Here is a 120,320-nt window from a genome sequence, read left to right on the forward strand (position 1 = left end):
CAATGCTCAATACAAACATGCAATTGTTCCTTCTGGTTTGTCAAACTGCATTATCAAGATTTTAGAATATGAGCGTGTGAGTTGCGCTTATTCAATAAATGTTAATCACATCAGATTTTATGACTTTCAGAAAAGTTATTTTCAACTTTTTTCATAGGCTTCTCTGGTAAGTTTATTGATATGAGGAAGGTCACAAGCTCTTCCAAAATGAGCCCAAACAAGCTCTCTTTTTACCTTTTCCAAACACCCCTTCTTAATAGATGAATTTAAGCTTTATATATTTTTTGAATAATGAATATATGTTCTAAGGAAGTCTATAAGTATTACACTATTATGCATGACATTTTATGTCTAGGTCTCACGTATCATAGTCAGCATACATTATTGGAAAAAAATTAGGTAACAGAAAGTAATTTCTGCAATGGACCTGTAGAAAATAATAGGCAGTTTGATATTTCCAGATTTGAGTCGCCACCAAGTAGATTTTCCAAACCAGCTTGGTGCTGCTATTTTTATCATGTGCAAATTGAATTCCTGTCTACCCAAGGATGCAGTCTTATTTTACTGTACTTACGATGTTCTGAACAAAAAATTTAATTTAATTAGAGTTGCTCATTATGGCGAACTTGCTCCTGAGTGTGTCAACACATACTACAAATATGGGTGTGCACTATTGTACAAGGCTCAGGAGGAAGCTGATCCTTTAGCTGGTATGCCTAAGAAAGAGGGTGGATCTCAACATGGTTCCAATAAAGATGAATCCGTGAAGAGTTCTGCAAATGCAGACTCTTCCACTACATCTGTTTCAACCAATGTTGGGCAGGATGTGACTTCAGATGACCAGGGTGCTGCTTTGGATGATGGTCAGTGTTTTGCTTAAATGTATATTTATTAGTTCGTTGTAGTTTTACATGCTTAGAATATAAAGCATGTTTTAGCTATGTGATATCTCTCTCACACCGGGTATATCCTTAACCCTCCCTCCTCTTACAAAAACTACATAACGTTCTTGTAAATTATGCCCAATGCTGGCTATATAAGTTTATATACATTGGCATATGATTCATTTGAAAGAGGTCTATTGAGATTTGAGACTTTTTGAAATATGAGCACCCATAGTGAGATATTTCAGATATATATAGTTTGAATACAGGGGGGGAGGTCATGGTTAGTGCATGTTGCACAGGAAGCTTATGAATACAGATATGTAATAGTATCTCCTAAATTTGTTGGGAAAAGACCAGACACCGAGTTACAAATCTAGCACACAATCATTATTGTAGATGAAGTGCATAATGTTATCATCTTTTTTGCATACATTCCATGTGTTCATAACCACAAAAGCTATATAGTATGTGGGTAAAACAGTTACTCATTAATAGTAGCAATTTTCAAAATACAAAACAGTGGTTGCTAAGAATGGCCAGGAAGAAGAAGATGATGAGGATAGTGATGCTGAGGACTTGGCAGAAGCTGATGAAGATGAGTCTGACCTGGACCTGGCATGGAAAATGCTTGATGTTGCTAGAGCCATTGTTGAAAAGCAATCTGGCAATACAATGGAACAAGTGGACATATTATCAGCACTGGCAGATGTTTCAATGGAAAGAGGTCTTCTCATGCCTTATGTTTATTTTAATTGTCTGATAATTTACACAAACACACAACAAAAGGAGGATAATTTATAGTGTTATACTAAAAGCTATATTATTTCATGGCTCTGTTCTATGCAGAGGATTTTGAAACTTCTCTCTCTGATTACCAGAAGGCACTATCAATCTTAGAACGGCTAGTTGAACCAGATGATAGAAAAATTGCTGACTTGTATCCTTGTCACATTTCTTATCTGGATGTGATCTTACTGATATGTGTGACTTTACCCACTTGCAATAAATGAACTGACTTGAGAAGTTGCAATAGATTACTGAATTTGCTGGTTACCAAACTCTGTAATTCATCATGACCAATTATGTTTTCTTCCGCTGCATAGACATCCTTAACTCAAGATATAAGAAATTTCCGTGTATGCTTGTGTTTGGAGGTTGGTTCAAAGCCTGAGGAAGCATTTGCTTATTGTCAGAAGGCTATATCTGTTTGCAAGGCACAATTACAGCGTCTTACAAATGAAGTAAAGAGTTTTCCAGATTCGACATCTGCTGCTGCTGAGTTAGATCAGGATGTACAAACATCCATCGGGTCCGAGTCTGGTAACTCAATTGCAGATAAACAAGCAGAGATCGAAACACTTACAGGTCTCGCCAGTGAGCTGGAAAAGAAGGTAGACATGGGAATCATTTTAAAGATATCTATTATCTTATGTTGTTATTATTATTAGTGGAAATTTATGGAATTGCAGCTTGAAGATCTGCAACAGCAAGTCTTGAACCCAAAATCAATTCTCGCCGAGCTCCTTGGGATAGCATCAGCCAAGGCAGGCAGTGGAAAGGAATCATCTGTTGGAAAGCTGGGCTCCTCACAGCTGGCAACTGCCAGCAGCAGTAGTGGCTTTGACTCATCAACCATTTCCACTGCAGCCTCAAATGGATCTGCTGGAGTCACACACCTTGGCGTGGTAGGAAGAGGAGTTAAGAGAGCATCAAATGCCAGTGGAGCAGAGGCCAGCACACCGAAGAAACCAGCATTAGAATTAACCAAAGGCGAAGGTGATGACAAGACATCTTGATGTATGTAGGTCTTGGTACTTTTTTACGTTGAGAGTTGAATTTAAACATTGAATTCAACCAAACATGCTGGTGACTCGTTCAAATATCGATAGCATAAGTTATCAGCAACTTCCATGATTGGCTGTTTCGGGAAGTGTTTAGCCATATATTATCGTTACACTACGTCTTATGTGCGATTAATTGATCTTGTCACAAGTTTCAAAATACTTAAGATCTCCTTGTCATTCTTAGTTCCTCCTACAAAACATTAGGAATGAAAGTTGCAACTTTCTAAGGTGGATCCCGGACCCATTTCCATGGTTCTCCCTTTTTTTATGTTTTAGAAATTCAATAGATAATTATACTTTACTACTTTCTTAGTATACCCTTATTTATTATTCTTCTCAATCACCCATATTTCTCCATTTAGTTTTAATTTATTTTCCAATGTGCATTAAATAAGGTTATTTTAATTAACCTGTATCAAATTTTTGCATCATTTAAATAATTTTTGGTATAAAAGTTTTACATTGTCATTGTATCATTCATATTTAATTATCTTTGACCTACTCTTAGATAATATATTGATTGTAATGTTTATATATTGCAATGCAAAAATTTATATACATTCAATACATCATTAATCTTTATTATCTTTTGTTAAGAATAAATGAATGACACATAATGTAGTGACAATGTCTAATATTGTACCTAATGCGAAATTTTCAAAAATCAAAATATATAAAAGGGAGTAAGTGTTACAATGCCAAAAATCTGATGCTCAAATAAGGTTCCTCAAAATAGTGGTTAGATTAATTGGAAAGTTTCAAACATTGCAACCCTTAAAACTAAAGATATTATCTTCAGCCATCCAATAACATATGACCTTATCCTATCCGAAATCTCACTCACATCAGAGACAGCAAATAATTGTCATATTCTCTGTCAACACAAAAACACTTGAAAACTAGTTAGTTTCAGAAAAGAAAAAAGAAAAACAGAACATGGCAGCTTCACTACAAGCAGCAGCTACCATGATGCAACCAAGCAAGGTGGCCATCACTGGTCGCAACACCACTTTGCAGCTCAAGCATACTCAACCCATTTCCAAGGCTTTCGGGTTTGAACCCTCTTCAGCTAAGCTCACATGTTCTCTTCAGCCCCATCTCAAAGACTTGGCTCAAAGGTGTCTTGATGCCACCAAAATTGCTGGATTTGCCCTCGCCACCTCTGCTCTTGTTGTTTCTGTATGTTTTCCTTTCCTTCCAAACTATTTATTCTTCCCTTTTATGCTCATTTTATTGAATTAGAGTTTTTAGGATTTATACTATTAGACATTGTCCTATCAAGCATGCTGAACTACCTTTTGAAGTCCAGCAGAATTTAATGTCATTATTTTCATAAATCATAATAAAAGAATCAACTAACAGTGTTCCACCATACATACCAATCTGTGGTTTCACGAAACTAAACGTAGGCTCTGGTATAGTTCTTATAAGTTATAATTAAGTGATCTTTCCATTGTCCATGTCAAAATTCACTGAGAGAGATATTAATGCCTTCAGATTTTGACTCCATACTTCCCTTAAGAATTTGACTAGAATTTTGGGAATCTCACCCTTATCATACAAGACTAATTTTTTAAATTAAAAATCTTGTTCAATATTCAGGGAGCAAGTGCTGAAGGTGTTCCAAAGCGGCTAACATACGATGAAATCCAGAGCAAGACATACTTGGAGGTGAAGGGAACCGGAACTGCTAACCAGTGCCCAACTATTGATGGTGGAAGTGACTCATTCAACTTCCAGCCAGGGAAATACACTGCCAAGAAGTTATGCCTTGAGCCAACATCATTCACAGTCAAGGCAGAGGGTGTAACTAAGAATGCACCACTCGAATTCCAAAACACAAAGCTCATGACTCGCTTGACCTACACTCTTGATGAGATTGAAGGGCCATTCGAGGTTTCCCCGGATGGCACTGTCAAATTTGAGGAGAAAGATGGAATTGATTATGCTGCTGTGACTGTTCAGCTCCCGGGTGGGGAGCGTGTACCATTCCTTTTCACGGTGAAGCAGTTAGTGGCATCTGGGAAACCAGAGAGCTTCAGTGGAGACTTTCTAGTGCCATCATACCGCGGCTCATCTTTCTTAGACCCAAAGGGAAGAGGTGCATCAACTGGTTATGACAATGCTGTTGCATTGCCTGCTGGTGGAAGAGGAGATGAGGAAGAACTTGGCAAGGAAAACAACAAAAGTGCTGCTTCATCCAAAGGGAAAATCACATTGAGTGTAACCAAGAGTAAGCCTGAGACCGGAGAAGTTATCGGTGTGTTTGAGAGCCTTCAGCCATCTGATACTGATTTGGGTGCTAAAGCTCCAAAAGATGTGAAGATCCAAGGTGTCTGGTATGCTCAGCTTGAGTAGGCATAGAGCTATTTTTTCTTCTGAAAATGTTGTAATTGTGTTTTGTTTGCTTAGATTTTGTTGTAACTCGTTGGTGTTGCTAAATGATCATCTTGTGACCCCACTTGGTGAAGCACTGAGAGCATTATCATGGCTGTATATTATATTGACTTCGATTATAATGCTTACAATGTCTATGTTACAATTGATTTGAAGCATTCTTTGTTTTTTACATGTGAGAATACCAACGTATATATATGTTTTTGATTGGCAATAACGTTTTAGTAAGGATCCTCTCCATATCACATAATAACACATAAAACGTAACATGTAATAACACTTTTATCATTTTGTTTACTATGAAATCACATTTTTGTCATTGAAAATATGAGTAAAAACAACCACTTGTATTTCCATTAATAGAGAGGATTCTTGTTCCTTACGTTTAGTAAAGGACTGCCATTGACATTTGACACCTCGAATGAGATTACATGCATTAGTCTAATTCATTATTTCTTGATTCAAATATGGTCTAAATAGTTGAGGGCATTGTCGACCAGAGAAGATAAATGTTAATTCCATCTTCTGCTTTGCTTCAATATTTGGAGAGAAAAAAAAGCTCAAAATTATTGGTCAACACTCGAAACTTTTAGCTTATACTTCATTCCAACTAAAATGCTGATATTTGATAGGAAGAACCAAACAGTCTAGTAAACTTCAACAATTTTGGAATAGCACTTTCAAATTTTAGAGCAAGTTTGAGAGATATGTACTACTAGCTGTGGCTAAGGAGGCAACAAAAGAAAAATCAACTGTGCAAAATGATGTATTTAGATTAATGAATTATGTTTTCGGTTTCTCAGTGTTAAAGTGTTTTAATACCGTACCTGTCATTTAGGGTATTGGTATAGCGGTTCAACTGGTGGTTCACTAATTAAACTGTATATCGGCGAAATTATATATAAAATATAATATATTATTATGAATGTTGAAAAATCAATAAAAAAGTCAATATTTTTTTCAATTTCATTAAAAAATTATTTTAAATAAAAACTGACCGGTATGATCGGTACAGTTCAATTGAAAACTGGCTGGTATGACCGATTTTACCTAGTTTTAACCGATATGATTGCATGATCGGTATAATTACTGTACCGTACCAGGATTGAGATCGGTTCACCGATTTATCGGTTGAAATTGGCCGACACGAACCGATTTTTATAACACCGGTGTTAACGTTTTTGCCTTTGTTGTTTCTTGACTTATTTAAATACCGATACTTAGTTTAATGTGTTTTGATTTTAGTCCTGAAAAGTTTTTTATGGTGACTAGACTTTAAATGTTAAAAAGTTTTGGTTTTGGTCATTGTTGTTAAGAAAATTCCGTTAAGTGTTGGTGTGGCTAACTAGATTTCACACTAGCTTTGTAGCTTCACTTTGTGCCTTGTGTTTTGGTCCCTGAAAGTTCAATGTTTTCTGTTTTAGTTCCTTGAAGTTTTTTATCATAATTCATCCCCAATTGTTAAAAGGATTGGTTTTGATCCCTATCATTAGAGAATAGTTGTTAAGTTGCTATTAGTGGAAGAAAATATGTTTAAGTGAAACATTTAATTATTAAACATTTTTCTAACCAATCATGGTTGATGGCAAAAAGAGTAACACAAACTATGAAAGAAGATGTGCTCCAAAATTTTAACATTAGAATACACACAAGTGAGTAGTTTGGCCAAACTATTCATTGTGTTGAATGGTTTCATCGTGAGGTTGCTTTTCATTTTAGTAAAAGTTGGAATCCCGCATAGGATGAAGATCATATGTCTTTAATGGTATCTCATTCTCTATCTCAAATCAATCATATATTGACACGTGAATAAATAAAAAATTTAAAAATAAAAAATAATAAAATAGAACACTCTAATTATCTTGGAACATGGAGTGGGACACCATTTGGGATTGGGACATGTGATCTCTATCCCCGTGGTTGAACATGATAAAGAAAAATTGTATATATACTTAAGTCGTGATAAGCTGGTGAGGCTTAAGGCTCTTAAATGGTTGGAACCCGTTTAGACCACGTTGTGTTAACTCATATCACTTTAAAAAGGTAACAGCGACTAGACCAATATATTCAGTTGACCCATTTCAGGGGAAAGATTTATGGTTGCTTGTGGAGAGAACTATACTGATCCAATAAGTATACGTAATGAAAAATCCTGGCCAATAATAGAGTCCATAATCTAGTAGCACCATGTAGGCTAAATTAATTGGATTATGATGCACACAAGTGTTGGCAAACCTAATAATTAAGTGCACCAACCGGCAATAACACATTTAACATAAGAATAATACTAGATTGAAAACAAACTCCCAAATAAAATAAAACCCAATCTTTGTTATGTCAGTCTTTTAGATTTACAAGTTCCTTTGACATTTTCAACATGTTTTTTAGCATCTTTGATTGAATCGAAACTTGGTTATAAAGTTGGGAATTGTCATTGCCATGAAAGTTCCTTTGTCATCAACATTTTTTGGACAGTACGGAGTGAATCTCGTTGCCACCAAATCCAATCTATACGTATCAGCGGTGCCATGCATTATATTCTTGTGTTCAATGCATCCTGTGCACATGTCTAATCAGATTAGAAACATTACTAATAAATAATCATATGGATTCTTATTATCTCTGATCTGTTTAAGGAATGAGGACACCTTCCCATTTTTTTTTATAAATATAACATAATAACTTAAAGAGATTCATTGTTATTAAAAATATCACTCCAAAATAAACGACTTTCTTTTACTTTTTTTATCCAAACAACAATAGAGAAGGGAGAGTAACTTTATATATATACTTTCAATCTTCATCCATTTTATTTAATCTAACCATTGACATTTACTCACTAACTCCATATCCTTAATGTTTATAATTATTTAAATAATAAAATTTGAAGAGTGTGAAAATGATGAAATGTGGATAGATAAAGTAAAAATAAGGAGAGCTACTTAACTACTTATACTTTAGTACTTAAGGACAATAATAGAGTCCTAGGATTAAAGATTGAGTGTAATATATTGTCATTGTGTCATTTATCATTCATTTATATTATTTTTATTTTCAAAGTCAATAAATAAAATATGAATAATAGACAATGCACTGACATTATAAAAATCTCTTACACTATCAGTGTCTATATTTTCTTCTCTTAAAAGATATTCCAAAGAAGTAACGTGATACAACCCATCCATACGACTTCCCCTTAGCTTCTTCCCATATATATAATTAAGATTACGACGTTTGTTCCTGTTCTTTATGTGAGAAGAGTAAATTACTATCTTCTTCATACTTTTTATAATATGGGTCTCTGTAGAGCAAATTTATGTTTAGCACATGGGATATAATCGGTCAATTTTCACTGTGATCTATTAGTTTTCTTTCTATAATGCAAGCTCACTCATCAAAGTTTATAATCAGGTCATTGTTAACATATTCACAAAAGTTCAAAGTATTTCATGATCTAAAAAGATATTTTTATTCCACCTGATACCACTTGTTGTGAAATCTTCATCCATGTGTTACAACATTCCTCTACGAGTTAAGTAAAAGAAGCATATAAGTGGGTTTGACACCACATCTTGACTCAAAACCTTAAGATATTAGGTCTATGGGTCCATGCACTAATATGTTCTTTAACTTATTCATTTTTGGCCAATATAAAATTTTTCATTCACACTTGGAATACAACGGAAACAAATTTGAGATTAAAAGTCTAAATAAATGAAGGCGTCACATAAGTTTATTACGCCACATCAAGTGTATCAGAAAAAGATTGGGGCTTTATATTTAAAGAAGCAAAAAAAAAAACATTCACGTAGGCCTTCTTTAATGATAAAGGCATGGGTGAGTGGGGGATACTATAGTGAAGACGCTTCAGGGTAGGGTTTGAGAAGTAGGTCAGGGTGTGATTTATTAACTAAAAACAACCAAATATTATAAAGGAAGATAAAGACATGTCTTTCTAAACAATGTCATGTACCTCCAATTTAAATACATAAACTAGAAAAAGGCTTCACTTTAGTTCCCCACCCTCCCTGAATCCCCACCAAGAGCCACATAAAAGGAGGCATTGTTGTACCTCCTCTTTACTTCATAGAGAAGAATTTCCTTAGATTATGCATGTGCAGTGAGAGTGATATTAATCAATTGAGGGAACAACAAGTGTTAGTCTTATCTTACCTTAATAGTTATGTGCCTATACTAGTTCAGTGGGATTTAACTGTCCCAGTCCTCCTTGCGGGATTGGAAAGTTTAACAAGGGGTTTCAATTACCTAACGTATTTCATTTTTGGTTATTATGGTTGTCCCTTTCAACAAATGTCATTCTTTGTAATTGAATTTTTCACATTTCAGTTATTTAAGATTTAACAGAATCTTGTACTATTAGACTAAAATCTCGTTGGTAAAAATAAGAAATTAAACCTAATAAAAAAATGCAGGAAATAAAATCAACTTAATAAAGATGAAAATCGTATTTAATCCTATAATTATTTCTCTAAATACAAAGTATATAAAATTGATTGATGAATCAAATATCATATTTGTATACCTTAAAGATTCTATTCATGAGTTGTTGGGACTTCACCCACGGTCAACTAATATTTGAAAAGAGAATTATAGGTTAGAGTGTATTATTTATATATTATCAGTATAAAAATTTATATATAGTTATTATATTATTTATTATTCATTTTCAATTATTATTTTTAAAGAGTTAATGATAATTAAATATAAATATAGATGATGTAATAATTCTTGCAGTTTGCTATATGGTGTAATAATTCTTCTAACCATGTTCCCAACCACGTCCCTGACCAATCACAATAAAGCAAAACTGATAAAGTTATGAATTGACGTGACATAATATGATTAGTCTGGGACAGGGTTTGAGACAACAGATCTTTGTCCGGAGTAAGACTGCATTGGATAGAAGACGAGTGGAAAGTTTTACGCCATTGGGCAAGAGTGGTGATGTGTGGGGGAAGGGATAGATTGTAAGGCAAGAGAAAAATCTTAAATAAAAAGCAATTAAAGGAGAAGGAGAAAAAGTAGGTGGATAGATAAAAGTTAAAATTGACATCGTTAGTGAGGATAAAATAAATGGTTAATAATTAGTATAACTAACTTGGTTTAGACTGGTATAAACTGAACACCAGTACAAACCGATTCCTTTATATATATAATTTAGAGAGTTAAGAAACAGTTCGGCAAAACTGATTAATTAGCGTAAGATAATATAATTTGAAAACAATAAATTAAAATCAGAAGAAAAAAATCTGATCAAGTATTTTATCACTACCTATGTATGCTTCACTACAGAAATACCATGTTGGATTTTGCAAAATGAAATAGTATATAATGATAGAATAAATAGTATCTAATGATAATTAAATTTCAATGTTTTTCATTTTGTTATGTTCACATTTCAAAGTCTTCTTCTCCACGTGGCTCCCCATAGAGCTCGCAACGAAGCACCATGGACTTCTTTTCTCGCCACGTCCTCTTCTCTCACGCCACTCACCACACACTCTGTTACCCTTTCCCCTATGTGCTACGTAGACACAGTTTCTAAATTAAATTAATACACACAAAACGTGGTACATGATATGCCCAATAATTACCCTAGCTTAACAGAGGAAAAGGAACTTTTATTCAACAATAATAGACCTCAAAATGCAAAAATGGTATTTCACCCAACTTCTCCTTATTTTCAACATGATCATATCAGAAAGGGGGATCTCTAATCTTTTAGTATGCACCTTTCTTCTCTTTTGTTCATTAAAAATACTCGACACCATGAATCCATGATTGCCTTTAATAACTAAAAAATTTCTCATCATTATTATGAAAATCAAAAGCTCATTTTGAATGTGTAAAAGAACTAAGCATTTTCTAATATCGATTGAGCTTAGCGTGTGAGAAAATAAGTAAACGACAAAAAGAAAAAGAAAAGAATCCATAATTATTTTACTTTATTAAGTTCAGAGTTGCTATTCAATTATGCATCTAACAAGGCTTATCGTTTTGTTGAAAGCAATTGCGTGTTAGTGTGCTACTCAACAAAATTAATTATTATTCCATTTTTGTCCCAGCTCTTGAATATAAATATCATGATTTAAGAAATAAAATAGGTTAGCAAAATTCACTCTTTGAAATAAAAAAACAAAATCAGGAAAGGGGAAAGGCAATAACACTAATATAATGCGTGTATATTTGTATAATTGAACTTAGACATAAAATTTGAGATGCTCCATCTCCATGGCATGGAAATTAATAGTACCAAATACCAAATATGGTAAACAGTGACAGTATTAATAGTAGATGAAGATGTGAATCTTGCGATTGAACCCTATCAACTTTTTTTCGTACTTATGTGTCCATTGTCTTGAAACAGAATACCCCTTCCCAAATTCTGCAAAACTTACCATCACACTTTATTACTATCAGCTTTACATCCCACCCTTAATTCGAATCCAATAAAATCAACGGCTAAGATTGGTCACTTGTGTCATCAACACCGTAAGACACTGTCCCACACGGTGAATATTTATAATAATGGTCCAAAATTTCAATCCTAGTGGCAGGTTGCGTAATTTAATTTTTGATCTCGAAAATAGAGTCAGGTTCTCTCTCACTAATGCGAGGGATTATTACAACCTGTCAACAACAACTTACAGGCTGGAAAGCCATTCCCACTGTTTCAAATAAAACTGAATTTTAGTAATTTAAAATTAAACGATTAACTATAATATCCTACGTGGCATATCAGTATCTTCCTATATATATTCTCTCCCTCGTGCTCCTTTTTTCTCCAGCTCATACCAAATTTCCCTTTTTAACACCGAGTCACAACTGATTCTAACTCACTGAGTTATCACTATGGGAAATTGCAGTTCCTCCGATTCAACTCAGGTTGCTACGTCAAAACTCGTTCACGTAGATGGAACGTTACAAGAATTTTCTTACCCGGTTAAGGTATCGTACCTGTTGCAAGAACACTCGACGTGTTTTATATGCAACTCAGACGAAATGGACTTCGACGACGTCGTTAAAGCGGTTCATGAAGATGACGTGTTGCAACCTGGTCAGCTTTATTTCGCTCTTCCGTTGAGCCGGTTGGACCAGCCATTGCAGGCGGCTGAGATGGCTGCATTGGCCGTCAAGGCCAGCTCCGCGCTCATGAAAAGAGGCGGCGCCGATAATAAATGTTATTGTCGCCGTAAACGTCTTGTGTTTTCGGAAGAAGATTGTTCTAGTCCTTGTCGGAATATTCCTCCGACAATCCGTACCGGTAACGATACGATTCATAGATCAAGGAGGGGAAGGACTACGAATGGCGGTAGGGAGAAGTTTACGGCGTTTTTGAGTGCCATACCGGAGTAGGGTTCAAAAATGTGCTCCGGTGATTTTGTTTCTCTTGTATATATATAAATTCAAAAATATATTTATCATATAACATCCCACACATTGTAGAGCCATTCCATGGAACAATGGAAATGATTAGATTCATAAAGAGTTAGATCCAGTCTTTTTGTTTTGTAAAAAAAAAGAAGATCCAGTCTTATTGGAAATATATTATTATGTTCTTTTTTTTAATTTCATTAGTCCAATTTTTTGTACATATTCAATTAAAGTAGATAAGGTATTTTTCAGTGTAATACTGTTTTCTATTGTTGAAAAGAAATGAAAGCAATACAGTATAGTTACATAAGCATCGACGAACATAAACAGATCATATAAACATGTAGTAGCAGTAGTTGATACCTATTGATGGTAACTTGGGAGCAGACTAGAGCAATTGTGACCTTTAAATTGTAATCACTAGCTAGCATTCTACAATTAGATCCTTAATTTTGTGCTTGCATAAACTATTTGATGAAAGAAACAACTAGTCATATAGAATTATTGCGTTGAATATATTTTACAAGAGATCTGCATCGTGATGTGCCAAACTGATTAGGCATTATGCAAATGATGGATTGAAAATGGTTATTTTGGATCTATTTTGATTTCTGAATGACAAATTCACGTTCAAATCTCACCAATGATGTAGATTCTTTGCATAACGACTAGATTTTCAAATGTGTAATTAACAAATGAGTAAATTACCCGTTTTAGCGAAATTATACAAATCATCCCTTACTTTTTACACTTCGCCAACCCCTAATATCTATACTTTTATTAAGTTAAATAAAACATTGTATATAATAGAGATAAGTTCAAATAATATACAAATTAATATATCTTTAATATTTTTTATTACATAATATATAAAAAAAATTAAAGAGATATTGTTTAAATCGTTATTGTAATATATTATAATGAACCAGAAATAATAAAGATACATTGATTTGTATATTATTTGGACTTGTCTCCACAATACATCATGTTTGTTTAACTTAATTGCATTTATCACATTTTTTGTTTAAAAGATTACACTTATTTTTCACGTAGAGTGATGAATGTAATAAAATTATAAAAATCAGTGGGTTTGTGTAAGTATAAAAAAATAAAAGATGATTTGTATATAAAATTCAGGATGTATTAATGTAATTTACTCTTAACAAAACAAATTGACGGATGATACAAAGGATGGAAGAATCAGAGATTTATTTTCTAAAGAATTATAATAAGAATAGTAATCGAAACTCCAAACCGAGTTTTGTTGAACAAAAGTGAAATTCTTTTACTTCTTTAGGGAATGCTTCTTTGGTTGTTATCAACGATTGTTCTCAATTATATATCAGATTAATACAATTAAAACAAAAACAAAATAGATGATAAATATTTAATTTTTTAATTAATATGTTTGTTAGCATGTGATGTTATTAATATAATAAATGTTGAATGTATCCTTACAATAACATGACGTATAAGGGTTAAATCATTATTTAACATTTTGATAAAGTTAAATATATAATATTAATATTAAAAAACTGATAAACAAGATAACAAATAGTCCTCATCAAAATAAATGTTATTTTGCTAAACCACATTTTGAAGGTACAAGTTGAGGTGAAACAAATATTATTATATTTAAAATTTTAATATAAAAATGCATATATATATATATATATATAATATAATGTAATTGTTAATGTTAGATGAATATATTAAAATCATTTATGTTACGTTAATCTATTTGAAGGTATCTGTGTTAGACAATTTAATAATGATTTGTAGCATAATAGATTTTTAAATATGTTAAAAAGGTTTAAATAGACTTTTAAACAAGTATTTAGTTTTATTTTAAATTAGGTTAGGCTCACACTGTTATTTGTTATAAATGCTCAATCTATTTAAGACTATTTAAGGTAGAGTTTGACTTGTTTCTATCTTTAAGCATAAGTAAAGGTGATAATGCTATGTTCCCGCATCAATAGGACAATACTGTAAATATCAATTTATTTGTTTAATTGTATATGAAAATAAAAAACTGAATGGCACAATACTAATAAGTTGATCAATTTTCACTTACTTTCACTGATATGATATATATAATTGTTGTATCATATAAGTATAAGGTTAGGTTCAATCAAATCAAACAATACGAAACAATATATTTAAATATGGAAATACATACCAATTCTAATAGCAAAACTGTCATAGCTCAAGTGCTTATATAATTGAAGGGAAAATTAGTTTGATGAATTATTAAAATAGGTTCAAACCTAAAAGATATATTGAGATCTGAGGAAAAAACTCCATTTATTAAAGAGGGACAAATATATGTTTACATATAGTATGTAGGTTGATGAAGATAGCGTGATCCTTATCCTAGAGGGTCTGTTACTGGTAAAAGGACAAAGAAAATTGCATCTAAAATGTTCTCTTTCAATTTTCGAATTCTCTATCCACTTCATGCATGGCTGATAGTTGACTAATTCGACATTATTACATTTGGTCCTATATAATGAAAGGGTCAATCGCAAATAATTCAAATTTGGTGTTTACTACTACATGGATGTTATGGAGTCGAGTTTTGACAAAATAGGAAGATAGATAGCTAGCCATGTATGGAAGAGGATGAAATAAAAATAAATTTGGGCAAAGCCCATGAAATGGCACCACTATATATATATATATATATAGAGAGAATGTGGATAAAAATCATATATTCTAAATGGTGTCTAACTTTGTATCTCAAGTCAATCAAAGTGTTTCATTTTGTTACTTTTTGTTTTTTAATTTTTTTTCTTTTATTATATGATTGGTTTACTACAGAAAATGGTACGTGGGTATCTAAAAAATTATCCAAAGTTGAGATTGGAAAAGGACTAATAAGTAAGGGGCACAATTTGGCACATAAAGCATAGGCATTGCCGCACCCAATAAAACAAGAATGGGCATGTCATTGGCACGGTTTAGGGGCAGTGAGTGATGGAATTGTTTACAGCTGTTTTAATAAGCATTTGGTCAGAAGTCGTAAGATGGATGGTCGTAAGGAATGGAGTGTAGGAAGTGATGGGTTTAAGTCTCACCATCAACAAAAAAAAATGGGAGTTATAAGGTGAATAGATGGTAGAGAGTAGGAGGTTGAGGGTTCGAGTCTCACCATAAAAAAAAATAGTCTTTAAGGTTGTAATAATAATAATAAATAATAAGCATCTGATTAATATATAGTTGAATCTTACATTATATATTAGTGTAAAATAGAGTATTAATGAGAGGTTTAAATTCGAATGGTTTAAGAGTTGAGACTTTTAATTGAAAGTAATGAATCTTGTCATATTTTTTATAATAGGAAAATGATATTTTTTCTACTAAATCCTCACATTCATAAGAAAATGACATATGAAACAAAGTGAATGTAATACTTAATTTATTAACCAATGATTGGTTTCAAGTGACCCATATCACTTTCTTATGAGTATTAAGATTTAGTAAAAATATATGTAATATCAAATATTTGTACATTTGTCAAATAAGATAATTATACACTCAGAAAATTTCTTACTTATAGTAAGGAGATATGGTTCGATATAGAAAAAAAATCAAATATCTTATTTAAACAAATTATATATTATATTAATGATGTACGAATCTAAATAATTGGACTAATGTCTTTAAAATCTTATTGATCAAAATAATGATGTCGTAAAAGTCAAAGAGTCTTCATGTTAATTTCTATTCTTAGAAATGATGACAATCATTTCTTCAACACCGCAAAAATGTTCGAGATAAAAAAGATTTAGGCATGTTTATAACTTTTTATTTGTATTTTTATTTAAGATTTACAAAATATTCTATTTTTATTAGTTTTAGTGGGATTAGTCTCACATTATTTTATAAAAAGAAATAGGTATTAAAAGTGATCAAAGTTTAAATTAAAACTAAGAGCAATGGAAAATAATACTTATAATAGAAAATATTATATCATCATATTAAAACGGTCTAAAAATTTCATAACCATGAAAAAGACATTTGTCACCTGAATGACATAACATATGTCAAAATGAAATAACACGTGTCATTATTCAATGTTCATAAGGATCTTTAAATTTATTTGTTATTAGACTCTTTATAATAACTAAAAAAAATTAATCTAATAATAACTGTGCTAGAATAGAGTTATGGTATTAATATGGTAGAAAATGGGGAGTACAAGCAACTCTATCTATCTGGTTTAGAGGTAATCACAATTTATGAAAGAGATTAATTAATTATTTATAAGATAAGATAATATCTTTGTAGTATAAAAAATCATCTTTTATTCATGCAAGAAAAATTAACCTCATATAACCCTTTTATTTACCAACAAAAAAAGTTATTTTCAAAATTTAATTTGTTAACCATAATAATTCTAGGAATTTCCCTTTATCTAAGATGAGGCACTGTAACTTTTTTGGTCAATATTTTAATGGTTTTATTATCTTTTATAATTTACATATTAAATTATTTATTTAATAGTATTTAAATATTTTAACCAAATTACTTGAAAATGGAAACTTCAATTCCAATTCATATTTCAGAAAATTAAAAGATAAAAAGGTCAAGCTGAATTTAATTAAAAATGTAAATTTGAAAAATTCACTTTTAATAATTTAGCTTATTTATTTTGTAATTTTATTTAAAATTCAGTGTACATCTGCAATTGCAAGAGAAAAACTATTTTCTAGAAAAGAAACCAAGTATTATGAATATATTATCATCAATAAGTAAATCTATTTGGGACAATTATAGTATGACAAATGTAATTTATATTTTGAATTTATATCAAAATTTGGATTAGATTTATGCACACTATTATTTTAATGTGCAAGCTTACATGTTACAGGAGCCTCTCCTGTCAATTACATATTTAAAATCCATATAATTTGGAGAAAATATATATTGTTTGCTACTAAAATTGTATGACATTATTTTTTATTGGTTGATTTAAATAATTGATAAGTGAATTGGAAAATTATAATTTTCAAAAACATATCTTTCCGATAAATTGACCTAGAAGTAGCATAAATTTGCTACCATGAGAACATAAATTAATACTGAAATTGACGTTATTAAGGGATTCCAATCCCTTGGTATGAAAATGGGACATATTCTATTAGAAGCCAGTCTAAGATGAGCTATATATATATATATATATATACCGTAAGACACTGTCCCACACGGTGAATATTTATAATAATGGTCCAAAATTTCAATCCTAGTGGCAGGTTGCGTAATTTAATTTTTGATCTCGAAAATAGAGTCAGGTTCTCTCTCACTAATGCGAGGGATTATTACAACCTGTCAACAACAACTTACAGGCTGGAAAGCCATTCCCACTGTTTCAAATAAAACTGAATTTTAGTAATTTAAAATTAAACGATTAACTATAATATCCTACGTGGCATATCAGTATCTTCCTATATATATTCTCTCCCTCGTGCTCCTTTTTTCTCCAGCTCATACCAAATTTCCCTTTTTAACACCGAGTCACAACTGATTCTAACTCACTGAGTTATCACTATGGGAAATTGCAGTTCCTCCGATTCAACTCAGGTTGCTACGTCAAAACTCGTTCACGTAGATGGAACGTTACAAGAATTTTCTTACCCGGTTAAGGTATCGTACCTGTTGCAAGAACACTCGACGTGTTTTATATGCAACTCAGACGAAATGGACTTCGACGACGTCGTTAAAGCGGTTCATGAAGATGACGTGTTGCAACCTGGTCAGCTTTATTTCGCTCTTCCGTTGAGCCGGTTGGACCAGCCATTGCAGGCGGCTGAGATGGCTGCATTGGCCGTCAAGGCCAGCTCCGCGCTCATGAAAAGAGGCGGCGCCGATAATAAATGTTATTGTCGCCGTAAACGTCTTGTGTTTTCGGAAGAAGATTGTTCTAGTCCTTGTCGGAATATTCCTCCGACAATCCGTACCGGTAACGATACGATTCATAGATCAAGGAGGGGAAGGACTACGAATGGCGGTAGGGAGAAGTTTACGGCGTTTTTGAGTGCCATACCGGAGTAGGGTTCAAAAATGTGCTCCGGTGATTTTGTTTCTCTTGTATATATATAAATTCAAAAATATATTTATCATATAACATCCCACACATTGTAGAGCCATTCCATGGAACAATGGAAATGATTAGATTCATAAAGAGTTAGATCCAGTCTTTTTGTTTTGTAAAAAAAAAGAAGATCCAGTCTTATTGGAAATATATTATTATGTTCTTTTTTTTAATTTCATTAGTCCAATTTTTTGTACATATTCAATTAAAGTAGATAAGGTATTTTTCAGTGTAATACTGTTTTCTATTGTTGAAAAGAAATGAAAGCAATACAGTATAGTTACATAAGCATCGACGAACATAAACAGATCATATAAACATGTAGTAGCAGTAGTTGATACCTATTGATGGTAACTTGGGAGCAGACTAGAGCAATTGTGACCTTTAAATTGTAATCACTAGCTAGCATTCTACAATTAGATCCTTAATTTTGTGCTTGCATAAACTATTTGATGAAAGAAACAACTAGTCATATAGAATTATTGCGTTGAATATATTTTACAAGAGATCTGCATCGTGATGTGCCAAACTGATTAGGCATTATGCAAATGATGGATTGAAAATGGTTATTTTGGATCTATTTTGATTTCTGAATGACAAATTCACGTTCAAATCTCACCAATGATGTAGATTCTTTGCATAACGACTAGATTTTCAAATGTGTAATTAACAAATGAGTAAATTACCCGTTTTAGCGAAATTATACAAATCATCCCTTACTTTTTACACTTCGCCAACCCCTAATATCTATACTTTTATTAAGTTAAATAAAACATTGTATATAATAGAGATAAGTTCAAATAATATACAAATTAATATATCTTTAATATTTTTTATTACATAATATATAAAAAAAATTAAAGAGATATTGTTTAAATCGTTATTGTAATATATTATAATGAACCAGAAATAATAAAGATACATTGATTTGTATATTATTTGGACTTGTCTCCACAATACATCATGTTTGTTTAACTTAATTGCATTTATCACATTTTTTGTTTAAAAGATTACACTTATTTTTCACGTAGAGTGATGAATGTAATAAAATTATAAAAATCAGTGGGTTTGTGTAAGTATAAAAAAATAAAAGATGATTTGTATATAAAATTCAGGATGTATTAATGTAATTTACTCTTAACAAAACAAATTGACGGATGATACAAAGGATGGAAGAATCAGAGATTTATTTTCTAAAGAATTATAATAAGAATAGTAATCGAAACTCCAAACCGAGTTTTGTTGAACAAAAGTGAAATTCTTTTACTTCTTTAGGGAATGCTTCTTTGGTTGTTATCAACGATTGTTCTCAATTATATATCAGATTAATACAATTAAAACAAAAACAAAATAGATGATAAATATTTAATTTTTTAATTAATATGTTTGTTAGCATGTGATGTTATTAATATAATAAATGTTGAATGTATCCTTACAATAACATGACGTATAAGGGTTAAATCATTATTTAACATTTTGATAAAGTTAAATATATAATATTAATATTAAAAAACTGATAAACAAGATAACAAATAGTCCTCATCAAAATAAATGTTATTTTGCTAAACCACATTTTGAAGGTACAAGTTGAGGTGAAACAAATATTATTATATTTAAAATTTTAATATAAAAATGCATATATATATATATATATATAATATAATGTAATTGTTAATGTTAGATGAATATATTAAAATCATTTATGTTACGTTAATCTATTTGAAGGTATCTGTGTTAGACAATTTAATAATGATTTGTAGCATAATAGATTTTTAAATATGTTAAAAAGGTTTAAATAGACTTTTAAACAAGTATTTAGTTTTATTTTAAATTAGGTTAGGCTCACACTGTTATTTGTTATAAATGCTCAATCTATTTAAGACTATTTAAGGTAGAGTTTGACTTGTTTCTATCTTTAAGCATAAGTAAAGGTGATAATGCTATGTTCCCGCATCAATAGGACAATACTGTAAATATCAATTTATTTGTTTAATTGTATATGAAAATAAAAAACTGAATGGCACAATACTAATAAGTTGATCAATTTTCACTTACTTTCACTGATATGATATATATAATTGTTGTATCATATAAGTATAAGGTTAGGTTCAATCAAATCAAACAATACGAAACAATATATTTAAATATGGAAATACATACCAATTCTAATAGCAAAACTGTCATAGCTCAAGTGCTTATATAATTGAAGGGAAAATTAGTTTGATGAATTATTAAAATAGGTTCAAACCTAAAAGATATATTGAGATCTGAGGAAAAAACTCCATTTATTAAAGAGGGACAAATATATGTTTACATATAGTATGTAGGTTGATGAAGATAGCGTGATCCTTATCCTAGAGGGTCTGTTACTGGTAAAAGGACAAAGAAAATTGCATCTAAAATGTTCTCTTTCAATTTTCGAATTCTCTATCCACTTCATGCATGGCTGATAGTTGACTAATTCGACATTATTACATTTGGTCCTATATAATGAAAGGGTCAATCGCAAATAATTCAAATTTGGTGTTTACTACTACATGGATGTTATGGAGTCGAGTTTTGACAAAATAGGAAGATAGATAGCTAGCCATGTATGGAAGAGGATGAAATAAAAATAAATTTGGGCAAAGCCCATGAAATGGCACCACTATATATATATATATATATAGAGAGAATGTGGATAAAAATCATATATTCTAAATGGTGTCTAACTTTGTATCTCAAGTCAATCAAAGTGTTTCATTTTGTTACTTTTTGTTTTTTAATTTTTTTTCTTTTATTATATGATTGGTTTACTACAGAAAATGGTACGTGGGTATCTAAAAAATTATCCAAAGTTGAGATTGGAAAAGGACTAATAAGTAAGGGGCACAATTTGGCACATAAAGCATAGGCATTGCCGCACCCAATAAAACAAGAATGGGCATGTCATTGGCACGGTTTAGGGGCAGTGAGTGATGGAATTGTTTACAGCTGTTTTAATAAGCATTTGGTCAGAAGTCGTAAGATGGATGGTCGTAAGGAATGGAGTGTAGGAAGTGATGGGTTTAAGTCTCACCATCAACAAAAAAAAATGGGAGTTATAAGGTGAATAGATGGTAGAGAGTAGGAGGTTGAGGGTTCGAGTCTCACCATAAAAAAAAATAGTCTTTAAGGTTGTAATAATAATAATAAATAATAAGCATCTGATTAATATATAGTTGAATCTTACATTATATATTAGTGTAAAATAGAGTATTAATGAGAGGTTTAAATTCGAATGGTTTAAGAGTTGAGACTTTTAATTGAAAGTAATGAATCTTGTCATATTTTTTATAATAGGAAAATGATATTTTTTCTACTAAATCCTCACATTCATAAGAAAATGACATATGAAACAAAGTGAATGTAATACTTAATTTATTAACCAATGATTGGTTTCAAGTGACCCATATCACTTTCTTATGAGTATTAAGATTTAGTAAAAATATATGTAATATCAAATATTTGTACATTTGTCAAATAAGATAATTATACACTCAGAAAATTTCTTACTTATAGTAAGGAGATATGGTTCGATATAGAAAAAAAATCAAATATCTTATTTAAACAAATTATATATTATATTAATGATGTACGAATCTAAATAATTGGACTAATGTCTTTAAAATCTTATTGATCAAAATAATGATGTCGTAAAAGTCAAAGAGTCTTCATGTTAATTTCTATTCTTAGAAATGATGACAATCATTTCTTCAACACCGCAAAAATGTTCGAGATAAAAAAGATTTAGGCATGTTTATAACTTTTTATTTGTATTTTTATTTAAGATTTACAAAATATTCTATTTTTATTAGTTTTAGTGGGATTAGTCTCACATTATTTTATAAAAAGAAATAGGTATTAAAAGTGATCAAAGTTTAAATTAAAACTAAGAGCAATGGAAAATAATACTTATAATAGAAAATATTATATCATCATATTAAAACGGTCTAAAAATTTCATAACCATGAAAAAGACATTTGTCACCTGAATGACATAACATATGTCAAAATGAAATAACACGTGTCATTATTCAATGTTCATAAGGATCTTTAAATTTATTTGTTATTAGACTCTTTATAATAACTAAAAAAAATTAATCTAATAATAACTGTGCTAGAATAGAGTTATGGTATTAATATGGTAGAAAATGGGGAGTACAAGCAACTCTATCTATCTGGTTTAGAGGTAATCACAATTTATGAAAGAGATTAATTAATTATTTATAAGATAAGATAATATCTTTGTAGTATAAAAAATCATCTTTTATTCATGCAAGAAAAATTAACCTCATATAACCCTTTTATTTACCAACAAAAAAAGTTATTTTCAAAATTTAATTTGTTAACCATAATAATTCTAGGAATTTCCCTTTATCTAAGATGAGGCACTGTAACTTTTTTGGTCAATATTTTAATGGTTTTATTATCTTTTATAATTTACATATTAAATTATTTATTTAATAGTATTTAAATATTTTAACCAAATTACTTGAAAATGGAAACTTCAATTCCAATTCATATTTCAGAAAATTAAAAGATAAAAAGGTCAAGCTGAATTTAATTAAAAATGTAAATTTGAAAAATTCACTTTTAATAATTTAGCTTATTTATTTTGTAATTTTATTTAAAATTCAGTGTACATCTGCAATTGCAAGAGAAAAACTATTTTCTAGAAAAGAAACCAAGTATTATGAATATATTATCATCAATAAGTAAATCTATTTGGGACAATTATAGTATGACAAATGTAATTTATATTTTGAATTTATATCAAAATTTGGATTAGATTTATGCACACTATTATTTTAATGTGCAAGCTTACATGTTACAGGAGCCTCTCCTGTCAATTACATATTTAAAATCCATATAATTTGGAGAAAATATATATTGTTTGCTACTAAAATTGTATGACATTATTTTTTATTGGTTGATTTAAATAATTGATAAGTGAATTGGAAAATTATAATTTTCAAAAACATATCTTTCCGATAAATTGACCTAGAAGTAGCATAAATTTGCTACCATGAGAACATAAATTAATACTGAAATTGACGTTATTAAGGGATTCCAATCCCTTGGTATGAAAATGGGACATATTCTATTAGAAGCCAGTCTAAGATGAGCTATATATATATATATATTACAATGTTACAACGAATTAATTTAAAGTATTATGCAGTCATAATGGACTTTCTTTCCAGCAAAGAAAACATAAGTTAATAATCAATGCTGGTTAACAACGTTGCATTCATTCATTGTGAAAGAAAGCCAGCTAGTGGAATCAGAAATCGATGCTTAGAAGCCTGATTACATTGACCTAGTTATAAATCTAGGAAGCTAGTAGCAGTAGCCACTGGGAAGCATGAAGGTGATACACCATGACGTTTAAGAAATTCCACAATATTAGAAGAACACAGCTATATGGGAGCACCTTGCTTATTTTCCTCCGGATCAACCCGAAGGAGAATTAGTCTTCAACGCGAAACTCGGAATCTATTAATGAGTTGAGTTTTAGATGAAAATGAAGAGAAGATAGTAAACATTTTAGAGTATATTTCATGACTCATTTATCTTTAAAATCCTACTTGGAAAAAAAAAACTTAATAGTTGTAGTCCACTACTTCTCATGCTAGACTATGACTATGACAAGTGATCATGTTGAAAACAATTTTAGCATCTGACGGAAGCCACCTGTGTTTTCTTGAAACTTGTAATTTTTTATGTTCTCATACACAATAATAATTAAGGACTAAATATATTCACATTTCTAAATTTCAATAAAATTATACAAATTATTTGTTACTTTTTTGCACTTATATAAACTTTTTAATTGATATATTTTTATTATACTGGCCACACAAAAAATAATGTAATCTTTTAAATAAGAAATATGATAAATATAATTAAGTTAAACACTGCATGATATATTATGGAGGCAAATCCAAATAATATACAAATCAATGTATCTTCATTATTTTTTGCTGCAAAATACATCAACAATTCTAAAGAGATATTGTTTAAATCACTCTTATACTATATATCATAATAAACCAAAAATAATAAAGAGATATTCACTCATATATTATTGGAATTTGTCTCCAAAATATATTATATTTTTTAATTTAATTATACTCATCACCCTTTTTTATTTAAAACATTAAGTTATTTATCTTACCCCTACTGAATATATATATATATATATATATAAAAAAGATGGATTTTTGTAGAGTAAAAAAAGAGAGGAATAATTTATATAATTTTCTAAAAGGAGAGGAATAATTTATATAATTTTCTAAAACTTAATGAATGTCACTATAATTTACTCTAATTCTAATGCAGTTATACTTTTGAAAAATAATAATATACATATTTAATGCTCGAGCACACTCTTAATAAAATCTTAATTATTATAACATAAATTTTAGAGATGGATTTACTTACTCCACGAGTAAGTTAAAAAAAACATACTCCACATTTTAGTTATTCATAATATAAAAATCTAATGGACATGTAGTTTGAATTAGTCTATAAATCTGAATCATTAATTTTTCATAGAATGAATATAAAAGATATAAAGTGGATTCTCTCTCTAAATTTTATATAGAGTTGAGGTTAATGACATTTCTTTTATTAAATAGTGATTTTAATGTAGCACTAATGTAAAAATTTGTTACACTATTCATCATTTCTTAAATTATGTGTTAGTCCATTAACTGCTAAATAAAACATTATATATATAAATAATGAATAAAGTATTAAACATATAATTGTTTACACCAAAAACATGTAAATATTAAATGCCGTAAAAATATTGATGTAATAACTGCACCAATACTCAAACTACTTCCTAATTTTCGTAGTCAATTATCATGGGTGACCATTTATCTATAATAAAGTTTTACATGTTTCTTATAAGACTTTTTATTTATATTTTTGTTTCTTTTTATAAAACTATTCTCAAATGTTCATGTATATTAATATTTAGATTTTGTTATGAAAATATTCTTACAATAAATTGATTATAAAGTCAAGATTATTATTTTACAGAGAGAATATAAATTAGTCTCATTAAATCAAAAAACTGTATACAACTGTTTTCAAAGTCAATAATACTTACAATATTAATTACATTTCTTGGTGGTAAGAATTTTTAGATTATTTTGATATTACTAACAATATTCTCACATTTTTGTATAAAAAACTAATTATTTTAGAGTATGTAGTTGTCACTATTAATAAGTATCCAAAAAATCAAACTTCCGATCTTAAAAATCTAATTAGATTTTATATCAATTTACCTATATCTTTTAGGTTGCATTGTTAATCACCAAAATTTTTGTTTCAGTCAAAAAGGAAAAAAAAGGTCATTATTATTCGTATTTTTCTCACCACTCTTGAAAAGTCAAAATGGCAAGTTGACATTTACAATGGTAGCAACCCAATAGCGAAATGCCCTAATCCAAACATCACTATAACCATCACCATCTTACCTTAAACCAGATCCAGAATATACATCACATTTTATTTTAAAAAACCAATAAAAAGAAGATAAAGAAAAATAAAAGCAAGAACAAGTATTGAAAGAAATAAAGAAACATACACATCTTGAAGAATCTTCTAGCATGGGTGCGTGTGTGTCTTTCTATCATTCTCCAACCGCCACCACAACAACCACGAATGCTAAAGCGCGTGCGGCGGAATCATTTCGTAGACCAGCGACGATTATGGTCATGGACATGAAAGGTGAAATCAGAGAGTTTATTCATCCAATCCCAGCAAGCCACGTCATCGCCGACAACCTCTCTTGTTTCCTCTGCAACTCAGAGTCACTGTTTATCGGCAAGTGCATACCACGCGTTCCCGATGAGGAGCAGCTTCTACCTGGGAAAATATACTTCCTTGTTCCTCTCTCTCAATCTCATAATCCCTTATCCCTCACGCGCCTTTGTGATCTCGTTGTTAAAGCAAGTTCTGCACTTGCCAATAAAACTAATACAAACTCTCTTCAAACCTCTTCGCTTTGACCCTTCTTTTTCATTTCTATAATAATCAATCTTTCACCTTCATTTTACTCATGTAAGTCTCTTTTAACATTCATCAACTTTCTTTTCGGTTTTTGGACGAAAAAAAAGTTTTTTTAATGTTGTTTATTATTATTATTATTTTACGGATAGAAATGTTAATTAGCACCTGAGAATACTCGTCAAGGATTAAAGAATAGGATTTGGGAATTGGTGCATTAAATTGAATACTTTCTTTTATGTTGATTCATCTGATTGTGACGTTGGGGAATTTTTTGAAGCAGGACATGAAATTTGTATGAGGTAATGATGCAAGGGCCAATGAGTACATGATGATGAATAATTTTGGATGTACAACAAGTATTTGTCTATCTGAATTGGTATGTTGCTTCACTCTTTTTGGTGTAAATTGATGAGTCTTGTGTCCCACAAGAATTAGTGAAATGCAGCATCATCCAAAGTGTGACACTGGCTGATAAAATCTCACTGTATTGTGTGGGATTTGTATGAGACTTGCTGATGAATGAGGATTTAGTTACCAACCAAGCTGAATTACTTTTAATGGTTTGTTGCTTATTATTGGTTTGGAACTTGTTTTTAAATTTGTGAGATTATCACTTGTAGGGTGTTATTGTCACTAAATTATTAGTAGACTGAAATTTCAATGCTTGTTTTCTTCAACATAGATTAATAGTACTCTGAGTTAAGCTATCCTTCATGGTGCAAGGTCACTGGAAACAATGAGTAATGGGAACATTTTCGACTTCATTTGTTTCTAAATTTTAGTATATTCTATCGTTCATTTCTAAATTTGTATATTTGAAAAATCAATAAAACAAAATAAGAGCGTTCATTTGAGGAATGTAAAAACTTCTATTTATGAACTAACCATAAAAAATTAAAAATTATGGGCTAACTAAATGTCACACTATAAATCATAGGCATCCATATCCTATATTTTTTTTAACCCGGTTGAACAGATCAAAACTGTATTACTAACAATTAAACTAATTTAATTGGTTCAATCTGTAAAGAAAATATATTCCATTTCTTATCAATTAATGAAGCCTTAAGCTCCCTTTTATATTCCATTTCTTATTAATTAAGAAAAACAGAGGTTGCTTCATAATCAAGCAAACCCTTATTCAAGGAAGTTACAACTAACTAACCTAAAACTACTTCTAAGAATAATAAAAAGAAAAGTCAAATGATAAATGAAAATATAGCCTAAGGTGTTTAATGAATGTCCTATGGAATCTGGCATGCCCAAGACATCACACCAACTTGGCTGAGTCAGAAGGCTCAGTGTGACCATCATGACCATGCCAATCTAACCGAGAAGTCCTAGCTAGCAATGACCAGGCTACAGAGTCATACCTAAGCCATGACCGTGAATTTCCGACTGAGGCAATTAGATCATGCTTAGGCAATGACCATATATTTCCGAGAGAGACAAGTAAGCCATGTCTGGGTTGTGATCATATGTTTCTAGCTGATGTGACCATACATTTGTGACGATGTGATCGAGTCTGGCTTGGTGTGAGACCGAGGCAATTGGCCATTGTAAGGCCAACCCAATAGATATAATATACTTTGATGACTGTAGGTAAATTAAATTATATTAACTTGCTTCTCTAGCTAACCAGGACCTTACAGAAATTTGGGATGGTATTGCACATGCTGATGTAAACAAGGTAGCTTATGCTGACTCTTGCCTGCTTAAAGAAATATACATTTAATTGTATATCACCTAAACAAACTTAATTGGGTCGACTGAATTTTTAGGTTTATCGGGTCAACCTGAGTAAAAAACATTATATGTTTTGTATTTTAAAATGTGTCGTAAATTAAATATAATCTTTAGTTTAATCTTTTAGATTAATAGCACCGACGAATTACAAAATTTGGATACTTTTCATCAGTATCTCTTCATTATAGTTACTACTTAACGATGAACATGGACTACAATCTAGAGTTCAAGTATTATATTACATGTTAATTATCAGGTATAGAGAATTCTTATTATCATGCACTTTCATAATTACATGTTCCTCATTTAGCGTACTATTGTAGTATTGTGTAGCAAATATCATATTGAGAATTCTCTCAAGTAATGGAAAGACACATGACTTTTTTCTTTGTATTTTAAGGGTAAAAGTGTAATATCATTTTAAATAAAAAAAATATAAATGTCAATATGTTGCTTTTTTTTTTTTTACTTTTACACATCACTTCTCTCTCCACTAATGGTCTCACTCCGAATTTCACTTACTACATATTTGTTTTCTGTTGTAATAATAATTTAACAACTGACAAACCATGCAGAACTGGGTACAACACACCAAAACCAGTACCTCGTAATTATGTGATGTTCTAATAGAGGTCGATAACGTATGCTACATGGAAAACTACTTGTAGACATGGGTCTCCTTTAGACCCTCATTAGGGTCAAGGCGTATATAAAAGGGTTTAGGGTCTTCCCCCACTAATGGTGTCCATTTTCCCATACTTATCATTCTCTGTTCTATTAAACGACTCTGATACTGTAGCTAATAATACCTCTTTTCTCTGTTATGAAATTTCTGAGCTAACTTTCTGGGTGAGTGTTACTTTTCTAAGTAGCATAGATTGGTATTTAATTATTTATGCTTTTCACTGTATTCATGTGCCTTCATCATTGATCTCAGACTGGGGAGAAGCTGGACTTTTTTGTTGAGTAAGAAGATATTTACAAATTATTCCATTACTTGGAGAAAAGTAGAGAATAAAGAGAGAGAAAGGATAACAACTCTGCACTAAGCTGCAAAAACATAACTGTCTCCTTACAAGTTACCTGCCAGAGTGATTGACTTAGAGAAACCCTTCAAAGTTGGGCACACATTAGAAAATCTGATATTATTGCAGCATCACACAAAGATGTGGAGATTCTAGTGAAGGCGTCCCTTACACTTCAAAGATCCACAAAGGCAAGGAGACCCTTTTCCAGGCATAGGCTCATAGTGATAGTCAAATGTTAGCTCTTCACCCAAAGCAACCTATCAAGAAGAAGAAGAAAAGTGAAATGTAATTAGTGGTAAAATCAACCTACTCAAAGATGTTCATTAGTGGTAAAATAACCTTTCATTTCTCAAATAAGAGACCAAAACTGGTGAGTATTCAATGATGCTCATTATCCTATATGAATGTCAGCATTCATCAATTAACCAGGATATGGAAAGCAAAACTTCTTACAACTTATTTGCCAATGAGCAGACAGCCTTTATTTTGCCATGTGACAAGGTTGTCACAGGCCGAGTGGTAGAATCAACCTCTTGCAAATGCAAGGCAAGACTGCCTACTATAGACTCACATACTAGGTCCGACTCTGCCTTGGACCCTATTCATAGCCGGAGCTTTATAGCATCGGGTTGCCCTTTATTCAATGGACAGGGGCAAGAATCTAATTGAGCCAGAGCCATGACCTTCAAACTTCAATTAAACTCTCGCTTTCGACATTTCATGTTTCTTCCTGTCTCACCTCCTCACACAGTTATATCATATAGACATACCAAATCAAGAAAAATGTTGGCAAGCAGAAATTGCCAAGAACTATAGGTGTTGGATTGTTCTCGAGGAAATAGTTCCATACAGGAGAGTACTTACATCTCGACTTGCATAAAGACCAATATGTGTACGCTCACAATCCATGCTCTCCACAAGAACTTGGTGATTAACCAGATTGGGCGCGCAGCTACAATAACAACAACAAATTGTAATAGCAAACCAACAGGCGTTTGGGACATAAAAAACAGAATGTATAAGCAGTTTCTAATGACAAAAAGGTCTATACAATCCTAAATTTATCAAACCCACAGTTCCTTGGAAGAAATATGGTAATATTCTTCTCAATTACAATTTGTAATAGATGCCAAGAAAATAGGCATCAAACAACTATTATTTATTTAAACAAGTATCATCACAAGTATCTCTATATCAAATTTATTACAGTAAGGAGCAGATATGCAATCATCATGATAATGTGAAGCACTTTTCAAACACTTGATATTAATTGCATACAATGCCAAACGAAAGCAGGAAGTAGAAGACCTCATGGACTACCCAAAAACATATTCAGGACATTAGATTGCTAAGCAATAATGGCAAGTTTGATTGTATCAGACTCCTAGGAAGGAAAAAAATCAGATCAAATTGGCACCAATTTGAAAACCTCACTGCAACCTAAACTATGTAAATGGTATCTTAAGGAGCTAAATGATCACCTATGATTGATGAACCGTGAGACGTTTCCGTATTTAGTAGCATCAATTACATATTGGGCCTGTTCTACAATCAATCTGCTCATATCATTAACATGAGAATTGATATCATAGAAATAGCTGCAATTCTCTGTGTCATATCTGGTATTGATATCATGTCAGTAAAAAGGCATAAAAAACATCAACTAATCAAAAAGAAATAACAGCTTCAAGGATTGAAAACCTCTTGTGCCTGTTGTGTGCCTCATGCACATCTAAAACCTCTCCAATGTACTCGCACACAAATGTGCCACGTAGAATAGCTTCGCCAGCCCTTACAGCCCATCCCTGCAAATGATGTAATATAAGTCAATGTAACAAACCTTAAGAAACATTTGAATTAATAAAATTAAGAGTAACCTTTTTCTCTGTTTTAAAGACTTCCAATCTGACTCTTACTCCATTCTGCAATATTCTGTTTGGACAGGATTTATTGCATCTGCACATCTGGTTACACTCATAGACAAGGTAACCTTCCTGCAGTTTTGTAGGACGGTCCCCAGCATGAGACAAAATGAGAATTCGTCAATAACTAATAAAGAAATATAGGAGTGAAAGGCAGATATATGTTGTATAGGCCACAAAATTTTGAAAAGGATCAAAGACAGAGTCATGGAACAATGATGTTTGAAAATATTCTATACAGTTAATTCTAAAAAATCCAGAGAAGATCCTATATATGATGATATTGACAGCAGAGCTAAATCAGCACATGCAGCTGCACTCCTAACAAAAACATATTCTGCAAATTACAATGCTAAATGGAAAGATGTCCATTTAGAAACATGCAAGTTCAGTTAGAAGTAAAGAGGAAGGCATAATACATTCAGGATTTTAACAAATAAATATATCATGGCCAAGCAAAGCTTAGCAGATCCAACAGAAGTCAATTCTCAGCCCAGGTTTTGATGAAAATATTTTACCTCCAATATCACTCGACCATTCTCATCATATGGGAACCTGCCACGCATCGGTTTCCCAAATATGTCTTTTGCATCATCATAGTCATTACCAAAAAGGTATACATGATCACATGTTTCAGGGCAGCAAGCAGAATATGGGCAGCAGGCACACCCCAATTGTGGAGTCTGCAATTAAAACAAATAGGTTAAAGAATGTAGAAAATTAATTAAAAAGTATGGTGTATTTCACAAAACGTCTTTATAACTTCAATTTCACCATAAAACGGAAGTATATTACTATAAAAGTGCATCACTAACTTCCGAAATGCTTTTACAAGTAAAATGTTTTACAGAAACTTAGTAGAATATGATCCACTTAGGTCCTTAACATAATGACTTTGGTAAACAAGCAAGTGCCAACAGCAAACATATGACGTTTAAGTAACATCACATGCATTTAGTATTCAAGTTTATCCTTATCTAATTAGGCTTTGATGTAAGAACAAATTAAGTCACAGTGAACTACCTTCGAATCAAGACTAAGGGATTGATCAAGCATTGGCTTTGTAACATACGTAAAGCTCTTCCAAGGCATTGACGAGTTTATATCTTGTTCATTCGACACACTAAGAGAATACATAAGTTCTTGATCTACTACACAAATCACTGGAATTGACTCCTTCCCAAAGCTTATGTCATCACACAAGATTACAGCCTTTTGCAGTGACTCGGATTTAAAACTATGTAGATTCATGATGCAGTGAAATTCATCAACCTCCCACTCTTTGCTTGCAGAATCTGACAAATTTGCAGAGTTTGGCCTCACAAAACCATTGGGAAGAGATGATAAAGGAGAGTGCAAGGCTTGGTCAATCAATACCTTACACCCTCTAGGACAGATAAACCCCTCTTGGTGCCATTTTACTGCAATATTATTATCACTGCAAAGCTTTGCTGCCTTCAAATACAGCTTTTCAGGCAGAAATCCATATTCCTCTTCCAGTGAAGCTACAAGACTAACTTTGCAGCAAGCAGAGCGAGCAATTGATAAAATATCAAGATTGTTCGGCCGATTTTTAGTCTTCTGAATCTCAGAAAACAAAATCTTCGCAACAGCTGAGCATTGATGTTTTGCCAATCTAGAAATATCTGTTATTTCAGTTACACCAGGTTGTATGATGGGTCGCCCCATGTCGATTGACTTTGTTGCCTGTATGCATCTCTTTAAATTAGCACTAACCCTATTTCTGATCTTGTATGATGTTGCTGTGACACCTTTTGTAAGTCTAGGATGGCTAAGTCTGCCAGATTTTAATCTGTATGCATAAAAGCGAACTCCGCGCTTTGTGGGGCGGCTGCTGACAAGATTGGGCCCCATATGAGCAGCTTGGTGATGTCGACCTAGGTCAGGTAGTATATTGAATTTCAACCCACATAACCTGCAAACAAATCTCCGCACAGCACCTGGATTCTCAGAAGGATTCTCCAAAGAGGCTGAATTTCCTTGGTCATGTTTTGGTGGGGAATCTTTGCTAATAGACACAGTTTTCTTGTCAAGAGCTTTTGATGGCTTAAAATCATCAGGATGAATTGATAATACGTGCTGCCATAATTGCTCAGTATTTCCAAAATGACTACAACATGGAATGCACTGGAGAAGCATGCACTGTTCAACAAATTGCACATGGTGTCTCTCCTGAACATGAGTTTCTAACAACTTCTTGCTAGTAAAAGAATCCAGACAAATGGCACAAGCATAACCTCTAAACAGCCACTGTGCTTCATTTTTATGAATGTCCATCCAATGATTACCAAGTTCTTGGTCATCTGGAAATTCTGCAGAGCATATCTTACACTTAATGGCATTTTCATTATGAAGGCTATCGTTAGTAGTGGACGGCAAGAGAGGTGGTTCTTCAATGACAGAGGTTACATCCATCTTATAATTGAATCCCCAAATCAAATTGATTCTCGCTTTCTCACTATTAACCACCTTTGTAAAAAATTCTTCTACGCCAGAATCTTTAGAGGCTTCAGTCAAAGCCCACTGGAACTGCACATCCTCAGGAACTGGGTTTCTTACTGATAAAATGCTTTTGAATAGCCTGTAGAAAAGCTCACATGCTTTATGCAGATGTACCTTTTGCTCCGATGAACTGCAGTCCCTCAAAAGTTCTGTGAACACTTCTTTTGATACTATTCTACTCTTACCATTTCTTGCACGTTTGAGCCAGCTTGGAAGGTGACTTTCGCAGTACAAGCAATAATGCTTAGGAAATTCCTTACAAGGATTCTCATTATCATAGACACTGGAACCTATACACTGCAGTGTGTCCGCTGCACTACGATCATTTTCATCAGGTATTGGCTTCTTCTTCAAGTTGCTTTTTCCATGCAAGGAATCATCACCAATGGATGTCACTGAGTCTACTTGCAGTGCACTTCCAACATCTACCAATACCATGTCTTTGCAGAACATGTCCTCTGAACCAGTATAACTTTTTCTGTGTTTCCTCTTCAATGCGTTGTAGGGTAAATTTGAGTTCTGCTCTGTTTCAGCATAGGACCGGTGTTTCTTACAGAATGAAAAGCCAGGTAGGGCCCGATGCTTACATCTAGTACCCAGAACAGTTGTACCTTCACATAAAGGAGTATCAACTGGAAAATGGTTTTCAGCTTTTGCTGAGCTGCACAAAAAACGAGAGGACAAATGCACACAACAGTATACATCACCTTCATTTGCCCATCTCACACACTGTCTTCCCTTAGCTTCAATATAAGCAATACATTGTCGATTCTTGCTATCGGGTTCTGCAGATTTTGAAACAGCTAATTCAGTCATAGGTGTTGACTCCTTTCCTTTGGTATGCAAAAAATCAGAACTGGCAGCCTCAACTACAATTTCACTCCATTTATTCGCCAAATTATTCGATGAATCAGTTGCCATGGATACCTCCCGGACATCATCCTGTTTAAAACTCTCAGCTACTACTGTGCTTAATGTTTCCTGTTTCTTAAAGAATCCATGGTCAGTCTCAAGAGTAATAGAGTGAACTAACCCCTTGGTTTCCACTTGTGAAGCATGTGTATCTGCACGACGAACTTCAAGTTTGGGCCTTTTTCTAGAAATCTGAAAGTTTGCTTGGTATGAACCATCAGAAGTCTGAGGCTCTGTGTATTTGTTGCTTGATAAGGAAGGTGATGTTGAAAACCATTTGACTATGTCATGCTTCCAGGTTTTCCATTCAGAACCTAATGTTGGTTGTACCGGTTCATCCCTTAGAGTTTTCACATCATTCCACATAATAGACTCAACCAATTCCTGCACAAGAGGATAAGGAATAAAGGCAACAAAACATATTGAGAAGAATGAATACCCAGTTCTCTTTTTTCTGGACACAGACAAAATTATAAGGTACCTCCTCCAGCAGCTCTACTGAATCAGCACTATTTGCATTCTGACACCGTTCAACCCAAGAGTGACAAGAATGCTGTAACCAGTCAGCATTTATGTAGTGCTGCAATATGCTCTGAAAGGAAAAGATGATATACTACTTCAACCAACAAAGAAATTACAAAGATAATTCGATGGAGCCTTGATAATTTATTTATGCAAAGAAAATAATAGTAAGAAGATTTAAGAAATTTTACAGCCCAAGTGACATAAATTACACAGACTATGCAAAGCATGCATATTAGTAGTCAGAATTCAACTTCACAAAGTTGGTATTTCAACCATCAATCAAATCTAATAATGGTTATATTAGTGTGAAATTTGGAATAGGAAAACAGGGAAAACTATGCATCCAAATAATTAATGTGACAATGTACTTTATTAAAGAGATACAATCTCTCTCAATAAGAAATGAGGCAAAGCATTTATAATTGCAAAAATTAAAATGTTCCATATATCAAAACACAGTAATGAAATGTATCATAAGCATGCCATGTAGAAATATATTCATGACTAGTTTTAAGACATGATATTAGATCCAAGAAACGTGTCAGAAAGGAGTGGAGGAAAATGGATTGATATCCCCCTATCAGCAAGTGGCATGCCATAACAAGAACCACCATTAACTGAGAAAAACAATCTGAAACTTATGGAAACAAATTCTATTTAATTAAGAAGATGACACCTATAAAACAAAGTAATAATAAATAAAAATGGCGGGGCCAACAACCTTTCCTTCTTTCAATTTCCTAGCATTTCTACAAGTCTAACCAATAAAGTAACATCAAAGGCACTGGAACCCTATCAATAAATGCTTCCAGTTCAACATAAATTCTTACAGAAAGTTCTAAAACAACATTATCAAGTAGTTTTTCCACTGATGCATGCTGGGAGGAGTAGCCATGCACCCTGAAAGGGATTAGATCCTTACCTATAGGGTTGGGAAACCCTAGGTAACACCAAAAAAACATTTACAAATGGAAAAACCCATCTTAAATTAATCACGAGAATTTCATCATCTGATTATGTTAGTAGAAGTGCCTTACTGAATCAAACTTTAAAAATTACTTCCCTTGAGGGTGTATGAACCCGACAAAGAATGATAGCTACAAAGAATTCAAACATTTTAAGACAAAAAAATTATCAATTTGAGTTTCCTAGAAAATTTATAATTCCTTCAATTTTTTGTAAAACAACCCCAATTAACATAAAAAACAGACTAATATTCAACAAAGCAATGCACTAACTAAAGAAACATTGAGTTTCTCAAAATTAAACACCAAAAATATATGCATCTCACTCCATAAACTATCATCATGAATTGCAATTTACATTATACAGCTTTAGAAGCATTCTTCCAACATCAGAATAACCATTACAACGAGAAGCCTCCATTGCAAATTCCTTCCAGACCTTTACATCACGAGCAATTTCTGTCAAAGCCTACACATATTGTAGAAATGCCTTGTTAAAAGATACATTGAGACTAAGAATAAAAATGGACAAAAGGAAATAGCAACACCATCACGTACATTAAAATGAAGCTGATCAATGATGTTCAGCATGCCAACAGCTAGCTTTTGCATTATAAACCGACGTGCAACAGTCAAGTCTTTTACCATTTTCAGTCCTACCTGATGAGTCTTATATGTGATTGGATGGGGAAACTCGTTGATTGATCTAACAAGAAGTATATCAGCCCAAGAATACATTCTAGTGTGTGGAAAAAATATGACAAAATATTGCTTCCGGTCATGAGTTGGCTTTGCTCTCAAAGTTGATAAAGGCCAGTCAGCCCTTGCACATCTGATGCCAGCCTGCCACTTCCCTCTCCGCTAAAAAAGACAGGTCACAAAGAATACAAATAAAGGAAGCTATCGATTTGATTTTCATTTAACAGAGTGAAAACAATAAAATTCGATTTTCATTTCTCGTGCTAAAATCAGGAACTCAGATCAACTAGAGAAGTTAATTTTTGTTAAAAGAAATAAATAGGACAGCAGTAAAGAAGCTAGGGTAGAGTTATAAGCAACCAATACTCATTCAACTAAATTAGAACACAAACATATGGTTACCTTTACCCACAATGCAACAGATCCATCTCCCTCTAGCCACGCGGGTTTAGACAATGACAAATCTCCTTCTTTAATGTTGTTTGGTAATTCACTTTCAATCGTATCCACAACAGCGAGAGAAGTCTCAGAAGTTAAGCAATGTTCACTTATCACGTCTTCTTTAAAATTATGGCAATCACAGGATTCCTTTTGGTCTTTCACGTGACGATCACAACATGAAGTTCCAATGTATTGGCAATCCGACAAATAAAAAAAAGTCTGTTTCCCTTCACCTTGCCTTTCTATCTGAGGCCCTTCCATCTTATTGGATGGTTCTTTCAGTGGATTAGCTGCTAATTTAACTTGTTCACCATTTATCTGCCAATTAGGTTCTCCCTGATATACAAAAGCTGTTTCTGAACTATGCTGAGTGCACTCAGATTCTCTAGCATATTGTACACCAGAACAAGGAAGTACTTCCATGATACTATTCTAATAAAATAAACAGTATGAGTGTTATATGACAAGCATTAAGACTGATAGCTCCTTTGCTCACCACTCTGTTCAAACAAATGTCATTCCATAACAAAGTCAGGCAATTAAGTTTTAAACATAGTAATTTATAAAAAGAGGATGATAATTAAGTTTTAAACATAGTAATTCAGTTCTGTAATGCACTTTAGTAATACCAAATTTGATTTTTCTTCGAAACTAACTAGTTTTCTCAAGGTAATCCAATAGCAAGGTTATTTGAATTTTGATTAAAAAATAATGGCTTAAATATGTTGTTAGTCTTTGTAAAGTATGGGTCTTTTAAATTTAGTCCATGTAAAAATATTATTTTAGTTAAGGTACCTATAAATTCATTCATCTTGATTTTAGTGTCAATTGTTAGTCAGTCTCTCAAATGTGTCATGGACTACCAACAAATTGCAGAGACTAAATTCTAAGTAAAAGAGTTCATATGATCTTAATCAAAAAAATTATTTTTATATGGACTAAATTCAAAAGAGCCCTACTTTACAAGGACTAAAATCATATTTAAGCAAAAAATAAGACATACAGATTTATGTGTTCCTCAATAGACATCAACAACAGAAAACCTCTAGAGTCTAGACATATCTAGTTAAAATAAATTACAATGGATCTAATCATAATGATAGAAAATTATTCTCAGACACAGGACTATAGCAAGAGCCTGCATATTAAAAAAATGTCTGAATAAATACTCTACCATGCATAATAATGAAAAACGGAACATCTCATATACATAATATTTTGTAATTGTTAGTAATTAATGATGTTATGCTATGAAACACAAATTTTATTTTGTAAAAAATTAATTCAATTACATATCCAGCTACATTATTTCAATTTCATGTTTGAGCTTTATACCTAGTACCCAAGGAGAACTAACTAGCAAATAAAATAACAATGAAGCCTTAGTCTCACAATGAAACGGTTTCTTTATTGATGACAACAGTTTTTCATGGGTTTTTAATGACTGAATAAGACTAGAATTATTGATGGCAGAAATTATTATTTCCTTCTCTGATCATAGACCATATAATAATAATTTTTCAATTTCAAGACTTTTAGGAAATAATTAAGCTGTAATTGTAGAACTAGCGTCAAAATATGATGATTTTGCGCTACGTTGTTAATAATGCTAATAAAAACAGAGAAGAACTGCTAAATGCATAACATCGTATCTGACTCGTGACAACTGTCACACTTTGGGTAACTTCATCTCTCCAACCCTGTCAGAGGGAAAAAACTTCTAATTTTAATAATTTTATTTACTCCCCTATCGGAGTTTTTTGTACTGGTATTTCTTCACCTTTGGTTTGAGTTCGGAGTGCGTAGTTATCTCTCCCAACAAATGTTGTACTACATTAGGGTTTGAATGAAATATCTTAATCCCTAGCAGATGTAAATCCGCAACAGCGTTAAATTCTTCGGAAGCACTGTGAAAAGCTTCAACGTTTTTAGCTTTCACAAGCACAAAACAGCACACGTACATCTTGGTTTTAAAGTGTAGATATTTACCAATTACTTTCACCACCACAAAAACCCTTAATGGCAGAGTTATAACAGCAAAATCGACTTAAATCCCTGCATTATAGTGGTTACTTAATAAAACAATGATAAACCCCAAATAAATCGAAAGTATTTAACATTGGGGGTGAGAAATATGTAACTGCATGTCTAAAATATGAATAATAGAAGTGCAGAATCGTAAAAATAAAATTGAGGCATCAATTATATAACCTTGATACTTATTAGAGAAGCCCCTAAAACGTTGAACGAAAAGGGTTAAGATCTTCTTCCCTCCTGCCATTCATTACTAGTGATTTCTTTTTTTAGTTACCTATAGAATATACTTTTATAGTTTTATATATAATATAAATATCTAAGGTTCACAACATATATATGTTAGGGTGAACTTAGTCAGACAAATTAAATCATATTGACTGCAAAAAAAATGTGGCATAAAATAGAGAAGACATTGGCTATGCCAAAAAAATCAGAAAATAAAATAGTAAGAAAAGCGAAGTGATAATGTACCTTAAAAAGGAATAGGGAAAGTTTATGCACGAAGATGGGGTATTTTGCAGGATCTGTGTATAAGGGATGAGATGGGGTGGGTGAAATTGTTTTTTTTATGTGAAAAATGTTGTGTTTATCCCTTTCTCTAATCGATGCCTCACTAACTGTGACTATTGGTTAATATTGTGATATATACATAGATAGATAATAGTGGTACAAGTTCTATATGCCAAGTGCGGCTCTCGCTTTTAGGAATATTATTACCGAAGGAAAGAGGGGATGGTACAGGTCCCTGCCCAAATTTAAATCAATGATGGTACGGGTACTCTCGGTTTTGGTTCAACTTCTTCTACCTTATTTTTACAAGACAATTACAACAAAAATTGTTGTAATTTATTGGTTATTAACATATTTTATAGTGGTAATGGAAGAGAGAAAAAATAGAAGAACTAAAAGGGGAGAGATGGGAAATACCTGAAAGTTGGAAGAAATTATTGGCTCTAATTAAACAAATTCCAAGGCAAAATGAGTAGTAGTGATAATAGTAGCATGTTCTTGCATAATGTATTCAATGACATATATGGAAGATGTATCTCTACTATTTTTTTGCCTCAGATTTGCTTTGGATAATGTTCTTATTGGAAGGTAGAACATTATATAGAACATGGCACAACCTCTTGAATATTGCCATGACATAGAACATGGCAGTTTTTTAACCTTTGAAAACCTTTTTCATTAACTTCCTATGTAACTTCCCTCCTTATAAGATGCAGATTTTTAACTTCTTAGCATTGTTGTTCAGACTATTGAAGTGCATAAAATAAAATGTATATTTGCACTGCTATATAAAACGTGGCATTAAAAATTATTGACGTAAAAGTTATGAAAATCAAGTTTATTAGCAGATTTTACATTTCTATTTAACCTTATATCTCTTATTTCTATTTAACCTTAGTCAACTGGCCATGATTCATTTCATCTTTTCAAGTTCTCATCCATAAGTATAAACATTTATTCACGTAAAAATTATATGTATAAACATTTATTCAATATAAACATTTATTTATCATATAAAAAATATTCACGTAAAAAATATAATAGTATAGATCATATAAAATGATGTTGATTATTTGTGATGAATACATGCAACATGCATTGGATTATAATATTATATATGGTTTTCTGGTAAAAAAATATAAGATTGTGAGGGCAAAATAGAGAACCAGAAATTATACCATGATGAGGTGGTTACAATGAGTTTTGGCTTTATTAAGTAGTATAGATATTATAAGTTTTTTTTTTTAATTTTGTTTGGATAAATATTTCTATAGTTACTATAATCTCTAGGTTTATAATTACAATTTATTTCTATCACATCCTAAATGTTTTTTACCTATATAAAAATAGAGAGGGTTGTGGCGGGGTTCCTTAGTCGTGGAAAATGGAAATAGTGGCTGGGTCGTTAAGACTTTTATTTTCAGCGTTGTGTATCCAAAAATCGGGGAAATCAACACTCAGCAGTGCGATTCTAACGTAGGACTTAGATCTAAGGCAATAATCAAACAAAATACTCCTACTCACAATAAGGAAAGTAATAAATAAGTAATAACTTTAGGTAAGGTTTATGCATCGTGCACATCGAGATGCGGAGAGAGATCGATAATTTATGATAATTGTTTTTGGTAATGGGTAAAGTCACGCGGAAAGACCACACTTCGTCCTTTGCAATTGGGAATTGTCCTTTACCACTACTTTGGGCTCTGGGTCTTCCACCGCAAGCCCAAATCTTAATAAAAATGTGTGGATTGTTCCAACTAACATGAAGTTCATGATGAAGTCATGAAACTATTACCCCAAGCTCATTCTGTATTTCCTAGTCATAATTGAACAATTTACATCTACCATTTTTTATGAGAAGGGATCCACTTATTCCAAGAATTATCATTAGATATCCTTATAATTGATAGCTAAAATGAGAAGCTTTGAGTAAATGAATTCTCACCCTATTTTTATAATAGGTAAATAAATTGCTAACATGGTCCGAATTTGAATGTACGTTTATCAATGCTATTCTTTTGTTCACTTTCACCCCTTCCAAATTAGCTCACAAAATTTATTAATTTATAAAAATAAGTTTATTTAATTTGTTTTAGGTTACTATATAAAGCAGATTTTTTATGTAGTTAAAATTAGATAAAATAATTTAAAGTCACTTTGCAGCAAACTTTTACAAACATATATAAATTTAACAAAATGGAAATATTTTAATTTTAACACTTATTCTCAAATTAACTTGTGCTAATATAAGGAAATAATTATTATTGATGAGTTGAGAACGCATCTTATCATATGAAGTGATACATATTGTGAGAAATATGTTCTCTTTCTAGTTATTTAATAATTTGTATCATTCATCATACTTAAACAAATGGTGTTTCATAAATGAAAATGAATGTAATATCTATATATTGTCAGAGTAAATATTTATATACATTAGATATATTATTTGTCATTTATTTGTATTACTTGTTTTATTACTTGTTTTGAATAGTAAATGATGAACATAATGTATAACATTGTCATGGGTATATTTTTTCTCATAAAAAATCATAAGAAAATTATTTTTAATTAAAATTGGTTTGTTTACACCAATCACCATAGTTTGGTATAAACAGCAAGCCATGTTGTATTGTGCATATTTTATTTGGTTGAAGTTTGTTTGAATTATCAATTACTTTAGCTAGTTAAGTTATGTAATAGGTAACAATTAATATTTTCATGTAACATGGATCTCATCCTAACGCAGTTTTAAATAATATGCTTTTTGAATCATTAACAATTTTTCTTGGTTTTTGTTAGACGTACACTATTTATTAAGAATCATTATGATAGAGGGGTAAATGCATGAAGTCACGTGGATTTAAAAGCATCTGAGCAGCAAATATAATTTACATTCTTTTTTTGTATTATACATTATTTTATAATTTATTATAACTCTCATAAAATAATAACAACATGTATTTTTTTCCTACAATAGAAAACATCATTTTTATTCTTAGTCGACTCCCACAATATCTATTTTTTCTCACAACATATACCTCTATCTTCGCATTCCCTTTGCTAAGAACAAAAAAAAATTGTTCTTATTTAAAAACAAAAAACAGAGAAAAAACGAAGTAAAAATATTCTTATTTAATTAAAAACAATATTAAGAACCATCATTGTGGTTGCTCTAAGAGCGGCAGTTGTGTGTGGGTGTGGGTAAGCAACCTGGAAATTTGAAGAAATTAAAAAGAATGTTATGGAAAATGGAATAAAGAGAAAAGGAAAAGGAAATGGATGATGAGAAGAGAGTTGTTCACTTGTTCCTCTGGATGATGATCCACCAGATTGTCAACCTCTTTTGTCAAAATTCTTCAATAAAAAATACATGTCTGCCAATTTGTTTTTGGCATTTAACTTACTATGCCCGGGAAACTTATTAACCTACCACTACCAACTTTAAGTTGGAGTAGTTTGCTTAAGCTAAGAAACAAGTGGCATGCTGCAAAATTACAACTAACAAAGACATTTCTTATGTACCCATAGGTTTGCAAACAAATCTGTTCAATTTTTTACAACTTTTTGGTAATGTTTTAGAAACTAAAATAAACGGCGCATGGGTGCAGCACTTCAGAAGATGTACCAAAGTTATTGCCATGTTAGAGATAGAATAGTGGGGACAGAGGTGTAGAGACCAGAGATATACCTATTTATGGCTATATATGATTGGCATTCACTGGTTTGTCCAAATCTCTTTGGAAAGTTCCTTTTTCTGTACCACAATTGGGATTCTAATACTACACCTCTCCCTGCCCAAACAAAAAGTAATAAAATAAAGTATTTTGATTGACTGGAAACATGAAATGAGACACCATTTAAGATATGTGAGCTCCATCCAAACCAATATATGTATGTGCTCATATTAGTCTCTTCCAATTTCCCACCACGACATAATACAAATAGCCACACACTCATCTCTTCTCCTACACGTTTAACTAATGGACACAAGTTGTGGACATAGATTTTGCCAACTCGAGACATCCTTTAACAGATCTCACTTTTCAGAACCCCCTCTTTCCTAAATAGCTACATACTCATCTCTTCTCCCTAACTCCTTTAATTTATACTAAATTTATATTTTTATCATTCAAAATATACTATAAACTTGAACTATTTTCTCAAGTAATGAAGAGAAGTCTAACTCTCTTTCCCAGCATTTGCCAAATTTTGATTCACATTTTCAAAACAACATATGAGAGTTGGTCACTTGGTTGTGTTGGGGAAAATTAATTGAACATCATACGCATTCATACCCTTCTTACATTTATACTTATTTGATGAAGAAATATAGAGATCCAATATATAATTGAAATGTATGTTTCTCTTGTTTTATTAGTTAATAAAGTAAAATTTACAGATGTGGTGCACCTTGACCGAAAAATTACGGTTTTGGTGCACCTTTTAGAAATATTACACTTTACAGAAATCGGCAACTCCATTGTTGATTTACGTATTTTTTTTCTCTCTCCTCCCCCACAATCGGCACTGTGGAGGGAGTTTTAGTAAAATATATTTTTTTTTACCCTCCCCTAAATCGTGAATAGGGGAGGCGTTTTATACTTGTTTTTATTTTTTTTTATATTTTTTTTCTCTCCTAAATCGGCAACTGGAGAGTTTTTGATTTTTTTTTTTAACTTGTGGGAGTTATATTATTAGTTTTTGGGTTTAATTTTTCAAACACAAATCCTAACAACACACAACGTAATAAATTTTGTCAACTCTAACCCTGATAACAAAACACAATAATGAAAAGCACACATAATATATTATTAGTTTTATAATGTGTGTTTTTCATTATTGTTTTATGTTATTAGGGTTAGAGTTGACAAAATTTATTACGTTGTGTGTTATTAGGATTTGTGTTTGAAAAATTAAACCCGAAAACTAATAATATAATTCCCACAAGTTAAAAAAAAATCAAAAACTTTCCGGTTGCCGATTTAGGGGAGAAAAAAAAGAAAAAAAAAGTATAAAACGCCCCCTATTGACGATTTAGGGGAGTGTAAAAAAAAATATTTTACTAAAACTCCCTCCCCAGTGCCGATTTTGGGGGTGGAGAGAGAGAAAAAAATACGTAAATCGGCAATGGAGTTACCGATTTCTATAAAGTTACACTAGTTTTGCAATATTTTTAAAAGGTGCACCAAAACCGTAATTTTTTGGTCAAGGTGCACCACATCTGTGAATTTTCCGTTAATAAATGTATAAAACATAATACAAAAAACATTTGATAGATATATAGTTAGTTCATCCTGACACGGGAGCACATCTGTTGTCCCACACTTTATGTTATTCCATATGTTATGCGTTTGTGATTGGTCAGAAAAATACTTAATAATTAAATTTTAACTTAAATATATTTTTTCTGACAAATCATAAACTCATGACACATGAAATGGTACAAAGTGTGAGACAAGATACTGTATGTGCACAAAAAATGAAAAAAAATATTAGCAAAATTGTTACAATAACATTGCTTACAATCTTATAATTTAGACAGCAGATGCAAACTTTATTTGAAAAGTCACTTTCTTTTTCCTTTTCCCTTTCTCCTATGGCAACTTCAAGTATGGAGTCGTTGCTATCACAGAGTGGAAAGTGCTATGTAATACACGTATGCCAAGTGAAATTTGTTTACCAAAAATTAAAGACTAAATTCCATAATTCCAATTAGATGGTTAAAGAACAAAAATAAATATAAAATTGATAAGTAAGTAAATAATTAATTAACAACTATAATGAGGTAATGGGTGTAAACGTTCCACTAGCTAGTGTCACAGTGTCAGTTAGGCCTGGCGCTTCTGTCGCAAGTTCATATGAAAACAAACTTTAATTTACTTTTAACGATGTGTTCTACAAATATTTTGGTTCTCATATGAAAACAAACAAACTATTGCTAATATAAAAATATAGCTGGCAATAATGACAAAATATCACTGATATATAAGTCTTTTTTTAGAATAATCCAAGTTTCTTTTGAATTTACTTGCATATGAAATAACTTCTACTTAACTTATCTTCTTTTATCAACTTAGCCAAAAGAAAAACTGTCTTATCATATGTTAAAATAAGTAAATAACTATAGTTGTAGATAAAACAGCTAAATCATAATTTTAACTTCTTATAAATCCTAGCTATTCCTGACTAAAGAAAATTCCTAGCTATGGCAATTACGTTCTCGCCAATTGTTTCTATAAAACAACAATTTTACAGTTTAAGCATGTTCACCTAACCTGCTGTTGTTTTTATAAACTGATTTTGTTTATAGTTTTAAGGAGAATCTCAGTGATATTGAATTATGTGAACTTAGAATCTTATTATAGGGATGCCACAGTTTGTACATTGTAATCCTCAATTAAAGAGTGGTGTTGTATATTTTTGAATACATGGATCTGAAGCATGTCTGTTATATTCATTTGAAAATCGACCCATTCACTTATCTGAAACCATATATTACACATTTCTTTTGTTATAGTTGTACTTTTTTGGCATTGAAATTTGTCCTTCGGACTTGAATGCAACCTCGATATTAAGATAAAATAGAAGTTTCATTTGTTTATTTATTAGGACCAGAAATTTGAACTCTGGAGGAAGCTTAAAATATCGAATGCGTCCAAAGAAGAACCATGCATTTTGTTTTGTTGTTCCCTGTTTCATAGAGAGAATAACTCCCTAGTACTTTTGTTAAAATTGTCACATTTAAGTTTTTTCAAATAACGTTCAGAAGTTGAAATTCATTCTTCCAACAAGTAATAATAATGCCAACATAATTTCCTTTTCAGGAAAATAGATAAGGTTGTTTGAGTTAGACGCTTGAACAACATAGTTTAAAAGCCTATTAAATAAGTTTACTTGTCTTTTCCTGTAACCTTATACTAAAAAATCTAACAGAAGTTTGGTTAAGATAATAATTCTGTACAGTGATCACAATAGAAAAAAACAAAATTTTACCTCTTCAAAAATATTGGATTAATTTTTTCAACATATAATCCACATATTTAATCATAAATAAACATAAATACAATTTAAAAACACAATCTATACAGACATATCCTTAACTCTCACTTTTACAGTTTTACTCTGTCTGTGCAAGTGTGCAGCGAAAAAAGAAACTTTATTTTGTCAGTTAGGTTTGTACGAGAGAGAACTGGTCATATTACAGCACTCCCTTCCCATCATTTTCTTTTTTATATTGATTTTAGAACCAGAAAGGTCAAGCCCCTCGTTACCTTATTATATATGTATTTGTAGTGGATTCTTTGACAAACATTAGTCTCTTTGATACTCAAGGACAATATAGGTATATCTCCTAATTCCACTCTTAAAAAGTCATTTAGACAAATAGAAAACCCACAAAACCTAAATTCCTTTCAAGTATCCAATGTCCTTTATCCCTTACCTTTCATCCCTTTTGAGGTAACTTCCTTGCTTTTCTTTCTATCAATCCACCATTTTGTTACCTATTCACTTGTTTTCTCATTATTGGTTATAACATGTACAACTTTAATACAAGTATTAATCTCACAGTTAACATATCATAAATGTTCTACCATAAATCAATATTAATATTTAAATCTTTCTTAATTTTTAAGCGTTTGACAATTTTAATATAACATGATAAGTCTAAAAAGTATAAGTTTTTTTTGCCTATATACTAAATCAATGAATTAAGTAAGGGAAACAATATTATCTAACAAAAATGTTTAGTGCCACTCCTTTAGTCTAACTGATCTTTCTCTAACACTATACACTGATTGCTCCAGTTCACCTAAAAAATATTATGTACACAGTTACTACAATCACATTGCATATATTTTCAACCCAAAAAATAAACTATTATCTAACTGTTGTCCCATTATATTTTGTCTTGATTGTGTTACATCAAATCAAGTGGCCTAATTTCTACCGTTATATTTAAAGTGTGGATGCAAAATGAGACAAAAGGGTGCACATAGGGTCACCAACTTTCACTTGCTTCCCAACGAGAATAGAGAATGTTGAAAATGAAACATATAATAATATATGTGGCTTATAGAATGCTATGCATATGCACTATATAGTTTTCCACTTAACAGATAACAGTCCAGCCATTATTACTTTTCTTATTCTTTTTTTATGTTTTGACATTTTCCCCTCGTTTACCATTATCAAAGTTATTCTATAAAGACCTTGTTCTTCAATTAAAGCTCTCTCTAAGAACTCCTTTTGATGCAACTCAAAAAGGCCACCCTTTACAAAGGTTATTACTAGCAGCATAGCACTAGCACTGATAGAATTCTTTAAAGAGAAGAATCACTTGGTCAAAAGAGTCACTATATTTTCTCACATTCATGGTTATGTCAAAGACAAACTATGTTAGCAGAAAATGATCACTTTTTCTGCTCTGCTCACATGCAAAGTTACATGTCAAGTATTAGAATCAACTTAAGTAGTGGTTGGTAACTAACTTGGGTTTTGGAGTTTGGACTAGTTCATCCGACTCATTTCTCAATTGTGCTTCTGCTTCATCTGAGTTCTTGCTTGTTAATTTCTCAGGTAGGGTGGTGAAGTGGTGAACCTTTGTTATTTCATTATTTACACAGTTGATGTTATTGTTTCAGGGAATAATATCTGCTTCACAATGAATAACTCTGCTTTATATGATTTTCAGCCATGGGGCTTGAAGGGAGTGAAGACAATAAAATGCTTGGTCTAAGATTTACTTCATGGCACAAACGTTCGATGAGGTGGCAGTTCTGTTTCTTATGTTTTTGTTTCCCCTGTTGCTTGAATTGGGCTTATTTGATTATATGTATTCATTCATGTCTATAATCTCAGGACTTGAAACCATAAATGATGCTTTTCTGGAAAAAATTAAAATTAATCTCACATTTAATATTTGCAATTATTCTTTCTCTAATATTTGTGACTAGTTTCATTTAAGGACTAGTTTCCATTTTGGTACATCCAAGACCAAGAGGTTCTTGATTGAAATTGAAATCATAGGTTCATATCTCTTATAAAGGGTGACATGCTAAACTAAATATGAAGCATCTCAACATAAACACTGTAAAAGCCATCAAATTATCTCATATTTGCTTTCTTTAATTTGCTCTTATTACATGGCAGTTGTCCTGATAAGAAAATAGTTGAGGAGGATAATCCCGATAATCATCTTCAGGCCTCAGAACAAGTGAAGCTGGTATAATTTTATCAGTCACTCTAATTTTTTCATTCATAAGTTATAATAACTTTTTTTTTTAGTTTTTTATTGGGGGTTATAAACCATGATCTTAGAAATTTGGAGGTACTACTTCACACATATGCAATCTTTGGCATGTAGAGGCCTATGATGATGCTGAATGGAAATTTCATCAATTTTGTTTTCATTTCTTGTCTATTTCATATCATGAATCCCATGATTGGTAGAAATTTATTAGAAACTATAGTTTCAAGAGTATAATATTGGATGGATGAACATAAGATTAATTGTCTATTTTAGTATCATTCTCAATAGTCCCCACACACAAAACAGATTTTGTTTACTAGCAAGATTTTCATGCCTCAAGTATGGGTTTGATTTGATCACAGGACATTGGTTACCTCACAGAATTTGCTAAAGCTAGGAAAAAGCAAATCCCTTCAAGTAAAGTACACAGTACTCTGAAGCAAGAGGTACAATACCAGAACAAGTTGTTATAACTTTTGTGATGCATGTTTCACTGCAATCATATATACCACATTGTGGCTCATTTGGCATGCTTCAGCTTTTCTTACTGACTCAACATACTCCAGCTTCAGTTTATTTCTCGAGTATTAACTTTTTTAAATTACCATGTGGCAGATTGTTCAACTAGAGAGAAGATTACAGGATCAACTTAAGGTTAGATGCACGTTAGAGAAGGCTCTTGGATACAAACCTCAATCTCTTGTTAATTCAGATGATACAATAATGCCCAAGGTAGCAGCATGTTCACTAAATTTCTGGAGTATAAATGTGCATATGTATCTATTGTTTTATTTTTCAATTATCAACAGCTGTAACAAGTCCTGGATTAATGGAATTTTTATACATGCTTTTAAAAAAATTGAATGAACATTGATGTTGCTGTGCATACTAGTCTAATGGCGGATAGTTAGTTTTGTGGCTCAGTCCTGCATATATCTGTGTCTTTGATTATAAGATTACTGTGCAGCCTATACATGATTCATTTTAAATTGTTGTACTATCCTTATGTTCATTTTAATCTCTGCTATGCCTTGTTTGTTCATGATATGTCTATTTGTCAAGTTTTTTATTTTGTTTTTATTTTTGCAACTCCAGCCTGCTACGGAATTAATCAAGGAAATAGCGGTGTTAGAGTTGGAAGTTGTTTATTTGGAGCAGCACCTTCTGTCCTTGTACCGTAAAGCTTTTGATCAACAATTATCTTCTGTATCTCCATCTACCAAGATGGAAACTGTGAAGTCTGCTATAAAAACACCTAGACCACAATTCATTGAAGTTTCTAAGCCTGAGGTCTTAACCAAAAGAGGATGTTCTACAGTACAACCTGATAGCCATGAGCTTGAGACTCTGCAAAAGGAACATAATGAATATGAGCTTGAGACTATTGGAAAAGAATATAGTGGAAGTCGGACAGAAGAAAAGCAGTTAGATTCTCTTGTTTATCGTTGTCATTCTTCACTATCGCAATCTTCAGCTTTTGCAAGGGCATATCCTCCAGCAGAACCTTTCACTAAGCCTCTGCGTGCTTGTTATTCCCAACCGTTGTCCATGATGAAGGTAAATCTAATTTCATGGAAAATTACTTTTATGTAGTTTGGCTCCTAGAACATTGAGTTGTTGCAATGCAATCATATCATACTTTCCGTTGAAGAAAACATGTCAACATATTGCGAAATTCTATCATAACCACTAGTCTTTGCAACTTTATTTGCACTAGTTGTAGATATGTGTTATTTTTGGAGGCCTTGTTTGGATTTTGACTTTCAGTTTGTTCTTTACAGTATGCACAAAGCACTTCATCAAACATAATCAGCCTGGCAGAACATCTCGGTACCCGAATATCTGATCATGTTCCAGATATACCAAATAAACTTTCTGAGGAGATGGTCAAATGCATATCAGCTATTTACTGCAAGCTTGCAGACCCCCCTATGACACATCCTGGCCTTTTATCTCCCAGTTCATCATTGTCCTCAACGAGCGCCTTTTCTAATGTAGATCAAGGTGATATATGGAGTCCAAATTTCAGAAATAATTCCTCTTTCGATGTAAGGTTAGACAATCCTTTTCATGTGGAAGGACTCAAAGAGTTTAGTGGGCCATACAGCACCATGGTGGAAGTATCTTGGATTTACAGAGATAATCAGAAATCGAAGGATACTGATAAGTTGCTCCAGAATTTCAGGTGAGCCTATTTAGTATCTATGAAGTAAAAGAACTAATGAAGGTCTCATGTGAAAAAGTACAAAGTGAAACTCTTTTGCATGAGATTGAGTTTTAATGAGCATATCCCTTTATGTTGTTTCAGGTCACTTATTTACCAATTAGAACAAATAGATCCTACGAAGTTGAAACTCGAAGAGAAGCTAGCTTTCTGGATCAATATACACAATGCTTTGGTGATGCATGTAATTATTTTACATTCTCAAAATATACGTCTTTCTTTAATACTTTCCATTCATTTCTGCCATTTGGTTAGTTGGGTAACAATCTTTTGTTTGGTTTCTAATAGGCATTTTTAGCTTATGGGATTCCACAAAACAGTGTGAAAAGAGTCTTTCTTCTTTTGAAGGTAAAAAACTAAAATCTGAGAGTAGTGGCTTTGAAATTATTAAAGGATGAAAATCTTGAGCCTATATCTGCTTCCTTGGTCTTTGCAGGCTTCATATAATATTGGGGGACATACAGTTAGTGCAGACACAATACAGACTACTATACTAGGCACCCGGATCGCTTGTCCCGGACAGGTTCCTCTTATGATCCCAACCACTTCCCTATTAAAAAATATAACATGCTAAGTATTATTTGTTTTTAATCCAATAGGCAAGTGACTTATTCTTCAAACTTGCTTCCTCTTGTAGTGGCTCCGCTTGTTCTTTTCTCCAAGGACAAAATTTAGAGCTGGAGATGGACGACAAGCTTATGCAATACAACATCCTGAGCCTCTTTCACACTTTGCACTCTGTGCAGGAAACCATTCTGATCCTGCGGTATTCTCCCAATTCTTATTTCTATGCAATTTCATTGCAATATCTTGCTATGTACTCAGTCAATTCAACCTTCTACATTGGCATATCAAATTGGCCAAAGTTTATATACCAACATATGATATAATACTAGAGTACTTATATCTCTAGCAGAGGATGCTCTTATCATCTTGCTTTCTAAAAGAAAATGCAAGTGAACCGTTTCCATGTGACCTTTGACAGGTACGTGTATACACGCCTAAGAGAGTATTTCAAGAGCTAGAAACTGCGAAGGTCGAGTACATTCGAGCTAACTTTGGGATACGCAAGGACCGAAAAATACTTCTACCAAAGCTTGTTGAATCATTCACAAAGAACTCAGGTTTGTGCCCTGGTGGAATTATGAAGATGATCCAAGAGTCTCTACCTGAATCCTTAAGAAAGAGTGTTAAGAAATGTCAGCTTGCAAAATCCAAGAAGAACATAGAATGGGTTCCACACAACTTCACTTTTCGATATCTCATATCCAAGGAACTAGTAAAATAATTACTTGGAAACCTTACTTCTACCGTAGGAGATGATCCGTGTATTGTTTTCTATGTTCCTCTGTATATTTCTTTTTGTACAAAGTAGAGAGGGTAGAACCAACATCAAGATATAATATTGCAATGTGTAGCATTTTTTCATATGTATTATGTCTTGCCATGTCCCTGTAGTATATGTAATTGCATTAGTCTATCAAAAGATTGGAGATTTTGCAGTGAGTAGTGTCAAATTGTAAATAGTCTGTTCTCATAATAAAAAATAACATAAGAACCTGCATGCACTTGTTAATTCCACATAGTGTATGTTTTGTGATTATATGCCTTGCATATGCATGCTGAGTTTTGTTGCTTAAAGATAAAACAAATAGTGAAACACATTGCACATGAGATGATGAAAATGAAAGCTGGTGGTGCATTGAAATCCCCACAATTAATTAATAATGTAATCACGTGATGCAGGACGGTTAATAAATCATAAATGGTTCACTACTTCATCATGTCAATGAAACTAATGTTTTATTTGACAAGTCTGAGCTAACAATAACCTACATAATTTGGCTAGTGGGGCATGACTCGAGATGAATTTGCCATCAAATCTGTAATTTGGTTTCTTCAAATGACATTAACATAATCTTATTCTAATGACATAACATAATTGTATATATATATCTTGATAGTATCACCCACTTGTCCTATTGAATATTTTGATATCTTCCTTCCCTTTTGTCTTCAGTGTGCTGGGCTTATATTATGATCCATCTTAAATGGGCTTAAGCCCTTCATTTTTTTTGTATCTTAGGCCTTTTGCTCGCACTACTATCAATCACCAGGTCATGATTGCAAAAGTTGACTTGCCCAAAGTAATCACTACATGGTAGCCTAATTCTTTTGTGATGTGTTATTAATATTGTATCGATCATCAAATTGGTCAGGGTATTGATATAATTGTATAATGATGATTCATTAATTGAATTGATACCAGCGAAATTAAATATACATATATAATATGTTAACATTAATATTGGAAAATCAATAAAAAACCAATAATTTTTTATTTTTATTAAAAATTTAATTTTAAATAAAAACTGGTTGGTATGACCGGCACAGTTTAATTGAAAACCGACCGGTATAACCAGTTTTGACCGATTTTGGCTGGATTTGACTGGTATAATTATTATACCGTACCGGTATTGGGACTAGTTCATCGGTTGAACTGGCTGACAAGAACTGGTTTTTACAACTGTTTTTGCTTTTGTGAGATGAGTTTTGAAAGAGAATGGAAAGGAAAAATTTAAAATCATCTCTTCAATATATTTCATATCTTTGAAGTTTTCTCTTTCCATTTTCTTCCTTCTAAAATTTTATCCGTTATTTATGTATAAGGATAAGATTGTTTGATGTAAAGAGTTTTTTCACTAAAGTTGTAGTGCAAAATCAATTTTATTATGTTTAAGTGCAATAGCCAACCAATGGGACCAAGTTGTAAGGAGTTTTTTCACTGAAGTAAGGTCTTAAATTTAGTTTTGTGAATGAAAATAAATGGGCACACACATAATTTCACCTTATTAATTGATATAGATTAGTCATAATCTAACAAGACTTCCTATACACAGGATCTTAGATAAAACAAGAATTCAACATTTAAATTTTAAGTGGAAATGTATAGTCTCACTCAATAAATAATTTTCAAACTGTCAATATTTTTAACTGATTATTCATATTGATTTTTTAGTTTAGCTTTTATGTTTCTAAATTTCTTTTACACTATATTACACAGTAACATGTTGAAAGCACAAGAAAAATAATTTAGTTATGGTATTAACTATATTCCATAAATCATATTATTTGAACAAAGTAACAAAACATAATTTAATGAAGGTGTAAAATACGTTTTATATGAGCAAGTGAATTAATATCAAATTTTTTATAAGGTTACTTTTGAAAATCTTATACATATATAATATATAACAAATGACTTAATTCAAAAACTAGATTTGACATTACAACTTCATCCAAAATAGTAAGATACCAAGTTTATGAGTTTAATCACTCATGCCAATTCCAAATTAGCCACTATTCACTCACCATATCTAACAAACACTTGCAAATGCTAATAATTTACATGAAAATGAAATAGAAAACAAAAAACAAAAAACAAAATCTTTATGAATGTGTCTTCTCCACTGTACCCTACAGGAGAGTTGTGACATTTATTTACCTTATGAAAAATAGTATAGATACTGTCATGCTGCCTACTAGCTACCAGCATCAATATAATGAGTTTAAAATATATATATATATGCTCAGATCTACTTTTGATGTACTTGATATCTTTCATGCATGCATCTTTCGCTAGGTTAGCATATCTGATTCTGAAAGTACAATTACAATACAGCATCACCACTTCACAACCAAACATCAACATTGTCGCATGTGATTGTGGTGGTGCCACTATAATTAACTGATATACTCTCACCTAGTCTTCCTTTTCATGTGTCCTACTCGCATCTGCATCTGTCTTTAACCCCTCAAAATAAAACACACCAGAGAGAGAGAGAGAGATTCATTTCAAGTCCACATCACACATGCATGTAGCAGGTAAATGAAAACTTCTTTTACTCTCCCTCTCAGACAGTGAAATGATTATCACCTGGGAATTCCAAAAGATACCCACAACCATCTCATAAAAGTTTTTATTAGCATAACATGAATTTTGGGATAGTAACAAAAGTGTAGGGTTAGTGAAATTGTTACTTCTTGAGTTACCCTCTTGCCCCCTTCTCTTAGTACACATTTCTTTAAATATAATGAAAACTAAACTTAGCTGAGAATGGAAAAACCAACTATATAAATGATACCAAAAGATTAATGTTACATCGAGAAGGAGGAAGGGACTAACATGACATGCCTTTCTTATTATGTCTCATTTCTGTTTGTAACTTTCTACCCCAAAAACAAAATTCCATGCAAGACTTAGTTCTTTATTTTCTGCACGAGTTACTATCTCACTAGATTCTCTCTGCATGCACATATATTGCATAGACAACCGTCACAACGCCATCAAACTGCAGAAAGAAAAAATAACTAATACTACAAACATGATCTTATTACACTACTAGTATATATCTACTGAAAAACTATAGTAACATATAAAAGGGCTTTCTTCAGCAGAGGACTTGAATGGGTAGTGGTCCTGACCTAACTCCTCAGTTATGGACCATTGCTTGATGAATGTGTCTACACACAACTTGTTTGCAGGCCCTCAACTTCTCTACTTTATCAACTAGAGTTTCCTGCTTTTTTTGAAAAAGGAATCATGATAATTCATGTTTGAAATTTACTTTACAAAAGATACGTTTGTAATGCTTATTATCATTTCAAAGTTGATAAGGTACTTTACCATGAGTGCAAATAATTTAATTCAATTCCGTCTGTTAATTATAACATGGACATATATACATATATGGATTTTATAATGTACACTAACCTTTTTTTAATTGCAGTGCATTTGCATGTTACACTAAGATTTTTTTGACAAAAAACCAATTTTTTTAGACAAGCTATACTTGAAGGTCAATTTAATGAAGTTATATTTAAAAAGACTCCACTATTTTATCTCTCATGACTTTCTGGTCATTTTTGTCTGGTCATTTTTGTCATCTTAGTTCAGTCATCAAATATGAAGGAGTTCAATCTTCTTATCATCCCTAGATTCCCTATTCTAGATTTCCTGATCATATATAATATCAAAAGGCTAAAAGCCTAAAACTATTTTGTAACTCAAGTGCATCTCTCATTACTATCAATCTTAAATTAGACTTTTATTCAAGTGTGACTAAATTATGGTCATGGCTTAATTTTTCAAGAATTATATAATATCGTACAAGTAATAAATTGACATACATGGAATATGTATTGGACTTATGTGTTGAAGTATAATGAAGGGGTAAAGCAGCATGATCTATAGGTGATGCGAATGAGGAATATATACTTTCATTTATCTTTCTTTTTTTCTCTTGGTCAAGTAAAAATGAGATTTACACAAAAGTTATAAAACGAAATATAGCCTGAGACTTTTTTACCTTCACATTTTAAGTGTTAATTACTTTTTACGGTTAAATAATAAACGATTTTTTTTGTAATACTAAATGTATTCTCTTATCCTTTTTAGTAAGGAACTAATCCCTTTCGGATTTGTGATTACACCTCCTAACATGTGTCGCTCCCAGGAATTAAACTTTCGACCTTGAGATTCAGTGAGGCTTTACATCATTAGACCAATATTTTGCTGATTAAAATTTTTTTTTTTGATAATAATACATAAATATTAAAATAATAAATAAATAATTTTCACAAATTTTTTACTACATCTATCAATAAGTATCTCTGTTCTTTCTTCTACAAAAAATGACCTAATTAAGAAAAGTTGCTATTTGCCAATGAGGTAAGCCTTGCAACATACGTAAGGCAATTCCGCGACTCATACCTTCCATAACCCCGGATTTGACACCTATAAGTGAGATATTAAAGTTAGTAAATAAATATGTTAACCATCTTACTTTAAATGTGGACAATACCCTTACTTGATTCTTTTAATAAACATGCTCTCACTTTGGAAGTGCCATATTTAATTTTTTATGTCGCCATTACTTTTTCTTTTTGTGAATGGGAAAGGAAAAAACAGCAGTTATGTTGCCATTACGCAAACTACTCTACAATTATAAGTAAAAAAATGATATCAATGCAACATGTAAATATCGTTTCATGGAGTTGAAAAATAACAACCTTTACTCAAACTTTCTTCCGACACCGGGTCTATTTATATATGTATTTTTTTAAATGAAAAAATTTGTCTATGATGGACCACGAAAAAGTATTTATGATGGATTGGAGGAAAGATGTAAGCAATGACAGCTGCATATGGGTGCAAAACAAAATATAGTTTAGGTAATGCGAAATTCTTTTTCAATCACTGTCGCATTTCATTTAATATTATATTTTTCATTTTTATAAATGAATTTTCAAAATCATAATTTCTTTCATATTATTCTTTTCCCTTATCTGGACACTATTCAATCGGATCCTTATTTCTCACCACACTCTCAATTAAAACATAGTTCTCAAGAGAATGTGATTTGTGCTTGAAACTACACTTTTGGTTTGTTTTCTTCGTTGTTATTGGTTGAGGGGAGCTCTCAGCGGCAGCGACATCCACCAACGTGACTCGGAGAGATCTAGTACTTACTATGCCAACAAAAATTGTTTTACGGATATGTCCGAAAACTCAATTTTGGATGAATAAGAAATATATGTGAAAAATACATTATATTCAAAAACTCATTTCGTGATACATAAACAATGTATTAACATAATAAGTACTAGTGTGTACCTGCCAGCTAATATTATATTTTTGTTGTTGATGATAATGTTTAATTTAAGGTGAGATATGTGATTAATTAATGCATTGGTGGTAGTTGCTTAAGATTATATAGTTTTTTTGTAAAAATTAAATAATATTAAAGACAATATAGGAAATGAAAATTACACAATGAGGGAAATTATTTCAAGTTTTGGCTTATATATAGTATAGATATGTATGAAAACACAAATCTAGTTGAACGAAAAAAGTATCCGCATAAAAATATATATTAATGCTTAATGAGTTCTTACTTGACCAAAGAAACACAAGAACAAAAGTATATTGCAACAAATTCAAATGAATAAAATTATATATTAAGTATCTAATATTCTTGTTGATGAATGAAAGAATGAGAATGGGAAATGAAGAAGAGGAAAGTAACTGTCTTATGAAGTAACATTAAAACAAGATCTAGAAAATTAAAGAAGATGGCTAGTATTGGAAATTAATTATAATTTATATACAGGTATTAACTTTAAGACAAAAAGTTATATCCACGGACAATAATGTAAGATTATTTATATTATTATTGTATTATTTATCGATCATTTTTATCATCATTAACTTAAAATACATTTATATTAAATTCAAAACAACGAGATTAAAATAAATACTAATAAAGTGAAATATTTATTTTTATCGTGAACACGAAGATGTGTATTAACTTTCTAAAACTATATTCATAAAAAATGAATTAATTATAACGTCTCATAAAATCTAGTATCTGTTCTGTCATGGTGGACCCAGCCCAATTTGCTGTCATGTGAGCATCTCTTTCCTTCAATATGCTAATTGGTGATGGAAACAGTGGGCTCCACCATTTAAATTAAATATCATGAAATTCAAGCTATCCCTTCGTATCAACTTTTTTTGTCACCTTCTTTCCCCATTCAATGTGCAACTTACGCTGTTCCCATACAAGACAAACAAACAATTCTTTTATAGTCTTCAGATTCCTCTTCCATTGTACAATGCTATGGACTCCGATTCCTTCCTGTTAAACTTTAATAAACTAAACTCCAAACCAATTTTTCTTTTTTTTTTGCATCACATAGCTTTTAGCATTTAAGATAGTTCATAGTTTTTTTTTTCAGTTACAGAGTTGTTCGATAAACAAAAAAATATAGAAGTTTGTAATTTTTAAAAAAAATTATGACATTTGAAATATATTAATTGTATTATTTAAAAAAATGAAAGTAACTTTTAATCATTATTTTTCCAATTTTTGCTTCAAAATTTTAAAAAATTATACTAATTACCCTTAGCTAACCAACTCTGTTTCTTAATCTAGCTCCAAATAATAATAAAATACTACATATCCGGTAATAAATAAAATATTAAAATAAAAAATTGAGAATTTTAACTTTAAATTATTTATGTAATTAATTACTACATTTAATAATTATTCAATTAATAAATAGTCAAATGAATATTGTATGTACTTTTTAGTTATTTTTTAAATTTCAACTATATATAATTTAATAAGTTAACCAGTTACAAGCTTTCAACCATTTTAAATACTACAAACAATTTTTTTGCAATAAACCCATATTATTTGAATGAGATGGTTTTATGTGAACATTGTGGTCCATTCATTGATCAGAAACCCAAACTCTTATTCTCGAAGCTCAATTAAATGCTCCGGGTTAAACTTTTTTAATTTGAGAATTTCGGAGACCAAATGTTAACGACAGTGACATTGCTATAAATTGAGTGAATATCAATTAACGCCTGAAAAAGAAAACCACTCAACTTCATCAAGTATGTGTTTTTGCTAACAGCATCTTAACGTAAATCTCAAAACTTTACTTTATTCAAAACAATGTAAAATAACATATAGTTTGAATGTTGAAAAAGCAATCTTGATCGTTGCAGCAGAACAACCTAATAAGAATCAATTGGACTTGGACTTAGAGCAGGTTCTCTTTCGGTTACTAACTAAACGCGTTATTACTCAAACAACAAGAAATATATTAGGTGAGACGTGCTTGTTGCTTTGCAAGTTCTTGTTTTGGTTGTTACGGAAGGAACGTGTGGCTTTTCTTTTACATACTACAACAAACTCCCGTTGATATTTAATTCAGCCCCCGTTAGTTACATGTAACAGAAACGGAATCGACAAGGTCGTAGGTGTACACAAATTATCCAAACATGTCCTAATCTGGAGATGTAGTAAGGTCTCAACTTTCAAGATAAGCAACGCATGTCTTATATATGGTTTTATATAAACTGAAAAGTATATGTAAATGGATGGTGCTTATTAAAAAATAACCAAAGAGAAATGTCTTTATTTTAATTGTATATATCTTCAAAATTATATTTTTAACATGGTCGAGACAATAACAGTATCATGGCCGCAATTTAAAATCTGTTAGTGGATAACATTACAGAATGTAAGACTATTCATTTGGCTCTATACAATAGTGAAGACATTAAACACTTGTAGAAAAGAGGTCCTGAACGGTATAAAGACAGTTTGTGATCTTGAAAAAAAAGACCAAGTCTTCAGATGGTAAACTACAAAACCTGCAAGTTCTGTCAAGGCAAACGTAATATGATACAAAACCTTAGTTAATTAAGTACACATTATGGAAAAAATCATTGAAAACAATCTATACAGTATACAATAGACACCATAGAAATTCACCTAGCTTGCTAGTTAACTTATGACTAGGTCTCTCAAATCGTATTACCTTTTTTCTTGTCCTTTCACAAGATACAAATTAAAGATAAGGAAATATGAGGAAGATATTAAAGGTGGAAAAATGTTTTCTTTGATGATATAACAAAGCATGAATCTTCCTTTATATATTTATATTATTATTACTATGGGAAAGTTTAAATGGCTCCATAGTCTCTAACAGAGTAAGGAGGTGTTTTCTCTGGCATGTTCCCGGCGTGGCGTAGCCCTAAGGTTAGTGACACGTCACCGGCGGTGGTCCCAAATCTAATAAGTGTGGATCCAATGTCAGCACCGCCTACAGAGAACGAGGCCCCATAATCAGCCCCTGTCACGGTGCTGCCATGGCGACACGTGTCATCAGTTGCCATTGATCTATGGTGGGTCAGGTCTGAATCGAAGGACTGAGACACTGGTGGCGCCACCTCAGAGGGAGAGGCGTTGATAATGGTGGTGGAGGCTTGGTTTTCCGAAAAGGCTTCTCTATTGATTGCAACAAGTGAAGGGTCGCTCTCATGAGCATTGATATCGGATCTTTTGCCAGTTATTGGTTGTGGTGGTGGCGCTGTTGTTGCTGTTGATGTTGTAGCTGCTGCGTTTGGAGTTTGTGCTAGTTGGCCACTGTTGCTGTTGTTGTTGCTTTGGTTCATATCTTCTCTCTCTTCTGAATCACCTTCTCTTTCTTTAAGTTCTTGTTGGTACATGTCTTCAACCATAGGTTTCCACAATCGAACCCTCGCATTAATGAACCAATTTGATACCTGCACCAACAAGCACGTTTTAAATCATCCACTGAATTCTATGGTCTAAACATACATGGATCATCTATGCAATTTTAAAAGAGAAAAACATATATACAAAGAGTTTTTTATATTGAAACTGCATCATTCATCCTTCATTTTCATTTATCATTGACTCTTAAACAGAAGTAAGTAATACAAATAAATGATGAAAGATAAGCTCCGTAAAAATCCTTATATTGTCAGTATATCTTATCTTAAACTATACTGTTAATTATATTACACTATACATCAATCTCAGTGTGTCCTACAAAAGTACTGAAACGGGGAAAATAGAGTTCAGGATAATGCTGGCATTTGTCACATTTGAAGCAATGATTATATCTAGTGAATAATCAGTATCAATATATAGTAGTATGGTAGAAATTAATTTGCATGAACACCGACAGCTGCATTGTGACATATCAATAGAGTGTATGACGTAGACAACACGAGTAAAATAATTAATAATGACCTTCTGTTTTTATTTCCATAAATATTGAAAGTACACACATAATAAAGTTCTAGAAGACCCACATAATCATTCAACAATATATTGGATTAGCAAATTAGCAATAGAAGCAAAAAAGGACACAAGCTTTGTTTTGACTCGAGAATAATAATTAGTGTTGCTCGTGTTTCTGTGCTAAACTGTGATTAAGCTCCGAGGTGTCTTCTCTGGGGTGTAACACAAATGACAATGAAATGGCAGATTATTAAAATATCCTTTGTTCCATATCTTTCTAAGTTTTTTTTAATTATTCCAAATCTTCCGTATATTTTAGAAATTCAACAGATACTTATACTTTAATTTTTTATTTACTTTTATTTATTATTTCTATTTTTTACTTATATTTTTCAATTAATTTTCCAATATAGATTATATATATAATTATTTTAATCAAATTATATTAATTTTAATATCATTTAATGATTTGTAAAACATATAAAAAAACATGTAACACAAGGAGTAATTTGATTGTAACTATTCACTTGTTCCTTTATAAGTGTTGGGTTTTTAACAACTTTTTCCTAATTGTTCTTAAAACTAAGATAATATTAACTACTATTTTAATATTCTTATGAACGAAGAGAGGAAAAGTAATAATTGACAGAAGAATAAAATGGATACAATAGGAAATTTAATAAATAAAAACACAATTAATGATCTTATTAATTTATGCAAGATTTTTAATTTGTGTACTTATAAAAGAAAGATAGAGTTAATCTATGCAAGAGTTTGTATATGATAATTGTTGGTTCCCTTTCGGTCGACTATAATTTTTTCTCTTTTAGAGTACATGATTGTCTTTTGCAATAGATATCGTTTATATGAATCAAATTTTTGACATTTTAGTTATTTTAGGATTTAGCAATGTTTACATTACTAGACCGATGTATTGTTGGTGTTGATAAGATTTATTTAAAAAAAATTAAAGATTGGTTTAGAAAAAACCACATCCATTTCTAGGCTTCATAAGAAAAATCTCTACAAAATAGTTATTTTCGTAGTCCAGAAGGAGAATCATTTGTCCCTAAAAAATCATATTCATATGTACTAAGCAAATCAAACACTACCAAATAGCATAAAAAATTACTTTATTATTTTATGATTTTTTTCTTTTTAAATAGATAGTAGTTTCTGGTTGAGACATAAAAAAAATGGACAGTTAATGTATATCCAGTTAGCTGAAGCCAATTGATATGAGAGAGAAAAAAGGAGTGACAGGGAAACTGCGGTAGATTCGAAAACAATAAACTTTCATGTCTCATCGTTTCTGTAGTCTGTACTTGCATTATATTTTAACTTCAGAATTTATGTCATGAAGTAAAGATTCCATAGTTAGTTAAACCATAAAGAAAATAAAATATATATTTTTTAGGAAAAAGGTTCCTTCTCCTAATAATAATATACAATCAATAAATATTCCCACCTCTCTTATTTTTCATCTTTTATCTCTATATCTATCACACAAAAAATCAAATGTTAAGTTAAAATTATGACAAAAATAACAGTATTAAAAAAGGGAGGTTGTAAACCGTGATAAGACCACGTTGCCAGTTAGAGGAAGACAGATAAACAAACCTTAAAACGATGTAAGTTGCATCTGAACTTACTGCTGGTCCCTTTTCTTGTTTCTTTTTTTCTTGTTTTTCTCTTTTTCCTATTGTAACTAGTCTTTGTCGATGTGGGCCGTGTGTGCAATGAATATAATCACAGCTAATATATTTGTCTTCAATGTAATGTGGAAAGGTAAAGAGTAAAAGAGAGGACGAACCTGATTTCTCGATAGCCCAGTTTGTCGTGCCAACAGTTGCTTATCTGCATCGCTTGGATACCTGAGATAAAGACCACAAAATGGCATCAGAGTCCTTCTTTGCCTTAACTGTATATACAGACACCAAGCTTTCTGTACCCTCAACCTCTCTTTCTAACCTTTCTTTATTTCCCTTCATGGGGCGTGGGAATCTAAGAGAAAACAAATAAAATATCTATGCCCTCAAGCAAGTAAAGTGGATCACTGTACAACACTGGCCACTGTTTTCACTTTATCTTCCTTTAATCAGTTTATATAATTAGTGTTTGTGATTTTTTTAATACAGATGTTGAAAGAGATCAGAGAAAGATACATAGAAATTGTGGTTAAAGCAGTGATACAGATACTATATGTATCTTTTACACCTTTTCGCTGGCTAAGACAACATTCTAGGACACTGCAAATTTACTATATTACTGTGGCTCTAAACGATCATATGCATATGTCACACATAAATAATCGCTTTTAGATTCTCTCTTTCCTCCTGCCACTCCATCCCTTTTCTCTTTTCTTCAATTTACAGAAGCCCCTGCTGCTTTTTTGTTTCTAGTTTCTAGTTAATAATGATCACATTATGTATCGTATTCTATTCTATCTTTCTTTCTTTTTTAACTATACCAGTAGTATTTGTTTGTACAATTGTACAACACATATCATTGTAAGATCTTGTTTACTTTCACGTGCAACTTGTGTATTATAGAAGTATCATAAATCTTCTATATCTATTAATTTATTTTATGCTATCATCTTCTATAAAAAATGATAATTTTATTAAAAAATGATAATTTATTTATTAACCGGATAATTATTTGTTATTGGTGGCATAAATAATAACCTCCAACAGAAGTAGTAACTCATTTATTGAAAAGCAAGGGATAAGTGACATAATTAATGATAACAAAGTAGAGGTAATAAATAGTTAAGAATGACATGGTGAAAATAAAGAGAGAGGGAGGGAAAAGCAAGAACATACGGATGGAGAAAATGCTCGAAAAGCCAAGCTCTCAAAATGTTGACAGATCTTTCAGGCAACCCTCTCTGTGGTCTCCAAGCTTCTTGTTCCATCATCCCCATTTGATGGAATGCTCTTTGTTGTCTTAGGCTTTGCTCAAGCATTTTAAGCCTTGGTGTCTCTCCTTTTGTCAAACCTGAACAACCACCTCCATCTTTCTCTCCAAGCACCTCACAACTGTTCTTCAACTCTGCTGTTATCGCATCCTTCAGACACCGGAAATGCCTTGACATTGCTTTCTGTGCCAATGCGGTGTATGGAACTGCTGACCCAAAACCCATCACTACATCAAATGAGTTCACTACCATTTGCATTTGTTCACAGTAGTGGTTGTATCTTCGGTCCACCTGAAAAAACAAAAAATAAACTTCATTACTTACATTGTAAAATACATTATTTACAACATAGTATATATTAATAGAAAAATTAATTACCAAATGGAAAAGAAATTGAAGCTATTGTACTTGCATGCTCTCACTTACTCATTTCATTAATGCTGGTTGTGAAAAGGAGCATGAGCCTATTTAGTAGTAATCAATCATGGAAAGCAGCATACGTATATGTCAATTAAATATAGATAATGTACTTAAGATATCGAGGATTTTTTTTATCAGGAAAAGAAATCAAGGAATTAACTCATGCAAATATTGAAAAATGAACTTATATATTAAGTACTTTATGATTTTGAAATGGATGGAGTGGAATACTAGACGGGCAGAAGATGGTGTTTTATTGAAGTATTTGACTGTACCGGAAAAAAAATTGAAGTATTTGAATTTGGTGAAAGTACTTAGTTACACCTGGAAAAAAGGAACCACTGACATATATAATTGTATATAAGAATGAAAAATATCCTTGGATTAATTTCTTTTCCCTATTCTTAATCAACTAATATGCTTAACAACATGAACAGTTTTTTATTTATAAAAAGAGACTAAATTTATTTTAAACCTATATGAAAAAAGGGTCAGGATCTATTTTCTTCGTTAACGTAGATATGACAACAATGGCTTTCACTGCAATATTACTATGTTGGTACGTATTTGTATGGTAGAAGTGGGCATTGATGGCAACTTGGTACGTAATTTTGATATGGTGAGTGAGTGCCTTTCTTGCTTCTGTTGGGGTATGTCTTTCTCAACAATCAGAAGGAACGTCGCTTCTTGATGGATGTATTCTCCTAATGGGTGGTTACTCTCATTGTTTTCACCAAACTAAGAAACTCAAAATACTCTTAAAAAATCTTCCTCGCCAATCAAATCACAAGATTATAAAAATGGGTTTCTACTAAAATAAGGAACAAATCCTCACCAACAGAAACCAACTGATCCCAGCTTTTCAATGGAACCCTACTATAAACTATACCAGCCGGCTTTTTTACTTTCTTTAGTTTAAAAATTAAATAATTCATAGATACCAGCCGGAGAACCGTGTGTTTTATCAGATTTAATAATGCAACCATTGATTAATTAATGGACTAAATAAATTATTACAAGAAAAATGATATTGGGGGACCTTGACTCTTGAATTATGAGAGAGGGTGGAGAAAGAGAGAGAAGAGAAAGATTACATGCCTCATCAAGCATTGATAGAAGTTTGACCTTCCTTCTTTGATGCTCAATCCTATCTGCCGCTGACAAACTAGTAATAGGAGGAGGAGGATCCTTTGATGAACCTCCACCGCCACCAACGGTGTCTGAATTATTAGGGTTTGAGTTCTGTCTACTGATCTTGTTCTTCTTGAATTGACCCCTCCCGACACTGCAAAACTCCTCAAGCAATTCTTGTGCAGCTTTAACATACTTTGAGTTTCTAAGAACATTTACTGCATTTAAGGATGATGATGTTGTTCCAAAACCAACTTGATGCCCTTGGTGTACCATAGAACCTTGTAAATGCAATGCTTGCAAATGATGAGGGTGACTACTACCATGGTTCTTGTAAGGATACTGAGATGAAGAAGAAGCACCACCAGGTCCTTGATTGTAATATAGAAAACCACTTTCCCCCATCCTCAACTGTTCAGCTTTTGCAGCTTCCAGGTGCTGCAATGAAGAGGATAATGATAACGAAAGACCCTGACCTTCCACAACCCCACCGGTGTTGCTTCCATCTTCAGTGTTGTGATCAGGAACCCATGTGAATTGGCCAAAAGACCCTCCAGCTGTTGAACCGGTAGCGTAACCTTGTAGGGGATTTGAAGAAGTGTTTGGAAGCAACATGTGGAGAGTGGAAGATGATGAATTTGTAGGAGGAAGAGGAGGAGGGGAAGGAGATCTTGTTTGAGGGTTCATAAGAAAAAGTTGCATGGCTTGATGAGCAGCTGAGTCTGCTACATTAATGCTTGAAATCTGAGAATGATGATGATTCTTTGATGAATCTTGCAACGGTCCCAAACCAGTTATTATCCCTTGTCTATTGCTTCCGTACCATTCGCTTCCACTGGCTACTGGTTCAGGCCTCGAGGACCGAAAGGTCACCGTCATCTGCTGCTGCTGTTGTTCCAACAATTCAGCGGCGGTGGCGCCGTCATGAGAGAAATTAAACATCTCAGACAGCATCCCCGCCGTTTCATAAACCGGGAGCCCTCCCGGTTGTTGTTCTATCCCATCTAATTGTTGCGGTGGTGGTGCAGGCTCGAAGCCTTCTTGCAACCTCACCTTGTCCCTCTGGATCTGTTGCTCCTGGTGCTGATCTTGATGAGTTACTGTGGTTCTTTCGAACCCGTTCAAGAAGGTAAAGATTCCTTGTTGGTAATCTTGGGACATAGGAGTGGAACAAGATTCACCTGGATTGTCCTCCAAGATAATAAAAAAAATAATGGTTTGTCCTTGAGTGAGAGAATGGTACTTGAAAGTGGTGGTTGTGTTGCTATTCCAGTATTAAATTCTTGCTTCTCCTCATCTTTTCCCTTCTCACCTTATTATTACCACTGCCCAGTAATTTAACTATATGATCAATAAATAAGCATTAGCTCCAAAATAAGCATATCAAACAAAACAATAATAGAAGTCAATTATGTATGGCATCAAAAGATTCAGATATAGGTAGTGGAAATTGAGGAAAGAAATTAAGGGGGAAAGTGAAAGAGAGGTTAGAGTTAGATATAAATTATAAAGAGTTAGTGATCAAAATAGAAAGAATAAACTAACAGGGTCTTGGCCCCGTCTCCTTTATTCTCATCCAAATGTTAAATTTTCCTTTTCATCATTTTCAGCTTTGTTCATCTCTCAATATGCATTATATATATATATGCACATACATACATGTACCTCTTAGAGCTGCAGAGTTTGAAAAGATGTAAAACTGTGAGACATCGTTTTCCCTTGTGTGATTTTGAAAGCTTCTTCAACAATTCCTTTTTCTTTCTCTCTTGTTGCTTTGTCGTCTCTTTCTCTCCTTGTCTTTCTCTTTGAGGTAAGTGTTTTTCTTTTCTAATTACCTTGTGAAAAAATAAAGTGAAAGTTGCATAGAGAATATAAAATTAAGAATGGAGGATAGGTTTGAGGGAACTGATGATATCATACATGTTGCTTCTCTCAAATAAACAGAGGAATAGAGAGAAGAGAGAGGAAAGGGAAGGGGTCACTTTTCTTATTTCTTCTCCTCTTCTTTTAGATTTTTTTCCACCAATCAGGTCCTTATATATATGCCTTTTATCTTTAATATATTGTTACCCATTCGCGCAGTTCATCCTTTATGGGCTAGTTTATAATATAATAAATTACTTAATTAAACATATCGAATAACAGGGAAAAAAATATTATTGGATTTCACACAAAATTCTAACAGTTTTTTATACTACTCTATTAAAAAATTATCATATGATAAAAGGCTCCAATATATGTTAGACTAGTCATGATTTCCCTAGAAGGTTAAATTTCAATTAACCTAATATGTCTCCGTGAATTTCCAATTTTTTCATCAAAAACTTTTGGGAGAGACAATTAAAGTGTTATTTTTGAAATCATTTAAACAAAGTTATGGTACATATACAACTTAATAAGACATCAAGATGACTAATAAGTAAACATAGACTAATATATGACACGGCATAAACTAACTCAACAACCTAACTTGCAATATTTAGAGTGGTGAATAAGTTATACTAAAATCAACTATAAATAAATTTTTTTATACAAATATTGTTCCAGCAAGGCAAAGACAAATTAGTCCTTTTGTGAAAATATACTATTAGTGTTCATGCGCGCCGATAAAGGAGTTTGTTAATAGTATACTTGTATAGTTCTCGAATATATATTATATTTTTAGCTTCCTCCAAATCACCAATGACTTGTTGCTTCCAAGAAATTTCAATACAAATAATATGGTGGGAAATTCATAAGAGACGAGCCGACAATTAATATAGATTACATTACCAGATCAGAAAGTGGAAAATTTGATGATTTGGTTATTTCTTTATAACAATTCAACAAACACAGATATTTATATCGATAAGTTAAAGTCATTGACGTGTGCAAACAACCTTAAATAAAAAGTTCAAACTTCCACAAGAATACAACATAGTTCAGTTCACTTATGAGTTATACCATATCAAATATGGTTAGCATTAATCGAGCCTAGTTTCATAATTAGAAAAAAGAGTGGTTCTATTGGAACTTGGAAGGTTCAATTATAAAATCTAATTACCAATGATAATTGATGTTTGTTTGGTTCCTTGACATACGAGGAGGATTATTTTGAAATCCGGCAACGATAAAAAGTAGGAATTTTGTTCTTTAAAATCAACTATCTATGCCTAGCTTCTCAAATCTTAAGACTCCAATTAGTTACTCATTACTCAAACCTTTAATTGAGAGAGGGAAAAGAAACACTCCATTTTCTTCTTTTTCCAACTGCAAGGTCAATTGACAGCTCAACCTTCTCTTGCTCGTTTGTCTTGTCACGTGATTCCCATACTCCTCTCACACGTACGCTTCTCCTTCTGATTAGGGGACCCATTTCATCATTACGAGAACCTAATCATCCCCTTATATACTCTACTCACGTGCCGAAGTCGGCTACGCACGTGTCTTTAGGTTATGCATGCTATAGTAACAGTTACATATTTATTTTGTCTTTAGGTTATGCACGTGTCTTTAGGGTAATTACTTTTTTTATGCAATAAACGGATTTAAAGTTCACGTTCTGAGTTTCTAGTGCCGCACTGCTTTGGGAAAGTTAGAAGACACAATAGCCACCCCTTTGTTTTGGGTGGTTAAACTTTAAAAGTCTAAAGGCATGCACATAACATTGGCTCACCCCTTTACCTTTTTGGTATCACTATGTCATTAATCTTGTTACAAAAAAGAAGCAACCTCACCATCATAACACTTTTTTTAGGTACCTCATACACGCACACCACTGGAAACATATACATTGAAGGATAACATCAATCACCTAAGATGGGTTTTACGGATGGACATAAGCCACCATCAATCAATTGACATACATATCGAGTTTAATTCCTCTCCGGTATTAGAATAAGAGGACAATTTTTTTTATTGAAAAATAACATAAAATCATATATATTAAAGGTTTTTTTTGACACGTATCGTAATCTCCATCCAGTTTTTCGACACTAGAGAAGATACTAATCCACATATATCATGCAATGCATACAATACAGTTGTCATTACCATGCTCTCTTATTTAAATCTTCCCGTAACTATTTAGATATGAAATGTGTGTAAGTGGGACCAAATTAAATTTGATGTTTGCTCAACTTCAAGCACATTCTCAGAGCGATTGATGTCGTTTAATTTCATAGCACGAGACTGATCGCCTTGTTTATGTGTGGATGATATGGTGTATGGGAAAGATAGAAACGGACATTGGAGCATCATGCAAATATCAACACTAGCATATATTATTGAGGAAACTTAATCGACGCTTCACATGAGTTATTAACATGAATTGTCAAATAGTTAGTGAAAAGGAAAGGTGGATCATTCAAATCTATAAGCCCACGTTTTATTTATAATGTGTATATAATATGCATCATTGACTAGCTAGTGTTTACACTTGTGACTACTTATGCTGCATCTTGCAAACTAACAAGGGATTTTATTTTTCGTTTGGTTTATTTTTTGCATTCTTTCCTCAGAATTATTTATTTGTTAAGTGATGCTAGCATCTTTTGGGTATAAGAGGCCGAGAGCCGCGCTAGATGTTTATTTTAACTGCACCCTATTTAAGGTCAATAGTAAGTGAAAATTTTGCATATCTTTAACTACTTGCGATGGAAAGTCTGTTAATTTTATGATGCTCAAGCAAGAAATCAAATTGAAAGATCAATTGTATAATTTCAAACCGGTTTAGTCAATTAAACTGTTTAGTCAGAACGGATGACATCATATATATTATGTAATTAAAAAATAGATATGAATTTTAAGTTAATGATAAAAAAAAGTTGAGTAGGAATATGGTTTCACCATTGGTTAACACATCTATTTTTTGAATAAAATGTCAGGTCAACTCATTGGTTTAAAGTGATACAACCGAGTTTTTAGCGATTTAAAGTATACTGAATAACTAAACGATTTTTTGCTATCTACAAAACTATTCTTCTTTCTGGTATATGATTGTACTAGTCTGACCATTTGATCTAAAGTCAATATGATATTTTGAGTATTATAATCCTTATTGATGGGAAATAAACTAAGAACAAAGAACATTTCATAAATTATAAAAAATTCATCAATTATAAAAAAAAATGAAAATTAATTGAATTAATAGAGATAACCTTGAGAGTTGAGAACATTCCACTCTCAAGTAAAATACAAAGAAAACAATAGCTTGAATATAAAACCAATAACTAACTAATCAAGAACCTGATCAAGATTCAACAAGGTGTGTGTTTTGTGATATTATGGACGAATCTATAGACCATTTGTTATTCATTTGTGATAAATCTTATGATGTTTGGCAAAAATTTCACTCTTGGTTTGGTCTTGTTTCTACTATCTCCAATGATGTTAAGATCAATTTCTTTTCTATATGAATATGCTCTGGATGGAGAAAAAGACTATACAACAATGGATGTCCTTATCGTTCGGTACTATTTGGTCCTTATGGTTGATGAGGAACAAAGTTATTTTTGGGAATTCTACCTTCAAATCTAGATGAGGTAATAAATTTAATCTCTCTTCACTCTTGGAACCTTCTCAATGTTCGTTTTTTCTAGTTTTCGTTTCTCTTTTGTGGAGTGGGTTGTTTACCCTTATAGTTATTTTCTTGGTTGTAATGTTTAATTATTTTTGTGGATAGAAGTATCACTTGTTCTCCTAATCGTTTGTTATTTTTGTTATTTTGATTATTAAATTTCTTTGGCTGATCAAAAAAACTAATCAAGAACCCAAGATCAAACAACAAGATAGAAGGCTACAAAAGAACTAAATGACCGGAAAAAACAAATATAGCCCACCAAAAGTCTAAAAAGACAACTTTATATAATTATATATTAAGAATAATACTATTTGTAAAAAAAGCAAATAATCTTTTATCACCCTCTTCTGCTAATGATTTTCAAGTTTCAATGAGTTCAATCCAGTTTCTTGTTTTTTTCTTATAATTAACAAGTACTTATGCATGCCGCAAAAGGTAGATTCTCTAGAAACTGTAGCCATCAATTTACATGACATGGGTTGAGCTCATTAATATAATGGGTCCTAATCCCTTGTAAATGTAGGCAGTTGTACTGTCACCTTGCTAGGTTGAGATTATGCTATCAATGATGGAAAAATATTAGTAGCGTATTAATAAAAAAATTATAAGCATTTCAATAAATAAAAAATATCAGCTTTTTAATAATAACAACTTCAATTTTTAGTTTACAAGATTATAACAAATTAATGAAGAGCATGAATCAACAATTAAAATATAAAGGTTCCATCTTCACTAAAAGACGGCAAGATTCACAGCTAGAACAAGAAACCCGTGTATGAATGCGTGCTCTTAAATTTGAGTCCAGGACACTAATATTGTATTTTGTATGAGGCTAAGGAAGATAAGCAAGATAAAAATGGAGGGGGTGGATGCATTTAATCGATAAAGACACTGAAAAAAGTTTTTTATTTATCAGCAATGGACATTGAAAAAAGTTGTATGAGATTAAGGAATTATATTGGCTAACATATTTACAATGGGATGGTGTGTAGTTGTTCGGATTTTTCGCTACATTATATTGATACTATCTGCTATATAGGTAGTGTATTTTGAGAGGGGCAAAAGTTTACACTTTAGCTGCACCCAAAAGTTTTATTCGGGATTCAAAACGTCTCTTTAGCTTGTTTTTAGGTCACATTGACTAACTTATATAAACACACAGTACAACTTAACTATATCACTTGTTACGATTCCCTTGGAGTATAGGTACATATTATGTCGCTCGTTTTGCTTCCGGGATCAATAAATTTTGTCCTCAAAGTTTAAAGCAACAATCATAACAGTAAATAGTACTCATTTTATCCCAAAATGATGATGAAAATTATAACGAAAATAGTCCCAAATCAGAGTCATAATAATATGAAATAATGTAATTGGATAATCAAAGAAAAACAGATTACATTACTCATTGAGAATTATTTAGTTAGTTAGATAAAACATTAGGAATATATTATCTTATTCCTTTTGATAATGAATATAATTTGAGAATGATCTTAAGTTTGAGTTATCGACTTTTAAAATTTGTAGTTTAGAACTATAGTGAATCTTATCAAAAATAATTTACACTCTGCAATATGTCTACAAAAGTTAAGTGGACACAAACATGTTACATATCTTTAATAGATAAAATGACATGTCATATCCATTTTAAAACAGACAAAACGAGCATACGGACAACCCATATATATATCGCTATTTTATAATAAAACAACATACTTGTTTCAAGGGGCGGAACATTGAAAGGACAAGTGGGGGAAACTACCCCTGAATTTTTAATTTTTTTATTAAAATAATGTTTTCTACCTTTTTACTTGTTGTAATATATTTGTTGTCCCGCATAATATATAAACTCTTTATAGAGATACACATTTGTAAATTAAAAATAAATATAATACAACTTGTGTTATCCTTCTAAAATTATACATAATTGATAAAAATTTCTTCTTATACGTATAGTTGTTGATGTTACTTATAATAATATGACTTCATTTAAGTTCATTTTTATTTTACACTTCATGAAAGAAATTATGTACTAATAATATATACACTAAGGATACTTATACTTCATTTAATATTTATAACATATGTATTTTTGTCAAAAATCTATTCTGTGGATTTCAATGAGCAACAAAAGATTAGTGTAAAATGTTAATTTCAAAATTTTGTTGTTCGTGTCTTTAGTCATTCAAGGTTGAAAAATTATCAACCAATATTGTTAGTCATATATTGTTTCGGCTTATTTTAGCTATTATGATTTAATTACTATATAAATATCATTTTCAATAACAAAAACAATCAAACAAAATTATGTAGTAAGATATAAGATAAATTTCTTGTAGATTAGATAGTAATTTATAGTGAAAAGAAAATAACTGAAAATTTTATCAATTATAATTTTTTATATTCATCGTTACTCAATTAATTTTAGTTATAAAATTATAGTTAAATATTGTTGCTCCCTCTAAAATTTAGATTAAAATCCGTCACTGCTTGTTTCATAGTCACTAACATAACTGACCTATTTCTTTAGCAAAACCTGTTTCTACACCTATCTAAAAATAGAAACTATATAAAACGGTACAATTATCAAAATAGCCTCTCTTTTTTTTTTAAATTCAGGGTTGTAATCTTTAAAATCACCGTTTTTGTCCCTACATTAAGATGCTGCCAAACGGTCTCTGTATAATTGAGACATATAGATACCATTTGCCTTGGCTGTGGTTTTGTTCTTCTTTTGGCAGACTTTTGGTTTGGTACTCTTTATTGCTGTGAAGCACTAATTATAGAGCCAGCTCAGTTTTTCGGTTTGTTGGTGGGTTTTGTTGATAGAGTTCTTTTTCGGTGTGTTTTTATTTTTTTGGCTTTTCTCATGACTAAGATTTATGGAGGCTCTCAAATTGTCCAAGAGCTTCTTTGGTGTGGTGATTAAATACAATGATGATATCAATATCATGCATCTTATTCTTCATATGGGTGTTTTTACTAAATTGATTATTATGGTTATAATAACCGGACGAATTGAAATTTGGAGATACCAATTTGTATTTAAATGAAAAGATATACTACTTTACACTAATTTTATGGATGAACAGTTTAGTGGGATTGGAGGTTTGTGTATAACATTTTAGTATTCGGGTAAGAGCTATTTCGGAATCTGGGAGAAGGTTGACTCGGGAGCAATAAATGAGAGTATGGGAAGTAAGTATTGAATAATAATGACAAATGATGAGTTCTAATAATAAACTTTCAGTTGGCGGTGTCCCTATTTATAGTGGTTGAGTCGGGTGACGTAACTCTGGAGGGACTGTTGGCATCACTGACTATCCTGACTTGTTGGGGCTGCTTTTCTTATATCAGGTGGATTTGGCATGATCGTACCCTGTGCATAATTGATTTGTAGCTTGTGGTCTGACAGTCATATTGCATTTTGTCTTTGTCGTGTTGACAAGGGTAGGTGGGATCCTAAGTGACATGACAATGCGTTGTTGGCAGCGTATCAAACGGGGAGTAATCCCAAGGGGAGATATGGCTTAAGGGGAATGGCTCAACCCAAACCCTTTAATTGATTATATCTTTGCTTGGTTAGAGGGAAGGTCATCCCAAACAACCAAGCCATCCGGATGACAGTGATGGATCGAAATCTATTAATGAATTTAATTGATTTTGGTTGAAATTTTCATTTGATTAAAATTATAAGTAAGTTAAGTTTAATGAACTCATAACTGTTTGGGACAAAAGCAAAGACCAAAGAAAAAGTGTCGAGGGTAATAATTATGAAAGAAAGAAATGAGGGAGAAAACGCCTAGTGGGAAGAGCGGTAAGACAAGTACAGTAACAAATTGATGTACGAGGAAGCGTCAACGCCAATTTGTAACTGTCTCTTTTGTCAAATGGAGATGGAAAAGGAAGTTATGCAAAGTGAAAGTTAGAGCACGACAAAAGCAAAACTCATCATTAGTCTCCACCCTCTCTATTTCAACCTTCACAGCCTCAGAAATCATAGCCCTGGCCTTTCCCTTTTTTAGTGTAAAATTATGCCTTTCCTTTTCCAAATGCTTTATCTTGTTCTTCTTGCTTTTGAGCACACTTACATTTACATTACTCTTTTTTTGGGGGCGTGACCACAACCTCACTTCACTTTCTGCTTAACTAGTTTTAAGACATAAATGGGTTATGAGACATTAATTGAACGCATATTTTGTGCATAGTACGTCAATTCACTCTTCCTTTTAACATTGAAGCATTTAGCCATTAAGGGTATGCTTGGAACTGATTGAGATGAGTTAAGGGTGTGTATCACTCATTTATGAATTGATTAGGTCGATATTTATATTTGAACTTGTTCCTTTTTAAGTGTGGAAGATCTTTCAAAATTAGATCAACCCCTCATGTAGAGATGACAAAAAAACTCGACTCTTGGGTACCCGTGGAAATACCCGTAATGGGTACTGTAATAATAGCTTATGGGCGGGAGCGAGTTTTGTGATAACCACCTGCGAGTACCCACAAATTTATATATTTAGTTTTCAGTTAAATTTTTATATATATTTCTTATTATTTTAAGATTATATTCTTTATTTTTATTTCATAATAAATGATACATGTTTGACTATGATCATAAATTTATCATATAAATATCATATTATTCATCTAACAATTATTTTTACATATTGATTATTACAAATTATATAAATATATGATTAAAATTAAAAACTCGTTGAATACCCGCAAATATTACGGGTTTGGGCACGGGAAAGTACTACTCACGTCCGCCGGTGCCCGTTCTCATCCCTACCCTAATATAAGGACATGTTTTCTGGCGTTATACTTGTATAGCCACACATTGTGAAAAGAGTTATTTTTATCTTCTCAAAATGTTTTCCCCTTCAACTAGTTTTGACTTTTTTTCTACTTACATCTAGTTTTTTCTTCCTGATTTTTTACAATTAGTAATGTGAAGATTATCGACCAAATCAAGCTAGTCACGCGTCATTTATAAACCTACCTAGAGTATATATATTATAAAGATTATATTTACGCATGTTAATGTTGTCTCTCTCTAAAAAGAATAAAAGAACTCCAATCTTCAACTTCATTAAATTATAAATAATTGTATTATGTAACACATCATATACTAAATATTGATTTTTTTATTTCTTAAGATTTCCTACTTAATTATTAAATATTTAATCCAAGATGGTGGGATACAATTATTGTCTTAATTAATAGGGAAAAGCCTTACCTACTGATGTTAACGCCTAACCAACAATTTCCCTCAAATGAGGGACCTATATATGACTAGATACACTATGATGTCAAGCAACCAAAACCTGGTTAAATTATGCTTTAAATTAACCCTCGTGGCTCTCTTGCACCATCAAACATAGTTTCTTCTTAAAAATTTGGTTCCTCTCCCTAAAAGGTTGAAATCCATTCAAGTCGAAACCTCTAGTAAGAGAAAATCGTAGAATAAGGTCACCACCTTGTTAATATATGTATTTAAATTAGGTGTTATTTTAGAGAAATTAAGTAAACAAGTTGTGGTATTTTATTTGTTTCGGACATGTATCATCGCACCGGAGACAATTATGTTCGAGCCAGAAACATTAATAGGTATGTAGGGCTAACTCTCCCAGTGAGTATTTTTTTCCGTCTACGATACTCGAACCCAAAACTTTGCTTAAGGGAAATCAAACATGTACCACTTGAACCAACACCCATTGATAAACAAGTTGTGGAATTTGAATAAGAGTTTTATTATCATACATAAACTACAATCCCCTTACCTATTTCATTTTCTTTTTAAATCAAGGCAATTTCAATAAAATATAGATCATAGCCAAGCATCAAAGGGGTTACTAAACCCACCTTTCGCAACGCAACAGCCACTTTACATTGTATATGGTATACGGTATATACCATATAGGAGTATAATGATATAAAACAACACCTGTATAAAAAATATGGTGTCATACACAAGGTGTCAATTCTGAATGTAAAAAAAAACATAAATGTTTGATAAATAGGTAAGCAAATACAAGGTATCCTGCCCATAGAACAGGTGTTGGATATGTGGATAATATAATAGTCGATTTTCATAGTCAAATATAATAAAACTATATCCGTGTTAGATTTCCTATTAGGTTTATGTATATAATAATAAACAAGCATAAGTAAGCACTTTGATTAATAGCTTGATTATCAAATATAATGAATACGTAGTAGCTATTGCATCAGATAACTAAACCCGGAGGTGAATGCCAAAAGTTCATTGTGAAGCATTCGACAATAATGCAATATGTAATAGGAGTATGTGTTTAGTGGATTTTCTTAATGAGAAAAGGGACCATCACTCTTACATGTTTAGTTTTTCAATAAAATTTAACTATTTTTTATTCTTATCCTGGACTCTGAAGAAAGTCATATTTAATTAGGCAATCAGAGTCATGATGTTAATTTGAAGGGTTGCTGTTCTTGGGAGTGCAGAAGCAAAAAACTATGTCCTTTCTGAAGAGGGTCATTGTCTCTTAGAGGATTACATTTACTAAGGGACCAACATTCTCAAGCGATGGGTCCACCAAACACCGTATAATATAATTTCACCCCTCCCCAAAAACACTTTTCCTCTTCTTTAGTTTTACCTTTTCTTTATCTTCTTCATTTCAAATATCAAATTTGTTGATATGGAAATACTAAGTGTGTCAAGTAATAAATGTGAATTTAAAAATAAAATAAAACAGCAAAAGAAAAAAAAAGCATTTAAAATTATGGGTGGAGTGATGCTGAGGTTGGGAGGCCTTTAAGGCATGGCCCCATAGGGAAAACGACATGAAATTATTGAAAGCATAGATAGCACTTGCGATAACGAGTTCAAAATGAGTATCATTTTATATGTCATAAACTATAAATGATCAAAAAATATTTAAAAATTAAATTTTAATTTAAATATTTGTTTTTAACAAATCATAAAGTCATGACAAATAGAGTAGACTAATTATGAAATAAGAGTTGTGCATATATTCGGATAACAAATGGGGTTTTGTGCTACTGTATAGAAGGATATATCTATAAGGTGGTCCAGGTGGCATGGGTTCCCACAGCCACGTGGGGAACTGTGGTCCAAATGTAGTGAGCATTGTAAGTGACGTGACACGTGTTGCAAAAAGAGAGGTCACAGCTTCATATGCAAAAGCATGGATGCGAGAATGGGAAAAAAAAATCTGAGTGTTATGCCAAAATTTGTAGGGGCGGGGTCTTGGGGATGTGTGTGGTGCAGCTTTACAAGTTGTGTCTCTTGGTATGTGAAGTCAAGATTAAATCCTCTCTCCCTAAATCAGTGTATTCCAAAGTATAATTAACACTCTACGCTAATCAGTGTGTACAATAGCCTCATCGATATAGGACTTGTAGCGTGTCATAGTGGACATTTTTCTGCTTTTCTTATGTTAGATTTGGATTCGGGTATTTATGGAAATTTAATGCATGGGTATCAGGTATTGGCATTTTAATGGAGCTCGAGCCTAGTAACCCATTTGGGCTAAAGCACTATTTCTATGTATGTAGCCCATTCACGTGCTTGCAATTTGCAACCAAATGTGATCTTTCTATATATCTAACTAAATGGTTTCGGGACATTAACTAGGCTTAGGTTGCACATACCTCTGAGGATTCCCACTATTTACGGTCAGGAAGTGTTTGTTCTATGGGGATTCCCTATTTATACAGGTACGTTTGAGGATGTAAAAATTGGACAATTTATTATCTTTATAAACAGTTTATGTTGATAGATTCAATCTTTATAAACGGTTTATGTACGTTTGTTCCACTTGTGCTGTAAAAATGTAACGCTAATCTTTTAGAAACGGTTTTGGGTTTCCATGTAATATATTTTTTCCAATAATTCTCAGATCATTGTTCCCTAGAATTTAGTGCTAGTAAACTGAGCCGAAATATTGGACTTAGTATATCAGTTGTGGGCGTGACTGTGTCGAGTAATAATTCCTAAGTGGAGTAGAGTTTTCATGTCCATTTGAATATCCTTTTTTATATAGGTTGTCCTCCTGAAGAATTGAAATACTAATACCTGAAAGAAAAGTTAAGAACTGAAGCATATTATCCTACACATATCTGGGCACACAAAACCAATGATAAAGCACCGCCACACCAGCACAAAACAGTAAAACTATATCATCATCCCCGATGGATTGATTGTAGTGGTAGCTGGACCTCGCTAAGATTTAAAATATAAAACTGCAATCCATGTCACTCCATAACTGAAGAAAATAGTCTTATTTCAAAGGATGTTAAGATCTCCTAAAACAACAAAAAACTAATAATATAACTATTCTGCTTATTTAGACAACGGGTTAGTGGGATTTGAACTGAGTAACTCTCCCTGAAATTGCAATGTTTCCAACATGTGTAGAGGTACCCATAAACTGCATAGCAATATAACATCAACATCAAAAGAGTCAAGGTTCTTGAAGACTTGGCTCACATAACTGAGCAACGATTTCATGAACCTCACATATACTAGTGGCAACGAACTGTCCTCATTTATTTTAACTCTTCAGACAATCACAAACGAGTTTAACAATTTCTAAACACTTACATTTCAGATCATAATCCTTACAACTTTCCCGTGTTCTAAATTTGCAACTAAACCAAAAGAGGGAACGGACAACCTGTGAAGAGGATTGTATTGTCATCGATTCATCACCCAAAATCACGTTATGACTCTCTTCCACATTGAGCCTGATAATCTGTACTAAACGGATAAGAAATGGACGAAGGAGTTAGTCTACGGATTAAACAAACCACATAACGATAGGGCACCTTTTGGACGTCCTCTAAATTTTCAAAAGTACATCCTCTCAACTAGCCCTTGAGGAGGTAAGCAACTAATATTGTTAATTAGCAGCCATGAATGATGATAACTCTAAAAAAATGACAGACAAACTCTGCTACGAACTAGTAGCAACAGTGCAGCGTATCTTCATACCGTTTTACCAAAATTTAAAAATCAACAAGCTTTACTGACCTTCATAAATTGAAAGATCAAGTATTAGAGTACAGAGATATTAATTATTTCCATATGTCAAAAAAAATGACAAAGATAGAGTCAAACAGGAAGCATTCACAAGCCTACAATTCTCTCAAATAATAACACATTTACACAGTACACACAATAACTTCTATAGAGAAAAAACAAAAAGCATTACTACAAGTTCAATGCAGAATGATTAACACAGAAAAATGACAGTAAGAAGGACAAGGAAACCAATCAACAAAAGCAGATTCTTCAAAACATTGTCCTCCTGCCTCTGCACCTGACCAGTTCCCTGCGAAAAATCATGTGAATTCCCCCCTCCATGAAACGTGTTAGACCCAAAGGGGTAACCCGCAGTCGACCCATACACATTGGCACCTTGAAACCCATGGAACTGAATGTTGAACAGAGACGGTATCAAACCACCAAAAGCAGTTGAAAGGGTAAAATTCCCAAAACTGGCAGTGGCCATGGGAATAAACCCTCCCATCAATCCAAAACCAATATTCCCAAAAGGGTTGGCACCAGCCGCATTAGGAGGAGGGGGCGGTGCGGTTTGAGGCCTCTGCCCCGAAGGACGATGAGGAATCTCCATCCCGGGATAAGATTTAGTTCTGGGATCAGACTGATTCTTTCCCCTCCCATAAAGAGGAACCAACTTCTCTTCTTGAACGAGAGCCTTGCAAACCGGACACTCTTGAGAATGTGAATGATGATGGAGCCAACGGTATAGGCATGGCCAACAAAATAAGTGACCGCATAGAGTGATAACTGGATCTTGAGCTAAATCGAAACATATGTTGCATTCAAAATCACCAGCGTCATTGTTATTATTACCAGAGCAAGATGGGCTTGGTGGAGAAAACGACGTCGTTGATTTACCAAAACCATTACTCGCCATTTCTCTAACCACTCAATTCTTCTTCAGATGTATAAATGCACAAATCTAATCAACATAGATAAATATCGTATCGTCATAAACAATAGATCAACGAATTTCACGAAGATACACAATTGATCAATTAAAGAAAAAAACAGGATAAATCTATGGATTGAAAGTGTCAACTAGTGGTTGGGAAAACAAAGAGAAAATGAAATAAAAGTGGAACATAAACAGATCTCACCTGAAAACATATTAGAATATAAAATTATAAATGGCGCAAGAATTGAAATATAGAGAAGAATGGGTTTTGAAAGAGAGAAAACTTACGATTTGGGATGAGGGAAAGACAAATGATGAGAAAGACGAAAAAGAGAAGAGGATTTGATTGGAAATGTGAATTATAGTGCAAAGCCTCAAAATATTGGTTGTCAAAAAAAACCTTTAAGGAAGGTTCTAGGTTTTTTCTGATTTCATATTCTTGACAAATGACAATTCAGCTTGTTTGTTTTTTTATTTTATATTGTTCTACGGACAATGAAGATGTGAAGGGTTCAAACACAATTTATCGACGCTACTTTTCAATCCAAACACTTTCACTTCTGGACCAGTTTGGGCCTCTAATTCGTTAGTTGATGGATCGAGGTCTGTGAACTACAAACCCAATACAAACCTGAAATAATATAACAAAAAATTCCCAAAACTTGACCAATCACAAAAATTAGTATGAGGATAACATGTTTGGTATATGTTATTTTTGCTTATTTTGTGTTTATACGTTTTTTTACAAAATAAAGTCATCAACGTGGTAAAAAAAATACCAATGTTAAGAAGTAGGTATGGTGAAACCGATTTCTCAAGTCTCCTCCTTTTCCCAAATTGTGATTAAGTAAATACATGCAGGTTATATAATCATTGATCTCTATTACAAACCAAAATTATTAGATTATAACTAAATTAATTTAATAACAAAAAATATAAAGAAACATACATTGTTATATTGTTTGCAAGAGTTAGTTGAATCACAATAGTTAAGATAAGACGAATAATTTGATAAAACAATATATGACTAACAATGAATTGTAGAAAGTTTTTTAAACTTGAATAACTAACGACACCAAGAATAAAATATTTAAATTGACATTTAAAACTAATCTTCTCTTACTCATTAAAATTCATAGCATATAATTGTTGGAGAAAAATACATATATTATCAAATATCAAATGTCTTATAAGCATTCTTAGGATATATATAATAAATAATCTCTTTAAATAAGTGTAAATTAATTTCGAACTCACATGAAGTCATATTATTATAAGCAACATTTACATGTGTAAGAGAATTAAATCATTATGTATAATTTTTAGAATGACACACAAGTTGGATCATATTTACTTATCACACTTCAAATTAAAGAAATATCCAATTAGTATCTCGTTAAAGATGTTATTTGGTGTAGGTAAATTGAATGCATATGTTTATCCAAAAATTATATCACTCTATATATTATTATTATGATCGGTTGAAAAAATGTATTTTATAATTTAAAAATTTAATAATGAAATGTTTTTATGATTAATCACAACAAGTAACAAATGAAGCGACACATTTTGTTGAACACCAAATATCTTCAGTAGGGAAAAATTCAGTGGGGGCAGCTGCCCCCACCTGCCCAATAATCATCCTCCACTGTATTCTGAATCCTAATTATCCCATCATGCTGTAATTAATTAAAATTATTTTGTCAGCATAATTGATAAGAGATAGTGTTTTGTGGTGGCTCCTGTTAAGTGTTGACTATTGCCATCTTACTCTGTATAACGCGCGAGGCTTCTTTTAATTTGAAGAAGCATGCCTAGTGAATAGGTATCATAACTTCTAAATTTGAATTACTCGTCTTACAAGTGAAATTGGCATGAAGTCGAACTTTTTCTTATAATGCCAGTACACACAAGTACGTGCTAACATTAGATATCTCATGCATATAATTTTTCAATGTGAATGATACGATTCATAAAGGCTGCACCATGGACAAATGACTTCTTTGTTTGCTATTATTATAGTATTTTCTTTAGTAATGATCAATATATAGCGAATGATGGTATCCACTTTGTGATGGATGCAAAAATGCAGACCCATTATGCATGCTTTTCTCTTTATATTATGTCCTCATTGTTCATGCTATATATGTGATCAATTTGGTCCAAATACTTTAACAAGCTTATTGTTTTAGAATAAAACTGACCAGAAGTGAACACTGTATAATTGAAATATCATTAAGTGTGAGCTTACCCATCCCAATACCATAATAAAAAAAATGGAACACTCAAACAAAGAAAAACAATATTCTCATACCTTTCTTACCTATCCAGTTTCACGCTCATCTTACACGACAACATTTTATATCATCCCATTTCTATACATTTTTCAAAGCCTTTGAGTTAAAAATCAAGAATTACCACTAAACTAAGGTGATGATGGTCACACCCTTTGGAGGGCGATGGCAACAACAGATGGTGGATGGTATCGGCTGCTACACCTTATAATTTGGAATAAGGTTCACGATTATCATAAGATATTCTCATTAGACTCTTTTGGTATTTGTATGTTTTGATAACAAAGTGGATAGATTGTTAGAAGGATATCCACTAAGCATATATAAATAGTATTTATGTTATAGTTCTAAATATAATTATCTAGAATTTGGTCCGCAAATAGACACATTTTATATCAAACCATTATTAACTGAAATCGTTTTTTTTAACTTAATAAATTTTCGGTAAAATCGGTTGACGGCAAACTTAAAAAGGCACCTACGATTATTCCTCAGATACTATCATTGCTTCTTCTCCTGGAAAAGAACAAGGTAATACTCTCCCTATTTATTAGATATTTTTGGTTTTTTATTCTGGACTATATATATGATCATTCATAAATTTTATTTACAATAAATTAATTTATTTTCAAATGTAGTCAAATAATTTAATTAGTTAATTTTAACATTTTTTATAATCTACATATTAATAATAGTCCATTTAAAAACAAGTAATTAATGGCGAGTCCATCACTCCATTGCAGTGCGAGTCGTTAGGCGTAATGACAGAATAGCTTTGTTGTGGCCTGTGGGTGGGGAAATATCCTGCGACGTTCACAAAACCTTTCTTTTTCACACATGAATATATATATGAACTGTCCAAGAAACTAGTAGCCTGATGATGGTATGATATATAGACTTCAAGTGACACCAAAATTTGATTTTGGTTCTAGTTTTTCATCAAAGCAATTGAACAGGTTATATGATTCATTTTCCCGTTAAATGCACAATACCAGCCAAAGTGTGTTCAACGACTATAGCTGAGAAGTTTGCTTTAAAAATCAGAGGTAATGTAAATAAAGGAAAATTAAAAAGATCACTCTGCATCAGTTGTACATAAAGCCACATCAAGTTCACATCACCGTAATCAAATCTATTTATTCTCAATCAACATTTTTTCTCATGGTTTTTCGGTGATAACTGAACTGAAATCCTAAGAAGTAAAAAAAAGATGAAGGGCTATTTAACCCCGAAATTTCTCAGCTATTTGCTATGTTCTGCTGTTAGTAAATATAAATATTGCTGCTGAGAGCAATCTATGTAGTTATTTTTCTTTAAGGCCAATTATACCTTCCATATCATGTTGGGGGGGACGGTCAAATGGGTGAGCAGCGAAGGAATCAAATTTGGGAAGCGTGGATTGAGAGCACGCAGCCCTGAGCTCATTATATTTTTCTGTGTCAAAATTGTGAAGCTTCATAAGGCGTTTCTGCTTCGTGCGGAATCGGGCTTGGTAGAACCCTTCAAAGGAAGGTTCTTTTGAGGTCCTTAGGAAGAATGTGTAGCCAGTCATGAAGTACATTGAGGTCAAATAGAAGCATATTGGCTCCATCACATCCCATGTAAGCTCCCAAAACGTGAGCCTCATGAATGCCATTGTTTGCACCACAAGGAAACCTAACCCACCCCATAGCTCACGGCGAACCAATGTGTCGGCTCGGTTGTCAATGGCTGACTTCTTTCTCTCCATTTCTTCGAATTCTTTTCTTATTGACTCCTCCACCTTGGCTCCTCTTTGTGGGAGTAGACCATGGATGGCTTTTGCTACCTGCATCACAAATTTTAAAAAGTTTGGGTAAAGCTAGGCTTAAACTATTACTACCATTTGGTTTTTCCTCTAGTAATTACACATGACAAACTTATTGTGAATTTAAAACATTTTGCAAATGTACCTAAAAGAAATACTAACATAAGATAACAAAATGACTACACTTAAGAACCAATGAATTATGACCAACCTACTTGCACCACGAAATACCCTTTCATCCACCCTCCTAAAGAATAATATTTTAGAACCCCAATTTTCACATTTAGGAGCATTCTCTTCTTCCATTTTCTGTTGTCAAATGTGGTTATCCTAAGTCTAAGTAAGGAGAAGGAATGCCATGGCCTTAACCAGCAAATTTAAAATAAAAAAAACTAGTAACAAGAGAGAATTGCCAGTGACAGGGATGTAGAGTCCAACTTTTAACTTAATCACATCTCCTAAAATATCCCAGTTGAACCAAAATATCAATTATTATTATTTTTATAAAAAAAAACCATATTTCCCATCATTGAAGCCCCAAAGTAAGATTAATGTGAATGAATGAGAATGATTGTGATAGAAGAAAGCTGGTAGGCTTTTTGCGGTCCTTTAAAGCCCCCTAATTTACCACCTCAAACTGTAGAATGCTTTACACTTTTTACATCTTGAGAAACAACAAAGTTTCATTTTCCTGTGGAAAAACACACAAAATAATCATAAAAAGATTATCAGTTTTCGGTAGTCTCCAAAAAAATGGGGTAAAATGAGAATCATGCGATGATGAAAAAAGGACCTATTTTTTATGTCCATCATCACCCCCTCTGCATTCAACCCACAAATTAAAACACAACCCAACAAAACAAATAAGACAAATACAATTAAAAACAAAAAAAACGATCAAACTCAAAATCCAAACATAGTATTGAATTGAAGTAAAACGAAAATCAATTAAACAAAAAAAACAAGATATAGGAGTTAACCTGTTCGGGTCTGAGAAACACAACATCTCCCAAAATAATCACAGCCGCAGATTCATCCAACATCTTTGCAATCCTAGCCGCTTGATCTCGATCCGAACAATTTTCGGAGCAGATCCGAAAGAACTCGGATACAGGTATACAAGTTTTTTGGATCTCCCTCAACCTTGATTTCACTAACTCCACTTGCGCTGCCTTTAGTAATTTTCTCGCATCCTCAACCGTCACTACCTCTTCCCTCAATTCATCAACCTTCTCCGTCACCGGAGGAGCCAACCCCTCCAATCGGATCCGGGTTCGGGTAATATCCATATCCCTCAACTTCCCGATAAGGCTTCCGGAAAACGCCGATGACCGAGTCTCCGGTTGAAACCCTGGTCGCTTGTGAATGAATCTCCGGAAGATAGCATTGTCTCCTGGCTCGGGTTCAATTTCGGGTCGGGTCGGATTCGAAGAGGTTCTGCCGTGAACGGAGGAAGATGAAATGCGGCAGTTATTAAGCGTTTGTGATGAGATTTTGGAAATATTGAAGAGACGTTGGACAAGGGTTTTCTTCAACGCCATTATAGAATGAAAGAGAACACTCTAGAAAGAAGAGAAACACAATTACACAAACACGAATGTTATTATTGAAAGATGATGACTTATTATATAGCTGCCCCCATAAGAAAGGAACTCACATAAAGGTTTGTTGAAAAACACGTGATATATTCAATGTATCTTGCGATAAATTGGATTGTGAGTGAGATAGAGGGTGACCGGACACGTGGTTGGTTGATGAGGAAGGGATTGGTGGATTGTAATTTGTAACCGTCGGATCATACGAATTATTAATATTAGGGTGGTGCTGACTAGGTTGTAACTAGGACCGGTATCAGCTTGCACGTCCTTATCAACAATTGAGTTTTGATTTTCAAACTTTAATGTTTTTGGAAATTTTCGTACATCTATCACTGTTTATATTTATTATTTTTTAAAGTCATTAATAAATAAGTAATATTAATTCATAAAAGATAAAAGATGAATAATATCATTGAAATTTTTAAAAGTTGTTTCACGAGAAGATATCTAATCTTGTCTCTTGTAAATTTATTGATAGTGATAATTTTTAATACTAGGGAGGCAAATATGAAAAAACGACAACAACCAAATGGAAAATTTCACAAAATCTCTTCAATTTTATATTTTTTATAAATACACATTTTACAATATATATTTTCTAATTATTCCTTATTTTTTTCTAATTAAAAACAAAAGAAGGAATGTTACGAGGAAGAGAGGATGTGGTTCCAATTTATTATTACTAGCGTGTTGACATGCAGTGTCGTGCCTGTCAACCAGTTTTCCTATCATTTGTAATGTATAGTTTGTATTTTATAAATTCAAATACAAGTTTTTGCGCTAAATTTACGGTTGAATTTATTCAATTGGTCTAATATTCAATTTTTTAAATACACTTTTAAAATAAGAATATAATAAGGATAAAATAAGAAAATAATATTATATATTTTTTGGTAGAAATAAAAAGATATTGAGAACAAAATAAGAAAACATAAATTACACAGAGGTGTTTATTTTATTGTTTTCCTTAATAGTATATATATTGTTTTGGAGCTTAAAATAGAAAATAATAGATGTTGGAAAAAGGAAAGATGTGGATGCAAAGAAGAGAAGTAGAAAGCGAGAATGTGGGAGTGGCAACCAGAAAGCTGTTGCGTCCACGCGAACGTGTCGCCACATAATGCCTTCTGGAGACTAGGTCACTCATTTGTCTTCTCACGCAATGTCACAAGTATAGTTGCACTTATTAATTACTTGATTCAAATTATGTTTTAGGCAAGTTTATAATCATCAGCAAAATTAATTTCTGTTAATAAATGTTTTGTTAATTTTTCTTTGCCATAAATAGTTGAAAACTTTTACTTGTGTTTTTCCGCGTCCACAATGTCCAACTATGTTTTAGATTTTATAAGATATAAGAATATAAGGCCTCCACTAGAAGGCCCCCAAAAACAGTGCAGCTCAGATGTGGCAGAGGATGCATTTTAATTGAAAACATTTGCTTACCATGATACATCTTACTAATTCAACCATCATTACCATCCGCTTCAAAAATCAAAACGCAAAAATTGCTTTATTTATTTATTACAGGGTTATTCTACTTTTGTTATGAATATGAATGCTTATGTTAACTTTTTGATTTGGAGGGATTAAAGCCCCAAATGAAAACAAACTACAATAGAATATTTAGGAACAAAGAAGGAAAAAATATATGCACCGATAGATATGAGTTTCATATATTATTACTCTATTATCCATTTTTTATGTTTAATTATCATTGATTCGTCAAAAATATACTCTTAGTGATTATACATAAATCTTACAACGCATGTATAATATACTCTTACGGAAAAAAAAATATACTCGTAGATGATAGTGACATCTAGTTAGAGTAAGATTCAACTAGAGTGTCCACATCTCATTTACTACGTTTTCTTTTTCAGGGGTGGGAGGGATCAGATGATTTATGGCTTTACCTGTTTGACTGTGTTATGGACCAAAATATTCTACATTGTTTGGTATGCTGAGTATAATATTTTAGAAAAAAGTTCATTTAAAAGTTAACTTGTGGATAAAGTAATTGTTTCGCACGACAAATTCTTTTATATAAAACCCGTAAAAAACAGCTGTGAAAGATAGAATGGGCATGCTTACGAAAATATGTAAATGGAAAAGATTCGCATGTAATACATTAATTTTAGATTAACATTTGGGCTTCATCCCAATTATGTTTTAAAAATGTAGCAGAAGTTCATTTTTACAATTGTTTACTTAGCTTATTCATTAATAAATTTAATATGTATACACCCATAATTTATATATTTTTTACAATATCAATAAATCATTTAATATTTATGTGTTAATTAACAATCACTCACAAGTAAAAGTAATATAAATCAATAGTAAATAATGTACTAACATTGTAAAAAACTTTATCCTTTTCTAACTATATAATGGAAGCAAACAAATTGAAAGAGAATCTAACAGCTTTCTCATTTCTCTTCTATCATATAATACAAAAATCCACCCATTTTCTCCCTTCCATCCTTTTCCCATTATTCTCGGTAACTAAACAAAACATAAAGAGGACATACAGAGTAAAGAATAAATATGAGTATTATGTTCAAATCAATAGATTAAGGTGTACACAAAAATTAGATTATAGTGTTGGGTTTATTCAAGTGTGAAATCTTACAATTGGATATGTATGAGGAGTGAGAGAGTTAATAAATAGGAAAAAGAACTAAAACTCCCAAGTAATTGGAGAATCCCCGGTCAGAGTCTGGTCTAAATATATTATTTGGTAAGAAGAAAGGAAAAGCTTATGAAGACTAACACAACTACTCATAGTTATATGAACAACGCAGATTTTTAAGTATTTTCTTCATAGAGTCATAGCTTCTAAATTTAACAAAGGAGAAAATGGTACAAAACTACAAACCCATAGGGCAGATCAAACACTTCAAATATCCCAAACAACATTACAAAGAAAATTTGTAGCCGAGCAATGCAAAAAACAGATGATGCCTGATTGCTGAATATAATACACACTACGCCATAACAAGGTACAAAACGTTAAGCGTTTTACACTTCTAGACTACAAAGTATATCGATAGTGTTTATTCCGCTAATAACAATAGTCTCAGTCCACACAAAACCTTAACCCCTGATGGAGCTTTCACCGTCTAAATTGGTAGATAGGTTTATATCAAAAAGAAATCTATTTATGTTGTGAGAGTCACTTAACAACAACAATCAAGTCTTAGTTTCATTATATAATGTCGGTTATACCATAATATTCTACTATATAACATGTTCATTGACAAAGTATTATTTATAAATCTTTCGTTCGTATGATTTTTCTTGGTGGTCACTTGCATCTAGATTCATTCTATTCTTCTGATTAGGACTTCCAACGGTCTTCTCCACACATGTCCAACACAGTTACGGCACGATTCTATCATATTTTCTACAATAATAGTTACCCCAAATTTCTCTATAATGCATTCATAAATTATATATTATTTAGTATATCCACTCGTTCAACACAACATTCTTATCACTTCTATTGTTGACATTTTATCATCAAACATTCAGTCTCATATAATATTGTGAATATCATAATTGTGCGTAAAATTTTTCTTTTAAGTTTTAATGAGAGTGAGTCAAGAGCTGATAAAAAAACATTAAGTGAACTGTCATGGATCGGGGACTCAAGTTCTTGAGTAAAGAATGTCAAGAATAAAAGCTAGATCATGCAAGTGTACGAAAAAACAAAGGTTCCAAGAGTTATTGAATATAAATTAAAACAGGGCTATCATGCAATAAAGATTGGTGAATAAGCCATGTAAAATACTCAAAAGGAGGTACCAAACCTAATATATTTCCAAAAATTAATGAGAATCATCACCCAACTTCAAGGACAAGGATGAACTAAAAGAAGGTAAGACAAGGAATACCACGAGTGATTCTTGTCCAATTTTGGTGTCCCAGAAAAGTTTATCTTACATGCAAGAAATTATATTTCACTTTCTTGTATCTGGAAAAAAAGAAATCATGAATCACTGGCATTATGTGGAGTCCCCCAACTGAGAAAAGAGTGCATAACTGCATATAAATTTTCACCAATTCTCCTAGACTATGTTCCAGGTTTGGTTGAGCTTCGCGTGATTCCATGATTATAACCCATAGATGTTGTTCAATTGCATCTGCCAAACGAGTAAGAGTGAGGGAAAAAACAATTAAGCAACAACAGCATTAATAACTATGTACTCCTAATATATCAAAATTTATCAAGTATTAAACACCTCAGAAGCTATAATCTGGGTGTTTAATTAGTACCTTATTGAAGCAAAAGAAGATGCTGGTCATAAATAAAACACAAAGGATTGTCAACCGGGATATTTAATAATCTTTTGTAGAACCACTGTCCTTGCTCTCCTTATCTGCCGACTACATTTGTCAGCCTGCTCACTTAAACTCTCAATGATGTCCGCAAAAGTTTCGATTTTCTTCTTAATTTCATCGACTGCAAGCCGTACAGCACCCTCATTTCTAAGAGCAAACTCAGCATTCTGCAACAAGGATTCAAACTCTATTTCCAATTTGTCTATACTCACTCGAATGTTGTCCAAGTCTGTCAATGTAATGTAAGCACCAACTTGCATTGAGCTGATTATTTCTTTTTGACCCTTTAAAGCTGTCTCATATTTCCTAAATAGTGAGTTGCACCATTTTCCAACAGAGCCTAGTGGAACAGACAATGCACCAGCCAAAGCTGTTACGACAGGCGGCGCAGCAAGAGCAGCTGCTACCACTGTGAATATCAGCACCGAAACAAAAGCAGCCACAAAAATAGCATTAGACACCCTCCTCAGCGTCTTGAGGGATTTCAATTTCTTATCAAGCTTTTGCTTTTTAATTTGCAATTTCTTCAGCATCGATGCTTGCTGCTTATAAATTGAATGAAACAGAGAATAAAACTCTTCCGTAAACGGGTCCTTTGTTTCCTTGAAACTCTTAAGCTCCTGCAAAGTCTTCAGATAAACCGACCCTTCAACCCCATTTTGTGACTCTTCCTCAAAATAAGTCATTGCCGACTTAACTATGATCTGTTTTTCACGTGCTCGTTTCAAGCATTTTTCAAGAGCATTACAGAAGTCTAATGTATGTAGACTATTTTCAAAAAAATCGTTCACCAAGGAGAATAGCTCCTGGTCCTTTTTGTTCCATATATCTTGCTTGCACTCGAGAATAACTTTGACAACTTCCTGATTCATTTCAAGCATACTGCCCGTCACTTCCTTCAACGAGTCAATAGACAAGGAACGGACCTCAACGCCATGAGCAAGCGAAGTGATCACCCTGCCTGTGCGTTCCTGAATGGTAGCATCGAAAGATTGCAAACTTGGATCTTCAACACATGCAGCTTCATAAGAGCTCAAATCAGAAGCATACAGAGAATGGTTACCCATTTTCATCGGCAATGGGACATCAGTACTAGCGGCCTTGCTGGATTGACCTCCCATCATTGACAGAGAGTTGAGAAGCACAAAAAGATCAAACCCACCTTCTAAATTCAAACACTGAATCCAAAAAGAGCAGCTTAGTCTTTCCTCCCTCTCCCTTCAATCAATGACGAATAGTCAATAACCTAAGCAAGTACAAAAGATTCAAAATTTAACATGATGCTTTGACTTTGACCAGATCCAGAACCTAAAAAGCAACCCTTCACAAGAGGAAACATAATATGGTACTGATTAATATTAATTATAAAATACCCAAAAACAAAGTTTCATTTTTTAAGCATATATATGGCAAGCCTAGAAGTTTTGATTACCTGGGTTTCAGCTGAAATCAAAGAATAAATTGGTGCCTCTGACTTGAATTCCATCCACAGTAGAAACTCAGAAAACAGCTACAAATTGAAGAAAAACAGAAGCAGTGGTCAAGCTTGAAGGTAAATAAAAACATGATGAGAATCAAGAAGGAAATCGATGACCAATTATAGGAAAATTGTGATAATTGAAAGTAATTAACTTACAGAAGCATTTACTGGAAACAGGATGAAAACGTATCTAGATCTAGATAGTAAAAATTACTAAGGCTATTACTGTAATTGAACAACTAGGGCTTGCAATTTTCCAAACCATGACAATTGTCGACTCTGCTAGTTCATCCTTTGCAGAGGGTCGAGAATTGAGATGAGTCTTTGGTCCATTTTTCTTAGCTTTAAGGTCAATAGTCAACACATTGCTGATGTTCCACTAAGCGTGTTGTGAAATGGTGGGAAATAAAATATATACATGCTAGATGAAGTTTCTTTGTACTAACCCCTCATTCATTTGGCTAAACAATTAATAATTTTCGAATTTTGTGTCTGTCTCACTCAATCAATATCACTTTAATGAATTGAAACATTAATATTGTGGTTATTTTTATAAGATTTAATGAGATCTTACACTATTAAACCGCAGAATGAAGAATATACATGCCAGATGATGTGATATACAAAAGGAAAAGAGTATATAACAAATAGACAAGATATTAAAAATAATGTAAGAAAAAAGATTAAAATGTTCACAGTTTATAGGACTTATTTTAGAAATACTAGTGGTCAAAAAGAAATTATCCATGAATATCTCCAACTTAGAAGTGCATAGCACATTAATTCATAAAATAAAAGTACACAATATTAATAATATTTCAAGAAAATTTTAAACTATATCTGGAATAGTCACGTTAAAAAGTAATAAGAAGTAGCAAACTGGTAGAGCCATTCTTAAATAATAATTAAAATTTAATATATAAAAGAAGTATTATGTAAAAAGTATCTACATTAGGAAACATTCATAAACGGATTTATAAGTCATCAATACATTTATTTTACAAAAAAATAATGTGTGGTCTTGATTGGTTAGAGAGTCCTTTAAAAAAATATCTATTTAATTATGGGTCTTAGTTGACAAGTCAATTCATAAGATTTTTTATCACTTTGATTAATCAAATATTTGATAAACTACTTTTATTTAAATATTTTCAATTCAATAAACTACCCCACACCATCCACTTTCAACTTGTGATTTTTCTGGTCTCAATCGATTTTTAGAGGATTGGACTATAGGCCTTTTGTTTTTAAGGTTTTAAAATGTTAAATGTTTTCTATTGATTTAATAATTTTTATTCAATCTAAAAAAACAAAATATCTATTAATCCAAATAATAAAAGAATTTATAATTATTAAATAAAAATAGAAAATATTTAAAGAGATTTCTAAAAAGATATATTTGATTAGTGATATCATTGTTCATGAATAGTAGCCTTTCCTTAAAAAAATATAAAGCACATGTATTAAGATAAAGAAAAGTATACTGTGTTTGGAAATATCCTTGAAGAGATTATACGTCGTACAACCAAATTATTTGAACTAAAAATGAGTCCCTTTCATACAAACCCTTTGTAATAGTTCAGTCTATGTACCTTTTATCACTAAACAATAATTAATTACAAGCTGTATAACATTGTATCAAGATGGTAGATAATTTGTGTCTAAATTGCAAAATATATACAAGTCCAGATTCAAAATATTCTAAGAAACATGGTGACAAGTTAGCAAACGGTCAATTTTAAGCTTTTAAGCGAGAAAAGATACCAACATGTTCCATGCTATTTCCTATGCTTGCATTTCCATCACTGTAGTTGTTGCATTCCCTTTTTGAATGCTGGAATTTTCTTTCATCTGGACATGCTTCACAATTCCCAGCTTAAATTAATTCAGCCAACCTTTTTGGTACATATAGGCCAACACTTTTATGCACACGAAAAAACAAATGGAGAACACACAAATTAGTTTTGTTCTAAGAATGGTTTAGCTAGGAACATCAAGCATACTATAATTTCTTTTTAAAAATAGCATATTAAAAATTGAGTTCAAAGTTAGTCTTCTTGAGAGCTAGGTGCTAGAAGATGTTGTTAATAATTTAATGAAAGATATCAATTTTTTGTCAAATATTGTTGTCTTCCTTTACACTTACATCAGGCGAAATATATTTTTTCTAAGTCAATGCTAGCTGCACTAGATAGATCAAACTTGTCACATACTAGTAGTAGAATTGTAGAACTAATAATATTGATATTGTTAAAGTTGAATCATGCAACAACAGAATGTTATGCTGTCCATTACACACACCACCACTCTTGGAGTATCAGGTGCAGACGAATAATTAATAAAACATTATTTAATTATGAAGAACAAACATGTCTTTATCTTTAGTTTTAACAAATGGCAATCGATCACTTGGATTGAAAGAATCCAAGAAAAATAAGGAGATATGTCAGATAACATTATCGAAGAGTTTCATTTTATGTTAGAAGGAATCTTGGGTGAAATTGGTGGTTAACCAGGTTTGGATCTAAATATCAAATTGATTGCTTCTGCGGGCTAAAATATTAACGCCAATTTGTCCTGCACTGATATAATCGGGTTCGAATGTGACATAATTTACTATATTCCTTTCTTATGTTTACAACAAGTCATTTGATTAATATCAACAACAGACCGTACTTAACTCAGCAACAAAAATTAGACTTAAACTTGCACTGTCTAGCAGAATTGTTTTGAAATATGAACCCGAAATAATTATAATGTAAAAATGTTATGATAACTTCATCCATTCAATATGTTGAAAACTCCTTAGTCCTTACTAACAGTGAGAAACATGTATCAAAATTCTAAAAAACAAAATGATAGAGAAAGCATAGTTTTATTATTAGAAATTCACAGAAGGATACACAAACACGTTGGAGGAATGGGATTTTATTTGATACGCCTCCATTTCTAAGATCGAGAATATTATGTACCCAATTTCCTACATAACAATTGTGACCCAAAACCAAAGCCTAATTTTGTCTATAAGCTATGTAATTGGCTAAAGCATACAAAGGAGCAGCCTTATCTGGATCAAAAGCAGAGAGTTGTTCATGTGCATCCTCGATCAATTTAGCAGCAAAATCCTTAGACTTCTGTATCCCTAAAAGTTTAGGGTATGTGACCTTATCAGCCACTAAGTCCTTCCCTGCTGTTTTACCCAATTCCTGTGAAGATTTTGTAACATCAAGAATATCATCAACAACCTGAAACAACAATCCAATGCACCTAGCATACTTTCTCAACCTTTCAATTTCTTCATCTGATCCACCACCAGTTATAGCTCCTAACACAACAGCAGCTTCAAGCAACACTGCAGTTTTATGAATATGAATGAACTCAAGCCTCTCCAATTTCACCTCAGACACAGATAATCCTTCTGAATGTATATCCATAATTTGTCCGGCGACAAGTCCTTCGCCGCCGACAGATTTGGCCAATTCCGCGATGGCGCGAACTACCCTATCCGGCGACACCCCTTTCGTGGCGGCTGCAACGTGCTCGAATGCGAGCGCGAGCAGGGCGTCGCCGGCTAGCACGGCCATGTCCACGCCAAAGGCCTTGTGGTTGGTGGGCTTTCCCCGCCGCAGGTCGTCGTTGTCCATACATGGCAAATCGTCGTGGATCAGCGACATGGTGTGGATCATCTCGACGGCGCAGGCGGCGGGTATGCCCATCTCTTGGCGGCCGCCGACGAGTTCGCAGGCGGCAATGCAGAGCATGGGGCGGACACGCTTGCCGCCGGCGAGGAGAGAGTAGCGCATAGCCTCTTGGATTGTCACCGGTTCCTTCAATGCAATAGAAGCGTCCAAGGCTTTGTTAATAATATCAGCTTTCTCAAGCATATAGGCATTGAAATTGAAAGTAGTTATTTTCTCAGATTCTTCAACTGTGACAGTGTTTTGATTTGTAACCACGGCAGAAACAGTGAAAGATAATGGTTTTTTTGTTTCTTTAAAGGTAGCAGAGGAAATGGGTACATGAAGGAAGGGATTAAAATTCTGGGATCTGAATCTGGTTACGGGATGATGAGGGTGGAATACGGAACAAGGAGAAGCCCATGTAACATGATTCACAGAAGTCATCTTGTTTTTTCTTTTGTGTGTGTAACTTTGTTCTGTCTGGTTGCTCTGTCAGTAGCTGCTGCTTATATATGGAGTTGGAAGCAAAGGTTCGTGAGTGCTGCATGGGATAAAGTTTAGAAAACATTCGACTCTAATAATAAACCAACTAAATTTTATGAAATAATATTAAAATATTAATTTTTATATTTATAATAATTTTTTAAATGATGATGATTTTTTATTAGCTTGAAATAACAAATGAGACATATATATGACATGTAATCTTTATTTTCAAAGTTTGGCTAAGAAAATATCTTATTCACACAGAAATATTTCCATTTTTTTCTTTTACCTATCAATCTATTTTAGGAAAAAATATGGTAGGTGAGGGGAAATGGAATGTATCTTGGGACATTTTATACTTTCTTACTCTATTCTTTCTTATTGTCTCTATCATAACAAGTGTTGTCCTTATTGATAAATGAGAATTGAATTTTGTATGATATGAAATAAAATAAAAAAGAGTACATTAATATATTCAATGTTTTTAACAATTTTTTTGATAAAATATGGAGAGGATTATTACTCCATCTTTAAGGCTTTGATGATAATGACACACTAGGAGAATAAATATATGATTTTTTATGAAAAATACTTTTTAAATAATAATAAAAAACTAAATAAATGTTCATGATACATAATATAAAATTCCTTATTAAAAAAGTGATCATAATTTCTTTTTCTTCACACTTTAATTACATTACCAACAATATGTTGATCCAATAGTAAAGAACTCGTTAGATTTTTAAGATGACGAAATGGTCAATGATTCAATCCCTGAAAGAGTGAGGAATACATTTGATATTATTAAAAAAAAACTTTTAATTAACATACTTTTTAATGAATGGTATTTGTGTTTACAAAGCATAATATATTTTAATTATAGTTATAAATAGCTTGAGAATATGTTTAGTGACATGAGTTAATAACTACTTAGTATATATCTATGTTCATTTTTTTGAAGAAAAAAACATAAATGATTAATAATATAGTAATATATATAAAATTTATACACAAACTACATATATTATTTTCACTTTTTATCAAGGCCCAAAAACTGCCATTTAATTTTTAGGGCTGCTACATTACTCAATCGTAAAACATGTAAAAAACACAAGAATAACCCCCCAATAATCTATTTCTCCATACGCAAGGAGAAAGTGAGAGAAATTATAAAATGACAAAATCAATTTCTTTAATTATTCTCTACATTATATTATTATTTATTTTAACACACATTTTTCCACTATTATTTTTCTTTTATATTTTGTTACTTCATAAATATTGTTAAAAATTCAGTAGTATACCTTTTATAATAATTTTAAAATTGTAATTCATAATTTTTTAATAAGTAATAAATCTTTTATCATTTTTAGTGTATGAATATTTTTGTCATTGAATAATTTATATCTAAAGTTTCTCTCATATCAAACAAAAAAAATCTACTAACTTTCTCACATTTTTTCTTGCTCATTTCTTTCTCTTCTGTCATTTTTACTCTTCAACCAAAGAAAGCCGTAAAGTCTAGGAATGGCAAAAGAACCCGTACTCGCGGATAAAACCCGTACAGGTATGAGTACGGGTACCCGCGGGTATTATAAACGGATTTTTAAAAATACCCGTATTACATACGAGCGGGTACGGATATTATGGTATCTGTACCTGCGAGTACCCGTTATTCATATGATTAATATATTATATTTAATTAAAATAAAAAATATATTATTCTAACATTTATTACACTATGTATATTCTTTCCTTTTATTTGTTTACATATTTTATTGAGTTTGGTGGTAAACACCTACAAATATTATTACATGTGTAGAAACACACATGTTTTACAAAGAAAATATATATTTTTTTGTTAAAAAATGAGAACAAAAAATCACACAAATGGAAATCACCAATAAATTTAACATTTTTGCCAAACATTCAATCAAAAGATACAAAAATAGTTAAGTTTCATCTTATTTGAAACACAACAGAAGTAAAAATTTAAACAATTATTTATAATAGAGGAAACCTGCGAGTACCCGTTGTACCCGAGGGTACCCAGAAATACCCGCAAATACCCATGCACGGGTACCCGTACAAATACGGTGGACATGAATATTACTCTTCTATTCTAAAACGGGTAACGGGTAACGGGTAACTACTACCCGTGCCCGCCTGTGTTCGTTGCCATACCTAGTAAAGTTTATTAATTATGTTAAATTCCTGTATTCCTTAAATTTAATATATAAAATAGCAGTTTATCGAAAAGTCTCCTAATAATAACATGCAATTATACAATAAATATAAAATAATGAACGCCACTCTTATAAAGTATATTTTGATTAATGAGCCTTAATTTAAAATATTCACTATACTAAATATACATGAATGTTTAGATTGGAAAATGGAAAGTAGATGTAATAATAAATAAATAAATACACTTCAATTCTATTCTATTTAAAATATCAATGATACATTAGGAATGGAATATTAATTGGTGAGAGAGAAAAGTGAGTGATAAAGCTGGTTCGGTGTTGCTGAGCTGCCAAAAACCCAATCTCTGTGTTTATCAATCATTACCATTTCGTTCCTCTCTTCGCTTTTTCTTCAACCAGGTGCTGTTCCTATCTTCTTTCACACCTTTTCCCCTTTTTCTCTTTTCCGTTTTACGTTTCTTTCTTCTAGGGTTTCTTGCTACTTATATGATTCGACATGGATTTACTATTTCTTTATCAGATCGCTGTGCCTTTTGTTGATCATGTTAATCCTACTCAATAAGAGAGACAAGTTATTTAACAAGATCAATTTAAAATAGGGCAAATGGTATAGACCGTTCTAGTTTTCTGACGTTTAGAAAGAACAAGATATGTTTATTATTGTTCTTTATTATTATAATGGAACAAACTCTTCTAAAGTGAGAAAGTAAGGATTTATCCACCGTTCACTACTCTGATTTCTTAGCTTTATTTTGTCAGAATCTGATATAGGGTTGCAAATCACTTTTCTTCTACCAAAGTTGCCCTCGACCTCTGTTTTATGCTCTCCACTCCAAAACACCTCATTGCCATTTCCAGCAACCTGATCTAATTAAGAAAGACCAAGAGATCAATGTTTTTTCAATTAACATGATTTACAATAGAGAATTATGATGTTGTTCGATTCATGTAGTCGACTTCACTAATGAGACAAAGATTTGGTTATTGTTGTTGTGTTCTGGTCTCGAGCCCTTAGTTAGGACTTCAAACCATTCTCCCCTTTTTGGTTCTGTGTGTTGCGAGTTATGCCTTTGAAGTCTTAACTCATCCCTATGTTCTCTCCGTGCCAATTCAGACACAAAGCCACTTATGTTCCTCAGCAAATTTTTTGTTATTTATCTTGAGAGTCTTTAGTTTTACTTCAAAAAAAATTTCTGTTTATTATGTGTGGGTAGTGTAAAATTATTTATACTGGATCCCTAATCTTCGGTATAGCAACAATGTCAATATCCACTATACTGCTATAGCAGCTTCGGGCCGGCCGCTCTGGGGCTGACTATCTTGTGTGCATTGAGATATAAATCTTCTAAAATTAAATAGTGGATATACTTTTATTCACTTCAGAGACGTACTCATTTTAGACGAGCCTTATCGTCTTACTGTTGTTGTTATTGTTGTTATTATCTGCTTTGTCGATGTCCTTTTTTGATCAGTTGGTAGAATGCGATGAAATGTGCCCTAATGCTAGAGGTAGTATCTTTCTTGTAGGACCATGATTAAACTGTTTAAAGTAAAGGAAAAGCAGAGAGAACTTGCAGAAAATGCAAGTGCTGGAGCACCAGTTAAGAAGCAAAGTGCTGGAGAGTTGCGTCTTCACAAAGGTTTTTTTTTATTTCATGGAGTTTTTTGTTCGTTTTTTGATGGCCAACTTTGTTTGGCACTGTCTTTATCCCTGTAAAAACAAAAGAAATGGAGAGGGGAGAAAGGATAATGTTAATATTTTTTACCAGACACAGGATATTCTTAGCTATAAAAAATTGTTGAGCCAAAAGGCACCTGTGTTATCTGAAATTGCTAGAGCTGTTATGTTGTAGTGGTTCGGATGGTTGTCCGTGGACGTGGAGGAAGCCAGTAATAGATTACATGGATATTTTTAATTGAGTTTTTTTTCTTATTTTGGGCTTAGGGCTAAAAAAACGAGGGAGAGAGAAGAGAATATAAAACCTCGAGTTTTGGTGTTAGAATCTGGTAGATATATATCTGTTACTTGTTAGGGTTGCATGATTATGTAAAAATCTAGGTTCTACCTATTTTGAAGCGGATGGAAACTAGAGGTTTGTTGTTAGTGGACTTGAAGACTAAAATGAAGTATTCATAATATATGACAGAAAAATGGAAAAATAAATATCAAAAGAACCTTAACCAAATTCATGCTCTAGTGGTGTTTATCTTATCTTCTTTGGCTGTGGTAGCTGTCAATGGCCACTGTGTTTGGAGTGAAAAACATGGTTTGGGGTGGGGTGATAATGTGATTGTTTTGCTGTTTTTAGAATGGTTGTCCATGTAAAGAATTTAGATAAAGATTTTTAGGTCCTTGTGATGCTATTCTCTGATAAACAGTGATTTTGTATGTTCACTTCCACGATGAGATCTTCCGCAACGAGGATAAGATGGCTGAAAAATACTATACATTCATGCACTTTAAGGAACTTCATCTAAACTTTGTTCTATGAATTTTCCCTTTATATTCAGAGAAGCCTTTTTCTTGAAAGTCGGAATTCAGTTTCGATAACTTTTTACATATATTTTATTTGTATTTTTTTCTTGGAAGGAAATTTCTTTCTCTATTGGATAAACAGGAAATTTATCGGACCATTGGTCTTCTTATTTTCATAATATGTAAATACTCTCTGTTCGGCTTGTGAACTGCTATCATTTAATGAGTTATGGGTTCACTTGTAGTTTCTGCCATTTTATTCTGTGGTACAAGTTTTTGTCTCAGTGGAGTTTTACGTCTTTCAGATATAAGTGAGCTGAATCTTCCAAAATCTTGTGCCATACAATTCCCCAATGGGAATGATGACCTGATGAACTTCGAAGTTACAATTAGACCCGATGATGGATATTACTTGTAAGGAAGTTTCTATGTTATCTATACATTCACCCCCAAAATGAAGTAAAACATAAGAAAAACCTCATTAATCTCCGTGATGTTTTGTTTGTTACAGAGGTGGCAAATTTTTGTTTTCCTTCAATGTGTCTCCTATCTATCCACATGAGGCACCAAAGGTTAAGTGCAAGACAAAGGTAGGAGGACTTGATTGGCTTTTATACGCCATAATGCATGCTTCATTTATGTGCATAGACAGCATTGCACATGTTTAATTTTTTGTGAGTTATATCTTGTTGTCTGCTTCAGCATTATAATTGATGATTGATTTCTAACTTTATATTGTATTGCAGGTCTACCATCCAAATATTGATTTAGAAGGAAATGTTTGTCTCAACATCTTGCGAGAAGATTGGAAACCTGTCCTCAATATAAACACTGTCATTTATGGCTTGTATCATCTTTTCACGGTATGAATCTAGTTTGGCTTTTATCATTGAAAGTTTTAGAATACATTCCTCTCTAATTGTGCGCAGGAACCAAATTATGAGGATCCTCTGAATCAAGATGCTGCTGCTGTGTTAAGAGACAGCCCTAAGTTGTTTGAATCAAATGTAAGGAGGGCTATGGCTGGTGGGTACGTGGGGCAATCCTTTTTCCCGCGATGTATGTAAACCATTTCTCTCTGCCTTCAAGTCCATGTTCAAATATATCATCAAAGCTTAAGACCCATCTTGGTTTGTAAAAAAATTAAAGATTGCACTTTCATCACTGTTATTTTTCTTGGAGGTGGGATCTTATTTGTAAGTTCGGTGCTTCATTGAATGATGACTTGTTATTCTAAAGCGAACTAGGCGGAAAACGGGTTTAGTCCTCAATATTAGCATTTACGTTTTGGTCTCCTTTTAATCGTGTGTTGATTTTTCCCCATTCACCCAGAGGCGTACATTCGTCAGTCCAAGTTTTGAGAACCCAAGAAGATGAAACCGTAGAGGTAGTAAAGATAGTGATAATATCAATTATTTCTTTATCAATATAGAAAAATAGCAGAGTAAAATAGAGAAATGAATGGAGCAAGATACAATAGGAAAAATAATAGCAAGTTTGCTGAAATGAAAAAAACAAAGATTTCCTTGATTTATATATAAAATAACCTGGTTAGCCTATGCTGTTAGCTTCCTTTGTGGTCGTGAATATCCACACAGACAGTGACAGCCGATTAAAGTTGAAATTCATACTTTCTGGAATAGCTAAAAACCTCTGTATTTTAATCTTTTGAAACGAGTACAGTTAGTTAGCGTGAGGCTTAATCCAATGAAATGATATGTTGACTCTCGAGGTTGTATTTATTGAGAGTGATTAACTTCTTACTCTACGTACGTGCTTCAGCAGCAATAGAATGTACTCTGAAGTTAATCCAAACGTGTGTAAATTTAATTCAATGTGTACCACACTGTAACAAGATGTTCAAGCTGCAAACATTATGAGCATAACAAGATATACGTAATGATATTCCAGACCCGTGTCAAATGTTAGCAGTTAGCGTATGCTGCGGAAGGTTATAAGAAGGAATTCTTCAACTGCATTTGGGACCCAAGTCATAGACAGAGGAGAATTAGATGACACCTTCCACATAATGTATCTATCTTGAAGATGTAAAATTTCTCTCAGATCATTTCTTCCTCTTTTATTGCGAGCATTCTAGCATTTTCACGGTCCCGCTTAAAAATATAGTATAGTGGAGTGTAGCACAAACAACACAATCCAAATGGGACTGCCATCATTGAAAGAAGTCCCTTGGACAAGGCAAGAGCCTCTGGTGAAGATCCTTTGATGGGATCAACAGACTTTGAATTGTAGCCAAACATTTTCTCAGAAAGAATTCCAACCAGGGGAGCTGCAATGGAAGAGAATGAGCCTTCAAAAGCCCGATCAAATGCATAAATCATCGTCCGGTGTTTGACGGGGACTACCTCCGCAAACATAGGGGCATTTGCAGCCGTACCATTCCAGCTGATAGTTAGACCCATCAAAAAGAGGGTGACACAAAAGGTAAGATAACTACTTACTGACTGAGGGATCACCTTAAGAAGGAACCACGAGAATGGAATGCCCATAAAAGCACTAAACTGTGCACACATTATACGAGCAGAGTGTGGGTAGACTTGTGACAATTTATCAGCTATTGATCCACCAACGAAGGAGCCTATAGCACATCCAATAGCAAAAGCACTCAGCAGGGTTGCCGAAGTATTATTATCAAAACCTGCACCATCAACCAATTCATTACGTGTCAAATAAGCAGAGAAAAGATCAAGGTTTCAATATTCACATGGCTTATTGGCCATTTTGATTGCTGTACAACTTTCAGAGAAAGGCAAAGCATAGGTGTTGTTCTTTGTGTGCTTGTAGTGCTATTTTCCAACATGATACATATGCTATATTTTCATTAATGAGCTGGTGCACATGTTATGTTCTAATTGAAAAACAGCACCAGAAGTACATAGAGAACATCCAAATTTAGCATCTTAATGTAAAGAAGCTGGCTTCACCCTCACCAATTAATTCGAACCACATTGTGAAGAACACCATGGCAGTCCATGGTAGTGACCCAATAATGCCCTGTAAGACAATTATTTGAAATGTCTTCACTTTGATCACAGCTTTCATGGCAGTCCAAGAGTCCTTCCAAACTGATGCTGCACTAGCACTGCCTTTGTAGATTGAGTCATCCCTGTTGACACAAGGAGCTGATTTGACAGACAATTTGGTAGCAGTAAAGAGGTCAAAATGTACTAAAAGTTGTGACAAATGCCCACATGGGTCATGTATGTTGTAAAAACTAAAAGGTCATTACCTGTGTGAGCTCTCTCTAGCATCATGAATGCTGGTTAATCTCTGTCTTGGGTCAACCGCATACAGTAAAACAAGGATCCCAATTACTGCACTTAGAGTTGCCATTAAAATGAAGGCACATCTCCATCCTTGTATTCCCCAAAACTGCTTACCAGCCATGATAGTTGCCAAAACACCACCTCCTATGCCACCTATGCTACCGATAAAGCTCAACAATCCAAATCCAGCTCCCCTCACTCCATCTTTGTAGCTATCAGCAATGAAAGATTGGAGTGCTGGAATCACAATTGCCAAACCAAAGCCATTTATTGCTCTCCAGAATGCAACCTGCATAAAATCCTGACAAGCACCCACAGCCGCTGTTGATAAAGCCCAGCAGAAAGTACCCATAGCAAGAATTGTTGGGCGATCATAGTTTATAACAAGTATACCAGCAAGGGGAGATGAGAGTCCCTGAACAAAGTTTCTAATGAATGTGAGGTAACCCAGATCAGATGGCCCTGCATTAAATGCTTCGCTCACTTCTTTGTAGACAGATGGAAGAAGATTTTCGTCAGCGCGCTCCATAATAGCAGCCAGGTTGATAAGAAAGAGCGATAGAGATACACCAAAAATCTGTGTCCTTTGAAAAAAAAATTACGGTTAGTGCAACTTAAAAATGAAGAAGGAAAAAGGCAGAAGTAAGAGATAACTCCATATCACTATTTCAGATCAGGCACAGAAATGGAAAGTGGAAAAAGCCATTTTGAACAAACAAAATTAGGTGAATAATGTAGCCAAGAACCTCATTTTTCTTAACATCACCGAAATAAAAGCTTTTTAATGAAGATTCCAAATACATGCTTGTGCTGAGCCATTTTAAGAATGACTAGCTGTTGCAAATCATTAAATGATACATTACACTCTGTGACTATGTGTTATTATCATAAGCAATGTTGAGAATGATGTGTGGTCGCTTAAATCATGTTATGGACATGATTGCTTGTATGTTATGTCCAATGCATCGTCTTCACATAAGAGATCTGTTTGACCCATTTAAGAACTACAAGTGATGTTGAATTAGCAACACCTTCCAAAACCTTAAACGAAGGGACAAACTATACCTATTTCAGATACAGAAATTTTTATCTGTGTAAGATCAGAACACAATAACATACGTATACCTGTGCTTTGTTGTTCCTGCAAAAATTGATTTTTCCTCATTAAGTTTGTTCCTTTTTCGTCCAAGTTTGTTCCTAATTAAGTTTGCTTCATAGGATGTCGAGCCTTTCTAATTTTCTAAATTGATTTCATATGCCTTATAAAAGGAGGAAATATATGAACATACATTTTGAACTCTCCCTAGTTTAAAGCTGCTTATGGGAACATATATCCAGTAATATAGGATACGCTATATAATATAACCAATGAAGAGTTCTAACTCTATTATACAAAAGTATCAATCTTAGTTAGAAACATAAACTATAAAGTTTTAGAAGTCTGAAAGTAAAAAGATCAATTAATAACCTGAAGAGAGAACATAGCTTACAAATTCCCTATCCATTACCGAAATTACAAGTTTGCAATGTTTCTGGATATTGGTGTCAGTCAATTAATTATGATCATCAACTATCGACATAAATTTAAAAGCCCAAGGTATGTAGAGAATATATCTGCCAAATAAACTAAAGACATCTCCAAAAGATTTATCCTTGAATTAGAAATTCGTCTCATAATATAGTATCTCGATTATTACTTGTTTCCTTTCAGTATAAACTCACATCAACAGTTATCTAAAATGATTATTGATCATAGTAGTTATTGAATAAATAAAGATTAGAGAGAGGAATGGAAAAGAAAATACTCACTTCATGGTTCGATAATTAGGGGAATTTGAAGAAGTGGGAATGAGAGATTTGAATGGAAGAACAGCTCTATGTTTTGGAATCCGACTCAGACCAATGACCATGATGAGATTCACGTTTGAAAAGGGACAAACCAAGTCAAACACTGCCCCTCCAATCTCGCGGATCTCACACTCTTTCCTCCTTAACTTAACAAAATATTAAACTATCAACAAATTTAACTGAACCAATATATATATATGTGCTAAATGAAAGTTTCGATGCACGTATAACGTTATTTACGGTTCTAGTACTATTTTATCTTCTTATATGATGTTACGATAATATAAATTAAAGGCTAGCAGAAAAATCAAAAAAGTTTGTGCTCATTTATTATAATTGTTAAGATTGAAGTAAGGATTTAAAATATATAACTTGGATTCTGGAGTGAAACTCATCTCACCGTGAAACTGTTAAGGAAATCGATCAAATTGACATTTTTTGATTAAGTCACAGCAATAACCTATCATCTTTGTCTTGGTCATGTGCATGCCAACTTGCCAAGCATGCTGGTGATATATTTCCCCATATCATTACATATTTTATTTTTAATTTAAAAAGTGAATAATCATTTTTGTATTTAATAATTTTTATGTGTACTAAATTAGTCTTCGGAAAAATAAAAAATTAAACTAATACCTAAAGATCACAAATAGGAGACAAAGAAGTCTATGTTTAAGGTAAAAAATAACTAATTTAAACTATATTTGATATTTTTGGGTTTTCAAATTTTTAGGAATCAATTTGATACACAATTTTTTTTTAAATACAAAAATAGGTGTTTCCTATAACTTAAATAAATAAATGTGGCATATTCTTCTGTTCCGCAAAGATTTGAGAATGATGCAATGAGCATCTCACGTTGAATGTTTCAGATTTGTCCTTTAATTAATTTCTTAAATTCTCCCACCCAAACGTGGTACTTGTAACCTACCTTAGCGTTTCCTCCTAGTCCAATTTCACAAATACCTTATATCTGGTTTTCCAACACTGTAGTTATTACAGTACTACAAATTTACAAAATGTGTCAGTTTTTTTTAATTCTACTTAACTTTTTAGATGAAAAGTCCTCCAGTGTGCACTGAGAAATGATGTATAGAGAACTTTCCTTATTAGCTAATGAAGCAGTTGGCTTTATTAAGGAAAAAACCACACAATAATACTAGGTCAAATCTTGTTGTTCAATTAGAAAATTAATGTCATTCGCGTATTGATTTCTAATTGTAACCATACGTTCATGTTTCATAAAATCGACTTTTAATATAATATCTCGATTATTACTTGTTTCCTTACATAAATTAAAAATTAAAATGGTTTTTATAAATTAAACCAAAATTAAACGAACTATAGACACAAACCATAAAAATATGAATAATAGTTGATAAATGTTAATCCAGATAAGAATTTACATCAATGAAAATGTGAATCACATCAATGTTACTGGCAACTCATGTTATAAAAAATGTACTCGATTACTTTTGAGGTAAAACTATACTTTTTTTATAGAACATAAATGAAAACATTTACTTTTCAGATAAGATAAAAGTTTAGGTTGTTGAAGTAGTTGAAATGTGGAATTCAACTCATGACAGCACGTGCCCGTGGTACCCACATCGGCGCCTATCTGTCCCTTCCTAGTGCGCACGTGTGCAAAGCAATGGTTCATTTTGTCATCGAGACCAATCATGTTCGAAAACAAAGATATTTTACGTTTTCTACTATAAAAAATATTTATTTATTTAAGATTAAAATGTAATTAAGATTCCTTTTCTTAAAATATGTTTTTAATTAAGATTCAGGTTTCACATCTATTACTGGGTTACATCGCAACCTAGATGTCTTACTTTAATTATCTCTGATTCTATTTATCGTCAAAAATGGTGATAATTATTTTAACTTTTCAAAATTATATATTTGTTATAAGAAAAATGCAATAAAAATACCACAGGGGATGCTAACCCAATATATAAAAAAATTAGGAATTGTGTTTTCAGAAGTGTCTTTGGATCATTACAATAAATTAATAATAATACATGTTTTCAATAATAGTATTCTTTCATATTTTATTTTTATTCAACTAATAATAATAATATTATTTTTATAATATAATAAATTAATTTTATTTTTATTCAACTAATAATATTATTTTTATTTTTATAATAAATTAATATAAGAATATTTTGGTACGAAAATAATTATTATACCTAAAAGTTGATTGTTCAACCATGTTTATAACTACAATCAGATTTGAAATCTAGAGCATATGGCCCGGGTGTAATAGATGTTGATGGTTCAATTTAAATAAAAAATTATCATTTGGATATAAAAATGTGGAATGTTAAGTAGTGTTACTATGAATCATTATATGAGCTCCAATGAGACTGTATGCAATTCTCTAATCCATGTGTATGCATTTCGAATTCTTATTCTGTTTTTGCTTTCCTATTTTATGGTATTGTTTTCTTTAAATTTATTAGATCCTATCCATCACATTTTTCTGGTTGTGTCCGCTTTTACAACATTAATGACAAATACAATAAATCATAGGATATAAATACTAAAGTATAACGTTATAATAAGTTTAATAATTTATAAATTTACTTTATTTAAAATAATTTCAAATTTATATTGTTAACTTTTTTCCGAAGAACACGTGCTTAACATCTTAAGTAGTAGATGATCTCAATTCCAAATCGCAAGGAAGGGCGCGCCAGGCTGCGGGATTCCTCAAGAAAATTTTGCAGGTGGGGACCACATTCTTCGTGTTACTCAAATAGTCACACACTTTACCACATGTTCTGTCCCAAGATATTCTCATCTGGGACAATGATATTATGTTATTATAATTTTTATTTTTAAATAAATAAGATTTTTTATTGGATGAACACACCAAATGAGACAGATGATGCTCATCTTTTCCGTCCACGCGGTGTCTTTCTTTTCTGTGTCGCACGTGAGGAGCCGACTGAACCTCCTGCTCATGGACCTCACACCACACACATGGATCGTAAGTTGGAGTGAGCTTCCTTAACTAGTCTTAAATGTTCTATGCTTTAATTTTTTTTGAACCTCAAAATTTCTAACCTAAATATTGTCCTGTGAGCAAGTAAGTTTAAATGTTACTCACCCTTGATAATAAACAAGGCTAATTTTTTTAATTATATTCAGATTTTAAAAATTCATTTAACTTTATAAGTGAGATTTGATGTTATGTACAGGACATAATTAATTATATTTTAAAATAATGTTTATAATATTTTGTTTTAATGTAACTATAATTATTATGTATACAATTTCAATATAAAAGTATATACAAAAAATAGTTTAATTATTAATTAGATTAATCCATTCAAAATACTATATGTATACGTTGACATATTGAAAATCGGATTTAGGCTTTAATTTTTAAAAAATATATAAAGACATATTCTTCTATATACAATATAGGTCTAACCCATTAAAGGTAAAGTCTTACCTCTTCTATTTCCAAAACATAATTTTATTGGTTTCATGATGTATTCTCATACTAGAGACAATCATGTTCGAACCGTGAGCATCCATATGTATGTGAGGTTAACTCTCTCAACGAATATTTCAATTTACAAGACTCGAATCCGAAACCTTGCTTAAAGAGAATCTACCGGTTTTTTATATTACTTTTGAATTGTGGTGTATTCTTAAAGTAAAACATTGAAGCTTACTTTTTAGAAGACAACATTTGTTAGAGTATTTAATTTTTTATAAGCATCGCTTTTTAGAGAAATATTTGTTATTTTCAAAGTTCAAGATAATATTGATTGTTTTTTATATCAATTATATCTTTGATATTATTATTATGTAGATAAAAATAATTTACATAAACAATAAAATTTAACATTCAAATTTGGTTTACCTAACGACGTGAAAAATATTTTTAGACTTAAAATATGGACTATTATTTACTTAAAATTGAAATCATTATAAAATTTGTTTATAGTTCTCTAAAATTATCATTTACCAAATTGAAGAAACCGTGAAACATGAAAAAATTGTACGAACACTATGTTTTCACTCATAAGACTTATCAATTCCTATTATTTTCTAAAATATAGAGGAGATTTGAATATAGAAAGTTGTTCTAATACTTTGTTTTTCTTTTAGAAGCTCAATATCAATATCAGAGAGTATTGGAGTATACAAAAAATTATTGCGATCACAGGATTCTGATTTTACAATACCTGAAAGTTGAAACCAATTGCCAATAATGGAGATGCTGGTATCTCTGGCCCCCATATTAGGGTGTTAGTGCCGTGCATTACTGTTTTTGCATTTCATCACACAATTAAATTTCATGTGGGCTGCGACTTACTTTGACCAATCTTCTTGGTCTAATTACTCAACTCCTTTGTCATAGTAAAAAACATAAAAAATTATCCAAAATTAATGTAAATATTGATAATTGCATATTATGATTATGTTGAAGTATTAAAAAATTCACATTAATTAATAAATAGAAGAAAATTGCAACAATTACGAGGAACTAGCTCAATTTTTTTAGCAAATGCAAACACTTCTATAAGAGGATGAATTGTACTTTAGCGGCAACTTTTGTGCATTAATTATTAGTTAAAATAGTTGTTTACTTATTTTTTAACTAATAAAAATTGATTATGTTTTATGTAGTGAACTCCTACTGATGAACTACTAAGCTTTTGCTTCCTTTTGTTATCAAAATAAAATGACATGCTCTGAAGAGACACCAGTTACATAATACACAGACACGCAAATCATAACAAATCAGTGATCAGTATATATTAGTATTTTAACTGACACTCATGTCTGTAACAGTAACAGCGAGGTCACAGATTCACCCACTATTACTAAACTCTTTTAATTCTTCCATTTTTTATGGTGATTTCTATTTTTTATCCAATAATCTTCTCGTACTAGACCTAGGGGCTAGGGCTATAGCATTAGCTAGTAGGTGTAGGTGGCCCTCTTATTTGGTTGGTACTATTCAATATTGATCACGCGTGTGTTGTGACTACACTTTTTTGGAACAGCAGGAAGTGGATCAAACTAGTGTTTTGATGGAAAATAATATAACTAAGGTCAATGAAAACGTTACTAACTAAACCAAACGGACGAAAAATGGCCACTAGTTTTGTTTTTATGATATGTTAGTTTGGGTATATAGATTAGTGGGATTGCCTCAATTTTATGGTGGTACCTTATTTTACAATTTGATTGTTATCTGTTAAATATACTACATAGTTATTGTGAACCAAACAATATATAGACTAGTTATTTCTTTGAATCCATGGGGTGACAGGGGAGGAGAGAAAAAAGGTTTTAAATACATTATATCCTACGACTTATATAAATTTATACTATTATACCAATATTGTCATTAAATTTATAAGCTAGATTCATAAAAAAAAATTGATTTTTTTAATTAAATAGAAGTATTTGTACGATAAAATATTAACCTTGTCCATTTTCTTTTCCAACTTATCAAAAAATGTAAAAGGAAGGGTCATTTCTTCTTCCTCCATATGAGACTTGAATACAGCAATAATTCTACTCGTGACATATATACAGAAAACTTCCCTTTCTCCCCCAATAATTAAAAACAGTGGGAGAGAAGTAATAACAGATATAAAGCTTAACCCAAACCATGACCGGCGGCGTCTCATCAGGTCGGTTACCTACTTGGAAGGAGAGAGAGAACAACAAACGCAGAGAACGAAGACGAAGAGCGATTGCTGCAAAGATCTACTCTGGTCTTCGATCTCAGGGTAACTTCAAGCTTCCCAAACACTGCGACAACAACGAGGTCTTGAAAGCTCTTTGTTTAGAAGCTGGTTGGATCGTCGAAGAAGATGGCACCACCTATCGAAAGGTACTTCAAATCTCATCCATATTAAATAACTCTTTCTCTTCTCTCAGATCTACCTCAAATCCATAATAATCTTAAATTTGATTTTTCAGGGATGCAAAAGACCTAGTAACATGAGTGGTTGTTCTTCGATTCATCCAAGCCCACAATCCTCATCATTTCCAAGCCCAATTCCTTCTTACCATGCTAGTCCTACTTCCTCTTCTTTCCCAAGTCCTTCTCGCATAGATCCAAACCCTTCTTCCTTTCTTCTATTACCATTCATCCGCAACATGAATCTTCCTCCTCTTAGGATTTCTAATAGCGCACCTGTAACTCCTCCTCTCTCTTCACCAACTTCTAGAACCTCATCAAAACGAAAGGCAAATTTTGAATCATTCGTCATTCCTAATGCTTCTACTCTTAACCCATTTATTCATCCTCTTTTTGCTGCTTCAGCTCCTTCCAGCCCCTCTCGCCGCCACCACCACCGTGTTGGTACTTTTACTATTCCGGAGCATGATGAGTCTGATGCTTCTACTATTGATTCTGGACGTTGGGTTAGTTTTCATAACTCCCCTGCTCCTCCTTCTCCAACCTTTAATCTTATGAATCCTGCAATTATGCACCATCAGCAACATATGATTATTCCGAAGGATTCTTCTGCGGATATGCAATGGGGTGCAGTTGGTGAGAGAGGGATAGGAGGATCCGATTTTGATTTTGAGAATGGTAGTGTTAAGGCTTGGGAAGGTGAGAGAATACACGAGGTTGGAATGGATGAATTGGATCTTACTCTAGGGTTTGGAAAGGCCTAAAATCACACTATGCAATTGCAATCCTAATTGTTTTTTCTTACTATAGCTCGGATCTGCTATTTTGTCCATGTTAAAATTTCTATATTTTCCTTATTATTATTTGTACAGTTTCCTTTTATATTATAGCGCTGCTTAGTGTTTCACTTCATTGGAATCCCTTGTTACTTGTTGAAACAACCATAAAACTTTGAGTGAGTGTTTTTAGTATAGCTTTGAATTGATTCTGAACTTACTGAGATCAGGGGTTTGTGAAGTTCATCAAGGTGTTTGAGCCTTATTTCTCTTATTGATGATCATTTTCACAAAATTTCCCCTTTTAATGTATTATTACGTGTTTCAGCATCAAATTATGGCTATTTGAAATTGATGTGAAAACGATAGCTTCCCTTGTAGAAAAAAATGGATAAACTTCATCTTTTAATGTAGTTTCTTGATTGAGGTGTCTTTGATCTTAAAAGGTTTGCTATATTGGGCGCCTAAACTACTGCATTTTTTGTCTGTTTTAGTTCTTTAATGCCAACAACTCTAATATGTAAATAATGTTCAATGATACCATTGCTTTGGAGCATCTCCATTTCCAAGGAGATTGGTGACTCGGGTTGAGAGTGAGAATATATTTTTTTTTCTGAAAAAACTGATTTTGATCTTTCGGCTAATTCCTTACTAGTTACTGCTATTAGACCATGTCTTTTGTACCGAGCTAATTTCTCTGCGTTACACGTGTTTGATTGGAATATCATCCATTAACCTCTAAGAGCAATTGAGTAATAAGAGGACAGCACATCTGTTGTCCCGCACTTTGTACCATTTCATATACCATGATTTATGATTGGTTAGAAAAATATTTAATAATTTTCATGCTTGGACCTGCCCATATGTTGTCGTCAGAATCAAGTTGACACACGTAGTTCATGTCACCAAGAAATTTTATCCATGTATTCTCTTTCCCTTGTTAGATAACGAGGATTAAATAGCGTTGCAAAGTTATTGTTGTTTTAAAGTGGATAGTACTTTTCGAATGGCATCTTTGAACCCAACTTCCGTCTTAAATTGATTTTATTATTTATTTTATATTTTGTTTTTACTTCTCAAACTATTTAACAGCCAAAATTCACTCAAATGGTTTTTAAAAACAAAATTTTCACATTTAAAATTATTTTGCGTATTATTCTCATGTAGCCAATGCCAGCAATCACTATCCAGAAAACATATCATATTAATATGCCGATGTATCCTAAAAGGGTCCAATTGTTTCTTGCCCATATACACTGCCACTATTCCCTTATCCTCACTTCACATTCAACATCCTACCACGTTCTCCCTCAGGCTATAACATGAGTACCACAACAATCTCACTCACCCCCTAAACCCTCAACACCACTCATTGTCTCCCTTTCTCACTCACCCTCTTAACCCATGCCTCTCCCTCAATCCAACGAGCATAGGTTCGCTGTCATAAACCATCTATCAAATTTTGTCATGCACCAATTATATTATGTTAATTGAAAACTTAGATTAAAATATGTTATGTTAATTGAAAACTTAGATATTCACTTTTTTTCTGTTTTTGTATCATTGTCATTGATAAAGGTGAAGATTTAGGACAATATCCTTGTTTCAATCAAACACCACATGTGCGCAAAGATGGATTAATCAGTGAAGCATACAATGATTGATTCTGCAAATTTATGTTTTTTTCTGATTAATTGAGGTTCACTTTGTTGAACCTCACTTTTTTTCAATTTCAAGAAATTATGGAATTGTTGGATTGGGGTTTCAATTGCTGGAATTTTGGTTTTATGTTTGGGATTCCTGAAATATTAAAATAACCGTAGGATTTATCTCTAACCTTTCTTATTTGGTTACCCGTCCCCGAATAAGAATGGTGGTTGGTTCCCTTGCCCCCTTGCCCCAGCAATGAACGATATATGGCAGGTATGAAAGTTCTTATTTTGATATGAAGGGTTAGTAGTTGGGGATGGTCTTAGAGCAACCGTTCTTAGCATTGTTGTTAAGGCAATAAGTCTTACTCTGTGTTCTTCATTGCCTCATGTTTATTTTTTGATTTATCTTAACAATTTTTTATTTTGTTCTTAACCAAAAGAAATGGAGTAATAAAAATAGTGTTTGTGAGTAGACTTGTTCTTATTTTATGATGGGTTGTAATAAATTATAAAACAATGTATGAAACCCAATTAAGAATAAAAATATTATTTGTCATTGTGGATGCATTTACGAGTTATATTCTACCGGGATTAATTTGAGAGTTAAATTTTAAAGGGAAAGAAAAAAAAACAAAGACTTAGAAATTATCTCAAAATGTATTTTATGATTCACAAGTCTTCTATTTATCTTCTGAAATCTAATTTCTAAACTTAACATTTTATTGTGAATTGTGTTAGGCCTAGTGCCTAAGTGCCCATTTTGTACCTACAAAGCTGCTTGGGTTAAGCTCAAAATAAAACTAATTTACACATCCATTATGAATTGAAATCATGCCAGAAACAAAATCATTTCTATGTCCAAACCTTTTTTGTTATGTTGGATGGGGTCAGATATTCCCTTTTGCTTTCTGAGGAATTGTTTTCTCTTCCTGGATATATTGTATATTTAATCTCTATATGTAAGTTTGTTACTCTTTTAATAAAATTTTAACTTATCCAAAAAATAATTATATACCCAAACCATTTGTTCAAATATCATTTTTTAAACATGCAACATATTGGTATAGACTCGAATTAAAATCCCTCGTTCCATTAAAGAAAAAAAAACATTCAATCCCTTCAGATCGTTAGAATGCATTTAAAATTGGAGTTATGGCTTGAATTCCAATTCCACATTTTAGTTCTGTGTGATTCAGATTTCGTTCAATTCAAATTATACGAGTTAAGTTGTTCTAAAGATATAATTTCAGAATTTTTTCTATATGGAGTTGATAATTTTAAGTTATTAAATACATAATTTTCAGGTACAATTTTTTTTTGTTGAATTCTGAATCAATCCACTTCAGAATTGAGATACCAGCTAGCAAGCTGGAGATACGCCCATACAGTTTTCCTTGTTAACAATTTTTAGAGTGATATTATTCTTCCATTATCCGATAGAGGTTTGCTTTGCCCAACACAAATATTTTTTATTTTTTATTTTATGTTACTATTTTTATTATTTATATGAAATAATCTGCTGATTAAAAATAAAGCAAAAATAAGTCACTTGAATATTTAATGAGGTAGTTGTTTATAAAAATACTATTATAGAATATTTAGTATAAAAAAATTATCCTCTATCTTACGTATGGGTTCAAAGTCTCCCCTCACGGATTTCCATATAAGCGTGCATAGTGCATAGAATATGAATACATATAAATAAATAATTACATACACACATGTCTCACATGTTGCATTAAACAGAAGCGAAGTCTTACATGTCTTATTCACGTAGGAAAATAGATTTCTATCTTCTTCTTTTCTGTGTGAAAGTATATATTAATAATCATTTATGCTTTTGTTTTTAAGCATGGAAGATTTACGAGGAAGGTCACATGTAGGATATAAAAAATTAACCATATTTTACTAGCTAGTCAATTCGATAATCACAGACCCACATGTTCTCTTGAGTAAAATATAAAAATGATTTTTGCTGGGCTATTAAATAGGGTGGTGCTTCCATGCGCCCTTTAAATTTTCTGATTTAAGCTCTCTTTCTTTAATACCATTGATTTATTAATTAAAAAGCAGATTGAGATTTGGGATTGAAAGATGTAAAAGATTAGAAAGAGTTCTATGATAATTATCACACTTGTTATCTCATCCATTCAAATTCCTTTATTCCTTCTCCAGTGACCTTTTAATCCAACAGCAGCTACAGGCCACATTAATACTTGTAGTGAACACTACCCCTTTCTTCTGCCACCATTGTCCTAAATGTTGTGTTAAACCATATTTATAACACTAATAATATTGAAGCAAAAAAATATATTTTATTTATTTAATATGACATATTTTTATTGATCTAAAAAATAATTTAAGATAATATTTTGGACAACATATCTTTGTCTACCGTCATTCTCATTTTCCTAACATCACTCCAACTTTTCACCAACAATTAATTCCTAGAACCAAAAACAATTACACACAAACGCTACCCATCATTCTAACAAATCCAAAATCGTGGCCCTTACAGCTAATATACCGCTTACCTTGTATTTGATATAAATTGCGTTGTTAGATGGCATTAATATTTACCTATGATTGTATCTTGATGTATAAAATTATAAAATGAAAAAATAACCTAACCTTTCGAAGAGATCAATTTTTACTTCTCTTTCTTAGTTTATGATTTTTTTTATAAACTAAGTACCCCAAAAAACGTGGTCTATAAAAAAGTTATAGAACAGATTAAACAAAAAGAATATACCTCTTCATTTAAAATGAGCTGAGAGTGGACCACAAAACAATGCAATGCATCACACAAATGAATGTTTTGTCCTGATGTATCAAGTCAATCAAATTTTATAGAATAGTGTACAAATATTAATTATGTTATTATAATTTTTATTTTTAATCAAATAAGAATTTCTGATTAGATGGGGACACTAAATGGGATAAGATGAGGACAGGTGATCCTCATATGGAATTACCAGTCTCAAATTGTTGTCCCCAATTCTATCTTACCTACTTATATAAAGACATTTAGATTTAATAAATTATTTCTATAAAATTAAATAGAAGTATTATTTTTTTAAACATCGATTAGTCTAGGATTCAGGGACATGAAAAACAAGGGACAAACGATGCCGTCTCCACAAAGTTAAAAAAAGAGGAAAATTAAAGAGCTTGTGAGGAGCCTTGTTTAGTTGTCTTCTGATTAAAGGACACCGGAGAGATTAAGGTAGGCGATGATCCTTGAATGAGTTGAATCCATACCTCATGGTTAGACACCTGGATATGTTTAACACCTAACACATGCCCCATAACATAGTCTTTAATTTGTTCTCAGCGTTATAATGAACTCACTTTCTATCAGCTAGCCCAATCACCCTCCTAATTTTAGAACACAAAAAAGATAAAGATAAAGAAAAGAAAATGGGCAAAAAATATAACAACAATAGTATCAGTGGCAACCATGTGCTTTGGTCAGTGGTAGTTTGCAGAATGGACAGCCAAGTTGGAATCCCTCAAAGAGTGTGAAATAAATTGAAACCAATGGAGGAAACAATGCCACATCCCCACTAGTGCACCCGCTACTTTTCCAACATTTGCTACTAATTTAATTTAATCACTATTAATTAAGGGATTAAAAAAGTTAAATCATGTAACAGAATCTTTAATTATTATTCAACTCTCTCGAATATAATGACTTAGATGTGCAGAGATTTCTTATAGGATATAATCCACCTTTACGTTTTCCATATATATGTCTTTGATGGTTAATTGTGGGGACTCTTTTTGAATGAAAGGGACTTGCTAGGCTTAATTTGCCTTTCAATGAGAAGCTCAACTCTTTCTTAAAGCATAATAACTTTTTTATAGAAGTGCTTGGTCTACATCTTTATGGTATAAGGTAGCTGAATTGAAGTATAATTGTGTCAAAAATAAAATAATTCATTATGATAAGGTTTTTCTACTATATGTTTATGATCAATTAAAAATTTCATTATGGTAAAATGATACATTTATTGTTTTATGAGATGAATTGGTTTTTTAAATTGTCATGATGAAGATGAAAATATATTTTTTTTAGTAAGAACAAGTATGGCAAACTAAAATTATGCTGTCTAAATATTAATTCTCTCTATAATACTAAGTATAATTATGGATAATATACTCCATATAAAAAACCCACGATAATATACCTCCATATAAAAATAAAGAATAATATAAATATAAGATAATGTCTGTATCATAAGTATTTTTATTCATTAAAATTTTGAGTGTAATATTTATGTATTGAAAGTGCATAGATTTATACATAGTAAATGTATCATTTATCATTTATTTATATTATTTTTATTTAAGAATCAAATCCTAATTGAAAATGAATAACAACTGATACAATAACAATATAAAAACTC

The 120,320-nt window shown here is 32.2% G+C and overlaps 14 protein-coding genes and 1 long non-coding RNA gene across 26 annotated transcripts in view; 8 read left to right on the forward strand and 7 right to left on the reverse strand.

Moving 5' to 3' along the window:
- The window catches only part of LOC109348663 (NASP-related protein sim3-like), a 3,508-nt gene extending 665 nt beyond the window's left edge, over nt 1–2,843 (forward strand). The window contains exons 2-6 of the mRNA XM_019589177.1: nt 607–863; nt 1,408–1,611; nt 1,734–1,824; nt 2,014–2,278; nt 2,357–2,843. Of these exons, the coding sequence (XP_019444722.1) occupies nt 607–863; nt 1,408–1,611; nt 1,734–1,824; nt 2,014–2,278; nt 2,357–2,683 (1,144 nt within the window). The 3' untranslated portion in view covers nt 2,684–2,843. The remainder of the gene's footprint in view (nt 1–606; nt 864–1,407; nt 1,612–1,733; nt 1,825–2,013; nt 2,279–2,356) is intronic.
- On the forward strand, nt 3,583–5,299 carry LOC109348664 (oxygen-evolving enhancer protein 1, chloroplastic-like). The gene is made up of 2 exons (XM_019589178.1): nt 3,583–3,910; nt 4,334–5,299. Exons 1-2 carry the CDS (start codon nt 3,668–3,670, stop codon nt 5,087–5,089), a joined length of 999 nt encoding a protein of 332 aa, XP_019444723.1. The 5' UTR covers nt 3,583–3,667; the 3' UTR covers nt 5,090–5,299.
- Nucleotides 11,913–12,716, forward strand: LOC109348665. The gene has a single exon (XM_019589179.1). It carries the CDS (start codon nt 12,002–12,004, stop codon nt 12,503–12,505), a length of 504 nt encoding a protein of 167 aa, XP_019444724.1. The 5' UTR covers nt 11,913–12,001; the 3' UTR covers nt 12,506–12,716.
- LOC109348666 lies at nt 17,988–18,791 on the forward strand. The gene has a single exon (XM_019589180.1). It carries the CDS (start codon nt 18,077–18,079, stop codon nt 18,578–18,580), a length of 504 nt encoding a protein of 167 aa, XP_019444725.1. The 5' UTR covers nt 17,988–18,076; the 3' UTR covers nt 18,581–18,791.
- Nucleotides 26,097–27,210, forward strand: LOC109348669. Its single transcript, XR_002107770.1, has 2 exons — nt 26,097–26,719; nt 26,949–27,210. It is a non-coding gene; the product is annotated as an uncharacterized LOC109348669 (long non-coding RNA).
- LOC109348667 (histone-lysine N-methyltransferase SUVR5) lies at nt 29,380–40,146 on the reverse strand. 3 transcript variants are annotated; one of them, XM_019589181.1, is made up of 12 exons: nt 39,938–40,056; nt 37,391–37,929; nt 36,848–37,150; nt 36,648–36,758; nt 35,281–35,391; nt 32,388–35,183; nt 31,883–32,047; nt 31,320–31,436; nt 31,144–31,247; nt 30,924–31,061; nt 30,307–30,394; nt 29,380–29,699 (listed from the first exon to the last, which is right to left on the reverse strand). In XM_019589181.1, the coding sequence occupies exons 2-12, from the start codon at nt 37,850–37,852 to the stop codon at nt 29,592–29,594; spliced, it is 4,503 nt and encodes a 1,500-aa protein (XP_019444726.1). In that variant the 5' UTR covers nt 37,853–37,929; nt 39,938–40,056; the 3' UTR covers nt 29,380–29,591. The 3 variants fall into 3 exon arrangements, 2 of the variants coding, with proteins under 2 accessions (XP_019444726.1, XP_019444727.1); XM_019589182.1 differs by lacking the exon at nt 39,938–40,056 and adding an exon at nt 39,641–39,740; XR_002107769.1 differs by lacking the exon at nt 29,380–29,699 and having other exon boundaries at nt 30,327–30,435; nt 30,858–31,061; nt 39,938–40,146.
- On the forward strand, nt 48,101–52,885 carry LOC109348670. 2 transcript variants are annotated; one of them, XM_019589183.1, is made up of 12 exons: nt 48,101–48,561; nt 48,672–48,747; nt 49,130–49,202; nt 49,592–49,675; nt 49,845–49,961; nt 50,325–50,786; nt 51,011–51,414; nt 51,538–51,637; nt 51,742–51,801; nt 51,890–51,976; nt 52,091–52,219; nt 52,439–52,741. In XM_019589183.1, the coding sequence occupies exons 2-12, from the start codon at nt 48,674–48,676 to the stop codon at nt 52,739–52,741; spliced, it is 1,893 nt and encodes a 630-aa protein (XP_019444728.1). In that variant the 5' UTR covers nt 48,101–48,561; nt 48,672–48,673. The 2 variants fall into 2 exon arrangements, with proteins under 2 accessions (XP_019444728.1, XP_019444730.1); XM_019589185.1 differs by having other exon boundaries at nt 48,102–48,556; nt 52,439–52,885.
- LOC109348671 (BEL1-like homeodomain protein 4) lies at nt 60,713–68,551 on the reverse strand. 2 transcript variants are annotated; one of them, XM_019589187.1, is made up of 5 exons: nt 68,221–68,551; nt 66,523–67,896; nt 64,910–65,295; nt 63,898–63,958; nt 60,713–61,600 (listed from the first exon to the last, which is right to left on the reverse strand). In XM_019589187.1, the coding sequence occupies exons 2-5, from the start codon at nt 67,714–67,716 to the stop codon at nt 60,998–61,000; spliced, it is 2,244 nt and encodes a 747-aa protein (XP_019444732.1). In that variant the 5' UTR covers nt 67,717–67,896; nt 68,221–68,551; the 3' UTR covers nt 60,713–60,997. The 2 variants fall into 2 exon arrangements, with proteins under 2 accessions (XP_019444732.1, XP_019444731.1); XM_019589186.1 differs by lacking the exon at nt 68,221–68,551 and having other exon boundaries at nt 66,523–68,175.
- LOC109348672 (E3 ubiquitin-protein ligase RNF185-like) lies at nt 81,178–82,527 on the reverse strand. Its single transcript, XM_019589188.1, has 2 exons — nt 82,375–82,527; nt 81,178–82,110 (listed from the first exon to the last, which is right to left on the reverse strand). The coding sequence occupies exon 2, from the start codon at nt 82,063–82,065 to the stop codon at nt 81,358–81,360; it is 708 nt and encodes a 235-aa protein (XP_019444733.1). The 5' UTR covers nt 82,066–82,110; nt 82,375–82,527; the 3' UTR covers nt 81,178–81,357.
- LOC109348673 (calcium uniporter protein 2, mitochondrial-like) lies at nt 85,433–87,790 on the reverse strand. Its single transcript, XM_019589189.1, has 2 exons — nt 87,147–87,790; nt 85,433–86,187 (listed from the first exon to the last, which is right to left on the reverse strand). The coding sequence occupies exons 1-2, from the start codon at nt 87,705–87,707 to the stop codon at nt 85,684–85,686; spliced, it is 1,065 nt and encodes a 354-aa protein (XP_019444734.1). The 5' UTR covers nt 87,708–87,790; the 3' UTR covers nt 85,433–85,683.
- LOC109348674 (UPF0496 protein At2g18630-like) lies at nt 91,572–93,986 on the reverse strand. Of its 5 annotated transcripts, XM_019589192.1 has the most exons (5): nt 93,748–93,986; nt 93,544–93,621; nt 93,304–93,357; nt 92,046–93,242; nt 91,572–91,912 (listed from the first exon to the last, which is right to left on the reverse strand). In XM_019589192.1, the coding sequence occupies exon 4, from the start codon at nt 93,233–93,235 to the stop codon at nt 92,096–92,098; it is 1,140 nt and encodes a 379-aa protein (XP_019444737.1). In that variant the 5' UTR covers nt 93,236–93,242; nt 93,304–93,357; nt 93,544–93,621; nt 93,748–93,986; the 3' UTR covers nt 91,572–91,912; nt 92,046–92,095. The 5 variants fall into 5 exon arrangements, with proteins under 5 accessions (XP_019444737.1, XP_019444739.1, XP_019444738.1 ...); XM_019589194.1 differs by having other exon boundaries at nt 92,046–93,357; nt 93,854–93,986; XM_019589193.1 differs by having other exon boundaries at nt 92,046–93,357; nt 93,818–93,986.
- Nucleotides 96,451–97,747, reverse strand: LOC109348677 (geranylgeranyl pyrophosphate synthase 7, chloroplastic-like). The gene has a single exon (XM_019589200.1). The coding sequence runs from the start codon at nt 97,713–97,715 to the stop codon at nt 96,603–96,605; it is 1,113 nt and encodes a 370-aa protein (XP_019444745.1). The 5' UTR covers nt 97,716–97,747; the 3' UTR covers nt 96,451–96,602.
- Nucleotides 100,223–103,742, forward strand: LOC109348678 (NEDD8-conjugating enzyme Ubc12-like). The gene is made up of 6 exons (XM_019589201.1): nt 100,223–100,363; nt 101,492–101,604; nt 102,746–102,854; nt 102,952–103,030; nt 103,187–103,303; nt 103,370–103,742. The coding sequence occupies exons 2-6, from the start codon at nt 101,496–101,498 to the stop codon at nt 103,505–103,507; spliced, it is 552 nt and encodes a 183-aa protein (XP_019444746.1). The 5' UTR covers nt 100,223–100,363; nt 101,492–101,495; the 3' UTR covers nt 103,508–103,742.
- On the reverse strand, nt 104,449–107,701 carry LOC109348676. Of its 4 annotated transcripts, none has more exons than XM_019589195.1 (4): nt 107,537–107,701; nt 105,691–106,311; nt 105,392–105,567; nt 104,449–105,099 (listed from the first exon to the last, which is right to left on the reverse strand). In XM_019589195.1, the coding sequence occupies exons 1-4, from the start codon at nt 107,635–107,637 to the stop codon at nt 104,501–104,503; spliced, it is 1,497 nt and encodes a 498-aa protein (XP_019444740.1). In that variant the 5' UTR covers nt 107,638–107,701; the 3' UTR covers nt 104,449–104,500. The 4 variants fall into 4 exon arrangements, with proteins under 4 accessions (XP_019444740.1, XP_019444744.1, XP_019444742.1 ...); XM_019589199.1 differs by having other exon boundaries at nt 105,691–106,304; nt 107,537–107,631; XM_019589197.1 differs by having other exon boundaries at nt 105,691–106,792; nt 107,537–107,621.
- LOC109348679 (BES1/BZR1 homolog protein 2-like) lies at nt 113,062–114,672 on the forward strand. The gene is made up of 2 exons (XM_019589202.1): nt 113,062–113,453; nt 113,543–114,672. The coding sequence occupies exons 1-2, from the start codon at nt 113,229–113,231 to the stop codon at nt 114,245–114,247; spliced, it is 930 nt and encodes a 309-aa protein (XP_019444747.1). The 5' UTR covers nt 113,062–113,228; the 3' UTR covers nt 114,248–114,672.

The sequence above is a fragment of the Lupinus angustifolius genome, chromosome LG06, assembly GCF_001865875.1.
Source record: "Lupinus angustifolius cultivar Tanjil chromosome LG06, LupAngTanjil_v1.0, whole genome shotgun sequence".
Taxonomy (NCBI): domain Eukaryota; kingdom Viridiplantae; phylum Streptophyta; class Magnoliopsida; order Fabales; family Fabaceae; genus Lupinus; species Lupinus angustifolius.

Bases quoted from the DNA above. Each gene is read 5' to 3' on its own strand.
- LOC109348664 (XM_019589178.1), top strand. From the start codon at position 3,668: ATGGCAGCTTCACTACAAGCAGCAGCTACCATGATGCAACCAAGCAAG. The intron at 3,911-4,333 runs GTATGTTTTCCT...TTCAATATTCAG, and splicing joins CCTCTGCTCTTGTTGTTTCT to GGAGCAAGTGCTGAAGGTGT.
- LOC109348665 (XM_019589179.1), top strand. From the start codon at position 12,002: ATGGGAAATTGCAGTTCCTCCGATTCAACTCAGGTTGCTACGTCAAAA.
- LOC109348666 (XM_019589180.1), top strand. From the start codon at position 18,077: ATGGGAAATTGCAGTTCCTCCGATTCAACTCAGGTTGCTACGTCAAAA.
- LOC109348667 (XM_019589181.1), bottom strand. From the start codon at position 37,852: ATGGAAGTACTTCCTTGTTCTGGTGTACAATATGCTAGAGAATCTGAG. The intron at 35,392-36,647 runs GTAAATTGCAAT...TTTTCCTTTCAG, and splicing joins TGCTTCTAAAGCTGTATAAT to AGCATATTGCAGCACTACAT. The intron at 31,437-31,882 runs GTAAAATATTTT...ACAAAACTGCAG, and splicing joins ATGGTCGAGTGATATTGGAG to GAAGGTTACCTTGTCTATGA.
- LOC109348670 (XM_019589183.1), top strand. From the start codon at position 48,674: ATGGGGCTTGAAGGGAGTGAAGACAATAAAATGCTTGGTCTAAGATTT. The intron at 49,962-50,324 runs GTAGCAGCATGT...TTGCAACTCCAG, and splicing joins ATGATACAATAATGCCCAAG to CCTGCTACGGAATTAATCAA. The intron at 51,415-51,537 runs GTGAGCCTATTT...ATGTTGTTTCAG, and splicing joins AAGTTGCTCCAGAATTTCAG to GTCACTTATTTACCAATTAG.
- LOC109348671 (XM_019589187.1), bottom strand. From the start codon at position 67,716: ATGTCCCAAGATTACCAACAAGGAATCTTTACCTTCTTGAACGGGTTC. The intron at 65,296-66,522 runs GCATGTAATCTT...TTGTTTTTTCAG, and splicing joins TTCTATCAATGCTTGATGAG to GTGGACCGAAGATACAACCA. The intron at 63,959-64,909 runs GTATGTTCTTGC...TCTTTATCTCAG, and splicing joins TTCGAGCATTTTCTCCATCC to GTATCCAAGCGATGCAGATA.
- LOC109348672 (XM_019589188.1), bottom strand. From the start codon at position 82,065: ATGGCGAGTAATGGTTTTGGTAAATCAACGACGTCGTTTTCTCCACCA.
- LOC109348673 (XM_019589189.1), bottom strand. From the start codon at position 87,707: ATGGCGTTGAAGAAAACCCTTGTCCAACGTCTCTTCAATATTTCCAAA. The intron at 86,188-87,146 runs GTTAACTCCTAT...TTTGTGATGCAG, and splicing joins TGTTTCTCAGACCCGAACAG to GTAGCAAAAGCCATCCATGG.
- LOC109348674 (XM_019589194.1), bottom strand. From the start codon at position 93,235: ATGATGGGAGGTCAATCCAGCAAGGCCGCTAGTACTGATGTCCCATTG.
- LOC109348677 (XM_019589200.1), bottom strand. From the start codon at position 97,715: ATGACTTCTGTGAATCATGTTACATGGGCTTCTCCTTGTTCCGTATTC.
- LOC109348678 (XM_019589201.1), top strand. From the start codon at position 101,496: ATGATTAAACTGTTTAAAGTAAAGGAAAAGCAGAGAGAACTTGCAGAA. The intron at 102,855-102,951 runs GTAAGGAAGTTT...TGTTTGTTACAG, and splicing joins CCCGATGATGGATATTACTT to AGGTGGCAAATTTTTGTTTT. The intron at 103,031-103,186 runs GTAGGAGGACTT...ATTGTATTGCAG, and splicing joins AGGTTAAGTGCAAGACAAAG to GTCTACCATCCAAATATTGA.
- LOC109348676 (XM_019589195.1), bottom strand. From the start codon at position 107,637: ATGGTCATTGGTCTGAGTCGGATTCCAAAACATAGAGCTGTTCTTCCA. The intron at 106,312-107,536 runs GTGAGTATTTTC...TTTTTTTCAAAG, and splicing joins CCTAATTATCGAACCATGAA to GACACAGATTTTTGGTGTAT. The intron at 105,568-105,690 runs GTAATGACCTTT...TTGTGTCAACAG, and splicing joins GCTAGAGAGAGCTCACACAG to GGATGACTCAATCTACAAAG.
- LOC109348679 (XM_019589202.1), top strand. From the start codon at position 113,229: ATGACCGGCGGCGTCTCATCAGGTCGGTTACCTACTTGGAAGGAGAGA. The intron at 113,454-113,542 runs GTACTTCAAATC...TTGATTTTTCAG, and splicing joins ATGGCACCACCTATCGAAAG to GGATGCAAAAGACCTAGTAA.